General features: G+C 41.4%; 1 protein-coding gene across 2 annotated transcripts; it reads right to left on the bottom strand.

Moving 5' to 3' along the window:
• Positions 1 to 18,066: 18,066 nt before the first annotated feature.
• Positions 18,067 to 96,379, bottom strand: ITGA6 (integrin subunit alpha 6). Of its 2 annotated transcripts, XM_014785846.2 has the most exons (26): positions 95,997 to 96,379; positions 59,511 to 59,635; positions 57,977 to 58,056; positions 56,405 to 56,660; positions 54,317 to 54,448; positions 50,968 to 51,178; positions 50,069 to 50,262; positions 49,608 to 49,696; positions 48,781 to 48,899; positions 44,073 to 44,171; positions 43,759 to 43,820; positions 39,278 to 39,438; positions 38,938 to 39,081; positions 36,828 to 36,943; positions 36,500 to 36,689; positions 36,325 to 36,408; positions 36,149 to 36,228; positions 35,918 to 35,995; positions 35,728 to 35,830; positions 34,150 to 34,323; positions 32,465 to 32,563; positions 32,255 to 32,365; positions 32,057 to 32,155; positions 26,094 to 26,219; positions 22,480 to 22,609; positions 20,052 to 20,267 (listed from the first exon to the last, which is right to left on the bottom strand). In XM_014785846.2, the coding sequence occupies exons 1-25, from the start codon at positions 96,176 to 96,178 to the stop codon at positions 22,502 to 22,504; spliced, it is 3,222 nt and encodes a 1,073-aa protein (XP_014641332.1). In that variant the 5' UTR covers positions 96,179 to 96,379; the 3' UTR covers positions 20,052 to 20,267; positions 22,480 to 22,501. The 2 variants fall into 2 exon arrangements, with proteins under 2 accessions (XP_004428242.1, XP_014641332.1); XM_004428185.3 differs by lacking the exon at positions 22,480 to 22,609 and having other exon boundaries at positions 18,067 to 20,267; positions 95,997 to 96,378.
• Between the last annotated feature and the right edge of the window lie 25,385 nt (positions 96,380 to 121,764).

The following is a 121,764-nucleotide window of genomic DNA, read 5'->3' as shown; positions in this document are numbered from 1 at the left end:
TAGATTTTTCAGCTATCTGTTAACATGATGGTTGTTAAGACTATGGTAAAAATAATCTTAGAGGAAGCAGCATGAACATAAGACCATGAGCTGTAGAGAAAGTGATCAAAGGGTGGTATCTCTTTTATATGACCTTTACTGAAGGGCTATATTAGTTAACTACGGAATAGAAAGCATAATCATATTCTAAGGCTCTATAAAATCTTTATATATAGCATACTTGCACCAGATCCTCTAAATTCACTGAGAATTTATGATTCATGTTGGGCTAATTTGACTGAAAAGAGTGGAAAAAGCAATGGAAAACAAGCTAGGCTGTATCACCCTGTCTCCCTTACCCTCTGGCTTCAGGGGGCTCAGAGGACAAGAGGAGAGAAAAGTCATGATATTTATTCCCCTGCCCCTTCCTGCCAGGCCATGGTTTGTGTCCCTTTTAAGTATGGCTACAGCTCCCCCTGCCCCTCCGTGCCCAATGAGTCCTAGACGTGGTACCAGTTTACTTATGTTGTTATTTGGGGTGTTTCACCTTCCCGGCTGCTGAACTCTGCCCGCACGTCTGTAAAGTCCCTTCAAATATTCTTCTGTTTCCCTTTTGAGTGTGCTACCATTTCGTGCCCCAGAACCCTGACTGATACATTGGAGAGGTAATTTTCAAAAAAGGTAAAATCATGTCTTCCATGCAGCTATAAAATGAACATGTCATCATCAGTTTGTATACTTTAAATATCTTACAGTTTTGTCAATTATACCTCAGTAAAGCTGAAAAAAAAAATGAACACGCCAAAAATTTAATTAACACATTAATTAAATGAGGGAACCAGAAAGAAGTTACAACCGGTTCAAAGGAGAACTCAAAAAACAAGAATACAGACATGAATTTGTAAAGGGCCACAATATTGGCTTTTTTCCCTTAGGAATCGGGAACCCTCCACCTGGCAGAATTTATTTACGTGGATATAGGCAAGAATTATTTGCATTATCAGTTATCTACAATTTACAGAGTTATAAATAGTTCAAAGACAATGAATCAGAATCAGACACCCTAGAAAGTTGTGCTCTAAACAATGCATTGTATTCCCCTGAAGCATGATTTTTCCCTTCTCTCTTTAAGGAGTGCTGTCATTCAAGTAATTACTTGTGCAATGATGTGGAGGCCATCCTATTCACCAGGATTTGTTTTAGGGAAAACACTGTATTTATCTGGAGTAGGTGCTTTGATATGCTGCTGGAGTTGAGAGCGAGATCCCCAAAGAAAGCTCACAGAACGGCTCTGCAGGAAGCTGGGAGAGGCATTCCCTTTGTGGAGCGAAGGGGAAGGGGAGGTGGTGGAAGATTGCAAAGGCTGTTTCACAATGAGAGCACTCCTTGTAACCCTCAGTAAAGTTTACTAACAAAAGAAAAAGAAAAAAATTGTTGAGACTGAATCTTTTGTGCCTTTGTGCAAATTGGTGAAAAGCATGAATTTTGCATGAGAATTGGAGCCAGTGGGGACAGCGTTTGTACATAAGGAGCCTAGGTAATGGTGGTGGTGGTAGGGGGGGCGGTGGGGATGAAGGGGACTCTGAGGTCAAAAACTCCTAAGAATTTACAGACCTGGACAGGGAGAACTCTGGACTTGGACAAACTGGAATTAGCGATTTGAGCCTAGGTTTCTGAGGGGCAAGAAGTCTCCTGCTGGTGTCTGAATTATACATGCCATTAGCAAAGTTCAAGTTGTTCTCTTTTTAAAATTTCGTTGGGCTGGGGAGGTGCAAATTTCTAGTTTCACCGCCAATTTTCCTTTATTTCTTCCATTTCATTTCTTCATAGGTTCCTAGCTGCCTACTTCCGGGGTTAATTCATTCAATAAATGTTTCTTTAGACATGCTATGTGCTGGGCAGGCACTGTTTTAGGTTCTGGGGATACAGCAGTGAACAAGATATCCAGGTCCTCGCTCTCATGGGACTTCTAAGGGGAAGAGACAGCTAATAAATAAATACAGAAGATTATCTAAGAGTGTACTAAAGGCTACAAAGATAATAAAACAGAGTACTGTGATAGATTGTGTGTGGTTGTGTGTGTGTTGTATAGAGGCTACTTTACAGAGGAGGTCAGCAAAGGCCACCAGAGGTTAAGACCTTAAGAGGCCTGATGGATAAATGAAAAGCAACAGAAAAAGTTAAAATTTTGAGGTATGTGAGGAAGCCATTTTGTTCAAAACTAATTTGGCCTGACCTTGTTTTTCCAGAAAGGCGTTAGGTGGCCTGTCAATCATGCATTGTACATTTGCTTTAAACATTTACAAAGCAAAGAATGATGTCTTTAAAGACAGGGGTGGATGCCTCCCCCCATATCAGCATTTCTTTCTAGATAAGCATTTCTTCCCAGAAACTAAGTGTCAACCTGACCTACTGTGCTCATCTTGTGACTGCTGACCCCTGACCTGCTGTGCTCATCTTGTGACCACTGAGCTGCTGTGCTAGCAAAACATCTTGTGACTGTAGTAAAAAGAGATATTCCCTTCCATCTTTGCCTTAAACTGGCTAGCTCCTGCCTGAGCTCATCGCTTTCATTGGCTGCGCTAAAAGCAGCAAGCAGCAGCCAACATATGTCAACACTGAATCTTTTCTACTTGGCTGGGATATAGTCTGCCTTCCAAGATATCACAGATGATGGTGTTATTAAATGTTTTGCACAGCATAACGAGGAACGCAGCATTCCAGCCTGTAACATCTGACTTTTCTTTGCCTATATCGAAACATTTCCATGGGGCTAATGCCACGTAGCCATGCCTCAGTGCAACAACAATGGGAAGAGGGGTTTTATTCTGGGTAGTCTATCTGTCCAGCTAGCATTTATATTATTACCATAAAAGGAGACAACTCACTGTCTCTAGTGCAAATGGTAACTGGAGCTGTTGAGATCACCTGGGGAGGGTATGAAGCCAGAGACAATCCTCCAAAGCAACAATATTTAAGGGATGACCAATAGTAGAAGCCAAGGGAAGAATGCTTTCAAAAATGAGAGGGCGTTCAATACCGTTAGATACTCTCCAGCAGTTAAGTAAGATGAGAGCTGAGAAGTATGCTTTAGACTTTATAACCAAAAGGTTGTTGGTGGCTTTGGAATAAGTGGTTTCATGAGAATAGTGATGAGGAAGTAAAGCCAACTGTAAATAAACACAGTCATTGGGAAGAACCATGGAGTCGAATGGGTTTATTTATGTATTTTTCAATGGGAAAGTCTTGAATATGTCTAACTGCTGCAGGTGAAGGACCAATAGAGTAAGCTGGATGTAAAGAAAAGGGAGAGGTTAAGTGCCTAAAGTCCTGGAAGACTGGAAGGGTTCTCTTAGATGGGAGGAGGGACACGTCTCCGATCAGGATGCGTTATCAGTGTATTTAAGAAATGTGTGGAATTGATGTGGGTAGACCTGGGCTGGAATCAAGGCTCTACCACTTTCTAACTGTGTAACCTTGGCTGAGTTGCTCACTCTTTCCAATGATTATGGCCATTTCTCTTATGGAGCACCTGCTATAATACAGGCACTAACCAGTGAAATAGTTATTTTTACAAAGGAGAATGTGTAGCCCAGTGGAGAGAACATGTGTGTGAAAGTAAATTGGACCAGGGTCCAAATCTAGGCAGGCGATTGAGAAAATCCTTGTATGATAATTTACATTTTTTTGTGAAGCGAGAGGCAGAGTATGGCTGAAGCTAAGGGGAAAGGTGGGAGAAACCCATTGAGCAAACCATGTAAGAAAAAAAAATTCGGAATAACCAAATAGGTTTCTTCTTTTGATAATCCTTTCAGAGATGCAATGGGGTTGACAGGTTTTACTTTGTATTAGGCAGGACTCCTGCAGACTCAAGTACAGAAAACCCAGTTCAAACTTCTCTAAATAAATAGACTATTTTGTCTCATGTCACTGAAAGATTCTACAGGTACGGTGGATCCAAAGCATTGGAGTGTGTCCTGCTCTCCCCCTCCTCCTCTTTCTTCCTCCCCGTATTTCAGCTCTCCTTTCCTTGGTTTTGGCTTCACAAGCTTCACAAGGCCGACTCTCTCTTCATAATTTCAGAGACAGACAGAGTACTAGCAGGCTCCAGTGGTCCTAGATGGGCAAAATTTCAGTAACAAGCACCTTGCTTCTTCATCACTCTAGAAAAACACCAGGATTGACTCTGACTGGCCAGGCTGGGGCCATGTTTTCTGGAAACTGGGAATAGGTGTGGAGAGGTGGTTCTCACACGCTCACACACACATACCCTCATGGACTGAGTTAGGAGAGGGAAGGATCCCCAAAGGACACCGCAGATCCTTTCACCTGGGCAGGTAAAAACAACACACATTCTTTATCTATTTCCATGTCCTGCAGATTGGAAATATGTTTTCTTATATTGTATTTATACTTACAAATTTGTAACTGGAGATTTTTTCATTTTTGCTAGAATTCATTACTGGGATTTAATGAACACATTCAATCCATGAAATGTGACATTCTCTCAAATTTAAAGAATAATAATTCTTCACATTTTTCTGTTTTTATTTCCTTCATTTCCTGATTGTTTCTTTTTAAGGCAGGTAATGTACATATGCATTTCCACCCTCTCTTAGAGGAGATTTAGAAAAAGAGGAAACAGGATTCACTTTGGTGTGAGTTTATTGGACATATATCTTGGAGAATCAAGTTGATCTTAAAAGCAGTGAAAGTATTCTGAATCCAGCATAGCTGGAAGAAGGCAGCTACGTCCTCTCTACCTATTTTCTCTTTCAGTTTCCTACATCTTTTAGCATTTTCTTTGGGTGAGTGGCCATATCAATCAGGGTTCAGTGCATAAAATAGAAACCACTCTAGATTATTGGCATACAGGGATTTAATTCAGATTACATGTATACAAAATAGACTAAAGTGGGCTCTAGTTTGGGCCTCTGAGGATTATTTCTAGAACAATGATGCACCTGGGGAGCTCTGAGCCAGTCACTGGAAATTGAGGTGAAGACAAATACTTGTAGCTGTGATCCAAGGTCAGGAAACGGAATCAAGAGGCCACCACCAGTTAACCCTTCTCTGATACTCAGAAAGCTAAAGACACTCAACGCTGAACCTAGGTCTCCACCATCACACTTTCTAGTAGAAACATTCACCGGGAGTCCACCTTTCAGATCTCAGATGAAGGTATGTAATTCATAGAATGTAACTCACATGCAAAACCCTAGCTGCAAGGGAGTCTGGAAAAGTATTTTTAGCTTTCCAGCCTTCTGACTAGAAGAAGGGTGGAATAGAGGTCGAGCAAGCCAAACCACAGTTATCTACCACAATGGCTTAGACATTTTATTCCTTCATTTTTGTTTGTTTTCTGGCAGGAGTAGTTGGGTTGTTTGTGGTGGGAACAGGCAAAGGGAAACTGAAGAATAGTTGCTGCTTGTGAAAGGAAATGTCAGATTGTAAAAGCTTAACTCTTAGAGTCAGCCTGAACCTTATTTCAATCTGTTTGTTTTATTGGCAATTTAGAGAAGTCACTACAACCAGACCACATATCAGCTTCTGTGAATCAGCTACTGGAGCTGGCGTATTGTTCCCCTTTCAGCTGTAATGGTATTCACTCTAATGGGATTTTGCTTCTAGCAGGGCACGTATCTCAAAGGCATGGCCCACAAGAGTAGGCTAAGACTACTGTCATCTATCCTGTCAAGACAGTGAACGCTATATATTCAGACATAACAAAGACTAAAATGTGTCTTGATGGCTCTTTGTCCACACATTTGAGGATGTGAAGGGGTTGGAGTTTGTATAGAGGTGAGTAGGATGGTGTCCATTTCCTAGAGGCCTAGGTTATAATCCTGGTCATTCCACATACCATTTTCAGTTGAGGGAATTAAACCATTAGGGGTTAGTAAACTTGCCCAAGGTCACTAAGGTAGGAAGTGGCAGAGAAGCAACTTGAACAAAGACTGATGCCAAAGATCCTTGCTACCCAAAGTGTAATCCATGGCCCAGCAGCATGGCAGCAGGTGGAGCTTGTTAGAAATGTTGACTCTCAGGCTCTCTTCCAGACTGCCTGCATCAGAACCTGCATCTTCACAAGATCCCAGGTGGTTCTTAGGCATGTTCCAGTGTGAGAAGGACTGCTCTTAACCACTCTGTTGATTAAGACTTCCTAACCAGGGGTGGCTTCTTCAGGTAGGTAAGCACCCTAGAACTTCAGTTCCATCAGCAATTTGATGACACCTTGGAATCAAACAGACCCCCAGTCTTCCTAGGGAAAAGTGCCCTTTTCTCTTTTGCCTTTAACAGGTCTTTCAGTCAATGCATTGTGACAAGTGGGAGGGAGAAATGCGAGTTTTCAAACTGTTCTTCCAAAGACAAACTCTGCTCTAATATACATGATGTAACTCAAGCACAAGATGGGCCCTGTGAGCATTTCCTCGTCTGCACAGCAGTAAAGGTGATAAGCAACAAAACTGCAGTGCACCTTCCCACTAAAGGAAACCAAAGAATTGATAGTGTGTGTAAAGAACTGAGAAAGTGTTCAAACAAAGTCTGCTTTTTACACTCTTCCATTTCAGGAAAAAAAAAATCAAGAAGAATCAGTACATAGCAATTTCAAGATGCCTACACATTGACTTCGTGCACATGCTCCAAACCCAACCCACACCTGCATTATGGTCATTCTAGTAAGGGCTGAGACAGTTGAATATAGAAATAAGGTCAATCTTGTACAAAATTTAAACTGCTTATCAACATAGGTCATTTAAAAGTTAGGTTCACAGTATTTTTAGTTAGTTAAGGGTACTTAGGCTCGCAGATTGTAGCTTTAACACCCATTGTAAATCATGGGGTATGACAGACACTGAAGAGTGAGGAGAAAAAAGGTCAGTGAGAATCAAAACAAACTGTTCCCTATCTGTGAAAGGAGGAAGTAGAACTAGATTTCCATGTTTCCTTCCTATTTTAATGTTTCATGATTCTACATAACAAACAAATGTAATTATAAAAATGGCTCACATTTAATGAGCACTTCCAGATCATCTCATTTACTCCTTACAAGAACCTGTGAGATGGGTACTATTATCAATCCTATTTTACAGATGAAGAAACTGGGGCACAGACATGTCACTCACCAGGGTTGTATTCTAAGAGGTGAAGCTAATTCACACCCCGGCAGTCTGACTCAAGCCTTGCTCACTTGCCTCCCTCTTTATGGAATATGCCTCTAGTTTCTCAGCTCTTGTTTCCAGTGTAGTGGAAGCACCACAAGCAGAACTGAAGCATTTCCACACAGAGGGCAGAGCTCTTTACATAAACATTCAGGCCATCCAACAACCTCTAAAGCAGTTCTCAACCTTGGCTGCACTTTAAGAGTCACCTGGGGAGCCTTAAACAGCACTGATCCCTGCATCCCATCCTCATAGATTCTGATAGGGTCAGTCTGGCATGTAGTCTGGGCATTGGGATATTTTTCTTTTTTTAATGTCCCTTAGGAATTCAAATGTGCGGCCCAGGTTGAGAACGACTACTCCAAATTATCTGAGAATGGAGTTGGCTCTGGAGGCAAGTTTCACCCACACAGGATCAGGTACTGACCTTATATGTCAACCATTGCTCATGCAAGATTTTTAATTCTGCCAATGTAAAGGGGCTTCACCTACATTTGTCAGTACCATCTGTTGTTTTAGATGATAAAAGGTCAAAGCCAGTGTCTTATTTGTATGTGTATCCCCAGAGCCTAGTAACATCCCTCGAAATTCTACTTCCAATTGGAAAAAAATGATTAAACCGTGTCTAACTATCTCCATTTTGCAACGACAAGATCTTAAGAGAACACTCACTTAAATCTATCTGCTGGTTATTGGTGAATTGAATACTTAACCTGCTAGGCTTTGAGACAATGGAAAAAGCACCCTCTGACCCTGTCATTTCTTGAGACTTTTTTGTGGATGTTCTAAAAGGATGAATAGTGTGAGAAATTTTATCTGACCTCTGCTAACGTGGGTCTCGGCCCATTTCTATGACCCTGGCACAGGCAGCCTGACAGAGATGGCTCCAGGGTAAAGGCAAAGAGAAGACGGAGGCACTTCAGCTTTGCTGACTGCTACAAAAACTGCACTTGACTCCTTCACGCCAGGGTAATCATCAACAATTGCCTGGTTAGTTCGCCCTTTGTGGCGCCTGGTCCACCCTCCCACTGTGCTAGACCAATTTTCTCACTCTGATTTGTGTTTTACAGTTCACTTATCCTTCGTCAAAGGACTTAACCTTGAATCCCTTTATAACTTTCTTCCTCCATGGGTCTGTTGGTAACACCTCTGCAGCCATGGCCTCAGCCCATAGTACACAGCACTCCCACATTCTAACAGCTGGATCAGATGCCTTTCAGAGTCAGCAAAACCTGTTTTTTAACGTACAAGAGAGAAAGAAAACACTTGCCATTTGACCGTAATCAGATGCTGTCTTGACATGAGTACAGCCATGTTCGGCTGCTCTATTGACCTACAGCCACCAGCACAAAAAGAAATATAAAAGCTGCTTTCTGCGTGGTGGAAACTGGCCCTTCTCCCACGGAGATAGTTGCAATGTGTAAAACTTTCAAGGCCCTTTGGGCGCTGCAGCCTGGGGCAGAATGGCCATCTGTGCCAGGCTGGGACGATAACCAGCGTAAACAATGCACGTACACAACTGCTGGGCTGGGACAATAGCCAGGAGGCTCAGTGCATGTATGCCACTGATAACCATTTGTGCATGGAAACACTGAATGCTTGCTCTGTAAAAGCTCTGTAACTGCTTACTCTGGGAATTATTGATGCTATAAAAAACTGCTAGAGATTGAGGCCCGGTGAGAGTTCCATCTGTGGAAGGGACACCTTGCCCAGGACGTGTGATTCCTGCCCAGCTCTGTCGATTGAAAGGACTCTCCCAGCAGTGGGGTGTGGATGCTGTGAGTAATTGATTTGTTGTGAAGTAATTGATTTGATGTGTTCTCTTTTCGGTCAACCTGATGTTTCTCTTTCCGGTTGATTTGTGGCATTTCCCTTCAGTCGATGTGGATGTTTTCCCTTTCCAGTTGATCTGATGTTTTTCCCTCTCATTATATGATCTATTCGAATCTGCTGCTATCTCAGTCGATGTAGATGTTTTTCCCTCTTAATATTTGACCTATTTGGATGTTTGTGGACTATTGCCTTTACTATCCTCTATATAATAAAATATACCTTCAGTCCATTTGTTTGGAGTGAAAAGTTTCTTTTATGTCTCCGATCGAATCCCTGAACTTCTCATAACATAACTGGCACTATGAGCAGGATTCGATTAAAGAGATGCCTTTCCTATTCAAACGAAAGGTAACTGAAGCCAAGGTAGAAGAGATTCCAGGATGAGAGGACCCTCCCTTTTGCACTCTGGCTGGGGAGTGGGCTCGTAGGTCAGGATTGTGTGAATCTTTGGATGTTCGTCTGTGACGATTTAAACCACTGGATGTGACTAAAGCTTTGCAGACGGTGGAAAGGAAAAAGAAAGATAATGTTTCTTTTTTGGCATGGCGCCGTTGGTGTTTGTTGACTGCTTATCGCTGGGCTATAGAAGATAGGGATAAGATACAGAGAGAAAAAGTACTTGTGGAGAAAGAAGTTTCGGATTTGCAGTCTCGATTGGCTATCATTCAATGTCAATATCATGCACTGGGAGATCAGGCTCGCCATTACCAAACTATAGCAGAAACGGCTGCTGTAAGAGTGGCCAAATATAAATATAGAAAGAGAAAAGAAAAAGTAAATAAACGGAAAGTTCATATGGCCATAGCATCAGCCAGCCCTGAATGGGACCCTGACACATGGGATGGTGATATCTGGGATGATGATTCTGAAGAAACTGATTATGAGAAAGAAAAAAACGCCCAAAAGCACAGAGGCACATCTTCTTCACCGTCGGCGGATGGAAATGGATGGTAATCATTCTGTAAGGAAGGATGTGATTGAGGATTTTACCCCCCAAAAAATTTCTGATATCTTAGCCCGGGCAACACAAAAGCCTGGAGAAGCCATTATAACCTGGCTTGTTTGCCTATATGACATGGGTGCTGCAGGAATTAATCTGGATGCAGGAGGTGCTTTTAAATTTGTAACTCTGTCCAATGATCCAGTAATACGGGGAGCTTTTCGAGATTGGAGCATGAATGCTCACCCCCCAAATGATCATTGGCAGGACACTGATGGTACAACTCTATCAGATCTTGCAGTAAAAGGAGCTCACGATAAATACCCCACAGATATGTGGCTGGACACTGATAGACCATGGTATGCTTTAAAAGATTGTGTCCAAAAAATGAGAGAGGAAACCATGAGACAGGCTGTGTTTTTGGGGTGTGGTGAAGCTTTAAATAAAATGATTTTGAGTATCCAGGTGCAAAATAAGTTGATAAAACCTACACCTCTGGCATACAAACAGTTACAACTCTTCTTATAAATGAAACTAAAAACCCTATATCAGCGCTTGCAGAGAAGATTATGCAGCTGGGAGATTTAGGAGACTGGCAGACATCTAAAAACTCCCTAGGAAGGGAAAAAAAGAGAGACATTCTTTAGAAGAAATAAACTTAGTCGAGGTGACATGTTTTTGGCCCTACTCTGGGCAGGAGTAGCCAAAGATCAAATTGATGGAATTGACACTAAAAAACTGTGGAAACTATATAAAGAAAAGGGGTTGCATGTAAAACAAGTAAATGAAAGAGAGAGTGCAGAGAACGCTTCCAGCCCAGTGCCCACTGTACCTAGTGCACCACCTCCTCCCTCGGATCCTCTTCTTGTTTATTTATGTGATTGAGGGAAAGGCCAAACCTCTGTATCGATTAGCGCCGCTATAAGAAAAGATATTAGACCACATGTACAAATTAAAATACTTTGGAAAAATGGATCTACAACTAGTGTGCAGGCACTTGTAGATACAGGGGCGGAGGCCACCCTTATCTATGGAAATCCAACTAAGTTTCAGGGCACATCAATTCTGATAACCTGATTGGGAGGAAAAGAAATCCAGGCAGTCACCACTAATCTCTCTATCCAAATTGGGCAGCTGCCCCGGCACACGTATCCAGTCATGATTGTGCCAATACCAAAATATATAATTGGGACTGATAGTCTAAAAGGATTGACATTAGATTTGGCTGATGGACGATACCAATTTGCTGTCAGAGCTTTTGTCTTTTCATATTAATGCTGTAATTGTGGGATGTTTACACCACGAAGTAGAAATTCCACCTGCCACGCGAGTGGTCAATCAAAGACAATATTGCATCCCTGGAGGACAGCAAGAAATATCTGAGACCACAGAAGATTATTTGGCTGTTAAAGTCCTTCGCAGAGTAACTACAGCCTGGAATAATCCTATCTGGCCTGTTAAAAAAAGTGATGGGACATGGACAATGACTGTAGATTACAGAGAGCTAAACAAGGTGACTCTGGCTATTCAAGCTGCTGTCCCTGATTTAATTACTCTTATATAAAAAGTGCAATGTTATCCAGGCACTTGGTATGCAGTTATAGACTTGGCTAATGCCTTCTTCACCATACCTATACCTAAAAGTGTCCCAAAACAATTTGCTTTCACTTGGCTGGGACAACCATATACCTTTACTAGACTTCCTCAGGGATATGTGCACAGTCCCACCATCTGTCATCGACAGGTTGCTGAAACCTTGGCAAAGTTACCTGCTCTTGATAATGTCCAAATAGTGCATTATATAGATAATATTATGATCAAAAAAAAAAAAAAAAGTACAGCACAGTTAAAAAAAGTAATAGCCACACTTGAGGAGGATGAAAAAAAACTAATCCAGCTAAAATTCAGGGCCCAAGTTTAAATTTTTGAAAACTATAAAATGATAAAAAAAAAAAATTTTACCCAAAGCTGAACAAAAAATATTGGATTTTGCAGCACTTCGTAACAAAAAGGAAGCACAGAAATGTATTGGATTATTTGGATTTTGGAGGGCACATATTCCACATTTACGTCGGCTCCTTGCACCTTTATACAAAGTCACCAGAAAAAAATATAAATTTAAATGGGAAATGAAACCAAAAAAAGCTTTTGAAACAGCCTAACATGCTATTCAGACTGCTTTAGATCTATGGCCAATTAAACCGGGGCCCATTAAATTACAGGTAGATGTCATTGATCAATATGCCAGCTGGAGTTTATGGCAAAAACAAGGTGCCCGACGTTATCCTCTGGGATTTTGGAGTCACAAGCTTCCCTGTTCCAGTGAAAGATATAGTCCTTTTGAAAAACAGTTGTTGGCCTGCTATTGGGCTTTAATAGACTCAGAAAGCCTTACTCTGGGACATGAGGTAGTTATGCAACCCCAAATACCCATTATGCAATGGATTCATAACACGCCTGTTACTCATAAAATTGGACATGCACAAAAATTTAACATCATCAAATGAAAATGGTATATTCACAATCAGGCCAAACCTGGCCCCAAGGGGTTGTCTCTATTACATAAACAAATATCTCAATATAGCAGTGACCTGACTATGTCACCTAAGACTGATATAACAAAATCTCCTGTTAAATGGGGTGTCTCATATGATCAATTGACTAAAAAACAACAAAAACATACCTGGTTTACAGATGGTTCTGCCAAAATAATATCGGGCACATGGAAATGAAAAGCAGTTGCCTATAACCCATCCCCCCAGCAAACAATTATCACCACCGGAGATAATATGAATAGCCAATATGCTAAACTTTATGCGGTATATCAGGCACTTCAACAAAAACAGGGGCAACAATGTCATATATATACTGATTCATGGACAGTGACACAAGGTTTGGCAACATGGATGCCACAATAAAAAAACATAACTAAAAAATTAATGATAAAAATATGGAAAAAAAATTATAAAAAGACATGAGGTTATGGTGTCAAAACACAATTGTTACTGTATTTCATGTTGATGCTCACAGTTCTTTAATTTCTACAAAACAAAAGCATAACTCTCATGCTGATCAGCTGGTGCAGATTCGTACAACGCACAATCCAGGCTTAGCACGATAGGTCCACGAAAAGAGTGGACACTTGGGAAAACAAACTTCATACAGGTGGGCACAACAAAGGGAAATTCTTGTCACCTATGATGATATTGCCACTGCAGTACAACAATGTCAATTATGCCAAGAGTTAAACAAATGGGGAGTTCCACACCCCTACCAAGGTCATATCCAAAAGGGATTATTTCCCGCCCATAACCTGGCAAATAAATTTTATTAGACCCTTGCCAAATTCTTGTGGCTATACTTATGCCTGCACTGCTGTTGATACATATTCTGGTTATTTATTAGCTATGCCGGCTAAAGCAGCCACCCAACAGAGTGCCATAAAATTATTAGATACAATTAAGTTATATTATGAAACACCAAGGCAGATTCAGAGTGACAACGGTTCCCACTTTACAGGTAAGTTAATTCAAACTTATACAAAAAAAAATCATATAAAATGGATTTATCATATACCTTATTACCCCCAAGCTGCAGGCCTTATAAAACGAATAAATGGATTGCTTAAACAACAATTGAGGAAACTCGGTCATGGCTCATTAAAGGGGTGGCACAACCATCTAAGTACTGCTCTAAATGTGTTAAATAACAGGCCACTAGGCCCTAATGAGACTCCTCTGTCAAGGTTGTTACCAACAAAGATTACAGAAGTGGCAGCTGCCACCCATGAGCTTATGACCTTAACCTATTGGCCATTGACTCAGTCTGCTAAACCACCTTTTCATGCCACAGCTGAAGTGGCTGGATTGGATTTATCCACTGTTCATTCTATTCAGTTGCCCCCTAAGAAGCAGTCTATAGTCCCTACTGGGATAGGGGTACAATTTCCCAAAAACACTTTTGGTTTGTTAAAAGGATGCTCTGGACTAACAGCAAAAAATATTAATGTATAGGAGGAGTTGTTAATCCAGATTACCCAAAAAAAAAAAAAATTTTTATATTATGTAATGGTAGTGACACAATATTAACTATAGAGTCTGGGAAACGAGTGGGACAATTATTGGTACTTCCCCTCCTGACTCCAAGTGTGTCACAAGGACAACTTCCAACTAAATTAACTAAAAAAAAAAAAAAAAAGCAAGGATTTGGGTCTACAGATGGATAAAAACCTAAAACAAAGGTGTGAGTGACACACCCACCCAATGCGGCTCCCCGTGCCACAAAAGTAGTGGCCCAAGGGCCCACTACAACACTAATAGTTATGTATCCAGAAAGTAAACAATTATATCATGTTCCTAAAAATTCTGTTTCTTTGCGTAAATAGATATTCCTGCTGTGTTCGCTATGCTACGCTGCAACTCCATGTCTGCTGCAGACCTCCACACCAACTAATGTCTCCGTAGGACAACCTTTGACCCTGCACTGCTGGACCAACTGCTCTACACCAGTGGGACCTGTAACCTGGACTATAAATGGCCGAAAAATTTGTTCTCAAAAACATCAAGCAACTTCTCGGTATGAGCCTATATCTGATCAGTCACACAAAACTAATTATAATTTCTCTATTGCCCTGCCTTCTGCTACACTCCGTGATGGGGGCTGATATTCTTGTATTAAATAAAAAAAGAAAAATCCAGATTCCCTGTTTCTTAAAGAAACCGGATTTGTTAGTATCCTTCCTCATGCCACTACTCCTCTTAAAAACACTCATCTATGGCTACATTTAGCTCATACAGTTCTTAATAAAACTGCTTTTTGTCTTAGCAACAGTAATAACCCTTCTGGACTTCTGCAAGCTAATTTGTTAGGCCTAGGTATTACCTTATTTAATGTGTCACATGTTAAAGTCACTGTTCCTCCTTCTTTAATATCTATGCCTATATCAGGAGTAACTTCTACCACGTGTTATTGTATTAATTGAACATATATCCCATTATATTACAATAAGACTATCCATATTAGTATTCCTACTCCCTCACGACTACCTACTAGATATTTCTGGTTATGTGATAATACTGCATACTCACACATTCCAACTGACACATCTGTTACATGTGGTATTGGCCCAATAGCCCCCCGTATAGCTGCCTTCCCTACCAAGAATTCCCGAGTAAGACACTCACTACAGATTGTGACCCTCATATTGACCTTCTTCCCATCTCTACTGTGGCAACGCGTGCCGCCCTCCTACTACCTGATCCTGACTTGATTGTAGACAACCGTCGTCAAATTAAACACCTTTCCTACTTGTTGACACATATAATAAATAATACTGTTAAAGCTTTCCTAGCTATATCTCAAAAATTGCAAACTGTGGAGAAAGACTCTTAACAACGAGCTCCTTTAGACTATTTATTTCTTCTTCACCAAACACCTTCTACGAAAATACCGGGTATATGCTGTTTCAATGTATCAAATCAAACTAATGTTATCTTTAATACTGTACATAATTTACAAAATCAAGTTAATAACATTACATATTCTAAGGGGTTATTTGATTGGTTACCTTGGGGTTTGGGTCCTTTATTGCAAGATAATTTTGTAATTACTGCAGTCATTGGATTTGGGGTTCTTGGATATGCCTTATGTACTTGTGTACGGAGTTCATTGTCTATGCATATGGTGTCTTATGGTTAATGGAAACGGCCATGGCCAAAAATATCTTGACATGAGTACAGCCATGTTTGGCTGCTCCATTGACGTACAGCCACCAGCACACACACACAAAAATATAAAAGCTGGTTTCTGCCTGGTGGAAACTGGCCCTTCTCCCACGGAGATAGTTGCAATGTGTAAAACTTTCAAGGCCCTTTGGGCGCTGCAGCCTGGGACAGAATGGCCATCTGTGCCGGGCTGGGACGATAACTAGGGTAAACAATGCACTTACACAACTGCCAGGCTGGGATGATAGCCAGGAGGCTCAGTGCACGTATGCCACTGATAACCATTGGTACATGGAAACACTGAATGCTTGCTCTGTAAAAGCTCTGTAACTGCTTACTCTGGGAATTATTGATGCTATAAAAAACTGCTAGAGACTGAGGCCCGGTGAGGGTTCCACCTGTAGAAGGGACGCCTTGCCCAGGACGTGTGATTCCCGTTCAGCCGTGTTGATTAAAAGGACTCTCCCGGCGGTGGGGCGTGGATGTTGTAATTAATTTGTTGTAATTAATTTGATATGTTCTCTTTTCGATCAACCTGTTTCTCTTTCCGGTAGATTTGTGGCATTTCCCTTCAGTCGATGTGGATGTTTTTCCCTCTCATTATATAATCTATTCAAATCTGCTGCTATCTCAGTCGATATAGATGTTTTCCCTTTCCAGTCGAGCTGATGTTTTTCCCTCTTAATATTTGACCTATTTGGATCTGTTTGCGGACTATCGCCTTTACTATTCTCTATATAATAAAATATACCTTCAGTCCATTTGTTTGGAGTAAAAAGTTTCTTTTACGTCTCTGATCAAATCCCCAAACCTCTCATAACAGATGCCCACTGGTTTTTTTGCAATAGCCACTCTTGTGAAATCCTTCTGAAGTTCATTTTCTTCATCTCTTTGAACCTTGCCTTCTCTTCAGTGAAAAGGGTTGGACCGTGATAGTGATTGGACCCTATCCTCTGGTCCCAAGGAACTGCCTTTAATCATTTACTTTATGCTACCCAAGCTGATCAAACAACTCTTGCACATTCCTGTTTTCTCAGCCCTGAGAATGTACTTATGTGGAACCCAGCCACCTACATTTCACTCTTTTCCTCCTTTAAAACAAAATAATGTATCAACCCCAGTCTGTCTACCCACATTGTCCTTTTGTGGGTTAGTGTACTAGAGATCAGTTTCTCATTAAGATGTTTTCATTTAGGGTAGAAGGCTTGGTCTTATCCTTACCTCCCTGGTCTGGACAATTTAAAGCATTCCCTACCTACATCTACCCCACATTCTAGAATATTCTCAACCACAAGGGCATGAGATTAGCCATGACTGTGGACAACCCATTGGGAGGTTGTGGCAAGTGCCTGTACCCAACAATTAAGTGTCAACATTTGCGAATGGATCCAAGGATAGCCCTATAATAACACCTCACTCCTCCTCACTCCTAAGGCACTCCTGTATGATTTTTCTGAGGGAAAGGGGTGGAATCACAGGAGTCTATAAAGCACCTCCATGACCTCCAGCCCAGGTCAGGCCATAGCCCTAGGCAAACCACAGCTATTGACACTCTTAGTGGTTATGGTGATTACACATTATTGCAGTTATTTAATCGGGGTATATCCATGGGACTGTGACTAAAAAGGGTTCACAGCCACCAGACCATCATTAAAGTGCCAATCACACATTTCTTTGGGTGGTAACACCTGTGTGATCTTCGAAAAACTAAGAAGGCTAAGACAATATATAATACCAAGTACAGTGGAAAACTATTATCTAATATACTGGACATTTTAGACTGGAAATTTATTCAGGCCAGGGCATGCTATATTGTCTGGGCACTATATACATGCCTCATTTTCATTTATTAAATTGTGATCATCCAGATAGAGAAGTTTCATAAAATTGCTTAAATCTAAATGAAATCCTTTGGTGAAGGAAATATTTTCTGACGAGTTTTGCCAAATCAGTCCTTGGTGATCAATATAACGACACATGTCACGGCTGGATTGCTCTCACAACCAAAATGTGTTCGAAGAGGAAAGCAACTTAGCCATAAGAATTTTTATTCCTCAGGCCGTGGTATCATTGCTAAATAATACCCTACCCTTGATAAGCATAATCCCTTGAAGCAGATGAATCAATGCAAATAGATATCTCCCAAATTGTAGGTATCTTGAATAAACCATCTTTAAGATAATTTTCTTTGAGCATCAACTGAACAGTAGAGCCAAAAGGAAAAAGAAACACCCTCAATCACATTTACATTGAAGTTTTTGGGTGCTAATATCTTTGGCTGATCTGAGATTATATGGGACACTAAGAATAAATAAAAACATCCAAAACTTTAGTTTGGCTTGATGAAATAAAAAGAAAGGCAATTCAGGTTCTCATTTATAATTTTAGAGTTTGCTTCACATATACAATGCTGTGTTACTAAGCAATGAACACTTTCATAAAAAATTTTATTTCACACTTTCATACAAATATCCACAGGTATTTTCTAATCATGAAATAATTTTACAATGCTAGTTAGTATCAAAATGTATCAAATGCAAACAGACCAGTGACTTGACTTGAGATGACGTTTTTAACAACTATAAATTTAAACACCACTACATTCTTATTTCTTTGTTGTTGAACTACCCTTCCCTCCCACCCCACCTTCGGGACATTCGTTTTTATAACAAAGGTCTATAGCACTTTCAAAATATCAGCTTCTTAGCAACCTATAAAGCCAGTGCATTAGGTTCCAAGTTACCTAAGCAAGAAACTGAGATTTTAAACACCGTTATGACCTGTTTTAGACAAATTTTTGTAAACAAAATATCATTTGTAAAACTACTTTTGTGAATGAAAATTCCAAAGTACAACAAGAATAATGTCCTTAGTATCTTAAGGGCATAAGATTTCTGAAAAGAAAAAAAAACTAAAAGCAACAATGGCACATGTAGTTGTATTTTGTTCTTCTAAAAGACTGAGATACTGCTTATGCTATATTCAAACAAATTAGCACCTGTTGGTTGTTGCTCCCCATATAACTTAACATTTTGAAATACAGTAATTAAAAAAAAATTCAGCTTTTGTAGCTATTCAATCTCTATTGAAAGTATAGAATAATGTCTTCCTCCCCCACCTCCATTTTTAAAATTAAAAAACAATTTAAGGCTTGTTAGAGCATTCCCAAAGTAATTTTGGGAATATAGATAGGGGAGTAAACAAAGCAAAAACAGAACATTGACTCACTGATTAAATGATTCCAATAACATTTAAAGACCTAAAGGCCATGATGTTCTCCCTGACTCCTGGTGTCAGATATTCAGTAGTCTTACACTGGATCAGTCTGGATCCACCATAGGCACTCACCATGTCTTTCAAGTCCTAAATATACAGTATTTGCAGAAACTGCACTAAAATTCAACAAACCAACCAACCCATAATTTCCAAGAATTCTTGAAAGTTATAGCATGAAATTCAGAAATATCACACAGGGCTCTAAACTCAAAAATATCCAATGTCTGATATGAATTAAACATCTTATGGTTAAATCCTATTTCTTAAAGCAACCTTTTGGGTTTGGAGGAAGGGGGTGAGGGCTGTCATGAAGGGAGATGTTTTAATAACTTAAACTTATCTGTAAACTATAACAACTTTCTGGCACATTTATAAAGAATTATTATTTTCTTTTTGCAGTAAATAATTTAGGTCACACCAATGACCTCCCATGTTCTGATTGTTTAATTCAACCTGAAGGGTAAACTGGAGAATCTTTGGCCTGTTAGTCAATAACAAAATGGTTTGTAAAAAAAAAAATAAATACCATATACAAATAAGTATAACTAGCATTCAAGTCTGTTGCGCCTGTGTGTTTTAGTGAAAAGGGAGAATGAAACCTGTATATATTTGGTGTGAGCAAGTGTTCACACATCTAGGAAATGGAAAAAGAGGGCAGGATGGCAACATCACCTTCTATTGCACATTTAATTTAGGATAGCACTTGAAATTGAAACAGAACTACCCCGACTGCAGAGTCTTGTGACGCGGGACAGTTGATTTGCGGTTCTCCAGTCCTTTGGGAAGAATGTTTGCAGAGGCAGTGCTGAGGTTAGGACGGTCACTCAGTTAGTGCGGTGATTGTGGGTGCCTTCTTCCAGCTATACTATCAGGAGGATGTTGCAATAAGCACAACTGGCAGGCCCTTCCCCAGCATATGTTTAAGTCAGCTACACCAAAAACAAAGGCAACCCGGAAAGTTAAATTAAGGCAGTTAAAGAAAAATCCGTTCCAACCGTCTTAAATTTGGCTGTGCAAAACAGAGGCCTCAGGCTACGTAACTATGTCCACAGGTAAAACTGTAGGTTCGTACTGTGTGTAGTCTGAGATCAATATCCAGGTATTGAACGGGCTTTTAAATCCATTTGAATTTCTGAGTTGGGCAAAAAAAAAAAAAAGCAGTTTGGGTACAGTGAAGCTTTTTTGGCCCCCCTAGGAGTAGCTTTCATTTTCATTCCATCTTGTGATCCACTGTTTTTTTTCAAAGTTATCATTATATTTTTCATCTTTGATCTCTCGCTCTTCTTTCCGGATCCTTACAGCATGGTATCGGGGAACGCTATCATCGTACCTAGAGCGTTTAAAGAATCCACACTGGAGAAGGGGGAAGAGAAACAAATTAAATCATCTCAAGAAAAGCAAGTGCACTAAACGGGAATGTCTAAGCTTTCTGTTCAGCTATGCCTACCTTCGGTCAAAGAAAAAGAGGCCTGGTTTTCTTTTAAGAAGGAACTAATAGATCAGAAAGAAATGTAACAGCCAGTGGGGATAAATGGAAGAGAAGAACAGCTGTAAAACTGGAAGAAAAGTCCATTTTTCCATCTTGTCTTTACATTTTATAACAATGTAAGCTACCTCAACTAACAATTTAAGAATTTATGAAACAGTGCTTCCATTTTTTATAATCACAATACTATATGTAGAAGATTAATTTTCAGATTATTAGAACATCATTTTAATTTAAGGAACAACTTTTTTCAAAGGCCATAAATCAAAGATTATTTCATGCCCCTCTCCCACTAACAAAATGGAAATCGGGTCACAAATATTTCACAAATTACTATCTGAATATTCCAGTGTTCAAATGGGTCAATTTAAGAATCTTCTCTCCTCTGAGGCTCCAGTATACATCTCTCATTAGCTAGAAGGTAATTTACACTACCTGGATTTGCTGTTGTGCTTCCAAATTAAGCTGTTTCATTAATAAATCATGTAGTAACTGTGTCCTACAATAAAATCAATCATGTACCTCAAAGAACTTGAGGAAAGCATCACTAGATTGAATTTCAGAGCACCCCCTAATTTCTCTCTTTTTTCTGCAGAAGGGAAGACAACATTTACATAATTAAACTATTAGTGAACATATATTTTATTCATTTAAAAAAATATTCAATCTGATCCAAAGTAGATTTTATAGAGAACATATCTGGAAATTTTTAAATCAGACTGAATTTAAATGAATAAAATATATAAGTTTTGTAAAAAAGATGTGTCTTCAATTTATAAATGCAGATAGGAGGAGGATGAGGAAGATACTTAGAATGGTCGATTAATGTGTTTACTATGTGACATCAACAAGAACAGAACATTTAAGTTGGATGATGTTATGCTCTAAAAATGTCATGGGGCAAAATAAAATTATGTGCATGGTTATCACTAAATCAATAAGAAAAACAGACCAAGAAGTTTTGTTCTAGGGCCATTTCTATATGGACTCCTTTATCATTCTGTGCAAAAAAGCCAATACCTATCTATTACAAAATGTGGCTCTTGCCCCATTTAAACAAAGAAGGAAATCAAGGGTGATGTGTAAAACTGAAATGGAAATGTTGGGATTCACCATGACTGTGCCATGGAAAGGGATTATAGGATTAATTCTATCCCCTCATGCCCACAGAAATGGAAAAAGGAATCACCGCCAATTCCTGTTTCCATGGATTTACAAATAAGAGAAGCAAAACATGAACTTAAAATCAACGGAGACTCAAGTGTGAATGAAATCTCTAAAACATGAAACAAGGTCAAACTCCATTACAACATATTAAACTAAAAACCATCCAGAGCATTTTTATACATTTTTATATCAAAGGTCACTTTGGTAAAGGACCATCTTCTGAAATTGGCCATAATGTCCATCACACCAATAATCATAGTTTGTTGTAATGGTCTTTGAACTATAGTAGATATGCAGGAAAAGGAAGCTGCATGCTTAGCTAGCATAAAACAATTTCTGAGCAACAATAAAAGCATTCCAAGCCTTGCCCCATCACTTTATAGCAAGGAGATCAAAAAGATGACAGTGAGAAAGCCTCTCATCGAGAGAAACACAATGTTTCCAACATGCAACAGGTTAATTAGGCAATCAACACAAGCTTCTATCTGTGGGAAATTCCAAAATGGACAAGAAATCTGGAATGATTTCTCATGCATCTTTGAAATTCCGAGTGGGATGCTACATACTGGATTAACAACACGTGGGAGACTGGGCTACTATGGAGGTTTAAGCCTCCTTTTGTGTGTACATAGATTTCAGTTTTCTTCATTGCTCTGGGTGATGTTGAACAACAACAAAAACTCAAAATAACTCACCTGCAACAAAAGATTCTTTGTGCATTTTTTAAAAAACTGTAAGCTTTCAAGTGAAATAAATAAAATAAAATAAAATAAATCCAAGCAAGGCAAGCCAGTGTGGACATTTGGAAACATCTGTTAATGGGACACACACAGCAAGCTGTTGCTCTTAAAGTTAGCCACCACAACCATAGCAGGTCCCACAGCTAGCAATTAAAAAACATTGATCAATTACCAATTACAGAAGTAGATCAATACTATGCATCAGAAGTAAGCCTCTCTTTATCAGACGGCTGAGCATGGATCTCAGCCTTGTGATATGTGGCATCATAATGATCTTTCTTATTTCTCTTGAAGAAACCACACTACAAGGAAGCAACGTATTTAGTCAGTTTTACAGTTTTGTGTACAAGAGCTAAACAAAAGAAAATCCCAGATTTTAACCTGTTTTCTATTTATAGCTTGTTTACAAAGAGACCACTATGGATCAACCAGAAGTGAATAGCCACTGCACTATGTTACATTGTGATAGTCATCAACCCAACTCTATTACCATGGGTTTCTGGTCAAGTATTTCTATGGATGACATTAATCTGCTAATTGATTTTTCTATTTGTAACAGAAATCTTGAGGAAAAAATCATCCTAAAAGGGTAAATATTTACACATCTGATTATAGCTTTGGGTGGTTTCTTCTTACAGGAGAATATGGACTCTAAAACAGGCAAAAGATTGACCTCTACAGTTTATTGAGACAAAGATTAAAGAATAAATTCTCTAAGATTTAGCACAAATCCAAATAAAATAGATACTGTGAGTATTTTCCTTCCTTTCACAGAAAATTTTATGGAACAAATGCCATCTACGTGAGGCCTTTCGATTTGTGGGGTAAATCACGATATAAATTCCAATACACCATCATGAAAGAATGATTGCCATCATTTTCTCAAATTCTGAACCACCATGTACCCCTTAAGTGGTAGAAACCTATGCTCCTCAGGTTAGGTCACTCTAAATGAGTATAAAAGTATAATTCCATTTTCTACTGTAATTTCCTTCATTCAACAATGGAGAACTTTTTCAATTTACTTGTATCTAGTTCATAAGGCCAGGGAACTGCCCTTTGAAATATAACTTGGTTGAATAAATCTCTGCCCTCTCAGAAAATTCTCCTTCCTAGTCTGGCAACTCATGAAAGTAAAAATCTAGATCTGTTTTGTATAATATGGTAGCTACTCACTACATGTGCCTATTCAAATTTAAGTTAAATTTAAAAGTCAATACCTCAGTTGCACTAGCCATATTCCAAGTGCTCAATAGCCACATGTGACTAGTGACTGCCATATTGGATGGTGCAGCTTCAGAACATTTCCATTATTACAAAAAGTTTTGTTGGGCAGCGTTGATCTAGACTATCTTGATATTTATCTGTGACTCTCAATTTAATACACAGTGAAACATACCCAGCCAACTTTCAATAACACATGCAGGTAAATGGGATGGGAAAAGGAATGAACCAAGAGTCCTGGTCCTGCCTTCAGCTTGGCAACATTCTTAAAATCCATGGGCATGAGCATCTTTGTTTGCAAAATGACTGGACCAGCCTAGAGGACTTTCCTCTTTTACTTCCAAACAAAATCTTACGTAGAATCCCGATATCTAAAGCAGATAAAATCAGAACTGTTCTGGTTGAAGTGGGGATGTTGGCCCTACCTCCACTTGCCTAGCTTAGTCTCAGCACCTACATGGATGTACAAAAGCCAATTAAAGGTCACTGAACTAGAGTCCTTTCTGGACCTCAAATTCTACAATTTTTTAACACATAAAAACAAATAGTTTAGTTTCAGAAAGAAGAGTATCTATAAAGTAATAAAAATGATTTTCATGTGGGGTTGTAGAAGTTGTCTGATTACTTTAGAGTTTACTTGCGAGTCTGGATACTTTAGAACTTCAAAAACAAAAACAAACAAACAAAAATATCAATGAGATCATCTAGTCCAACTCACTTATTAAACAGCTAAGGCAAACCAGTGCCCCACAGAGGTGAAATGATTTGCCCAAGATTATAGAGTTTGGGTTTCTTAACTCTCAACCCACTGCCATGTCTCACCCTCATTAAAGTTTGCCAATAAGACTTGCTCTGAAAAAGATTGAACTTGTGACCTCTTCCAGAGAGCACAAAAAGGCTATCCTCAAATATCAAACCTCAAATTCAGTTTCTGATGTCAAAATAATTCTCAGAGCATCTCTGATATTGGCTGGCTGTGCTTACCAGAGAAACCTCCTGCCTGAAGTTAATATCAGAGGTAGGACTGGCTAACATCTCATGCAAGGAGTCATACTGGCATGAGCAGATACCAACCTTCAATCACACATTTGGAGGACATCGGAAAATTATCTCAGATTGGCAAAAGGAAGTTACTTGGAAAAATAAAGCAAAAAAGAGATGCCCAATATTTTAAAGTGAAAATATTCTGAACCCTTGTCCATTATACTCTTGGATCTAAGGAAAGGATAAGGATGGTTTGATCCTAGAGATTGGTGTTTGAGTTTCATAATCCTTCATCCAAAATCCTCTGTATCAGACATGTTTGGAAATCCAGAATTTTTGGTATTTTAGAAAAGTAATACAGGGGCCGGCCCCGTGGGTTGGTGGTTAAGTACGCACGCTCTGCTGCTGGCAGCCCAGGCTTGGATCTCGGGCGCGACACCACTTGTCAGGCCATGCTGAGGCGGTGTCCCACATACAGCAACTAGAAGGATGTGCAACTATGCCATACAACTATCTACTGGGGCTTTGGGGAGAAAAAGGGAAAAAAAAAAAAAGGAGGAGGATTGGCAATAGATGCTAGCTCAGGGCCGATCTTCCTCAGCAAAAAGAGGAGGATTGGCATGGATGCTAGCTCAGGGCTGATCTTCCTCACACACAAAAAAAAGTAATACACTACATATATAATAAAACTGTAATCAAAACATTGATATTTCTGTAGTGAAACTAATGAATAAAAGATAAAGACTATAAATAGCCTCTCTTTACATCATGTCAAATTTTGCTGCCAAATAAATCATTACAAACTTTCAGTTTTCAGAGTTTTTTGCAATTTGCAATTGCTGATAAGGGGCTGTGTACTTCCATTACTCATTGAGAATAATCTAAAATCTATAGGTCATAATCTTTGGCAACAAAAGTATGCATCCATCTCATATACACTTTTTGTAATGTAGACTATTTACTGGTAGGAAGCAGGAGGAAGATACCATATTTTATTTGCAGGACCAAATTCTAATGAAGAACATCATATCAAACCCAAATCTTCCTCATGTTTTATATAGGCTATGAAGACCCTTTGAGATGCAGTTATTCGTTAATTTTATGCTTTTCTGTTCCTACTCTAGCTGCAACTGTAACAAGCCCCAATGGTTGCCATGAACATTTCTTTATGGACATTGAAATTAACAGGGTTACAGATTCAGATTAATGTGACAGCCAACAATTTGGCTTAGATTCAGAATTTGATCCTAGATGAAAAAAACACTAAACTTAGTACAACTTTAAAAATTATTATTTGCCAAACATGCTAAATTACATGTGAAAAACACCAAAATGTACACATTTAAGAAACTTATAATGTACAAATAATATACCTTTAAACACAAACTATGAGGTAGATATACAGGTATTCATTGTAAAATTCTCAAATTTGCTGTATGTTAGGAAAATTTCATAATGAAATGTTAGGAAAAAGGAAGCAATAAAAAAAAAACATACATACTATCAGTGTTAATTCACCTTTTTAAAAACATGAAATAAAGTTTATATCATGAAACTCAAATGCCAGATATAACTTACCTTCCATAGTATATACACTAATAGAGCAAGCATCAAAATCCCAGCAAGAATAGCCACTAGGATGATCCACCAAGCTACTCCTGAATAGTGAGCTACAGTCTTTGAAGGAAACACAGTGACACGAACCTATGGGGCATAAAAAGCAACATCATCATAAACTGGGGTGAGTTTATAGTTTTAATTTTGCTTCCGGACACATTTTGGACAATGTAGACTACGGACAGATGAGATGCCTTTTTGATGCGAGATCCTTTCCTTTAATAATGAAATACTGCTTTGAGAAGCGTTTCCAGGAGCTCTTTTCCCAGAACCTGGACAATGCTGGATTGTGTTCTGACAAAGTGGTTATTTCCTTGCTAACTCATCTTTTTAAAATTTTTGTAATCAACAAAAGTAGAGACTACTGTATAAGGAACCATCATTTATTCATCACCAAGTTTCAACAATTACCAATACACAGCCAATCTTGTTTCATCTGTATAATCTGGTATCTTTTTGAGAAAGATCACCCTCTCTTTTAATTAGCTTTCAGCAATGGAAATAAAAGGGCTAGTTTATGCATAATTAGCCTACGTTCCTCACTCAGATTTTAAAGATGTTGTGAAACATAAACATAGGAATGAAGCTGTATTACTGATACCATTTTAACTTTTCCTTAGATATCAAACTAAGGACCCTCATAAACAATAAAATTTCCTGAAATGGCTTGGCACCATCTTCTACAACAATGTGTGTGGACAAACTAGACCCTGGATTCAGTCAGGGGCAGCTTAGAGCTTTAAGCAGCAGCTGATGACAAGCTTAAGCTCTAAACATTTGACAGTTGGCAAATACCAATTAAATAGAAATAGTGTTTATTCAGAAATCCAAAAAGTTGCTTAGGGCAATTCGCAACAACTTCGTTATGTGGGTTTAGAATTCAGTGGATTTTTGCGATGCCAGGAGATTATTTTTCAAAGCACGTAAAAGACCCGGTGATTGCTATGAATACGATCTTGTAAACTACACAGATCAGAGATCTACCAGTTTGAAGATTCTGATGTTTCTGAATCAAGTGAAGGGTGAACAAAACTCGGAGGGAGGATTCAACTTCCTAGAAGTGTTTTTAGTCAAGTATTCCATATTAGCATTGAACTCGGGATGCTACCTAAAAATGCTTCTGTGTCTACACTGTGCTTCAACACTTCTAGACTGTACTTCTGTTTTTTTCTTCAATCTCTTCATTAAAGCACTTCACTTTCTACTTATACTAGAAAACAGCTTCTCAACCTCATTTGACATAGAATATACTTAAAAGCAAGAGAATTTCTTTTCTTTAAACAGTTAATAGAATTCACATTTAGAGTTCTCAGCCTACTATACTGACCACAACAGGCAGGCATAAACACTCTACTCAGCTACTATGTTTCCTGTAATGCTCTCAAGTTAGGTTTCCCCAAGCTCCCAGCCCCCCCGGGGGGGGGGGGCGGTAAACCTGCCTGGTTTAGCCCTTCCCCCAACAGGTGTCCCAGCTTTAAGCTATAACAACTTTTTCTTTAGATTAATGGCTCTAGGGGTATCCATGAAGTAGGGAAGAAAGAATGGTCAGAGACCAGTGAAGAAATAATATAGTTGATGTGACTGGTAAATCTGACTCCTCAAAACAAAACAAAAAGATTATTTCAATAGCCTATGCTCTAGCTCACACAACTTTGCTTTCCCAGTATCTAGCAGAGAGAAGGCACAACAGCGTGTCCTTGGGGACAAGGTGAAAACTTGGAAGGGCCATCCTCATTTTGAAGAATAAGTTCTGATACCTGGAAGTGGAGACTGGAGCATGGCAAGGGGCATCAGCCTTACTACAATCACACCATGTACCAGAGCCTTTTAAATGGCTGATAACAGGCAGGGGGTGGGGTAGGGGATAGAATCATTCCCATAAATGGCTGCAATCCAACAGCATAAGCGCTGAACAAGGTAATTTTTTATTTTGTGGGGGTGGAGAGGGTGTGGGTAGGAATCCAGCTGAGAGTTCTATGCCCCAGGTGGGTCTACCATTCAAACTAGATCTTGGAGCCTTTTAGGAATTGTAACACTTCTCACTGGGCATCAAAGACTGAAGACTGAAGCTACGGCTGGGCCACACATTTAAAGGGCACATGTGCTCTGCAAACGCAGTCTGTGTGCAAGGCCACAATGCCGTCCAGGAAGGTGAGAGAGGCCAGTCAGCAAGATTTTATTGTTTCCTTAAATTGTCAACTGAAGTTTGTTTTTTTTTGTATGACAGTCATCCTCCAGCTGGGATTGGGAATAAGGGGGGTGGCCTTAGAATGGAGTAAGGGGAGACCAAATGTGAGCTGCGATTCCCAGAACTCAGGGAAGCCTTGTCTCATCTCGTCACAGCAACTGTTACTGATGGACAATGACAGGTTAAGGTGAGTAGAAATTACTCCAACTCCAAAAATAATTTTTTTTTGGTTTCGTAAACTCTAGGCATTTCCATAGGGATGACCGTGCATGTGAACCTCAACTATCATGTGCCCATAAGGTGAAAAAGGGCTTAAGCTCTGCTGATGCATTGAATTCCATCACCAGTGAGCAGGGCTTAGACCACGTTAGCTTGCCCACTGCCAAAACTGTTTCCCTAAATCACTCTGTAATGTAATACTCTCTGCTCTTATTGAACATCAGTATAAAAAAATGACCCGAGGAAGGGATTTTCATATCTTTTACAAAACTCTCTATTAAAGATACCAGCCTCTTAGTGAGTGTTCCTTATATCAGAAATCCATCTTATAAAAGGATCCATATCTCAAGTTCTTCTCTGAATTTAGAGCCAAAAAAGAAAATCTCATTCCCCTGAAGAATGACGTGCCTACTTTTACCTATCATATTTTCTTTTATCTTTGGCAGCCAGGAAGCTTAAATACTCTCTTCTCATTCCCTTAGGAATGAAGTAGGGGAATGAAGAGTCAACAATACATCCCTTCCCCCCACTCCCCCTTCCTTTGCTTAATGCAACAATTGTTTCCCGGTTCACTGTCTCCTAGGACCATGACGTTCTTAACAGTTGACACTGTATCTTATTCAACTTTGCTTCACTAGCATTTGTGTAAGGAAGGCATGCAGTGTGTCCTTAATAAGTGCTTGTTAACTGGATGGATTTGATTTAACTGATGATAAAATCTAACCATCTTAACTAGTTCAATTAGGTGACCAGCTCTCTCTGACTTTGTTATAACAATGTCTTAAAAGTGTTTTATTGAGAAGTGAACACAAAACTCGATTTGAAATTGGTTGGGTTATAAGGAAAACACAAAGATTTTTTTTCTTTTCTTTTTTTAAAAAAACTAAGATTAGAGTAAAAGCAATGGGAAGAAGTTTTGATATTAAGACCAAAAGACAAGATAGAATTACTCAACCTCCTTTGCTTCTATCTCCAAAGAAAAATAATCTTCAGACTGGAAAGAACAGATGAACCAAGATAAAGATGAAACTGAAACCCATAGCAAGTGAGGGAATAAAAAAAGAAGGCATTTGACACTTGAATTAAGCTCAAATCTTTAGGTCCAGAAAAGCTGCACCTTAAAATACTAAAGAAATGTGTAGATATAGCTGAGCTATTGTATCTCAGAAATCACAGTTAATAGAAAAGGTATCTGAAGACTAGAGCTCAGGAAATGTCTCAGTTTTCAAAAGAAATAGGTTCTAGATATAAGACCAGTATCCATTCCCAAATCTACCAATTATTAAACAAAGTAGGATCACAGCAATGACTCCAATTCCCATCAGCAGGCATGGGGTTCTCTAAGCCCTAAGAACACGAAATGCCCAAGAGGACCTCATTTTCATTTGTGACCCAGCCACTAGATGGGATACCACGGCTCCCCGTTCCATCATCTTCCAGAAAACAAGAGCACTTGATGAGGAGTTGTGAGCCCGAGGTCTGATTTCACCTCCACATGCTGGTCCTGTGACTTTGACGGAGAGACAACTTTCCTTGGACTCAGTTTTCTCAGCTGAATTTGACACTTGGGGACTTAATGGGGAGCAAGTGTCACAGAATGAAAGAACAGGAGCCCTGAAAGATAGTTATAGGTTTCAATCCAGTACCCCAAATTATGTCCCCTCTTTGCGTCTGCTTCCTTTTTTTGTAAAATGGGGACAATGTATTCTTCTGAGGTTTAAATGATAGCACTTAGGTAAAGTGTCTAGTAAATTGTAGACATTTTATTAATGCTTTATTAATGTCAGTCCCTTCCCTCTAAAGTGTTCATTCTCTTTCCAGCTCTAAAAACTCAGTGATTCTAGGGATTGTTGATTTAAAGTTATAGAAAGCTATAGCAGCCGCCTTCAGCCAGAGGGGCAGAGAAAGGATTCTCAGGGAAGGTGTGGTTTAGTTGACAACCCCTGATAACGCCCCATTGATACGATGTAGGAAGGTGGGCTGGAGTAACATGCAAAGATCATATAAGGCTAGGGTGACCATACATCCTGGTGAGCCTGGGACAGTCTGGGCTTACGCCACTTGTCCAGCATCCTGCCTGGTTTAGTGTTTGCCCCAGACAAATGTATTCTGGTTTGGATGATAAACTATAACAGCTCAGGATCACTATTTTTCAGAAACCAGAGTGATCAAGGAGACTCACTGAATTTTCAGCTGGCTAAAGGACTGAAGCCAGAACATTTCCATAAGTAGATCAGTGAATCAACTTGAGAACAGTAATTCACAATCTTTCTTTCTCCAGTCTCTCTTGCAAAACATTCCTATCCGTGACATGCAGTCATTTTACCTCAAGAGCCTGATACAAACCCCTGTGGGTCCTAGACCCCTACAAGGAGGCCCTCACTAGTGGTACACCACAAGCTTCTGCTCCTAGTCCTGTTCCATATTTTTCTTAATTACCTAGATGAAGACATAGAAGGCATGCTTCTGAGTTTTGAAAAAGACAAACCTTGCTGGGATAGAAAGTGAAGAGACAGCAAAGAACCAAGACTCAAAATTACTTTGTGAACTGAAACAACGGACCAAAAACAAACCACACAAACTGTGAGGATACATTTAAAGGCATGCATTTAGATTTTAAAAAATCGCTCAAGGATGGGATATGAGAAATACAGCTTGACAACTAATTCTGATGAAAACACTTGGAAGTTTTAACAGAACACAAACACAAAAATAGCAGCTGCTAGAAATGCAAACACAACCTTCATCAAACGTTTGAAAACCAAATTTTAGGCTGGACTGACAGAAGAGTGGGGCTGAGATGCTGGGAGGTAATGGCCCCAGGGCAAACTGAACTAGGCAGACCACACACTGGCTCTCTGCCCAGCCCAGAGTCACACTGCAGCCTAGGAAGGAGAGCGGCCTGCAACAAGTTCAGCAGTGCCTGGCACGACAGATAACTAAAGAGCTGGATGCTTAGCTCTGAAGAGAACATGGAGGTGTGACAGTTTCCTTCAATCATTTCAAAGGCTGCTACATAGCCAAAAGATAAGACTTATTTTGTACTTGTTCCGAGGGGCATAACTAGGGGCTGACTCAACAGGATTCAATTCTGGATTCATATATGAAGAGATCTTTTCTAACTGCAGCTGGCCACACATGGCACCAGCTACCCCATAATGCGGCCAGGTTACCATCATTGGGGGTACTCCAACCACGGCTGCAGCATCAGGGACAGTCTAAGACACGGGGTTTCTAGAGTTGGGAGGTGCACCCATTCTTTCCCTGAGCCAATGGCCCTCAAATCTACCCTGTGCCCTGTAGAACTAGATGACCCTAGATTCACTTTTTTTCAATGATTCTATTAAAAATACAGCTTAGGGTGGCAGCACCTTAAGACATTATCTGATTTCTTCTTCATGGGGGTAAATTTGCTGTGGGGAAATGAGTGCCAAAGTAGCATGCCCTCAGGCCGTGGCCATGGGAAGGAGGAAACAGTGACTTGGTCTGGACTGAAGGAAGACTGGGGACCTCTCACCTGAGTGCCAGCGTTTGGCAGCTTGATATTCTCCGAGGCAGCAGTTACATCAATAGAAGCCCGCACGAGAATGTCCAAGTAGTTCATTTTGGAATATTCCTGTTTGGAGACAAAGTTAGCAAATGCATTAGGGAAGTGAGATATGTCCTAGGAGGTGGCACATGACTTCCAGGGGACAGCCTCACGGTGGGGCCACACCTCTAGAAACGTGCTATTCCATAACCTCGAGCGCAAAACAACGGACGCCTTGCTGTCCAGCCCATGCAGTGGGCACTTGATGTTCACACAGTTCACGTTCACGCTGCAGTTCTGGAGAGAAAGGAATAATAGTAGTTAAAATGCAGCAGTCCGGGGAGGACCTTCCTCTCGTTCTCTGTCCAATAGTCACATCTCTTGAAAAGTACTCACAAGAGTCTGGTATTTTCTTTCAGCAAATAAAGAAAATTTTCTGTTATCGTCTATCCGTTTTTCAGCAATTTCCCGTTTCTTTCTTGAGTTGTGAGATTCCTGAAAAGGATAATATCCAAAATAGTTCCACTTAATGTAATTTTTTGTCACCACTGTACAAATCTCTTGAGTACACCCTCCCAAATAATCCCAAATAATTGACAATTAATAGTCACTCTTCTCCTATCACCAAAGGCACAGAAATAATTTACGTGTAAAATCCGCAAGTGTTATTACCAACTTCATTTCACGTTTGTTAAGGTAATTTATTCCCACTCTGACCTTAAAACTCAGGGAGAGAAAAAGACTTTCACTGTTCTTCTGTCTCCCCACCAAACTGTGAGCATCCTGAGATCAGGGATCAAATCTCATTCCTATATCCCTAGCACCCAGCTCAGTAACTAACACACAGTGAAAAGTCAGCACATCTTGAATAAGTGACACTGAAAAATGGGGAAGGAAGCAAAAACAACAAGCATATGACTTATTCAGAGTAGAGTACTGAAAACTAAACCACGTAAGAAGTTTTAAAATTGCATTTTCCTTAAAATAAAGATTAGGAATAATGGATCATCTTGTTTTTCAAAGTTGATGAATAGAGAATCATTCTATAAGCCACCCAACTATGAACACTGATCATACCCAGTCACTTATAACTTAAAAGAAACAGACATGCAATAACAAAGCAAATCTTCTCATCAAACCGGAGCATAAATGATAAAGCAGTTACATAAGTGTAGAGTAGTATAGAGGGGTTAAGAGTGGAGGCTTTGGAAGCAAGCAGAGCTGGGCTTGAATGCAGAATCTGCCTCTTAGCTGCTAATGACTCTGAGAAAGTTAATCTCTCTGAATTTCAATTTCCTCATCTATGAAACGGTGAGGATAAGAAAAATACCTCATAGGACTATGAGAATGAAATGAGAAAACACAAACAAAATGCTTATTAGCACAATGCCTGAAACACAATATGTACTCAACAGATATTTACTATTTTAAAAAATAAGAATGAGGGGGCCGGCCCAGTGGCCTAGGCTTTAAGTTTGGTGTGCTTTGCTTTGGTGGCCAGGGTTTGGATCCCGGGCACAGACCTACCTACACCACTCATCAGTAGCCATGCTGTGGTGGCAACCCACACACAAAACAGAGGAAGATTGGTCACAGATCTTAGCTCAGGGTGAATCTTCCTCAAGGAAAAAAAAAAAGAGGAAGATTTGCGACAGATGTTAGGTCAGAGCAAATCTTCCTCGGCAAAAAAAAGAAAAAAAAAAAAGAAAAGCTTTCAAGGTCACTTGCTAAAGTTCCAATCTTTTGTAATGAGTTTGGTTCTACTAGGTGTTCACATTGTCTGGCCCACCCCCAGGAGCAGGTCCCAGTCCTCCTTATATGTCACACCGGGTCATAAAACTTCAGAAATGTCATTTGCTTCAACAAGCACTGAATGACGCTGATTTATGTACCATAATGGTCGCTAATCAGCAGAAATCCTCAGCCTGACTTGGTTACTCAACTATAAAAGAGAAATTGTGACACCAAAGAAAAAGTCAACACACCAGAATGTCAGTTTCCTAAAAGTAATGATTTCCCCCTCAAAAGTTAGTTTCTCTTATTTACATCTCTGGAGACGTGAGACAAATCCAGCAACATACCTTTAGTCTCAGGAGGTTTATTTCACTTTGTGGCTCACAAGCTATATTCTGCAATTCTTTGGATTCTACTTTCACCAAATAAAGCAACCATTTGCCATTGCTAATTTCTTTTGGCCACTGGATATTCAAGGTGGCTTTGCCGAGGTTTTTAAGAGGTTTACCCAAGTTAATTACCTGTTAGAAAATAATACGCATTATCTCAGTGTAATTCTCTTAACATAAAATTAAGTAGCAGCTCCTATTGCCAAGAGAAAAAAGCCAAAATATCTGGCATAATCCTACAATAAAAGCACAGGCTCCAAAAATGGACTACAGATAGGATATTCAACATAGAGATTTGTGCTTAAAGATTCTTGTCAATAAAAACAGAAAGAAAGGAAAAAAAAAGGTCAAAGAGAAATGATTGCTCATTCAATCCAAGCACACCTGCTGCGTGCAACAGAATCTGCAGTGTAGATCTGCCACGCATTCAACACGCCCAGGGAAAACTCACATGTGTGTTTGTGAATCGCTCTGTAACCACCCTGCTTGGCAGACGACAAAGCCTGTGCTGTTGCAGTGCACCAGCAACCTGCTTCTGGGCAACCCCACCTACTGTGAAAACGAAACCGCCTCTGTCCTCTGTCACCCAGGGGAGGCTTGGGATAACTGCGAGACTCTGAGTAAAACCATTATGGCAGCCACGAATCTACAAGTCCAAGCTGGAGATGGAGCAACTTGCTGCAGCACAAGCCAAAAGAGATAAGAGCCTTCTTTGTCTGCGTGGAGGACTGCCCTGGAACCCACAGACTTCTTTTTCAGCCACACCTGCATATGCGTCATAGCCACCGCCACTACAGGTCACAACTGTGTCTATAATGCTAAGAGATGCACAGAGAAGAGTTCAGCCTCTTCATCCTGCTGGAGTCAACGGGGGGCCCATTCTTGCCATTTCAGACTTTCACCTCAACAACAGTCACTATGCTTTCGGAAATGTGATTTGAGCCACACAGACCCAAACCTACATATGCGTTATGAGCCAACTCTGTACCTGTGTGTGTATGTTCATTTTACTGGACTTAGAGTCACTGTGATGGCCTACTTTGAAATGGCTCAGAGCAATCATAAGTCTCCCTTACCGGCAGATGCCAAATCCACCTTCACCAGCACAAAATTGGGCTTGTGGAAGGTGACCGTTAACCATAAGCAATGTGGAGGAAGAAATAAATCATAACACATTCTAAAGCCAAGTATAAATTACTTTGAGATTTTTCTTTGTTTTATAGACAGACTCTCAGGGGGAAAAATCAAGTATTCCTTTGTCTCTACACCACCTATACATTTAAAACTCCCTAATAAGAAAAAGACCAAACTGAACTGGATTCTGAACAAAGTCCTGTGTTGAATGGCAGTTGTTCTCCACTCTGGAAGACCAAACTTTTACTATAAGCCAGTATGTTGTTTAAAAACTGGCAAACTCACTCTTAACTGAGCTTTTATCATGCTTATTAATATTATTAAAATTACATATTCAAGGCCATATATCATATATGTTAGCTCCTAGTATGTATAACAAAAGGACCAACTGTCAAAACTTACCCTGAACTCATACTCTATTAAACTTCCCACTTCATCTTCAGATTTCATAGCTTGCTCACCAACAACTGTACCTCCAAAATAAACCTGGGAAGGTTTAGCAACTCTGTTAAGTTAAAAAACACCAGTTTTAGTGAGGATTGTAAATGGTTCTTTCAAACACTGATTTGTTATGCTAAACACAAACACTTACCCGGAGACCGATAAAAGCAGTTCAATAACCACTTTTGCTGTAGCTGTAATTGGAGCCAAATTATCTTGATTGCTTGTTCTGAAAATGAAAAGGAAACAATAGGGTTTTATTTTAACAGTCAGTTTTCTCATTACAATTATACTTCTTTTATGAGTTAGATCAGAGCCAATTCATTGACTGGCTGTGTTTTCGTGAAATAATTCTGAATGGAAAGGTTGAAGTAACTCTTACGTTTCCAACTTCAGATTAATATCCAGATGTCTAGTGTCAAAGGTGACCTCAGTTGTACTTAAAATCAAATAAAAAGTAACCTAAAAAACAGAAATAGCCATTAACACAGGCCAAGCATATCGACACTGTAATGGTATTTAAAACAGTAAAATACAATATTTGAAGGCGTCACCTACACTGGAATTTCTTTTAAAAGGATTTCCGAGCTCACAGTCTGCTTGTGAGCCGTTCTGGTTGGCAACACAACTCAACTGTTTCTCCTATAACAGAAAACCACACTAGATCACAATACAGTCACTTGCCACAACAATGTTGGTTTTTCCCTCCCAGCTGGTCTCTAAAAATACTTACAGGGAAAGCCCTCAGTTCTCTATATGCAGAATAAGTCAAAGTGTCTGGAAATGTTGCAATGAGTTTAGCTTCATGAGCATCATCGCCATCTTTTGTGGGATTCCTTGGACTGGAAGGGCTGTTTGTCACTGTTATTTCTAAAGCAATGTCCTTCTGATCTTTTAAAACTAGTTCTGGTACACCTTTTTGACTATAAAAAAACAAAACAAACAAACAAAAACCCAAAGAAAATGACAAAGTCCTCAATACATTTTCAGTAGCCCTTTCTTAACAAAAAGCCACTGCAAAGCCAGAGTCATTTTTGCTAGTAGTAGAGAGCGATTCTTACATGGGTAAATAAGAAAATTTGTCTTGATTTCCTTCTCGGGTACAAAATTTATATTCTAGCTTAAGGTTGCTGTTACATACATTGTCGTCTCCACATCCCTCTTTTAAGAAGTGCACCTGTAGGAAAACAAAACCATGGTAATTTACGCCATTTAGGACTCTCAATAGGTGACTGGCTGTTTCCATACAGTTCATTTCCCTGTGTGACAACTACCATAGCAGAATCCAAGCTTCAAACATACTTTGCCATGCACTGAATGCCCACTCTACCCTTTAACAAAACCCGGTTTTAAGAATGCTTTGAGAAGGGCATTGAGGTAGCGTGGTGTAGGAAACAGTGTGAGCCCTGAGCCACACAGGTCTACGTTCCAATCTGGCTCTGCTGCTCCCTTAGCTGTGTGGCTTTGAGCAAGTCACTTAACCTTTCGGAGTCTGGGGTTTTTTTTTTTTTTTTTTTTTGAGGAAGACTGACCCTTCGGTAACGTCTGTTGCCAATCTTCCTCTTTTTCTTTTTTCTCCCCAAAGCCCCCAGTATATAGTTGTATATCCTAGGGGTAGGTCCTTCTAGTTCCTCTATGTGAGACGCCAACTCAGCATGGCTTGATGAGCAGTGAGTAGGTCTGAGCCCAGGATCCAAACCGGAAAACCCTGGGCTGCCGAAGCAGAACGTGTGAACTCTGGGCTGGCCCCAGAGTCTAAGTTTTGTCACGGTAATATGGGGATACCACCACGCTATTTTATAGGGCTACTGTAATAATTACAATAATAATGATGATGCTACTCAACACATGATTACATATTTTAACTCACTTAATCCTCATAACAGACCTATTAGGAAGATACTATTATGAGCCCCATTGTACAGATGTGGAAACAGTTTCAGGTCAGGAAAGCAAATAGCACGGAGTATCTAGCACAGTGCTAAAAGGTGCTCAAAATAATCACGCTGATAAATAATTAGGAAAACTATCCCCTTGCTTGTTATGTTTAACATGACTACGGAGCTGGGAATACACCCAAGAAATATTAATGTGATAATCAATAACATCAAAAGTATATTAAAAAAGTATACAAAAGTATAAGGAACTATACTTGGTGACAATGAAGACTGACGACGTGTAGATTTAGGCATCAGCTCCTAAGCCTAACGCAGTGAGTACTCACTTCTGGAAAGCTTTGTCAGTGGGCCACCAGAACCAGGAACCTCAGAGCAGACAAGCAGCACCAACTGGATTTTGACAGCAAGTGCATAATGACAAATCAAGATGTCACAGCCCCCTGGCCTAATCTTGCATCTCAACCATCCTAAACCCTAGCAAATAGACCCCACCTCATATGAGGTATACAGCAAGCCATATTCTAACATAAGTTTTTCTTCCCAAGATTACTACCTAGGCTACATTAGGCACTAAATGACTATTTCATTGCTTATACTTTTTTTTTTGTTTTTGGTGAGGAAGATTAGCCGTGAGCTAACATCTATTGCCAATCCTCCTCTTTTTGCTGAGGAAGATTGGCCCTGGGCTAACATCCGTCCCCATCTTCCCGTACTTTATATGTGGGATGCCTGCCACAGCAGGGCTTGATAAGCGGTGCATAGGTCTGAATCAGGGATCCAAACCTGCGAACCCCAGGCCGCCAAAGCAGAGCACACGAACTTAACCATTACGCCACTGGGCTGGCCCCGCATTGCTAATACTTATTTTGCCTTGCTGAATTTTGATATTCCTTAATTTTAATGTTCAGACTGACAGTTTGTTTTCTACATTTTAATGTTCTCAGTGGTAAAATAGAATGTTATTTTTCTTTCTACATACAGCTAGAAGAGAAATTTGATGTGAGAATAATAAGTTTTGCCAATTATAGTCTTAATAAGTTGCAGTGGCCAAAAATTATTAAGAAAAATACTCTCTGGCTCCAAATTGTATTCTGTATGTTTCTATATTCACTGCTAATTTGGGAAACAAATCTTCTCAAACAAACTTGGCATATATTAAAAAGCTTACTTACCACAAAGAAACGGCCTTTAAAGCAAACCACTAGTTCTACTGCTTTCAAAGACATTTGATTTAGCATAATAACATGGGGAAACAAAAGTCAGGAAGACTTACGTCTGTATGAACTGTCTTGGGTTCGTTTGAATTCAGAATTGGAAGAACTTCTGGAAGTGAATTCACTCGCCTCCGAGTGTTTGGCTCTTGGATCTCTACAGAAGCAGTTATGGGAATGGGACGCAGTTTATCTCTGATATTCTCCTGAAAAGTATGCAGCGATATGGTTAAGCATGATATAAATGTTTTTGGGGACTCCTAAACCAATGCCTTATTTTGTACTGAATTGCATAATTGAACAATGGGTTGCTAGTATAAATGTCAGAAATCTACATATGCCACCATAAAACCCAACTTCTGTCCCCTTTACAACACTGATTTGACTGTCTACAGCCCTCACCTGTAGCCAGAGGGTCTCCTCCATGCACGCCTTCTGCTTCTGCCTGTTCAGAGTGAGTTCTTGAGTATACTTGGGCTCAGAACCTTGGTTTCGAAACTGAACTCTTGAGGACAGCCCAGATTTTCTTCTTTCCTTTTCAGCCTCCAGTGTGCCCACAATGGCTAGATGAAACAAACAAAATCACATGAACTTAAAGTGCATTCATGCACAATTCAGCTATAAGTAGGCAGAGCTCCTTTTTAAAATATTTCAATTCCTTGCAGAAGAACACTTTTTCCCACTGCCATTGTTTCTCTTCATATTTCCTGGTAATGTACATTTTGACTGACTGAGGATGTTTCAAATCAAACTGTCCTTTCCTGCCCATTGCTGTTAACAAATGTTTTAAAGTTAAATTTTCACTGGGCCACCTGGGGGAGCTCAAGAATAAGTCAAAACCTGTGAGCAGCATCTAAGAATCAGTTTCTGGCTGAATTTCAAGAACTCACAGAGTACTAAAGATAACAGGAGGGGACTCAACACTCCCTAAGGGCCTAAACTGACTTTCCCTTAATAGTCCCATGCTTAAATGGCCTAGCGCCTTGATATTCAAAAAAGGTCTCTAGACCACCAGCAGCAGCATCTCCTGAGGTCTGTTAGGAAGCCCCAGCCAGACCTGCTGAACCAGACTCTGCATTTTAACAGGATTACAGGTAGTTCTTATACACATTAAAGTTTAATAAGCACTGGTAAAGGATAGTTGTCTAAAAAAGGAATAATATACATTAGAGATGGAGAAGTCCTTTGACAATAGGATGAGACTTTTCACTTAAAAAATTAAAAGGGGGCCAGCTCTGTGGCCTGGTGGTTAAGTTCGGCACGCTCCACTTCAGCAGCCCAGGTTCGCAGGTTCAGATCCCGGGCGTGGACCTACACCACTGGTCAGGCATGCTGTGGCAGCAACTCACGTACAAAATAGAGTAAGATCAGCACAGATGTTAGCTCAGGGCTAATCTTCCTCAGCAAAAAAATAAATAAAAAATAAATAAAAGGTAAAATATATTCCTTTGAGTGGCTAGAGGGCCTGTAATATAGCTCCCACAACCAAAGCTTCCACTCTCCAAAGCTCTGGAAGGCACATCCTGCTCTTGATTACCTATACTAATGGAGCCTGGAGGCAAGACAGGATTTGGATGATCAAAATCTCCTTTCTTGACTTCAGAATGCATTCTTCGCCGGTTCCCTGGATGTAGCTGCTATGTTTCTTTATGGGCCAATACTTAAATAACATACATTCATTAATCACTCACTAACCATCAGAAGGGGAAGCAAACCAAAGTGTGTACAGGGCCAGAGAAGGTAGCCTCAAGGAAAAAAATCTGCTCCAGAAAACCTAGAAAATTATCAGCAACTCATGTTCTAATATTCACGCTAGAGTTTGGAAGAGACCTTTTGAGATCATTTATTTTAATACCCTCTTCTTACAGATGAAGAAATGGAGGCCCATAGAGTTAGGTGACTGGCCCAGGGCCATACAGCGAGGGACAAAGGCAGCACCAGCTTCTAAGTCTCTGTCGCAAAGACAAAAGATGATTGCTTTATATGTCCAGTTCCCACTTCCTCCAGGCCTCTGTATGAGTCACTCTCTCCCTCTGCCAGCTGGAGCCGCTCCTTTTCCACTTCTCCCGACTGCCTGGCTAACCCTACTCCTCCTCCAGATCTCAGCGTGGACATCACTTCCTCCAGGAAGCCTTTCCTGGCTTCCCCCACCGGGGGATCCAACAGTTTTCTATTTCTCCAATGACTACACTTAGCCCACTGTGCTGTAACTGCTTGACCATCTTCCCTAGGCAAAGCCCTGAACAGGGACCACAGCACTCTGTTCATCACTGTATTCCCCAGCAACAGCACAACACCTGATAGAAATATGACGTGTAGACAAGATGAACGGAAGTGAGAGTATCTGGTATCAACATACATACAATGCACATTTGTGCGCGCACACACAATGTGACGTTACTCTTATGCTGAAACGATAGCTCTTCAGATGTGTGAGACCAAAATTTAGAAGCACTGACAGTTTCAATAGTAATTTCTGAGTCCATCTTAAGAATTCTTTAATGTCACGGCTGCCAAATGGAATGCGCCTCCATTTTAGGCCCTCTGTAGCTTTGACATCATCCATTTATCGGTGACCTGCTAACTTCACAATGAACCAGATGAAGGCTCACATGCTGAGTGCCCCTCACGGCAAAAGTAGGGGAGGGTGTGGGTGCGTTAAAACCGTTTATCTACCAAACCCACTCTAACCTTCTCTAACCCTCCAGACAGTTCACATCATCTTAAAATCCTTGCAGGTCACCTTTGCTGACCTTTTGAGGGGCCAGCCAAGTAGAATACTCATTAAGGCTCAATTATAAATATCTGTATGTATGGAACACCACATCTGAGGACCGCTGATTTAAAAAAGCCTGGTTAAACAATAAGCTCAATTCTCAGACACTGGGAACAGATTTTAGATGTACTAACTTAAGCAGCTTTATGGAAGCTCTGTTTTATTTGATTTAGAATTTCCCAATACTGTTGAAATACAGGTAATGAAAACAGGTTTTCTCTAAATATCTTCAGAGAAAAAAGTTTTACCCATAATAGCCATCAATAAACACTTGGTTAACGGAGTAGTTATGTAACATAAAATTAATACCCATAGCATCAAACACTGCATTAAAGCAAGAAGCAAGTTTTACTTTATTTTATATAAATGATTGATTTGGGGGGATAAGGAGTGCTCTGATGAGATTTCACATCTATAGTCAAACTGAGAGTGGTCTGAGAAAATGACAGACTAACAGAATGAAAACGTTTCCCCATTTCTTCTCCTTGCCTAGTCAAAGAACCACTGTTTCTCCTCGTCTCTCTAGTTCACTTCCGAACACAATGGTAGAAGGTCCATTATCCACACGGGCAAGCGTAAGGTATTGCATTTGGGTAAAAATAACACAAAAGATACTGAAAGGATGACAGATCGTAAGAAATCATAGATGTTTTCTTGTCATTAAAAGCCACACAAAGAATTGTTTTCTATACTCAATAAATGCCAGCCACATCAAAAAGCAAAGTGCAAGGCCACTGTTCCCCCCCGTGCATAAAGTCATAATACACGGACACCAAGCATGCTTTATGCCAGGTCTGCAGATCCCATGGAGAGATGATAGAGCAGGAGACTGCCCAGCAGAAGGGGCCTAAAAAGATCAGGGAGATGAAGAAACCACCCAAGGAGAGCTTAAAATCAGGAAAGATGAAGACTAAGTGGGCTTAGCACAGCGTGAATTGGGTGAAGGTAGACTTATTTGCCAAATTCTGGGATATTAAAAGGGACATCTTTTTAATAAAGAAAACAGAGTAATACTTTAGATAACGTGGAGAAACCTTAAGAGAACTCATTACCTCCAGATGGAGTAAAAACAGAAAACCATGAAAAGGACAGAACCACCTTGTCCTTCCAGAAAGCTTCCCTTGGTGGCACGCTATACCACAATCCTGAGCCGCCAGGACCGTGGCCTGACCCAGGATGGAAATCACTCTCACTCTTTGTACTTCCTCTTTGGGGAAAAGATTTCCTTTAAATTCTGCAGCCCCATCTTCACTCTGGAGCTGGGCAGGTGGCTCACACCTGAAGAGGTATGGTGCAACTAAAACATCCCAGAGAAGGCCTTGGTGATAATTGCTATTGTTAGAGCATCATTAGCCCTGTCAAAATTTGTGGCAAAATCCTGTTTGGATTATCAGGAAAGGAAGCAGAATAATACCTTATAAACAACAAACTGCTTTCACGACATTATCTTATTTGATCTCCATCACAACGCTATATAGTAATTTCTATCAGAGGCATTTTTTTAACTGATGGGAAAATACAAACTCTAATGTTAAGGGACCTGCCTGTGTTGTAGGGTCAGTCGGCAACAGAGTTGGAACCAGGAGCAGAGCCCAAGTCTCTGAACTCTCAAGGCCAGCCTTCAAATCCCCCCAAGGGCCTGCACTCGGGGACACAGCTTGGGTGTTCTGGGCCATGAGGCCTCTTTGGGAGGGGAGCGGGGAGCAAAGAGAGTATAAACTGGCAATTATTCTGTGTGGTACTCCAGCTCCCCTGTCACGCTCCTACAACCACCACCCACCACCTCACCACCACAAAACCAATTTTCCACACTGCTTTTCAAAGGCAGAAACGGAGGAAACAGTTGTGGTAGCAAATGAGTACTTTTCCAAGGCATTCTGTCCTAAACCATCTGCTCTGGAAAATTCAAATGGGGACCAAATGGAGAGTTTTTCCCTCATGTGCTTCACCCTCCTGATTAAAGAGGAAACAACAGATATACTTAATTTTTTAACAAGAATTTATGGACCCATTTTGGTCATTGCAGTTTTATTTTTCTGTTATTTATGCAGAACTTTCAACCTGGCAGACAGAAAATATACAATTTTTAAATCTACTAGGTACTTACATATTGAAGGATTGTAACCAGTGGGTTTGGCAGTATATTCATAACAGGCCTTAACCTTGAGGCTGTATAAAATCAAACACATATTTCTTAAAAGATGCATTACAGAAAAACCCCCAGCATGTTCCCCAGCTCTCAAATCCCCCCACTGCCCACTGATGAGTAAAATGTTATATATTCACTTGACAGATTCCCTTCCCTTTTAAAAGATTAAATTTCTCTTTTAATATTCCCTGTGGCTCCTCAGGACAGAGGGTCATCATCAAGCAGAGGTGTGAAACTGAGGGGGATTACGTGGACACAGCCGAAACTCTCACCATATCCCACTAGGTGCTCCGCAGGCCGTTTTCTGGCGAAGATCAATTTTGTTAGGTGTTACTGTGACAGTTTTCTGAATATTAATCACAGGCCGGGATCTGAAGACAAAGGAGTAAAAACAAGGCTTCTGCTACCTTGAATGTAAGATGAGTTCATATTCTAGGGGCATCCTTAGCTGCTCACTACATCTTACAAACCACAGGGGAAAAAAAAAAAATGTTCCCACATGTGATTATTTTCCCCCATTGATAAAGAAAATAACTGTTAACAGATATAGTATAAAACCTGATTCTACAATATTTAGAAAACATTTTTATACATTTAAATAATAAAATGTTGTATAGTTTTATTAGAGTTTTTCAATTGAAAGAGTAATATGTACAATATACAAAAGTTCCAGAGTTTTTAGGCAAATATTACATCTCCGTCCCCCCCCAAATCCCTAAGTATGTCCTTCCAGACACACATCACAGTCTGTTTCTGTTAAAAATATTATCTAAAATTAAATAAAGAAACATACATATAATTTTTTTAAATGGGAGCTTTTCACACTTATTGTGCTGCATGTGGCCTTTTCAGTAACATTTCAGAGGTCTTCTCATATCGATACATGTAAATCTAGCTCATTGGCTTTCACAGCCGCTGGTGGTGCACTGCACCAGCACAACGCCATTTCTTTAACCAGTCCCTAATCGGTAGACATTTATTGTTATTGTTTTAGGCTTTCAGCTCTGACAAACATCCTTGTATATGCATCTAGGCACATATTTGAATTTATCTGTAGGATAAACTCCTGCCGGCAGAATTTCTGAGTCAAAGAATATGTACATTTTTTAATTATGAGTAATCTTGCCAAAATACCCTCCAAAAAGATTACACCATATCTGAGTTTCTACATACATGTGAATTTTAGTAATACAGACCCTGAACTTATAGGTCTCCATCTTACAAATATATGCCCTTCCTCATCCTCCTCGGAATCTCCCACTCCCAACCTTGTCTTTGTCCTTCTGCTGCCAGAACTGACTACAACTTTTCTACCCCCACAATCTCTCGGTAAGCAAAAACTTGCATCCCTTAACCTTCCCCGTCTCTGCTCTGACTCCAACCTCGCAAACACTCAAGGAGCTGGAATCCACATCTTTAGCCCTTCTCACCATATAAAAACATGTTTTTCTCCCTTATATATTCTCCTCTACCCTCCACAGTCAAAGGGGTCACCACCAGCCTACAGCCTGACCACAGGCACAAGAAATGCAAGTATATGGTGGTTGAGGTACGAGTGGGATGCAGAGACACTGTACCTCTCATCTCCGTTGCTCCCCAGCCAGCACTCAGAATGGGTTCCATGGTGTCATCACCACACGGATTCAGTTAGACTGACTTTAGTGAGCTTGTGGTAAACCCAGCCATCCCGGAGAACAGTGTTTATATAGGAAAATGCATTCTAAATCCCAAACGGCTGGCTCAAACTTCTGAATCAATCTATCAGTAGGCTATACAGAGGGAACAGGTATATTCATGGGGAAGGTGGGAGCCAATAAAAGGGCAAATGCTCCCACATTCCCTTCTCAACTTCCCTTTATTTCAATTGTTTACCTTTCTATTGCTATTTTACATTTAGACAGCTGCTAGTTTCTAAGATACTAACTAGATACATTCTTCAAGTTTTGAGAGCATATTTAAAAGACAAAAATTCACAAATATTTTAAAACCAGTTGCAACAGATGATAGTGTGTTTAACATAGCACAGTACTAATGCTTTAGTGTGGCATAAATTTCAAAGGGAAATATTTTAACACACACTTCTGCCTAAAACTATTTTTACTTCTGTGTTTTAAACACACAATATACACACACAATTTTAAGTGCACAGGATATATGAATCATGAAAAATGTGTCTTAACACCTAAAGCAAATCTTTGGCTCAGCTGCCTTGTATTTAATTGGCATTTATTTACTAACTACCCTGAAGTACTGGTATGATTTAATGGGAAAAATGCTCGGGACAGAAGTTAGGATCGTGTCCTCACAGGATCCAGCCTTAAAAGCTCAAGCGAGCCCTGCGCCTCCATTTCCTTATTTATAAGATAAGGGAGTCGGTTCTCCTCTTGTTATCAAAGGATTCTGAAATTTACTTTCACACTATCTATGAGGAAAGAAGGAACAAGTTTACAGGGTTCATAACCTACTTCACGAGGACAGGAAAGTAAGGGTATTAAAATGTCAATTACCCACAGAGGCAAATATTTAACTGACTAAAGAGAGGTCATGTACTGGGGAAGATCTGGAAACCAAATTTTGGTACAGGAAGTCAAGTCTTCTGATACTTGAGGGCTGTACCCCAAACTAGAACTAGAAGTTCAAATTGGTTTTTGATGGAAACTTTGCTGAAATACTTGAATGTTACATATTCTTCTACCTTTTAAAAATGTTGAATATTTTAAAGTTAATACCTGTATGAACAGAGAGAAACAGGCAAATCAGGGCAGTTCTATCTATTTGATAGATAGAACAAAGTTGAATGCTTTAACCTCGGAGGGCACACAGTTCCACACCACTCCCCAATGTGACAGCTCAGAGTCAAGAGGTTCCTGGGACTGATAGTTATCACCACAAACACAAACCACTACTGATGTGTCAATGTTTTCCTGAGCTCTTTCTTTATCCAATCATTTACACCTGTTCGTTTAGTTAAGTGAATTTTTTTTGACTTCTTCCTTTGGTCTCACTAATATCTCAGATACATTATTCTCCACTTATTTTCACATCTCCTACTTTTACCATCTGTAGCTTCTCCTGTGGTTCTTAGTTTTCATGTGAAATGGCGTTCATAGATCTTGCCATTTAAACCAGTTTTCTTGCCAGAAAACTATTTTTCTGTGGTATCCTATACTATATTCTATATACATATACTATATTCTCTTTTTTATAGTCTTCTCTTTAGAAATGTCCTGGTATCAGTTTCTTATCCCCAGGGGTTTTGCTTAGGATTGTATTTCAGATATTGAGGCTACAGCTAGACCTGGCACCCTTCTGGAAGTCTACACGGCAATGATGGCACCAAGTATACACATGGCACAGTTTTTTTTTTCATTTATGGTTTCACTGTACATTATTGCACATTTCTTTAAAGATATTCTTTGTGATAAAAATGACTATAAAGCCAAATATTCTAAAAAAAAAAACCAAATGGTTCATTCTCATTAGCATCAAAGAACTGCAAACTCAATCAAAAAATGAGATCACATATCACACAGGCAAAAGTTAAATAGATTCACTGTGCTCAATGTTGGTAAGAGTGTGAGAAAATAGGCCCTCTCATAGGTTGTTGCCATGAGTATAAATTGTTACTTTTCTGTGGGTATACATATTAATACAAAAATGTACTAACTTTTATCCCAGGAATTCCATTTCTAGGAATTTTTCTTAAGAAAAAAACAGCCCCATTACATAGAAATACATACAATACACTAAAGCACACTGTTTATAACAGTTAAAGGTAAGAAACTATCTAAAAATTCCATCGGTTAAGGATTAATCAAATGCATATAATAGAATAATATTAAGTTGTTAAAAAGAATAAGATTGATATATCTTATTCTGACAAGGAGAGAGAACTGAAAGAGGCAAGATTTTTAAAAATCAGATTGGAGAACAGAGGTTACAGTATGGCCTCTTGATGATACCCTAGCAGGAGAGAGGTATTCAACTATTAAAAATTGTTCTGTGGAAGATGGGAATACTGGGGAACTTGGACTTTCTGTAATTCTGTGTTAACATTTTTGAGAATGTGCTACTTTTAAAGTAAAATAAAAATAAATAAACAATTTTTAATGGTGATTTCCAGCCGTGACAAAATCACTGGGAAACTTGGACTCAAACACAGCTGATCGGCAAGCCATTGCAGCCTTTCTGGAGGTCATTTTGGTGACCCTGAACGAAAAGTCTTAAATCACATATGCCCTTCAACTCAGCAACTCACTTGTAGAAATTTATCATAAGGAAATATCCAGGACATGAACAAAAGTAAGGATGCTTACCACAGCTTTGTGTATCACGGGAAAAAAACAAACCTGGAAAGCAACATAAATGTCCAATGACAGTATGGCAGTTGTGAATAAACTATGATCCAGCCATGTGATGCCTCATAGATGGTCATTAATTTCATTTCAGAAAAGCACTCAACAACAAGGAAAAAGCCCCACTATGCATTATAAACTCACTTACCTGGAAAAAAGTCCACTAGGCATTATAAACTGACAAAGGCAGGTCACAAAACAATATGTACATTATGATCTCAATTTTGTTAAACATACATGTATATTCACAGAAAATAAAAGACCAGAAAGATATAAACCAAAACTCTGGCGTTTAATAATGGATGGTGAAATATAGGCGATTTTTACTTCCTTCTTTATATTGTTTGCACTGTCAAATATGTTTTGGTTTTCTTCCAATAAAAGTTTTTAAAATACGTTTATGAAGTAAAAATTTTCACCAATTCTGACCTTTTCCTCAATTGGTTCAAAATTAGCAAAATAGGTTATTACATTGTTACACTACTCCTAAAAGAAAAATCTTCAAAATTCATACAAGCCTTTGCCTTTGAAGTATAGGTATTACAAATCTCAATTCAAAAGGTCAAAATTTTAGTGTAACCTGATTATTACTGAACATGCTTAACTGAAGTCAGAGATAACACACCTGAAAATAGTTACTGAATCTGAGAGGGAACCAACAGCAACATCAGGGTAGGAGTTTCTATCAAGGTCCATATTTCCAGCAATTGAGTATCCAAAAGAATGCGATTTACCCTCGAGAATCTGAAATGAACAGGGCATCAGAATGGACACTGGGCCACCAAAATGAGCTTATATATGCTTTGAAAAAGACATACAAGTTTCTTTTGAATTAAAGTTTAAGAGTTTACTTAAAAATAAATAAAATTATAAATAAATTATAAATAAGTATACATATGATCTAACACTTCATACATTTCATTTAATAAAAGTCATCCGATTTATATCATATCTCAAAGGATAAAAGAGCCAATTTTTGATGAGCTTGTTTACTATATTAAGTCAATCAGGGTATTTCAAACCAAACGTCTCTACCTGCCCTCCAAATGTCATATTTTTCTCTAAAGCAATTTTTAATTTTTGGTGTGTGAATTCTCCATGCAATTACAATCATCTCTTTCGTTTGCCCAGTTTCATTTCTATATGGTACGCTCCTAAAGAAATTATATCACATTTCCATCTATTCATGCTGTCAGGTAGAACAGTCTTTTCCTTTGGATTACTTTGACTCCTAACTTATCAAAGAACTCTTACAATTAAAACAAGCAAGTTCTTGCATTTATATCTATTTCCAAGCTATCTTCTAATAATACATTTAAAAACATAAAATTCATACTATTGTAGATTTGTACATGAAATATGATTGGTGTGAAATTTCACTTAAACGTAAATATTCTATTACAAGGCAAAAAGCTGAGACCCTTATTGTGGAAATCTAGGTTATTTGGTTACCTGTGTTGGTTTGGTATTTATTCCATTTGCAGCTCCGTGAAAGATAAAAACCTTTCCCATACCATCATAGGGAGCTCCAACAGCAATATCTGTTGACAACATGACATTTTAACATTACATTTTTTAAAACATTCCAATATAGTGTTTTATTTTGTTTTATTTTTTTGATTTTATTTATTTTTTCCCCCCAAAACCCCAGTAGATAGTTGTATGTCATAGCTGCACATCCTTCTAGTTGCTATATGCGGGACACGGCCTCAGCATGTCTGGAGAAGTGGTGCGTCAGTGCATGCCCGGGATCTGAACCCGGGCCTCCAGCAGCGGAGTGCACACACTTAACCGCTAAGCCACGCGGCCGGCCCAATATAGTGTTTTAAAATAAGATGCCATGAGCAATCATTATTTTAGACAATCAAATAATCTAGCTATAAATCATTACCATTTGACAATCTATTATCTACCTGGGTAGCCATCTTGATTAATATCTCCAATATTTTTGACTGCAATGCCAAACATAGAATCTTTGGTTCCATTAAGACGAATTGGCTTGACATTATTCCATCTGCCTTGCTGGTTAATGTAGACATACACTGCCCCTCCAACTTCTCCATCTCTATCAAAATACTGCGGGGCTCCAATCACAATATCTTGCCACCTAGAAACATAATGAGGAGAAGAACTGTGGATCACCAGCTAAAATATCAGCGAACTTAGGGAGAATACCACCAGCCCAAGTACTAAGGACAAAAGAGATATGATAGAAAGGACCTCAAATCGGGAATTTATATCTCATCAATTAAAATATTTTCTTAAAAAACCAAGGTAGCCTATAATAAACGCCCAAAGAAAAATATTGAGGGTAAGACCTTGAAGCCATTCCCCAGGTTAGATCTATAGTGCAGAGCGACTCCCAGCAAAGATTCCACTCCCCTCCACGTTCCACCCTCCACCCTGGACCCAAACTGGCACCAGCAGCCATAGACCTATGTATTGATCAGTTCCCAATCCTTACTTTCAACAGGACATTCTGGATGCTCCAACAGCCCCTTAAGAAACCATAGAACAGAACCCTGTAGGTGTCATTTTTCGAGTTAAATTTTTTTTTCCCAATTTTAATTCTCATGGACCTATGATCCCAAGACATGAGTAAAAAGTGAAAATGTAATTCTACACCCTAGGGGAGTAATGAATGCCTGCTGCCAAAATATAAGTGATGCAGATCTGATGGGATGATAAAAACCTGGCAGCAAAAATATTCTTTGAATCAACTAACCCTAAGGGATGGCTCTTTTCAAGACCCACAGAAGCCAAAGAAGCAAGGATTCCTTTGCAAATATAAAATAACCTAAGATGCTCTTACCCATCTTTGTTAAGGTCCACCACTGCCACATCATAGCCAAATGAAGAAGCCAGACCCTCCCCATCAAATATATGCTCAGGGAGAAGATGTGCAGACTTCACGCCTCTTTTTAGCAAAACCACAGCTCCACTGTGATTGGCTCTCGGAGCACCAGATACAAAAGTGATCTCATCTTTAGAAACAATACCTTTCCCTGAGTCCAAAGAAAAACCTAGAAAAACAAAATACAGTTCAAATCAACTGTTTTTCAAAAGGTATCTAACACTGGTAACTCCATCACTATCTTTTCCTTTTGCTTCCCACCCCTCCCCACTAGCTATCATATTTATCATAGGAAAGAGTTACAGAGCTAAGAGATTTGACACAAGTATAAAGTAGTAGGCTATTTTACTGCTTTCTATGGAAATATATCAAGACTTTCAAAGAAAAGCACCTATGCTATTTAGCATTTGTGTAACTTGAATCATGAAGCATTCATGTATCTTAATCAATTCGAACCTCATTTTAGTACTGGAATTGCTGTAAAAGGAGATCAAGCTAGCTATTGAATTATCATGGGAAAGTTACGTCATACACAAAGAGATACAACCTGACGTAGCATAGCATAATTGAGTGCATGTCATAGGGTTCTGCTATAATGTAATGATTAGTAACTTCCACATTCATCAATCTCCTTGGTAATTAGACAGGAACAAATACTAACATCATTAATATACCACAGACAGCATTTCATTATTTTGGATCAACTGAGTTCTCAGACACAAACATGCAAACAAAACCATGACTGATGAGATACAGTATTTGAGAACCTAGTATAAACAATAGAGGTGAGCAAGTTGTCATCTATATTACGTACTTGATCAGAGGGCAGCAAAACATTAGGACACCTAATTATAAAGCATCAGGTAGGATGACAGATTACAAATACTGAGATTTGGTGGCAAGCAAATATAAATGCCCATATTGAAACCATTCAAATTCAGCAAAACTTCCTACATAAAGGCGAGGCAGATGCGGAATCGTATAGGCTCACTCTTTTTATTGGATTCTGTTTATGAAAAGCTTCACCACTACTGTTGCAGTTCTCAAATTGTGAAGTGAGTTGAAAAATACGATGAGCTACAAGTTTAAAATAGGGCGATCTAATCAAATCCAGCTCTGAAAACCATCTGGCTGCAGAGCCTCAACCATGGCATGCTTTTTATCTGTGCTTCACTTGAAATGAAATAGAAAATAAAAAGATTTATGCTCTGTATGAATCAAAAAAATTTTTAAATGACCATGACCAAGACAATTTATTTGTCATCTCAGAGGTCACAAACCTAGGTAGCTATTCATCATCACATCCGGGGATGTGTCGGGCTGCTCCCTGGGAGGCTGTGTTTTATAAACAAACTGATCGGGATCTGTATAGGAAACGCTGGTCAAAAACAGCAGGCCTGTACACATGCATGGGACAGAAGAGATTGAAGAAAAAGCAATTATGCTTGGTAAGAGACATGACGGCCGCTGCGTGCTCGCTAGATGATGAGGCCACCACGGTAGCCAGCAAGCCACCCTCTTTGCCGGCTTCCAAAACCTCAAGCAGATCATTTTATTCCTGAAACTGATTTTTTGAAATGACAGATGCACAGACAGCATGAACAACCAAAATGTAACAGTACAAACTTGACTTTTTCCCCTAGGCATCTACTTTTGAGGAAATCCATTCTAAAAGTGGCAAATATGTTCAATAAACAAAGTTTAATATTTTCAAATGTTAGCAGCTAAGTTTATAAAATCCATGGGCATCTATCTTAAAGACCAAAGTGTCGGTTTCTTGACTAGAGCCATTCAAATTAAATACTTCTCATCATAAAATAATCCCTAAATAACTGATTTGAAGAGAGGTTGTCTGTTAAAATATATTCAGATAAAATATTGGCTTGTTGATAATATTTACCTTGAAAAGGATTTTACCTTTAAAAACTATATGTAATAATTGAGACTGCAAACCGCTCAGCCCTGTGTTCCCTTCCTGTCCTGTAAAGCCACTAAAGCCACTAACATAGCATTCACACACCCAGCTGTTTCCCACTCTGCTCCAGTCATTTCCATGAGCATTTCTTTCCTCGCCTGAGGGATTATTAATTGTGTGACCTTGGACAAGGAAATTAATCTCCCTAAGTCACAGTATTTTTTATCAGCAATGAAGGGACAATAATTCTTATTTTCTAACATTGTTGGGAAGATCAAATAAGACCTGTAAAGCAGTGAATAAGACCTGAATAAAGTACCTGACTTACAGCACATGGTAGGTGCTAAACAAGTGACAAGTATAACTTTTCTCTTCCTTCGATGCCTTCACACCAAATTTTTAACTTTGGGGGAGGAGGAGTGTCTGAAGTTTTTTTTTTAAATTAATAGTACTGTTCATGCATATCTATACATTAGAACTATTTTTTGAGAATATGTTTATAACACACTGTTTAGAATTAGTCTTATATCTATACCTATTTTTTTCCTTTTTTACCTTCCATTGTTCCAGTAGTATCTCTAGCATATGGGTACTTTTCTTTTTTAAAAAAATAGGTTACTGTTTAGGTTTAGGAGATTTTTTACATTTTTTCCAAGAAATGCACAGTAATTATTCTTTATGTCAACTCATACCAAGAATTAAAGCTGTTAAAAGCCTTTGTGTAATTACCATAATGCACATGAATAATTTAGGACACCCATTAGTAATGCAAACAAGCCTTAGGAGTTAAGGAATTGGCACTTAGACACCATCTGGGTGTCCTCAAAGCTGCTTTAGCAGTCCTGCTCAGCTTCAGCTGGAAAGCCCCTGTGCCACCCACCAGGGGCCCTGTGACATGGGGGTCCCAATCCAGAAGCAGGGCCAACCCTCGGAGAACGGCAATCACAGAGGAAAGACTTGGAGGTCTTGACCTGCCACTTAAGTGTAACTTCGTAAGCGTAGCTCTTAAGAGTATCTCTAGAAAGAGGCACTGAAAGGAGAGGGAAGCAGCTCAGCTTACTGCTAACAACCATGCATTTTATCAGGGCTGCATGAATGGCCTGTTTCAGGTTGCAGAGGCCGACATTAGCTCAGGAGACAGATTTCTATGCGGAAGGACAGACGATTTTAGGAGACAGTAGGTTTACTCCCCCTTGAGGGAGCCCAGGTCAGAAGGGAAGGATGCTAAGCATTAGTCAGGTTACCATGGGATCACCAAGGCTGAAATCAAATTCCAGTAAATGCAGCCCCAGCCCCCTGGCTCCACCTGGCCTACAAGTGGAGGGTCTGGTGAGGGGAGTGTCACACAGAGGCCTCTGAAAACGTAGGCATGCCGTCTACTCTCGTTCCTACCTAAATAACTGTTAGCAGGAACAGGAACTAGACTTTCATCATGGTCAGTCTCTCCACCAACTTCATAAGGCCCATCTTCAAAGATGTTCATGTCAAAAAAAGTGTCATTCTTTTGCTCTACGCGAACAATCCCTAAAGGAATGAAATGGTAAAAAAAACAACAAAAAATGAAGATGAAACAAAAGAAAATGGTTCCTAATAAACTTTCCTCATGTTATCACTGAGCACAGGAAGAAAAAGTCTGGAGGAAGAGAAGGCAGAGGAAAGAGATGACTTCTGAGGTTATTAAAGTTAAAAAGTCATGTTCACATAAATTTTTACTCAAAGAAATGTGTTCTAGTAATAAAAAAAAAAAGAGCCCCATGCATTTTCATGAATTATCTTTATAATGCCATGAAACTAGATGGAAAATGGAATGTTTACTTAGTTAACTAAACCTACAGAAAACAATTTCTTTTAATCATATGAACCTGATATTTTACATTTTCTGTAATCTTAAATCAATTTACCTTCTTTATTGTAGTATAAAAGTAAAATCAATATTTTGATCTTTTCTTCAAATCATGTTAACCAAGGTTTCATTTTTTTAAAATTTTCACGATTAATAATTAAAAAGATTTCATATAGTAAGCCCACAATATGACTTTTTTAAAATGGTAATATTTTAAACCAGGGTTTATAAGGCAGATAAGACATGTTTCCCATAAATTAAAATATATACAATGGTGGGTGTTTTTGTTGTTTTATTTTACTATATATAGCATCTATTCATGTTAAAATAAAACTATTTCCATATTCAATGTGTTATTTCAAACAGGTCAAAATAACCTGATAAATACTGCTACGGAAAGATTTGGTTGGGGGTGAGGAGGCCAAAGGAAATTACTCCAAAAGGTTACTATGGATGACATACAGACGAAGGTGTTCTCAGGATCACTTCTAACAGAAATTAAAACTTGGAAATTTTTGAATGAGAAAGGGAAAATTTTCCTAAGTTTTCCCTGACTAGTGAAAATGGTATAACATAGGATTTATTTTAATAAATATCTCAAAAAAAAGAGTCTTATTTCCAAATCAGATGCATTTCTTTTCATTATGGATTAGAGTTAGGTTAATTGTCCTTTATAAAACAGTGGTTTTCTACACCTGCTTAATTTCTTGAGAAGTTAAACTTTATTACACGAGCTGATTAGGTTCATCCAACCAAAAAATGTGGGCCATTCTCCTTCCTCCCTCACTTCCCTCCTAATGTCTCCTTTTATCTACATCACAGTAATAATTAAACAATACCAAACAACTTTTCTGCAAGTTATCTGAAATTATCATCTCAAAATTCCCTAATCTGTCACCTGCCCTTCCAACTTTACCGCTTTATTAGCAAAACACGGCCTTTTAAGATAACATATAATGAAAGAAATGTCTGTATTAATACACTGTTATTGTACACGACACCACTCAATCCTTCTCAGTTTTCAGATCACTATCTTAAAATTAAAATTTTCAGCTTCATGAAACAGGCAAATATAAACAGAAAAAACTACTAATGCTAATTATTATATTCTTACATGAAAAAAGTTAACTACTTATATTAATGTAAATTGTTGGTAGAGGGGAAAAAAATCTCTCAAAACATGTATTTCCACCATTATTTGTTTTAAAAAATCATGTAATTTAGAGGTTTTAATATCCTACTCTAATTCTATAATATATAAGTGCCTTATAACACATTTTGTTTTAATTTAAAATGTACTAAATCAGGGGTCGGCCCGGTGGCACAGCAGTTAAGTGCGTGTGCTCCGCTTTGGCGGCCCGGGGTTCCCAGGTTTGGATCCGGGTGCACACCAATGCACCGCTTGTCAAGCCATGCTGTGGCGGCATCCCATATCAAGCAGAGGAAGATGGGCACAGACGTTAGCCCAGGGCCAACCTTCCTCGGCAAAAAGAGGAGGATTGGCATCGGATGTTAGCTCAGGGCTGATTTTCCTCAGACACACAAAAAGTAATAAAATAAAATGTACCAAATCACAGTGCTTATAATAGAAATCATATAGTCAGTCTAATCTCTACTTCTATAAATACATGTCATACCTTTCCAGTTATAAGTGCCCGGGGCTCCAAATACAATGTAATGAAAGTCTTTAGTAAAAGTAGCTGCTACACCTTGCTGGCAAGAACCAAATTTTTCATGGCCTCTCAATCGGCCATCACAAAAACTCCAGTCTCCTCCATCCATATCATCTTCAATCCTGAGATTCTGACTTAGGACGTAACACCTTCCAAAGATGTCTCGGGATTCCTGCTTTGTGTTAACATGTTGCCTTTTTTCATATCGATGAGCACATGTCTGCAAACAGATGGAATAAAGTAGCCCATTCATGTCTACAAACCTTAACTTTATGTTTTTTTATCGCAAATTGACAAAATTGTCAATAACAAAGAGGTTAATTCTAAACGGGATGTTAAATGTGTCCTCATCCTGGGATTGAATCCAAAACCAGCATATCTTCCCCAAGATGGCACTAAGGAGACCGTTATCTAGCATACGGAAACTAAGACTTCTGTCTTATTCTTACCCAGAGAATAATGCTCTAGTCCAAATACTGAATGTCAATCTGTAATCCACAGGCAATTTACTTGTAAATTTACCTGTCACATAAACAATGGGAAATACTTTATTTCATTTTCTTAATTTAATTGGCTTTTAATGGCTATATAAATCTTCATATCAGTATGTTTGTGAAAATAAGTAATTATATTCCAAAAGAAAGAAATCATGGACATATTTTCATAGGGATCAGGCAAACACAGCTAAAATAGACATTTTCCTTTTACCCAGACTATTTCCTTATAATCAGTCCTAACTTGTACTCTAAATTCTGAGTTAAGTTTATTTTAAAAGGGCAGAGAATTACACTGCCAGGAGAGATGAAATAACCTCTATAATTTTACAGGGTATTCGTGGCTACCCTCCATGTAATATAGGCTGAAAATACTTTACAATATCCAAGTCAATTTCGCATAATGTAGCCCTTAAATATCAAAATTCAGTGTTCAGTAAAATTCTAATTTTTCTCAAAATTCTACATACATTTGTTACAGCAACCAGATTTTGAAAGAGACACAGAGAGATCATCATAATCCAGCTGGGCGGGGCACTTCCAAGGCCATCCAGCACAATCCATCTAACAAACCCTCTTTTCTTCGCTACCACTTCTATTTGAAGAAGCTCAGAATAAATAACAAGAGAGTTTAAAACTATCTGATCTTACTTTCCATGACCATACCCATATTTTTTATACTTCATCTATAAAAGTCACATAGTTCCTGGGACAGAAACCCTGTCTAGTTTTGTTTTGCTTTTTTAAGACCATGTAAAGTTCTAAGGATAGTCAATAAAGGTTCTTAAGTAAGTTCTTTGAATCTGAAAGTTATAAAGAAAAGCAGGTTGTATAGCTGTTTCAAAGTATGTCAGCAATCACAGGAAAAATAACACTTTGTTTTCTTCTTGACACCAATACCTACTTCAAAGCAGTAAGTTTTCTAGAATGTACTCTCTATGCAGGCAGGGGCTCTGCCTGTTCTGTTCACTGCCGTAAGGCCGGTGCTGGCACATCATGGGCACGCAGACATTGTGGAATGAACACGCTTCTCTACACTTACCACAACTTTGCCCCCTGGACCTTGGCTCTGGACGGTGACCCCCATCCATTGATCTTCCTTGCTCTCTGAGGAAGGGTCAGCTGTGGAAAGCAGCACAGGTGACATACGCACAGTTAGGACTTCAAAGGGACCAAAACAGGCAATGAACCAACAGATGAAATACACAAGAGGGTTTTTAAATTGCCTTGATTCCAAATCTAGCTACTTAATAAATTCAGTTACTCAATCCAGAAAAATTATTTCTCATCTTAAGAAAACGGTAAGTGGTTATTGCTAAGAATCCTGCATAAAATTCTTTCTGTAAAATACAAGCTCTACCTGGTGGCCCTTCACCCTCTCTGACACCCACGGTCCTGAGTACAGAAAGGTATTTGAAAATGCTAAGACTAAGGGGTTGCCCTCCAACATATGCCCCTTAAAGCAACAATGTAAAAATCTATTTCCAAACTAACAGAAAGTGGGCACTTCTCTATATGCTCCCAAATTTGTTACATAACAGCAGGAACTGTTCTTTTCTTTGCTGGAGATGGGAAGACATGGCCTCAGATTCACTTTATATATATCAATGCCCAAAAGGAAAGTGATGTATTTATTTTTACCCCCTCCCCCCAAGAGACAGAAACCACAAACACCACCATGTGCTCATTTCAGCATGAATTTGAACCTATTGTATAACCCTATATCCAAATTTTTGCCTTCCTCAATGGGAAGCAAGGCAGGCATAATTTTTGATCTTGAACCATTACAAAAATATGAAAACTAAACAACTTTAAGTAGACAGAATGAAAAATGTCAAAATGTTAAATAAAGAGTGATTATGTCTAGATTACCAGTGGGTTATTGGTTTTTCCTTTATAGGTTGATGTCGTTTACAAGTTTCCCACAATTAACATGCATTATTTTCTAATAAGCAAAAAACAAAAAAAAACAAGTTACTTCTAAAAGATGAAAAAGAAAAGAACATAAACGTGAACCTGCAAATCTACTTAGTTAGACCAAGTATGTCAAATTAGGTTTGGGTGGAGCTTCTCAGCACACTAATCGCTCTGCCCAACACACAGAATCCTCACAAGACAAGCCTCTATCTGAGACAGCGGGACAAAATTTATCCATGTTGGTCGGCTCTCATTTTCAAGAGATCTGATATTTAAAATAGTCTTTCTCCCAAATATTTTAACAGCAAGTGAGAACTTTTGGCTGCTGAGCACAAGACACGCACATTGAATTTTCTTCGCTGCTCTGTATTCAGTTTTTCGACAGCCTCCTGTAGAACCTCAACACATCACTAGGTGGCAACATCAATCCACCGTACCAGTTTGGAAAGCAGGGTTAGGCGAGGCAGCGATACGATGCATCCCAAGGTGATTTAGAAAGTAAATGTTTTCAGGGCAAACAAGAAACAGTCAAGGCTGATGCAACTAAAAGAGGCTCTTTCTCTCTCCAAGAATAAAGGCCTGTACCCCCTCCCTTCCCTTCCTCACGGAAAGGGCAAGTGGGGTACAGATGAGTTGGTACAAGTGAGTGCAGAACACACCGTCGTTATCAAATTCAATCCGTGTGCAAGGCCCCCGGGAGGTGATGTCGCAGCTGTACAAGCCTCCTGTTCTGTTGGCCTTCTGCAGTGGAAGGGCCACTGCCCGCGGGGCCCCCACCAGCAACCTGTTGACAAAACAGAGAATTTGGAGATTTGAGTTTAATTCGCATTTAATATTTCAATTAGTCAGAACCAAGAGATATCGGGATTATTTTTTGTCCAGGAGTCCACTAATCCTCTGCCAGCTTAGGCGGTAAGGGAGGGCAAAGGCAGAGTCCTGTGACCCTGGGACCGGCTCACGCAACACACACAAATACAACCACGCAAGTCAAGCACAAGAGAGGTTATTGAAACTCGGTGAAAAATGTGCCCATCTCCTGTAGTATCAACAGCTCTCTGCCGAGTATGATTCTGGTGTTTTAAAAGACACACTTGTCACAGAACATGACCCCTAAACTGAAGCCAAGGACAGCATGTGGAAAACACACCCACATTGGAGGAGAAAATTGGTCACGTTAAACTTGACAAGGGATAGAACGTCAATTGCTAACACTGTGCCTCCCTGAGATATTATTCAAAGGTAATTTTGACTATATGTAGATTTTCAGTTTATACACTTAAATTAATTAAACGAGGAGGCTGTTAGACTGATGTGGCTCTAATGCTGTGGTGGCCTATGTAAGCAATACATCTAAGCCTGTAAAAGCCTCAAGGTTATAAAATCAAACGCTAAGGACAACCGATCAAAGCAGCCATGTAGGCTCTAAGCTATAGCCAATCAATAATTTCCTTTCTTTGTTTCTGAGCTTTCTCTATATAAGTGTTTCTCCTGGCTCCTAACCACTTTCAGTTTGGCGCTGCCAGATTCAAATCAATTTTCGCTCAAATAAACTCATTAAATTTTAATATGCCTCAGTTTATCTTTTAACAATACTGATTTAGAACCTAACCTTTGCTTAAGATACAACTCGACTCAATTACTTTTGCAGCCTTGGCCTCTTGCCGAGTCAATTCTTACTTGTCATCTCCGACAAGCCCCTCCACTGTCATCCAGTCTCGCACAGAGGATTCAGGAGGGTCTGGGTAGTGCCGCTTATGTACGAGGCATCGTAATATTCCTTCTTCCTTCCCACCCCAGTGTTCTTGTTATCTCCTAGAAGAGGGGCCTCTAGTCCAAACCCACAATCCTTAACATCTCACTGTTTCACAGCCAGGAGAGATCTTGAGAGACCCACCACCTTCCCACTGTGTTCCTTTCACTAATGCTCTTCACCCACCCACTGTCAGTTTTACAATCTTTGGGGTCTGGCTGACTGATGGAACAACCAGGAAAAGAAACAGAGAAAGAGCACACACCTGACAGAACAGAACGAAACAGAGGAAAGAGAAAGGAAGCTGGAGCTGGGGCAAAGGGCTGGGAACACGAATGTGAACAGATAAACTCCCAAAACAGCACACAAGCCACTCCCGGCATTCAAGAAACCCACAAATGTCAGAAAAAAACCACCCCACAATCAAAACAGTTCCTACCACCTCTGTCTCTGCTGTGACCCCAATAAAGAATTTAATGTATTTTTTTAAACCAATGCAATACAGCAGGTGCAACAAAAGGAAAATGTACTCAGAAAACAGAGAGGGGAGCCAGACTCTGCCAAGGGAGAGCCTATGAAGCCAGGTCTCAGAATGAGGCTGGCTCATGTGGGAACATGTGTCCCCAGCACCATGCTTCCTTGCAGACCCCTGGATGGCAGCACAGTCAGCCTCCCCCTCGTCCTATATTTGAAGAGATGAAAGAGCACACACCAAGTTATAGAACGGAACGGAGGCTGAGCAGGATGGAAGCAGGGTCCTCAGTGTGTGGAATGTCTCAGCAGTGGGCAGAGGCAAGGTCAAGGGCCACAAGGGTCTCCATAGGGTGGTACCACGCCTATTCCACTAATGTTGTCCCTGATCCCAGGAGATCGGACAAATAGCTGAGAGGTGAACTGGCCTAGGCTGTGAGTGAACAAGTTCAATCACCTGGCAGATTCAGGGATGGAACCCTATCTCAGGTACTATGAGGGACAAGCAAGGTGCTGGAGTCAGAGCACAGAATCACAGACGTGAGCATTGAAAGCACTGGAGAGAGTATCGAGCCCTCTAACTTCACAGATGAGGAAACAGAGGTCTTTGGAAGGAGGGTAATTACTGTGTCCCTCAGATCTCACAGCTAGCTACATGGTAGCCAGGACAAAATGACTTTGGAGCAATGTTTTCTCCATTCCTTTAAATTGCTTCCTAGGAAATAAAACCGAGGACTTGAAGGCGTTTACAATCTAGCTGAAAGGGAAAACCTACACAAAGGAAACACTGAAACAAGAACTGCTCTGTTTACTGACAGATATAAGACAATTCAGGGAGGCTGAGGGAAGGTGGAATCACAGCATTATTGCAGCTGGGTGGGGTGAAGGTCGGGGAAGACATTTCCTGTAAAGGTAACCCACTTACACCGGAAGGCTATAAAGAGCAGCCCAGGAGGTCCAAGGTTATTAGTGTGTCTTCTCTGACCACTTCCTCCCCTGCTCATCCACACCCAAGGAGGCTGGCAAGCTACCTAAGACAGGTACCAGGCTTGTTCTCTCCTGTTTACTGTACTCACTCATTTGTTCACTTATTCATTCCGCAAACATTCAAGAGCCTCCTAGGATGAGCAAGGATTGCCCCCCTCCCTGCCACATTCTAGCCCCGAGGGAACCAGATCCATAAGCAGGTCTTTAAACCCCAGGCAGGTAGAGGCAATGCCAGGGTGGGACGGGGTGCTGGGCGCGGTCCAGAGGAGTGCCAAAACCTGCCTGCGAGGAAGGGTGTCACCGAGAGATGGACAGTGGAGCTGCAGGTAGCCAGGTGAGGGGCATGGCACGTGCAAAGGCTGAGAGGGAAGGAGCCAGAGGAAATGGATGAGGGGGAATCAGTGATGCAACAAGACGGAGTTGGGGATGGGCAGCCTAATCCGCGGAGCTCCTCGTTCCCAGGCGAAGGGTCAGAGATGCACGCCCGCAGAGCCCCAGGCTTCTGATGACCCTTGTGCCCTGCAGGGCACAGGTGCTTCCGCGTTGCCTGTTGTTTAAAAAGCTGCGGACATTGTTCTATTTACATACAGTCCTTCAGAGCAGGCTGCTTCCTCCAGCTCCTTTTCTCCTGGCTGCATGGTAGGGTTCTACCTCCTGGGTACCTCCATCTTCCACTTGTTCCCCTGACCCTTACAGCGTGGGCCTTTAACATGCAGTGAGAAAGAGCAGGCATTTAACTCCACTTTGCTGATGGTTATAGGGGCTGTGGCAACAAAATCTCACATGTGCTAAAAATGCCAAGCTCCAGTGGAAGTTTTCCCATTTTACTTGAGGTGGCTACTGCAGAGGAAAGCAGGCCACACAGAAGGATGGAAGCAGCAGGAAGGTTTTGGGGGTGGGGGGAGATAACATGTGAGAAAAGAACTCGACAAAGTGAAATGTACCTCTGGAGAATAATGTTAGCTGTCACATTGCCTCCCGTGGGCTCTGCCTACACGTGTTTCCAGCACTGTCCCTCCTCCCAGGTCCCTGGACAGTTGGCACAGGGAGCCCACTTTGGAATCTGTCCCACCTGGGATGGAAGGAGGCCGATGCCCTCTGCAGCCTGAGGCCCCAATCAGCCAGAGGAGGAAAAGCAGGCACCCTTGCTCTGGCTGCACCTGGTTCCCTGGGACCACATTTACAGGAAAATCAAACAATGGTTAGGGGCAGGTGGAGTGAAGTCGGATAAAATCGGAGTCATGAAAAGGTAAGGAAGCAACTTGACGGGAGAACACGGTAACCCAACCAAACTCAACAATTGGCAGGTGTCTTAATCCTCAAGGTAAAGCTGCCCTCTCTGTTTCAGGAAATAAGCAAACTCCTGATTCTGCTCAGAACCAGCCTTAATCCCAGGAGGTCACAGCCCATTAGCTGAGGCTATGCCTGGCAGGGACAAATAATTGAAAATAGAGCTGTGTCCAGTCAATGACACCGTCCCTGGTGCAACCCATCTACTTCCTAATCTAAGTCCTTTAGGACCTGGGCACTGGTCTAAACCATTCAGAACACAGGCAGCTCCTGAGATAGCAGAGTGGGTGCAGCTCCAGGAGGGACAGTCTGCATCTAGGGGAACCCTCAGGCCACGCCCACATCCACAGTTTCTGCTCAAATCTCAGCTTTCTTCCCTTTCCCCACCCCAACGCCCTCTGACGCTGGGTTCAGTGTGAGCAGCAGGCACTCTCCAGGTACTGCCAGGATGCCCACAGCAACTCCCAGGACCTGTGCAGCAGCTGCTGCTGTTCAGTTCATTTTCTTTTAAGAAGCAGTGGCAGCAGCTGCTCTGATTACTGACCCGCCCAGTGTGTATGGAGGAATTCAGAACTATAGTAACAGCCCACATTGAGAGTGACAGGGACCAAGGGATATAAGTTATGGCCTTCAAAGGGAAGTGGTAGAAATTAACAGAACAGGGTCTAAGAAGTCAATTACCATATAAGGTCAAAGAAAAACTGTATCAAGAGTAAGAATCCAGGTTTGAACTAAGATCATTTTAGATACCAAGAGGAACAGGAACAATTACTTCCCAAATTGCCTTCTAGAGGGCCAGCGGACCATCACCTCCACAGTTTTGACGCTGTACTGACATAAAAAGTGCCTGGTGATTCCAACATTTTGGAAACCCACATTTAAAATGAAAGATAAAACTCAAAACTTGCAAAACCATGTCATCTTTCAAGACGAGAAATAAAATTCCTAATAGTAAAATACAATGTAAAAGGCTAACTACACAAGTGTGACAGTGACTGAGGATATGACATTATTAGGTCTTTGGAGTCCAGATCAGGATTCTTGGCACAAAGATTCAGGACCCGCTATCATGCTATTCACCACAAGGTTATCTCAGATTTCAAGTAAGCCACACTCCTGCTTCATGTGTTCAAGTGCTCCTCCAAGTAGAGCTGATATACTTTTGTATAACTACTTCAATCAAAAGTTCTAAACACTGGAGCACTTTTAAAACTCTAAGGACAATAGCTGCTTTGCTTCATTGTTTTTGGCAATAATTCGTTTCCTCAAGGATTAAAGATTCTGCCCCTAGCTGCGCAACTTTGTCCCAGGAAACATGAAATATTGCTTCATTAGAACAAGGACACTATTATTGCTTAATTTAAAACACAGCCTTCTTAGTTTGTCCAAATTAAGCCTTAAAAACTAGAACATGGCATTACCATGGCAATTGTGTCACTCTACATTTAACCCATCTTCAAATCCAATTTTTAATTTTTGTTAAAGTAATAAATACAAATGACAAGAAACCCAAAAGAAACAAAGCACTTATGGTGGAAAGCAACCGATTCCAAACTTATCCCAAGCCCCACTCCCTGGGAAAACCTTTTAAAAAAAATTCTGGATTTACTTCTCTCTGACTCTAGATATTATGCTTATTTCGTGATTTATCAGCTTTAGGCAATGCTATTGACCCCACAACATGAAAAGGGGAGAACTTAAACTACTTGCTACCTTCCCTCCTATGTTTAATAATTATATTACTTAATTCTTCTATTTGCTACCCTTTAAGCTTTAAATAATATATTTAAACCTCTATTTTCCCTTCGTCAACTCTCAACAAAATGTCTCCATTCCCCAGCTGGTGAGACCAAGCTATCAGCACTCTGACCCTTTCTCCCCAACTTCCCTCTTGGTTTCTCCAAGTCCCACCATCCAAGTCCCACTATACTTTTACACTATTACCAGAGCTATTCCCACTTACATTTGTCTTGTAACCACAATTCAGTCATCTGTTCTTCTACATAACCAGGTAAATATTATTTAGTGCTGAACCAAACTGCATTGAAATTATCCTCTTTCTATCTGGAACTAGCAACAGAAGCCCTTGGCCTCAAAGTAAACTATTAGCATCAAGGTCAGACTTTTCTTAGATTCTATCAATTGCTTGGTGTACTTTACATTCGGACCATGACTTTTGCTTTTCTTGGCGTTCCTCATTGCCTTTTTTTTTCTTACACTGTTTGCTTTTATTCTAGCCTCAATCATTTCTAAGCTCCCAATCATACTTTGTATTAAATCAGGATTTCTTCTTTGCTCAGGCTTCCTCCTCAGAGCCCTTTGACCTCTTGCTATGACACCGATGGATTGTTCCTCTAGGCCTGCTGTATGTACAGGGTGATCCTAGGACATCCCTTCACTGCCCTCCTGGGCTGATCTGCTCTGACCTGGGATCCCATGTTCTCCTCTTATTTGAATTATTTTCTTAAATATCTTAAGGAACAGTACATGATGGATAAACTGAGCCCCTCCATATACAAAAATGTCATTATTCTCCTCTCACCTTGATTGATAGTTTGGTATAGGACTCCAGGTCAAAAAACATTTTATTCAGAACCTTGCTGTTACTTTTCTAATTTATTCTAGTATCCAGTGTTGCCAACAAAACTTCTGATGTCAGTCCAATTTTCATTTCTTTGAAGGTGACTTTTAGGCTCTCCACTTTTCCCTAGGCTCTCTGAACAGCGTGACAGTGTCTCTGTGTGTGAGCCTTTATTCAACACTGTGCACAACCTGGCCTCCTTCAATCTACAGAAGGAGAACGTTCGTTTCCAGGAAACTCATGGTGCATCGACCACTTGCTCCACTTTCTGTTCTCTTTCTGGAACCTCTGTTAACTAGTCAGGTTTTGGACCTCCTGAATTAATCTATCTTTTCTCTCATTTTCCTTCCCTCTCTGTGGTTCTGAGGTTTTAACTTAATTTTCTAGTATTTCCATTGGAAATTTTAAATTTCAGCAGTTATATTTGTAATCTCCAAAAACTCCTTTGTTCTGATTGTGCCTTTTACATAACAAGGCACCCTATTCTTATTTTGTGGATTAATGTGTTCTAAAAATTCTGAAAATTTTACCCAGAAGTTTTTTTTCCTCAGTTCTCTTTCTGTTCCTGGATTGTCTGTTTTTTCCAGTTTTTCTGTGAGTTTACTCCAGCCATTCCCTTTTATGCTGCTAGCTCTCATCACATGCCTGATAATCCTTGGTTCTCTTGTTTTGCTATTGTCTAAAAAGGTCCATTTTTGGCTCGGTCTCACCCCGAGCAAGAATTCTGAAAGGGAGTCCAGGGTGGGTGGTGGTGCTGATGGCAGGATCACTTTAGGCTGAGAGGGCAGGGAGCTGTCGTCAGACTGCAAACCACTCTTCAAATGCTAGAGGAAAGCTTACTTGTTGGGGTGCCAGCATTCACACTAGAAGCCCTAGCTTTTTTTTTTTTTTTAAAATAATGCCATAACTGCCTTGCCTACCTCTACAAGAATCCATTCTTTATTTTTGAGTTGTAATCGATTTACAACTTTGTAAATTTGCAGCTTTGTAAAACATGCACCTGCCAACATTCCCATCTCCCTCCCCCCAAAAAAGTGCTATGGGTTTTTGTTTTGTTTTTGGCCAGTGTTAAATGCCAACAGCTTATACTCTGTAGAGATGGGGAATGGTGGTGTCATCTGGGGTCTGTGGCCTGCATACAGACCTTCACTTCCAGATTCAGCCTCATGCCCAGCCCTTGCCTTACCTGATGATTCTCAGGGTGGTCACAGGGCAGACCAGCTCCCTTCCCCAGTCCCTGATGACGTACTCCAGATCATGGCTCCCTCCCTTGTCAAGGTCATATAAGCCAGAGATCCTGTCTGCTTTCTGCCTTTTAGTAATCTCTCAGCCATTACAGAGCCTTGAGGAACCTGGAGGGGAACCTATACACGTAGTCTGCCATATAGAACTATAAGTCAAAAGCTAATCATTTCTTGAAAGAATCAGATTTTCATCCTAGCCTAGTTTCCTCGCAGTTTCAAGGTGCACGTCTTTCTCCCAACTGTGACCACAACACCTCTTTATCATTACTGCCACCTCTCATATACCAGGTATGCCTACATATAAGGCTCCTTGCACGGGGGAAAAAAATCCAAAAAAGGTTTTTTGGCCAATTTGTACATTTAAGCTTTTCTGAATGTAGATGAAATAGTTAAATGACAACACTTGATCATTTATACAAAAATTTTATTTATTTATTTATTTATTTATTTTTGTGAGGAAGATCAGCCCTGAGCTAAAATCCGTGCTAATCCTCCTCTTTTTTGCTGAGGAAGACTGACTCTGATCTAACATCTATTGCCAATCCTCCTCCTTTTTTTTTTACCCCAAAGCCCCAGTAGATAGCTGTATGTCATAGCTGCACATCTTTCTAGTTGCTGTATGTGGGATGCGGCCTCAGCATGGCCTGACAAGCGGTGCGTTGGTGAGCACCCGGGATCTGAACCCGGGCCGCCAGTAGCGGAGCGCGCGCACTTAACCGCTAAGCCACGGGGCCAGCCCCCAAAATTTTAAACAACATATTAAACACTCATTTAAAAATAGTTTTATTTGTATTTCATGAAGCAATTTTATTCAAACTCCATATGCTTCTTTGACATTACTTTACGAAAGCAATGTCCAACGCATTTTCCAGAGCATTTCCAGGACATTTTAAAGTTGATAACAACATCCAAGACTTGCAATTATGGTGTCAAATCCTGAGGAATTATTACTAAATGTGAGCTAAATTTCTTTGCCTCCTTCTTTAAATCAATTTATTTTATTGAAAATATTTTAAAACCAAATTGAACCTCTATCAGCACCCACAATTATAACTGATTGAGGTCCTTTTTGGCTAATGTGTTTATAACAAACAGAACTTTGTTGTTTAAAATAAAGTAATCAACAGGGCAGATCTCATAGGAGAATGATTTTATAAGGGCTCAAACATAAGGTGGGATAATTTGGGGGTGAAAAATAGATCTTGCCTTATATTTAGGAGTATACAGAAAACAGCTCTTCAAGACCCTGAAGTCAGCAAGTTCTCTGGGCTATGGACAGGAATCTTAGGAGAGGACCCTGGGACATTCCTTCTCTCCTTCTGGAAGGTCTAGGCCCTTTCACACAAAGGCCACATTGTATTGAGTCATTTTTGGTCAACAGAATATGCACAAAGTGGTTAAGGCTTCCAGCTCTTAGCTAGGCTAATCATAGGTCCAGGTTTCCCCAAGAGAGTCCTGGTTCACACCTGTTGTCCTGGGCCCCCTTTCACTCTCAAATGTCTCGGTTTGGTAGACAAATTGTACGGTCACCGCAGCCTCAGATAGAAAGCTACCAATGGAACTTGACTGACACAACAGGTTGGATTTAATAATACTGTGTTTGAAATTCCAACTGTGTGGTTGGATTTGGCCACGGTTTCACAGGCAGTGGTGAGTTGTTTTGGCCCTGGAGGCCCTACAGTCAATCTCCACATGACCAGGCCACCTGAGGGTAGCTGGTGTGGTCACCAAAACTCCATTGGCCTTATGAACCCCACCCCCCCACCCACCAGGTTGACCGTCCAGGTGTCCACTGACAGCAGCACTGTCCCTCCTCTGGCTAGAGGGGGAAGTGCCTGCTTTCCAAGGACCAGTGGTCAACAGAGAATGTCCACACCCCTCCACCACCCCCAGCCACCATCAGTGAACCTGGTAGCCTACCCACATTGCTGAGGAGTTTTGTCCTTTCCTCCCCTCCCTTTAGTCGAGGACCCTCTTCTCCTCCCTTCTCCACCTGGTGAACAGCAGCAGGGGAGGCTTTAAAGCTTGCTTGTGCTTTTATCTAAACTCTGCACCTCTGCCTCTCAGTCAAATTCCTTCAGAGGAGAAAGGGCCTGCTTCTCTCTCCTGTGGAACTAGAAAATCAGTCAATCATCAGACTAACACCCCATGTAGGCTTTCCAACCAAAAAATATATATATTATTTAAGTTATGAATAATACTATTTTCCTTATTTTGGTGACTGGTTATTTGGAGATAGAAACGTATATCTGAGAACTCTGCACTCAGAAAAAATTATATCCAGTGGTAGTGAGCTGTGCATTAGCAAATATTATTATATTTAATGTGTCCTGTTTCATCAGTCCTGAATAATCATTTCATAACAACCTGAAAGGAAAACTAAGTATACGCTGGATAAAACTCTCATTTTCCTAAAAGTAGTTAAGATAGGGAACTGACTTCTTTTTCAGGGAAAGTCACTGCTATTCACAGCCATTTAGAATAAGTGCCCCACTGTCTGGTTGGGTGTCTGGACACGAAGTCTGTGCCCTCGCTGGCCCTCTGCATAGGTCAGGGCTATGAAGCATCTGGAATGAAGCGCCATGAAGACACGAATCTTGCTGTTTTTAACCCATGGACTTATCCCAAGCTCCTAGAGCAGGCTCTGGCACATGGCGGTGCGCAATGATATTTACTGAAGAAGAAAGCATCCAGGGTTGTTACTACCAAGTGACTAGGTGGCAGTAGCCATCTATGCAATAAGACCTTGAGTTGGACAGTTGTATTCGTTTTCTATGGCTGCTGTAACAAGTTACCAAAACTTAGTGGCTTAAAACAACACAAATTATCCTACACTTCCGTAGTTCAGAAGTCCAAAATGGGTCTCACTGGGCTAAAAATCAAGGTGTCAGCAGTTCCTTTCTGAGGGTTCTAGGGGAGAATCTGTCTCCTTGCCCTCGCCAGCTTCTAAAGCTGCCTGCATTCCCTCACTCCCGGCCCCTGCTTCCATCTGCAAGGTCAGCAGCGAAGCATCTTCAAATCTCTCTTTTGCCTCCCTCTTCCACATTATAAGGACCCCTGTGATGACACTGGGCCCACCTGGATGTTCCAGGATACTCGCCCTAATCTTCGTCAGCTGATTAGCAACCTTAACCACCTGCAACTTTAAGACCCCTTTGCCACTTAACCTAATACATTCACAGGTTTGGGGGGTTAGGACGTAGACTTCTTTGTAGGCATTATTCTGCCTACCCCAGCAGGAAATATTAACCGTCTCTTTCTTATTCACATTAAATTGTACTCAGACATCAAGAACTTGAATTTTGATGATAGCCTCAGCAAAACCACTTTAGGTATTTCTGAAGAGCACACTCTGGGTTATCAACCCTTTAACTGCACTGGGCTACTTACAAACTCCTCAACCACCATGCTCTCTCCTGGCTCAGGACCTGTGCACACGTTCCTCCTTCTCCCTGGAATCTTTCTACTCACCCTTTTGGTCTCTGCTTAAAAACCTTCCTGTACCTTCCAGGCTAGGTCATGTCCCACCTCTTGTAATTTCTCATTTACCTTTCGTCTATAGCGATGACCACAATTAGTAATTCTATGACTACGTGAGCTGACTTGTGTATTGTCCCCATGGAGGTGACCTTCTGCTGAGGGAGATGGACATCTGTCTGTTCACTGCGGCATTCCCCAGCGTTCAGCTCAGTACCTAGCACTTAGAGGACACTCAATAGGTATCTTTAATGAACGAACCACCTTCATTATAGTAATTTACACAGTTAAAAGGCAAAGTTCACTTTTAATAATTCAAACACAGATTTAAACTCTGAGAAAGCTTCAACCGTTTCTACAAGTAGCCCTCTAAAGGCAGAGGAAAATGAGGAGTCCTACGTGCTGATGCCCCGCCCCTTATCCCTCAGCCTAATACCAGCAAGTCAGACACTCCTTTGAGGGCTCTAGTTTGTTTTTTGAAAAAATGTTTGCATTCTGTTCGTCCTGTGATTTTTAAAATATATGTAAAAGTTAGGTTAAAATTAATAATGTGGCATTATTTTAAACAAAAATAAAGTTTTGCCAACAAATCTTTGAGCAAAATGAGGCTGAAATGCTGGCTGCCCGTTTAAGACCACAGCCTTTCAATCATCCATTCATTCACTTGGCAAATATTTCCTGAGCTCCTTACTAAATGGGTGCTCTGCCCTACGCTGTGACTGGGCCACCTCCCCACCTCAGTTGGACCTATTAGTGGAGTCAGTGGTTCCCACTTCCTGGATTCCTACTGATTAATGCATTCCTATTGATGCAAAGGAAACTGGTCTTTCACAACAGAATGCTTAGCAACAACTTCCACAGACAGTAGTTTGCTTCAAATGCCCACACCACGTTTGGAAACACAGGGGGGCTGAGAGGTTTCAAAAGGTAGCGTTAAGTAACATAAATGCCCTTACCTGTAGCTCATCAGCTAAAACAATAAATACCAAAATGAGCCCATTAGATGTGTTTTGAGAGAAAGCTTTAGAAAGTTCAATTTATCAAATGAAGATTGAACTTTGTTTCTGGTTTTATCCATGCAGAACTAATAGCCCTAATGTTTTGGAATGTCTTTACTTGACCCATTTTGGATTCTCCCCAGGGCTACTTACAGATGAGACAACACCGGAAAATCACCCTATTCCTATATACGGGGTCACCATCTGGAGCTGGTCCTGTGACACTGCAACCTCGTGACCCTCATCACTTCCCCCTCCATGCCCTACCTAGATTCCAACCAGACCAACCATCTGAATGCATCCTCTCCCCCAGGCTCTTCCTTCACACTTCCACGCTTTGCAAATGTTCTGCAAATGCTGTCCACCCGCCAGAGAATGTCTGCCCTGTCCCCAACTCGTCTCTATATCTCCACTCGACTAGAGCATCACCACCATCAATGAAGCCAGCCCTTTCTGCCTCCTCAGGTGCTGTCACCACATGTCCTGTAACTGAGACTTGGTATCACTTTGGGCAGACCTGCTGCTCACTCACCCCCACCAGTCCCTGCTTTCCTGGAGGAGCTCAAAGAGCGCAGCTTGATCTCATTTGAGCCCCTAATTTTAGGGAAACAAGGATGAAGGTGCAAAGGAGACCTGGCCAGGTCGCATGGTCAATTATGCAGCCTGCATTTAAGAGTTTAATAGTCAAAATAATTAATCACCTGCAAAGAGGAACTAGAAGGTCAAGGGAAGCCGGACGAGGAAACTGACTACATTCCCCCTTTTTCTGAATCAAATTCTAAAACCACATTTCATTACATCGTTTGAGAGGAATCCCCAGAATGTTAAATTCCTCCACAATCTTAGCATTGAGATTAAGCACCAAGGGCTCCTCCTCGTTGTTAGAGCTTTAAAAGATAATTCTAGGAGGGTACTGTGCAGAGAGAGCCTTTTCTAACCTTTTCTCCTCCTATTTAACTGCAAGTGTCCTGTTACCTGTATATTCTTCAAGGTTAGGAACTGTGTCCACTGTGATCATTCCTATCTCGCCCCACAAGAGCAGCTGTAAACTGTGGGCTCACTTCCCTTATTTAAAGGGAGAGAGACCAAAGAGTCTCGGTGACTTCCCATGTCTAGTTCTGTTCTGACCCCGTAATCCTGCACAATTAGGATCCGACTGCGCAGCTGGAGAAAGTGTGGCACGGTCCACGTGAGCAGTCCACACCTGTCGGATTCATCCTCCCCGCTCGCTGGCTGCTCCTCTTCCGTCACATCTTAGACTCTTTCCTCGTCTCTAGCTATACTCTCATCTTGAGGCTGGAAACACCTTCCATTTACAGATGATTCTCAAAACATTTCTTTTCAGCCCAGACTTCTCGCCCAAGCTCCACACTCAGATCCCCAACTGCCCACTAGACATCTTCACTTAGCATCTCACATTTAATGTGTTCAAAACAGAACTCAGCCTTTCCCCCAGCCATGCTCCCCACAAGTCTTCCCTATCTCGATAAATGTATACGGTAGTCCCCCCTTATCCTCAAGGGGTATGTTCCAAGACCCCCAGTGCATGCCTGAAACCTCGGATAGTACAGAACCCTATGTATACTGTTTTTTCCTATATGTGCATATTTGAGGTGTGATAGTAAAATTAGCACGGATTTCTTTTTCCTTCTTCACAATTTCATGGATAGAAGAGTCATTCTTACCGTAGATCTTAGCAACCTCATCATATGATTTTTTTTCTTTTAAGTCTAGAAATTTCACCCTTTCACTTAATGGAAGCACTTTACAGCTTCTCTTTGGCTTATCCGAATTGCCAGCATCACTACTCTGTGCTTTGGGGCCGTTATTAAAATAATGGTTACTTGAACACAAGCACTACAATACCTCCACAGTCGATCTGATAACCGAGATAGCTACTAAATGACTAACAGGCGGATAGTGTATACAGGGTAGATATGCTGGACAAAAGGATGATTCACTTCCCGGGCAGGATGGAGTGGGATTTCCTCACACTACTCAGAACAGCACGCAATTTAAAACTTATGAACTGTTTATTTCTAGATTTTTCCATTTAATATTTTCAGACCACGGTTGACGGTAGTAACTAAAACCGCAGAAAGCGAAACTGAGGATCCAGGAGGACTATTGTACTATCCACCCAGGTGCTCAGGCCAGAAACCCAGGAATCATCCTTGATTCCTCGCTCTCCCTCACATCTCACATCCAGTGCACATTCTCTTGGCTCTGCCTCCACATCTTACTCTGAATCGGACCACTTCTCAGGGCTCCTTTGCTGTAAGGATGGTCCAAGCCACCATCAGGTCAAACCTGGACAAGTGGAGTACCATTCTAACTGTTCTACCGGCTTCCACTCTTGTCCCACCCCAGTCCCTCCTCTACAGAGCAACCACTGCACTTTCTACATCTTAAGTCACATCACATCACTCCTCTGCTTACAGCTAGCCCTCCAATGGGTTTCTATGGCTACTAGAATGAAATTCAGATTCCCACCACGCTCTACAAGGCCCTGGGTGAAACGCTCTTTTATTTGCCTCTCCAGCCTCCTCGCCATCAGGTGTGCACTCCTGCCACACTGGCCTGGTTTCTGTCTTTTGAACACACCAACCCTGGTTTCCATCTCAGCGTCTTTGCAGTTACTGTCTTCAGCTCAGAAGACTCTTGCCTTGGATCTTTGTGGGTTGCATCCTTCGCATCCCTCAGGGCTCAACTCAGATGTCACCTCCTCAGAGAGGCCCTTCCTGGATCATCCTAGCTAGAGCTCTCCCTAAGTCACTCCCTACATTCACCCAATTTAATAATCTTCATAGCCCTTATCAGTACCTGAAATTATGAAATTCGGTTGTTGGCGTCAACTGCCCCTCTTTCCTCCACTAGAATGCTCCTGGCTCCATGGGTGCAGGGGCTCTGCTCTTCCTCCTGGAATACAACACCTAGAGCAGTACCTGGCATAGCCTTGGCATTCAATACATGAGTTGACTATAACCCTAGGTAAATAGTACTTATGCATCTCAATATTTTTCTTCACAAGAGAGGCAGCAAACCTGAGATGTGAGCAAACTACTCACATTTGTAGGACACTCTATAACTACAAAGTCCTTCACATATACTTTTACCAAATATGACTCAGCAATTGAGAGATGGAGAAACTGAGGCTCAGACGTTACCTGATATGGGCAGGGCTTCAAGCCCAATACCCCTCCCACAAGCAACACTCTTCCTACTACAACTTGGAGCCACCCCCGCCATCAGGCCACACTGTGGCGATCCACCACAAGTTGCCCCAACTCCTCACTTCCCAAGCACACAAAGGCCTTGAGGTCTCTGCTCACACATTTCCTGCCATCCTGCCCCCACCCCACAAAAGCTCTCCTCACCAACAATTTCCAAACTCCAGCTCCAGGCTTTACACATGAATTTGCCTTCAAGACCCTGTACTCAAGTTTCACCTTCTCCAAAATAAACTTCCCTGTACGAGGATTTTTCCCAACTTTACTTGATAAGGCTATAAACTCCTTGAGGCCAGGAATCTGGTACTATTTTTCGTTAACCTCAAGGGTGTTTGGCTAAGAAAAACCAAAACCCTATTTAACTATTACTAACAGGCTGATCCAGTTGGGCAAGTATGAGCTAATGTTCACAGTGGAACAAATCTGTTCACTTCCTAGCCTAGGTTTCCATGTTTATACAGAAAGGTGATAAAAGGCCGAGGCTCCCTTGTCTCTATGAACTACAATCTCACTTTCAAAAGACTAGATTTCTAATAACCTTCCAAGAAATCACATAGTAAGAAATATCCTACCTGCAAATTAAGGCAAACAGCTGTTATTGTTGGTAATACACTGGCAGCTATCATCTTCCATGCTCTTATTATATATTAGGCACTGTGCTATAAGTTCATTAAGAAGTAAACACTATTACAACCACCCATTTCAGAACTGTGGATGCAGGTTCAGAGAAGACAAGTAACTTGCCCAAGGTCACACAGCTGGTAAGTGATAAAATAGGAGCTATGCTCAGTATTCCCTGATGTTGCTCTAAACCACAACCCCACAATCTCCTTCCTGCTTGATTGGCTGAAAACATCACTAAAGGACTTCAATCTACCCTCCTTGTGAAAAAAAGAGGATTTTACAAGAGTGTGGTTGGTTATAATTAAGGTCTATAAAGTGCTTTGAGATCCATGCCACAGGGGCCCAAAGAATACCTGTTGCCTTTATCTGGATCACAAAACCCATAATTTTGTCCTGGCCTTCCCAAATTTCACAAGAGACTTTTTTCCCATCTCCTTGGAGAAACATGCTAGAACTAAATCCCGTTTCCAGTGACTATGAAACTCCTGTGACATTTGAGCGTGAGGATTCTAGTTCTTACCTGACTCAGTACCTTTTACTATAGGTGTGTCTGACCGAGAACAAGGGAGTTCAGGTAATAAAGGAATGCCCAAGGCAGAATGTGTTTTCATTATCCACAACACTCAACTCCTCCTCCAGCTCAGAAACCTCTATCATCTACCAGGGGAAAGAAAAAAACTGATGTGAAATCACGGCATCAATTTCAACTATTTAAATGGAATGCCAACAAGAGTGGTCAGATCAGCAAAATAGAGGAGGGGGTGGGGAAGGAATTCTGGTTCTAGCCCTGGCATCAATTCTTGGCGTGACCTTGGTTCAACACTTGCTTCTAATCTCCCAACAATAAGGATTTAAATAATCTCAAGGAAAGATTACCATTAGCACCCAACAAGGTAAAATCACCATAGACTCTGGCCTACATTTAAAATGGCCAAGAATTCCACTTCAACAAAAATTTATAAAGGATAGGTATAAATATATAACCAGCTCATTTTGAAAATAAAGCTATTAGCTGAAAAGGGATTTCCAGATGACCAAGCAACTCATACCGGTAAGACGTCACTCCGAGTTATAATAAAAATGCTGTTATCTACTGCAGTAAGAAAAGGAAAAATGAAAGTTTCCAGGCAATCCTGTTCTTTCAGTTTTACAAAGCAGCTGCCAGACCTTGTCAAATGTGACATGTGATCACTTCCTGTGCTTCTGGATTATTAGATACCTGACTTTCCAGTTGCCAAATCGCACTTGTCACTCTCCTGAATTGTCCTTTTAAGGAACCAAGTCTAAGAACCTGTATGAACTGGACTGTGAGGCCCCCGCTCCAGTCTTTGACCGTCAAACAGTGCTTGGCACCTGGCAGATGCTTAGTAAACTTCTGTTAAATGAATGAAGTTTATTTTATAAGTAATTTATCATCTCATTTAATAATTTTAAATTCGAGTACTATGTTGTTATCAAGTAGGCTTTTTTACACCAAATGTACTGTACCAAGTATCAATGTTATCAGTGCTAACTCAAAAAAAGAGACATTTCGGATCAAGCCGGGTGGCGCAGCGGTTAAGTTTGCACGTTCTAATTCGGTGGCCTGGGGTTCCCTGGTTCGGATCCTGGGTGCGGACCTATTCACCACTCATCAAGCCATGGTGAGGCCACGTCCCACGTACAGCAACTAGAAGGATGTACAACTATGACATACAACTATCTACTGGGGCTTTGGGGAGGAACAAAAAGGCAAAAAGGAGGAAGACTGGCAACAGATGTTAGCTCAGGGCCAATCTTCCCCGAAAAAAAAAAAAAGAGACATTACTTGAAAGCTATTATCAAATAGCTCATTTGTAAAGGAAAAAGTGACTTCAATTTCCATCATTTCTCAGTAAAATATTTTTAATAAAAATCAAGAAGAGAAAAGGTGTATTTAAAAAGCACACACCTGGTAAGTTGCCATATCCATTTTACTATTCCAATAGCTTAGGAAATCCAAATTTTTCAATGTTTTGGAAAGGAAATTAATATGATCACATAGTTTATTTTCTAAATGAGATAACAGAAAATACAGGCTTAGTAGCTGTGCCAGAGACTGCTGGCTGTTGCCCAGTATTGGCTCTCCCCTTTTTCCACAGTACAAGAATTTTTAGCTGGGCATAAGGCCACCCTGAATAAAGACTGCTCATCCCAGCCTCCTTTTCCTGCTGGACGTGCCATATAACTCGGTCCCACCAAACGAGACTCATGACAAAGTGTCACATTGCTGCTTCCAGGAATCTCCTTTAAAAGATGGTGCACATGTACCTTTGGCACTATTCTTGTCTCTTTGTTCATCCTGCCTAGAATGTAGATGCTGCCATCTTAGATTATGAGGTTGACGCTACATATTGTGAAGCAAAAAGGAGAACGAGTTCTGGGTCCCTGACACCTCACACCAGCTACCCAGACTATTATATAACAGGAAACAAAACACAACAATGCAAAGAGCAAAACCAAATGAAGTCTTTCAGGTTAAAAAAAGAAAAAGAAGATTTAGGAAAAAAAAGAACAAAAAAGGAAATACAATTTTTAAAGTGTATGTATATAAATATTTACAGAAGTCAAGTTATATTCCTAAACATTTACATTGTTTACTACTCCACTCCTACAATTAAAGATGGTATTTAAAAACATTTAGCAACTAGTATGGCTTGGGAACCAATTAATCGACACAGATGGTGGCATAACATTGGAGCTACGTCCCAGAGGCCCCTGTCGTATTAGGACATTTCCCTTTTAGTTGCTGCATTATGGGGGAAAGGTACTGGCGGGCTTGGGGGCGGGGGGAGGGGGGTGGCGCAGGGTTGGTACAGGACGAATGGCCAGGGCAATGTTGATGGACACTCAAGTGGGACTGGGGCAAACCTATTTACCAACCAGAAGTATTTCAATAGTTTAACAACTAGTATTCTTCACTGGTATATACTGGCTGAACATTAGTCCTACTTGGGCCCGTCATTATCGAGGTAATATGGTAAGTGCTTATAGCAGCTACCACCTCCAGATAGCGCACACCTTTTTACTTGCCCCAGAACAGATTGGCAAGCCAAAACCATAATCAAATACTGAAGAAGTTGCAAGCATACCTGGTGAGTTCAAGTCCCACTAGCTGGGTGTCATCTATATGGGTTATCCATAAAATGGCTCTATCTAAATTTTCTCATAGTGTGTTGCAAGGATCAAATGACATAATGTCAACCTTGTAAACTCGAATGCGGTGATGAAGCACTACACATGCTCTTATCAGGATTCAGTTAACACACATTCCAACGAGCCATTCTAATTTTAACAAGTACTTTTTAGCAAGTATAGGTACAGGTGGGGCACAAATGCTGAAGCCATCAGGAATCCAACAGCTTGGGCATAAGACTGTCAACTCTGGCTGTTGAAAAGATTCCAGTGAGCCCACTGGTAGAGTAGCCTGTGATAACATCAGAGGGTAGGACACAGTTTGCGATGATAGAAAGTCATGAAGAGCAGCCAGCCACTCCCCCAGAATCAGCCATCATCATTAGAACAATACCGGGCAAGCCACTGCACTAGGAATTGACCTTCTACTTAAGGCGAAGCCAGGGAGGTACAAAGTTCTTCACCGCAGCACTCCTTTTAACACCAAAGGATTAGAAGTTACTTGAATATCCACAGACCGGTTAAATAAATCATGGTTCATCCTTAAAACTGAACACTATACAGACATTGAAAATACTAAGGAAGCTCTTTATTTACATCAAACAAGCTCTAAAACATGTCAAGTGAAAAAAGGCAAGGTGCAGAATACATATGGCATGCTACTGTATGTGTAAAAAAATATATATGAATATATTTGCTTGCAAATGTATAGGTACCTGTGAAAGGATTTACAACAAATGGGTAAAAACAATGGTTGCCTCCAGGAAGAAGAGGGGGACCAGAGACCAGGGGTGGGTGGGTCATTTGCACTCCACATCTTCTTGCAGTTTTTATATTTGTACCATGTGACTGTATTACCTATTCAAAATGTAATTCTTAAAATGTCAGTCAGTGGACACTGGGTGATTGAAAGTCTTGCAGAGAAAATGACAGAGATGGTCACAGAGTTTAAAATCAGTGCCCAGAAGTCATGCAGAAAGCAAACCTCGTAATTGGGTCAGACAAGCTCACACATGCTAACTTTATGTAGGCAGCTGCAGGCCGCCAAAAGTCAAAGACTGACTTTTACAGCCCATTCTGGAGGTATGACACCAATAAAGGAGCGGATAAACCCGTACCTACTGTGCACCAGGCACTGTGCTGGCCACACGGGTGTTACAATAATTACATGGAAGTGGACGGCAGAGGTTGAAATGTACCGAGGTGAGGAAATCCAACCAGCTGAGAAGGTAGACAGCTTTCCTACAGAGTACCATGGTCAAGTGTGGTGTGGAATAAAACACAATGACATCAGAGGGAAGAACTCTCACTATCACTATAAAAGTCCACGGCACTGACAGCATTCAGGGGAACATTTCAGCTCTGGAAAAACATCAACACAAAATCCTCGCCCCTCCTATCCTCTTTTAGAAGGGAATGAATCAGTTCGGTTCAGGGGCATCTCAATATTCAGAGCTCAAACACGGTAAGTACCATTTATAAAAGGCAGCTGCAGGGTTCAAACGCCTTAGTCTTAGTAGCTGTGGACACTGCCCAACCCGCCCTGAAGCAGCCTCTTACTACAGGGAGGAGCCGAGTGAGTCACGGCCTGAGTCAGGCACCTCACCTTTCATCTAATCTAAGCATGAATGAGAAGGTGGAGAGAACCAGGACTCCTTGTTCAGAAACAACAGAGGGGGTGGGGATCCACAGGAGGAACACACAACTGCTTCTGGATTTGTGGTCAAAGGCAAACCCATGCCCGTTCCTCATGGAGAAATGTTTATCTCAGGAACTCAGGATGGCAATTCTCTATGATGAGAAAAGATTTTCAGACCAGTTCAGCGGGACTTGAATGGATCTGCTTAAGCTTCTGGTGACATTTTATAAAAACAGACATATTGGCTAGAAAGACCCCTGCTTGGGGGTGGGCAGTGGAGGACAAGGGTTCAAATGGAAGACTGGGTAGAAAGACCTCTCAGGGCATCAGGGATGTAGGTACAGCCCTGTCAGTCATTGGCTGTACGGCTTACAATAAATCCTAGACTTCTCTTTCTTGATTTGTAAAATGACGGAGATGGTCTACCTTTCTAGATCATTTCCTGAGTTCCTTCCTAACTTCTGCAGGTGGTAAATAGCTTCAATGGTAAAGAAATTCACAAAAGCATTAATGGGTAACATTACCAGACTACACCCACTATCTTTGTGCAGATGAAAACACCTATGGCTTGAGCATGCGCTTTGGATCTCTTTTAAAGCACGCTTTTTTTTTTTTTTTTTTGAGGAAATGACACGTGTCAGGCTCCATGTTCAAGCTCTGGGCAAACACAGATAAATGAGACCAACTCCCTGACTTCAGAGGGCCCACAGTTCAGAACTGTCAGTAAGCTTCTATTCTGGCAGCTCCCAAATAGCTTATTAGAAATTTCATAATGAAAACATCAGTAAGAATAAAGAGAGCCTACTAAACTGACCTTAACAGGATCTGGGCAATAGAGAAATACGTCATTAGAAAATCAAAGAGATAAGGCACAGAGGAAGAAAATAAAGCTGCTCCCAGGTAATAAATTAACATCCTCTAAAGGAAGTGCTAGCGGGGACGGGCATGGGGGATGGTACCAACTAGGAAAGTATTTGCAAGACAAGCTAAAGATGGCCTTACCACCAGGGACAGCTGCTAGTCTAATCTGCTGTTCCCTGAACAAACACACACTTCCTTCCGAACTTCGACCCGTAAATGTGCCATTGTCATATCAAACCTCAGCTTCAACCTGAACTCAGTGTGCCACTGAAATCACTCTCTGTTTCATTTTAAAGCTACTAAGAGTTGGGTAGGAAGAGTAGCAAGACATAAAAAAGAAACAAATATGGGCAGGCTTTTTATCCATTGCAAGTTTCTCTTTAATGCAGTTAAAAATTTAAGACAGATTACTTTGGCTTCTCAAAGGATGTGTGTGAGGAACCCTGGAGTTCCACAGGTCAAGCCGGTGCACGGCCGCTGAATTCAACCCCGGGGTGGTCCTTTACGAAACTGGCACATACTAAGCTAGGAGATGGAAATTTTAACTTCAACCATAAATTTGTTAAACTTTTAATTCTATTGCCACTAATCTACATTAGAATATCATATCAGATGATATGATTTAGCACAATTCCATATTTAGTTATTTTAAGTTTAGTTTATCAATATTTTACGGCCTCATACTATGGCCATCCTGATTTCTGGGCACTCCAGAGCAAGTTTAAGAAGTCCAGGGTGTCTACAACGATGCGAATATATTTAACACTACTGAACTGTACACATAAAAATGGTTAAGATGGTAAATTTTATGTTATATGTATTTTACCACAACTTTTTAAAAAAACAAGTAGTAATAGCAGGGTGTAAAGGATCATTCTAAAGAAATGGTCATCCCACTTTCTATTCTCTAGAAGTCTTTAAAATATTAGGGAAATTAGGGCCGGCCCCGTGGCTTAGTGGTTAAGTGCGTGCGCTCTGCTGCTGGCGGCCCGGGTTCGGATCCCGGGCGCGCACTGACACACTGCTTCTCCGGCCACGCTGAGGCCGTGTCCCACATACAGCAACTAGAAGAATGTACAGCTATGACATACAACTATGTACTGGGGATTTGGGGGGAAAAAATAAATAAATAAAATCTTTAAAATATTAGGGAAATTAAATCAACTCAAAGAACTCAACAAATACCTATTGGGTATCCACTTCTGTCTATTAGATTTGAACCAAAAATGGACAAGCTGTCAGCCTTGCTCTTAAGAAGCTCACACACCAGCAGGCATGATATCCATCAGGCAGACATTTATAGCGCATCTTGCATATACAGAGGATTTGGCCAGGCCAAGAGGGCAAACAGGTGTTATCTTATATGTAAACACTCATTCATCAGCAGAGGCCAACTAATGCTGACCTGGAGAATTCCGAGACTCAGCTGCAAGAAGTACTATGATCATCTGGAGTGCCCCCAATTAGTGGAGGGGAAAGGGCGAGAGTGGCTATATATTTGCTGTCACTATTCCAGGCCTTTGTGTGGGAAGACATTTAAAAACCCACGTTACCATTCTATAAAGGGCAAGACTATGTGGTACAGCTTTAATTCCAAGAATGAGCTACTTCACCAAAAGGCAGACGTGTATGGCACAGGATCAGGTGGATCAGGCATCAGGTGGCTGGGTTTCAGGATTCCCACATTGCCATCACCTAGCTGTCACTTGACTTTTCTGGGTCTCAGTCGTCCCTCCACAGAGAAAAGCTTGGGCTGGTCAGTGTTTCTTAACCATTTTCACAAATGCACTCAATGACAGAGCCCAAAATAACCACCAAAAGCTTGAAATGTCTTTAAAGCCTCGTATTTTAATTAAAAATGGACATATATTTCATTCTGCACTACAATGAGGTAACTTTAAAAAAAAAACTCACCACCATGCCACCACAGGAAGACATTCTGTAATTAATTTGCTGCATGCCCCAGGACAATGGATGCTAAGGTCTTGATGATTCATACTCTTGCATAATTTCAGAGATATTCTGTTGCCTTTCGGATTCAGATTTACCTCAAGCTACCTCTTTTAGCCTACACCACTTATCTTGAAAGAAGAGACTGCCAATGGACAGTATTTTATTTTATTTTATTATTTTTTTTGTGTGTGAGGAAGATCAGACCTGAGCTAACATCCATGCTAATCCTCCTCTTTTTGCTGAGGAAGACTGGCCCTGAGCTAACATCTATTACCAATCCTCCTTTTTTTCCCTCTTTCTCCCCAAAGTCCCAGTAGACAGTTGTACGTCATAGCTGCACATCATTCTAGTTGCTGTATGTGGGACGCGGCCTCAGCACGGCCGGAGAAGCGGTGCATCGGTGCGCGCCCGGGATCCAAACCCCGGCCGCCAGTAGCAGAGTGCGCGCACTTAACCGCTAAGCCACAGGGCCGGCCCCTGGACAGTATTTCAGAACTCAAAGTGCTATTGAGCCTTGTTTTCCACATTCCTGACAATTCAACAGGGCCATGCATCATTTTTATTCAATATATTCGGTGAAATGCTGGATACGTTGACCAGGATTACAAAGACGATCGACCAGGCCAGCAGGAGCAGGAAGCAAGCCTTGGCACCCCTGCCGTGTTCCTGGCTCACTTCCACCCTGCACGGCACACGCCCACCTGTCAACGTCCTAGTGTCTACCTGGGTGTCTACAGTGGGGGACACATGGACACTGTGCCATCAAGACAGTACCAGATTCTGGAGCTGCAGATAGTCCCATATGGGCAATGCTCACTCAACACCTAAAATAAGCCTTGTAAGAATTTAACAAAATAAAAAGCCGTGGTTCTCCGTAGCTCAAATATAGCATCAGGAAGTAGAGATTGTTAAAGGGTTTTGATGTGTTGCCATTCCAAGTTCCATATTTCCCCTTCCTCGCTTCTTCAAGGCAATATTATAGTTCCCACCTGTCTGTGAAGTGCCCCCAACTCGGGCTGTAGCCCCACCCTCGGGGCAACTTCACCTTTGACCTGACCCCCAAAGGGTAACCTCTGCTGTCCACCAGACTGTAAAGATAAGACAGCTACAAAAACTCTCCCGTGTGAGTGGATTATACTCATATTTTACTTTAGGGCGCCCACAACAGTAAAGGCTGATGCTTATTGGATGTTCCAGGCACCACACTAAGTGCTTTTTACTCACCACATAGAACCTTCACAACCCTATGAGGCAGGTACTGTTAGCACCTCCATTTTACTGATGAGGACGAGAAACTTGCCCAAGGTCAAATCAAAAGAATGTGAAGAAGCTGGAACTCAAACCTCACATTCCTCTGCCTCTAGAATGGAGTTCCTCTACCTATAAGGCAAATTTCTACAGGTATTGAGAAACTTAGGGCTAAGGATCTATTGTTATTCACTGAGAAATTAGAAGAAACCAGAAAAAACCTCACAGTCTCCCACCAGGACAACTCCCCACCCACCTGCACCCATGCCCCTGTATTCTGCGGTGTGATGCTCCAATAACTAACTAACGCTAACTCCTCCACTGGTGTACCCCTCTCACCTCCTAGCAGACATCACACCAGCAATTCTCCACTCTCCTGCATCCACTTTTCCTTTTACTGAATCATCCTCATCAACAAACCAGCTCACTATAATTTCCTCCCATATTTAAAAAACTAATCAAATTCCCTCTTGGCCTCATTTTCCCCTCCAACTCTTGCTCTCCTCTCCTCTTCAGCACAACTCAGGTTCCTATTCTTTGTCTCCAATCCCTCTTCTGTTCTCTTGCCAACCCACTCCAAGCAGGCATTGCTCCCATCCCTCCTCCAGAAGTGCTCTGATAAGGTCACCCATGACCTCCACATTGCTATTCCAGTGATCAATTCTCAGTGTCATTTGACACAACTGATCGATCACTCCCTCTCTGAAATGCCTTCATCCTGTGGCTTCCGTAATAGCACATCTCCTAGTTCTACCTTACTGGCCCGTCCTCTCAGCCTCGGGTGTGGTTCCCTCACCTCCCTAACCTCTATGTGGGAGTGCCCCACAGCTCTGCCCTCAGTCTCCATCCTCACTCCCTTGGAAATCCCATTCATCATTCAGTCCATCACTCTACATGCAACCTAGAAGCCCAGGAGTCCACGATTTGTATTTCCAATCCAAACCTTTCCACCTGAACTTCAGACTCGCAGTCAGTTGCCTACCACAATTCCAACGGATGGCTAGACATCTCAAACCTAACATGTCTAAAATCAAATTCTTGCTCTTCCCTCAAAATTTATTCCTCCTACAGTCCCCCCTAAACCATCATGTGACAACTTTAAACTTAAACCTTCCAGCCGCTTGGGCCAAAAACCTTGGAGACATTCTTTTCTTCTCTCTCACCTAATATCAAGTCCATAGGAAATCCTCTTGACTTTACTTTCAAAATACAGCTGGAATCGAACCACTTCTCTCTGTCTTCACTGCTATCACCTTGGTCCAAACCACCATCATCTCTTATCTATTATTACAGCATTCTAATGAACATCACTGCATCTATCCTTGCCCTCATACAGAGTATTCTCAATAATCTAGCAGCTAGAGAGATCCATTTAAAATCTAAGCCAGAACACGTCATATTCTTCTCAGAACCCTCCAATGGCTTCCCATCTCAGTCAAAAGTAAAATCCAGCCTCTTTCAATGATCTATAAGGCTCTACACAGTTTGCCTCCAAGGAGACGATAGGCTTCCTTGCTGTTCCTGAACATGCTAGGCATGCATCTGCCTCAAGGCCTTTTGCACTTGCTGTTCTCGCTGCCGGAAATACTCTTCCCCCGCAATCTTGACACAGCTGACAGCTTCTCCTTCTCAGTGAAGTCTCCCTGCCTGACCCATTGCCAACCACTCCCCACTACTTCCACTCCCTAGTCCCTTTCTCCACTTGATTTCCCTCTGTATCACTTATTACCATCTAACATAATACCCCTATTTATTTTGTTGGTCTTCTCCATCAGAACCTAAGCAGGGATGTTATCTATTTTGTTTGCTGCTGGATGTCCAACATTAGAACAGTCTCTAATACATAGTTCAACAGATATTTGGTGAGCATTTACAAACATCTTCCAAAAAAAGCTGGTTATGGTTTCTCTAGCAGGTCCAGAGCACATTCCCCTCCAAGTTTTTACTTGTTCCTCATGTTCAAGTAAGGATAAAATCCCTATTTCTTTTAGGTTGAAATATAAAATATGCATTTATATATATACACACATAGAAATAAATGAGCTTACAGAAGACCCATTACTTATCCTATGATAGTGAAAAACCTTCTCAGATGGCTTCTGGCTGGTGGTGCTGCTAAGTGTGGGGAATCTTTGTCTCTCAGCACTTACCTCCTGGGATCATCCTCTGAGTGAGGGTCCCCTCTCTCCATACTCCCATAACCCTTTCTTAGTTAACCTCTATAGCAGCCTTGGGCCCTTTCTAAATATAATACAAGGTATAGACTTTTCTTTCTACACTGGCTGATCTGATATGGTATCTGAAACGGCTTTACCATGTTCTGGGCACTAAAACACTTCTCCAGCTGGCCCCCACAGTCCTCCCTTGAGCTTCTCCAGCTGGCCCCCAAGGTCCTCCCTTGAGCTTCAGACTATCTAATTCAGCAGGCTTCTCCTGCAGTCTGCCCCAGGTCCTCTATCCTTGAGCCTCTAGAAGGCCCAGACCCATCTCTTTTTGCACTTGTGGCTTCATGTGAGGCCTTTTCATCATCCAGATCTTAAAGCCAGGTCTCAACTTTTCCTGAGTATTGTCCTAAGTTGACACCTGGGCCTAGTCTCACTAGCAGCCATGAGGCTTCAGTGGCAAATGCCATTTTCCTAGAATTATGTCTCCACGTATCCATCTGATCACATATGAGCCTCTTTAAGCTCTTCCTTGTTTGAAAACTCTTAGGTTTATTTGTGTCACAACAAAGCTGCATTACTTAAGTCCAATCAATAGGTTTTCAATACCTCACATTTACTCCAGGAATTTTAAATGTCTTTTCCTACCAATCTCCAATCTCCCCAGAGCCTGGTAGAATTCTAAACATTTCTATTTCACTACTTAGAAATACCTTTGTTCTCAAGGGATAGACAGAACTACACTGCCAGTAGGAGGGGAGTCAGGCCATCACCTGGCAAGATGTATCAGTGGGAAAGGAACCCAGGAAGGATTTTTTTACTCTCCTCAGCAAGGAGGAAAGAGAATAGAACCTCAAATTCTAGTGCTGCCAGATGGGCCGTCCACACCAGGGAACAACCATTCCACACCTCTGGCTGTGATTCACTCTGATGAGGATCATCTAACTAACTTTACATTAGGTTGCTTTATCAGGACCACAGAAGACTGTGACCACTTGATCAATGGAAGTATATCCTAAAGAGAAGGACTCTGATTCTACCAAGACAAGAAGTTATTTGGCTCAGGAGACTTACAGTTCAGTGACATCCTACCCTCTGGGACTGATATGTTTATTATCATTTGTATGACACACACACAATTAAAATAACCTCAGTACAAATGAATGTCCTTTTCAAAATGAAGAAACTGTAGTGACATTGATATCACTGAGCAAAGCCAGCACAGCCCTTAGGTAAATAGGCATTACCCCGTGCTTCATTCATTCTTCATATCACTAACCAATCGGCTCCTTCCAAATTATTCCCAAGTTTATTTTGATTTCTATACTCCCAGGCTTAGCAAGCATACTTCTCTAAAAGGTTTTTCTTATACTATAACTGAAATGGGTTTTCAAAAAAAGTAATCTTTGGATTGCATGACATGCACAATATATCTAGCTGGTTGGCAAATAAACACGCGAGCAGATGTCTCCGTGTCACTTGTTTCTGTCTTCTGCACTTGCGTTAGTGGTACTTTCCCATTCCCCCTAATTCAGAACAGTCTTCTTTACCATTTAATTGGTTTTAGAGACTTACAGGTTTTCTCAAGTCTTTTTGTCAATTTGGGATTAGATGAAGTGATAGCAGTATCCAACACTGGAATCCAGCACGTGTGTATGCGTGTGTATGTGCACATGTGTGTGATGTGGGGAGGGTCTGCTGCTACACTGTGGCCTGTGAAAGGTGTCCGTTCTGCAAACACACCAACAAACTGATCTGGAATTGTCTTGTCTTGTTTATCTAAACAGAAAAGCCAGACGGCAGCAAATTAGATGGTGATCATTCCGCCCTGTGATTAGGCTAACGGGCACTGACACTGGTGAAAAGTGTCAATCCACCTGCCCCAGTTCAGGGCTAATTAACAATTAGCCTCTTAACTTAGTTCCAAGAGATCACTGTTTGCAATTCTAAATGCCAGTTTAACAAACAAACAAAAATCTGCTAAAACACTACTTCCACACTTGGTCCATGCATCTTTCAACTTTAGGCAGCTTCATCATCGCCAGTCAGATCCAGCTTTCCACAAGCTCCTTCCTACCATACATTAATGCCAAACAAAGGATTAAGAAAAATAAATCCTCATCAACCCTGCCCTGGGTGGAGTGCAAGTTACCCAGCCTCCAGGGATAGATGTGGGGGGATACTTGCAAAGTCACAGATGTCTGAGAGGATCTGGAAACCAGACAGTTGGTATTCCTCATGAATAACTCCACCCTGTAACTGCACAATCCACCCTCCACGGGTATCCTATGCACCAAGTCACTGCCCACCCAGAAACTCATCATCCGTGCACTGGTCTGCCTATTCATCTCCTCTACATACTAAAACCCTGCTGGTATTTATCTACCGCTTGGCAGCTACCAAAAGGCTATAAGGCATAGTTCTTCTGAGATGTACTTTCCAAACATGGTAACTGTAGACTGGAATAGAAGAAAGGGAAGATGTACACTTAAACATTATCAAAAGCAAACTCAAGAAGAGAGAGCACACGCACTGCACAGGCCAGGAAGCGTGGGCGATGTGGATTTAGAACCAACTTGCCTGACATGCCGTGGCCACTTCACCTCTGACAGCCTTGGTTTCCACAGTTATTTAACAAACAAAGTGCTTACACTGGGCCAGGACTCATCTAAGGTACAATTATCCTCAATTTACAGTTGAGGAAAGAGAAGACTAGAGTGGTTAGGTATTGTGATTTATAATAAAAAATGTATTTGGTCTTCATCCACTGCTCCTGGTACAGAGCTCCTAAAACCTTTGGAATTTCCTAAGTGACGAGAGTAATAAAGGTACCTTTTGTTAATGAGGTGCCTTTTGGACCTCAACTAAGGATGGCGGCTGGCTGCCAGGAGAACCAACCACTGATTAGAGGGTTGGAACTTTCACACCCTCCTGCCCTCCAGGGAAGCAAGAGGGGCTGTAGGTTGAGTTCAATCACCAACGGTCCATGATTTCATCACTCATGCCTATGCAAGGGAGCCTCCATAAAACCCCAAAAAGATGGATTTTGAAGAACTTCTGGGTTGGTGAACACGTGGAGATTTGGGGAGAGTAGAGTACTCAGAGAAGGCATGGAAGCTCCAAGCCCTTCTCCCCCTACCTTGCCCTATGCATCTCTTCCATCTGGCTGTTCCCGAGTTATATCTTTTTATAATAAACTGGTAATCTAATAAGTAAAATGTTTCTCTGAGTTCTGTGAGCCACTCTAGCAAATTAATCAAATGCAAGGAGGAGGTCATGGGAACCACCAATCTATAGCTGGTCTGTCAGAAGCACAGGTGACAAGCTGGACTTGCAATTGGCATGTGAAGTGGGGGGAGAGGCAATCTTCTAGGACTGAGCCCTTAACCTGTGGGACCAGAGGCTAACTCCAAGTAGACAGTGTCAGAATTGAGTTAAATTGTACAACACCCAGCTGGTGTCCAAGAATTACTTGGTGGTGTGTGGGAAAACCTCCCACACATTGGAATTGGGTGCAGAATTCTAAGTATCCTGCACAACGTCACAGCTAGTAAATGGCAGAGCAGGATTTGATCCCAGCTAGGTGGGATCTAGAATCTAGACTCTACCCCTAAAGTCTGCTCTTATCTACTACATTATGCTGCCTTCTGGGTAAAAAAGAAAAGCTCATCTAGCTCAAACCTAGAAAATTTGAAGAACAGATTCTTGGATCACATCTATGGATCCTGGTGCAATAGATCTGGGCTGGGCCTAGAATTATATTTTTTATTAAAAAAAAAAACAAAAACCCCAAGTTACTCTGATGAAAGATGACCAGCCAGTTTTAAGAACCCCTAAGGTTCCTTGCAGATATAAAGTTAGTTGATTGCAAAGTTGTACTCAAACACAGAAGGGTACGACAAGCAATGGGGGATGGCCCTGCCCCCCAGTGCCCATTACTGCAGGGCTCAATCTTGACAACCATCCCAAGAGGCCATCAGAACTCTGGTTCTAACATGCAGTTAACCCAGATCGCCATTCTACAGCTCTCTGGAGGGAGTCAGCAGCTTCTGTACTATTCCACCAAAGAGTTACATACACCCAAGATTCCCTTGGTATCCTTGAATAACTAAAGCTTTAGGCATCAATTCACAAGTGCCCTCACATGCTTACTCCCATCTGACCCCCACACCCTTGTCAAATGCTTTCTGGATCTTATTCTATGGCCATCCTTCTCTATCTAGTCTGATTATAATAACCAACAAATCCTGAGTACCTACTGCAGTGCAGGACAGCCTGTATGTCTGGGGTTAAGTTCTAAAGTCTGCCTTTAGGGCAAAAGTCAAGTGTGATTAAAAATCACTCATGAAAATCCTTTAACTGAGACCTGGGCCCTTGAAAACTCAAAAATCAACAATTAACATCCTGGGTATCTCTTTGCATTACGGCTATAGCTTCCCTTTCCCTGGGGACAGCAGAGACCAAGGGCTACTTTAAGCAGGGAAGGGCAAAGGGTTAAATAAAGTGATTTTTCCTTCTGTCTACCCTGAGCTGGAAGAGTTGATTTTACAAGTTAAATTGAGTGTATGATATGACTCCATTGTATTTGCAAGGCATATGCTAGGTGCTATTGGGCAAAGAAATAAACATAAGACCCCTGCCCTCACATAACCTAAATCCAGTTGGGAGAGATTGGCTCATCCTCTGAAAATGGTAGATAACCGTTAAACACGAAATCATCAGAATGTCAGACACATGATACTAAGTGCTATAGACATTCAAAGGAAGAAGAAACTGCTGTAGTTCAGGCTGGGCTCAAAAGGCTTTCATGGATAAATTTAACTGGTTCTTGAGACATGATTATGTTCTTTCTTAAGACGGGCTGACTCGGGACCAATCAGTGTTCCAAGTAAAACTGACCCTGTCATCTAAGCATATGATAGTATTTTCTAATATGTCTCCACTGACCTTTTTTTTTTTTTTTTGTGAGGAAGATCAGCCCTGAGCTAACATCCATGCTAATCCTCCTCTTTTTGCTGAGGAAAACCGGCTCTGAGCTAACATCTATTGCCAATCTTCCTCCTTTTTTTTTCCCCAAAGCCCCAGTAGATAGTTGTATGTCATAGTTGCACATCCTTCTACTTGCTGTACGTGGAACGCAGCCTCAGCATGGCCGGAGAAGCGGTGCCTCGGTGCACGCCCGGGATCTGAACCCGGGCTGCCAGTAGCGGAGCGCGCGAACTTAACCGCTAAGCCACGGGGCCGGCCCTCCACTGACCTTCTTGAGAATGCCAAATAACTCACTGGCCAACTCTGTCCACAGTAATATATTGAGCCAAGGTCCTAGGGGAACCATGTGCTATAGTTCCAGTACTGTTTGATTACTAAAGCTTAACTTAAATCTTAATAGTATTGTTATGCTAAAATAGAGTATTATACAACTAAGAACACCAAGTAACTACTTACGATAGTGGAGAATCTTATTATATGAGCATTTAACCTGACTTTCCTGACAAATTATTCATATTATATGAATATGTATTCTGACCTTTTTTTCCAACCCTTAAGTCATTACTTAGATGGTCTCCCACCAGCCTGTGTTAAAATTAAACTCGTCTATTTCTGCTTTCTTGCAGAGTCCTAAGATCTCCTCTAAGTCTCCCTGCCCATTTTGGCTCTTTCTCCACTCTCAGGACACAAGGTGACAGAGCACAGTCCTTGGATGATGGCCCCGGGCCACATGGCACTCTGAATGAATGCAAGGAAGCAAGTGCTTAGGTATACATCCTGGACACAGCTCTGATCCCTGGCTGGCTCCAGTCACCCCTCACTGGGCTTTTTCAGAAGGGGAGGGAGTGACAGGCAAAGAAGGAAGGACCTAGAAGCTGATCCAAGGCCAGCTGGAATAAGAGGCAATAGGAAGAGAGTCCAGGCACAGATATTTAAATAGATAGCCCTGATCCATATGGGAAGCAGTTTAATAAATCAACATAACACAGTACATTTCCAAAGCGCAGATGCTGGCCAATTTCTCCAGGTCTGAAGGACATTTCTGACTTTTCCTTTTAGAAATGGCGTGAGCACGAGTCACAAATACCAAGTTCAAATACAGATTCCGTTAAGATTCTGCTCAAGCAGTTGTGAGACTAGACATGTCCTAACTTTCGGCTTCAGTTTTTGGTCTATAAAGGGAACCAGTCGGACTAGATGATCTCTAGTCCAGTAAACATGATTTTAAAGGCAGGAGCATCACAAGTCTGAGAAAAATCAAGAACAAACATCATAGAGTCAGAACAGAAGGGACAGTGGACCTAGAGAGCCTTTGGATGACAGTGGTGATCAGAAGGTTCCCAAAAAGAACATAATGGAGATTGAGAGAAATCCAGAATTGCTCAAGAAATCCAAAGTTCTATAAGAGAATATCACTTATAGATTTCTTCCTTCTAGGTTCTGCCCTGCAGTCATACACAGATCCATGTCTTCCCAGAAGAGCCAAGAGTGATGATTCACAGGATGGACATACCCACAGATGTCATCCCATACTTTCTACCTAGGTGGGGAGTGACTCAACCTTAACTACCTAGGAGAAATGAAAGATTCCAAAGAACTCAGGCTCTGACCTCAGTAACTCAGCCAACTAATAATCTTTTGAGTCTAAAACTTCTTTAATACACAGCTTAAAAACCTGAGCGAAGTTTTACAGCCTCTAGTTCAGTTTTATAGTCCCCAAGTTTTAGGAACACCCAAAATGTTTTAATGCTCTCACATACAATATTGTTCTGTTATAAAATCTTAACAGGAGTTTAAGATGTTATTAAATATCTAAATAGCCTTATAGAAAAACTAACCCACAAAAATCTATGGTGGTTTCTATAATGGTGCGTTCATCTGATATTTCCACATATCTTTGATGTTTTACTTCTCCTGCCTCAATAAAGTCCCTTGTTCAGTAAATTTACTTTCGTTGTAAGTCTAATTAAGAATGATTAAAGTTAAATTGCTTTGAACATGGGTTTCATAAATGTGACTAAGAGTTTAAAATATCAGTTACCCAAACTACAATAACCTTTGGCTTTACTCTTTGGCAGTCAGAATCACAGAAAGTTTAACACCTGCACAGTAGCTGGCACACAGTAGGAATTCAATTACCGCTTCGAAATTTATCAACAGTAACAGCTACCATTTAGTCAGCAAGTACCCAGGCCAGGCAGGAATTAAGCACTTTGCATGTTATCTCTTAATCCTCACAACAACCCTATTAAGCAGTAATATCTCCATTTTACAGATAAAGAAACTAAGGCTCAAAGTAAATTAACAGCTGCTAAATGGTTGAGAAGGAATCCGAGCTCAGGTCTCTCTCACTAGTCCCGCGAAATACTCACACTGAGCTTTTCCACAGATTGCAGTCTAGGAAGCTGGACCAGAAGTTGTGGGGTCTCAGTCTCACTTGCTGTTATTTATACCCACATCCTTTACAGACAAAGGTGACAACTGATGTGTGTGTGCTGGTTCTCCTGGGAGGATCAATGCTGTTCCTGAAACTGGAATACTTTACCAAAAGAAGAGGAGGAGGCAGCATTTGACATAAACCACAGCCCCCTAGAGTGCGGTTACTGCCAACCTCTAAGCTCTAGGGAAAGAGACAGTCCCCTTAAGGTGAGTCTCTCCCCATCCCAGGGTCTGATCAGCCACTGTTCTCTGTCAGCCCCCAAGAAAAGCATTTCTAGAAGGTGCCAGACTCCAATCACAGGCTTATGCTCAGCCTCAGGAGGACTTGCAGCTCTAATAGCAGAGAAGCCCACTAGCAGTAACAAGTTTTAGCAAGCATGCCCGCTTAGTGTCAACACGATTCCTGGCGAAAGTTAGATTTTGCAAATCTCCATCCCAAGGATATTTTCTTGCCCCAGTACTTCCTCTTCACAATGTTCGCTTGAACAAGTATTTCAAGGAAGCCACCAGATTCGGTAGGCGTCTGGTGCAGGAAAGAGAATGCCAAGAAGAATCTATTCCCTCTATCGGCCCACAATCATTTCTGCACTAACTAGCTCAAATTCTCCATATGCATGGATGCACATCTACACACTCAAGTATTCAGAGACACTAAACATCATCCATTAACTGAGTTAACAGAAACCACCTTTCATTTCAGATTTACAGCTTAACAATTATTTCTACTGAGAGAAAGCAGAGTACAGTATAAGCGGCTGGCCAGGCCTGCAGACCACCCGCCAATGGTCTCCCTGCCCCCAACTAATTTCTTTGCTTCACTAGCAGGTGTTATCAAAAAAATCTGACTTTAAGATTTAGGGGCCACAACAGTCACCAATTTCAAAGTTCTTAATTGCTGAAATCAAGAGGTTTCCTCTAGCTCTAAAATCCCATTCACCTCTCATAAACACAAAGTCTTCTCCTTACTGTGGCTGCACTTTGCCTTCTCCGGTCTGTTGGTCCTGGAAGGACATCGGTTCAACTAAAGGCGGGGGGGAGGGAGGACCTTTTGTGAGTTGATTTTTCGGCCGCACAGATCACGAATGCAGCCCTACAGTGATTAAGGCGACTAAGCTCCAAATACCCTCTCCAGCCTAAATAGTCTGATCATGTGGGAACTAAACACTGTCTAAGAAAGCAAAGGAGGGGCTATGAGCACCGGTCTCTACTTTCTTCTGGGAGGAGCCCCGCTATGCTATGGTGGGGGGCTGTCACTTCCAAACCTTGTTTGCAAAGCCCCAGCCCAGATCCGACATTTTACTTTATTCCCTCGGCTGGGCCTGCCCAGTGCGGGAGCCCAGAGGGTCTCGGATGCTGCCGGGCACTTTGGGTCTGGGCGGGGGTGCCGGGCACACCACTCAGGGGGTCTTGCCTTCTCAGCTGATCTAGTCCCGCGAACAGGTGCTTGGTTAGTTCCACCTTTAAAAAAAGGAGGGGAGTGTAAAAGTATCTCCTACAGGAAAGCCTGCTGTGCGGGGAAAGCCCCGCAGAACACGATGAAAAGCGGCTTTCCAACTTCTGCTGGGCGCGCGAGTCTGCGGGCGGACGGGTGGGTTCCGTGAGTTTGGGAAAGGCCTGGATCTTCCTGAACAACGCTCTCAGCAGCCCCACAGCAGCGATACAGCGACCCCACACCCCAGGTCGCCCCCGCCCCAAACACGCAAGTGAAGCTCAGCAAAGCGTGCCACCTGCCGGGTTCCCAGCAAACACGCCCAGAGGGAAGGACCGCCGGAAAGCACTTTGTTTAAAAAAAAGTAAACTCTCCCGAGACGGAGGACAGCCCCGCCTGGCACCGGAGCTGCAGTCCACAGGGGTCGGCCCTCGGGCTCCCCTCCTTCCCGGACTGAATGGGGGCCGGCGCCGCGAGACCCCGCTCCTCCCGGGGGCCGGCAGCGTCCCGGGCGGGGCAGCCGCGCGGGTAGGGCTGGCCGGCGGGAACGCGGCGCGCGCTCGCCCCTCCTCGCGCGCGGGCCGGCGCCCCGGGGGGTTGGGAAGAGTCGGGGAACTCACAGTCGCTTGTCCTCGGGCTGCAGCTGCCAGTGCATGGCCAGCGAGAAGCCGAAGAGGCTCTCGGGGTCCCCCATTTTCCGGATCACGTTCTCCTCGCGGGTGTCCAAGTTGAAGGCGGTGCCGGGCCGGGACAGGAGCCCCGCCGACAGGTAGAGCAGCCACAGCTGCCGCGCGGCCGCCATGGGCGGGCGCACCGGGAGGGGAGCGGAGCTGCGGCGGCCGCCCTGCGCTCCGAGCCGGGTAGAGGCTGCCGCGCTGCTGCTGCTGCTGCTGCCGCGGCCACCTTCGTCTCCTCTCGCCACTGCGCCCGGCCCCACCCCCGGGACGAGTCGCGCTCTCCGCCGGCCGCTCCCCCTCGCGGGCAACTCCCGACCGCTGAATGAGCCCGTTGTTCTCTGGAGACTCGCAGGCGTTTTATCAAGTGACGAGGACGCCGGCCCCGCCCCTCCCCACCCTCTGGCCCCTCCTCGCGCGCCAGCCGCCCGGCCCGCCGCCCGCACCTTCCCGGCCCGCCCGGCTGCGGTGCGGCCCGGCGCTGCCCTCCCCGCCGGCCCCGCCTCTCCCGCCGCCTCTTACCTGGCCCGGAAGCAGCGGCGTGGGAGACCAGGAGGCGATCTCCGGGCCGAGCAGCCCCATCCCGGGGGGCCTCCTGGAAAGAAGCACTTAAATTATGCTTACCATTCGGCGCAGAGCCAGAAAGGGGTTTACTACCTGTTAGTAAAGAAACGTGCTGGGGATGCGCCGGCCCTGATCGCCTTAAGCAGCGTGTTCACGCAGACCAGACCCACGTGCAGACGCAGACTTCATTCATTCATTCTACAAGTGTTTATGGAGCGCCGACCGCGTGCCAAATATTTGAGGAATGGAGCTGCATAGGTTGTGCTCGGCCCTCAAAGACCTAACTGTCAAACATGATTACAGCACAGACTTGGATAGTGCTGTACAATTTACAGCTCACAGCTATTATCTCATTTAATCCTCCTAACAATCCTATGGTGAGTATTGTCTTTGCAGATGAGAAAACTGAAGCCCAGCCTTGCCCCAGAGCACCCAGGGCTCTGTGCCCGGGTGAAAAGGAGAGCTTGTGGGAGAAGTCACGCTGGTGTCAGCTATTTAAAACTTGGTTTCCAGGTGTTCTGAGGCTGAGAAGAAGCCCCTCAACAGTAAAGGATGGGACCCATGAGCTCAGGAGCCCTTCTTTCCTGCCCCCAAATTCCCAGGAGTAGTTGGAAGGAGAACTTCCAGCCAAGAGGCAGCTCTGAGCTGTGTGTGGGTGGCCTAAAGGGCTTCTGCCTCCAGGGCATGGGGTATGACCTCCAGTGAGGTGTTGACCCCTGGGGCAACTTTATCCTGCAGGGGTTCTTCACCAGGGGAGAGAGAATTCAGTGTTACTGTGAATTTGGATGACAAAAAAATTTACATTTTCACTAACCTCTAACTGACATTTAGCATTTCCTTCCATTATGAATGTAGGCAACACACCCCAGTGGCAGTAGGATAAGTATGACTTAGTCTCTAGTAGAACCTGTAGGTTGTTTACATCACGGCACAGTTGCAAATATCTTAAATTCAAGTAGTTATTAGACCCTCAGCTAGATCTTGTTATGTAATATGTCAATTAAAAAGTATATGTATATTGCTATAGCACAATTTTTTTTAACATTGTGGTAACCATATTTAAATATAATTGGTTTCCTTTGCAATCCCATGTATTTTACTTTATGCATTTAAAAACCTTGTTCTGAAAAGGGGTCCATGGTCTTCAGCAGCCTGCCAAAGGGGCCCCATGGCATAAAAAAGGTTAAGAAGTGCTAGCCTGAAGGCTCCTGGAATGCCTTGGGGAGCCTGCCTTGGAATCTGACATTCTGCATTGAAAGTAGAAGCACAGTGCAGTCCCAGGGAAGAGCTGGAGCTGTGTATGCACGTGGGGGTCAGGAGGAGGGGGAGTTGGGGGGTGGAGGTAGTGTGCCCCTTCACCTCAAGAGTTATTTGTAGCAAAGGAGCAGCCCATGACATGTAGAAAAGCCACCTGAACATCGTCAAGTGTCCAGAGGTGGTAACAGCTGCCAGAATGAGTCCCTCAGCATATTACAGATATGTCCCACCTCTTTGCCAATCAGTAACTACAGTCAAATATAGTCAAGAGTGGAATGCAGTGGGTTCAAATTTAGTAAACAATCTTGGAGATCACACTGTTTTAACAAGTGCGTGATGACCTTAATAAGGTTGAGAAACTATTAGAGACTATAATAGGCTAAGAAACAACTGTAATATGATTTTTCATGCAAGTTAGCCTTTCTTCTTCGTGTTAAACACATACTATTCCAGAGAGACAGGTCCAAGCTCTGATAGATAGAGCACAGTGAACCTCACTGCAGGCTGGTCCTCAGCAGGAGCCATTGATGTGGCTGTAAATGTTGCTGAAATACTTCTGAACTGGTTGGTAAAATATCTGCCCCGAACTCCCAGCTCCGCCCCGTTCAACTGGGCGCCCTGTTCACTTCAGTTCAACTGCCTCCGCCCTGGCCACTTTCCTAGGACCCGCCAACTTCCCCATTGTCCGGCAACTAAAGGTTTAAGCCCTTAAACCCTGGCACCGCAAGGGCTTCTTCTGATTGGGTGTGCCCATGTCATACCAGATGTTAGCTATACTAAATATCACCCCTTGCTTTAAGAGTAATTCTGTGCACCGTTCGTTTCTTGCTTCCAAGATATGTTTAGTAGATGGTGTTTGAATAGCCAGAATGATCTATTTGATCACAGATACTGATTGTGCTCAAATTGAAATTTTAGATAATGTTAAATTTAAATATAACAACTAAATGTATAGTGCTACTAAATCGAATGATGCTTGCATGGGAGAAGGAAAGGATTAAGAAAAACAGGGTGAGAGATTTGTTCTGGAGTGTGCCGGGTGCCCATCACAGATGAAAAACTTATCAACCACACTCCTACCTCCCATCTCTCTCCTGCCTAGGATGCCAAATATACTTGAAGTTGAGTCAAACTCAAAGACTCTTTTAACAATAATCTCTTTGAAGATTGTCAGCTCTTCCTGACTAACAGTAACAATCAAGTTTTGTGAATCATTGTCATTTCCGTGGTAAGTAAAGTTAGGCTGACATAAGAGAGAAGCGTCTTATAAAAGGGAGATTTGGAGATCCTTCAGGATCTGCAGAGGAAAATGTCCATCTCTGGGGCCAAAGGAATGAAAGAAGCAAGAAACCTGAAAACTACGAAATAAAGACCTGGGGAGGGAGGTACATAATTTTAATGGAAAAAAAATCTAGGACAAGAAGACTTGTCTGGAACCAAAGGGAGAGAGAGCTTGGTGATAAAGGTGCTCACCATATAGGGCATGGGGCGGGGATGTATGCGCACGCACTCACACACATGGGTATAAAAAAACCAAGATGTGCACATGTAAGAAGGGCTCTACAAATCCAGTTATGACAAAATCATGTCATGATCCAAAAATGGCTGATTAGAAAAAAAACGAAAAGGAATACAGTCGTGTGTCGCTTAACAACAGGGATGCATTCTGAGAAATGTGTCGTTAGGCAATTTCGTTGTTGTGTGAACCTCATAGAGTACACTTACACAGACCTAGATGGTACAGCCTACTACACACCTAGGCGATATGGTACTAATCTTATGGGACCACTGCTGAATATGCAGTTCATTGTTGACCGAAACATCGTTATGTGGAGCATGACTGTACCTAAGAACACAATTACATTATCACAGAAGAAACTTTTACAAACTAAAAAAATTTAAATAAAAAGGCAGAGCAATGAATAGAGGTGTTTGCTCAGATGGAGCTTTTGAATTCTTATGTTTTACCAATACACTTTTAAAAAGAAAATTATTTGTTCTATACCCCACCTTTGGTAGGGGAGCTTCAAATAATTTTAAACTATTGGCCACCTGTGGAGAAGTCTGAGGAAGTCACGTCATGCCTGACGTATTTCCACTTCCTGGGACCTACTTGAATGATTTTGTTGTCAGGGTCACTTATACTGACTTCATGGTCACCAGCAGCAGAGAATATCTTATTTGCTGCTTTTAGGCAACACAGAAAGTAGCTGTTGAAAACATCTCTTTATTGTTGTGTGGTTGCATTATACTGGCAGCTTCACATATTCCCGGGAGCCCTTTAATGGAAGGCCCTGTAGCAGAGAGATTAGCCGAAGTCCGTTGCTTCAAATCCTGCCTCTGCTCCACGCTGGCCAGGTGACCTTAAACAAGTCAGTCTCGCTACACCTCAGTTTCCCCAGCTGTGAAATGGGGATAACGGTAGCATCTCCCCCCACGGAGCTGCCTCGCCTTATGGACTAATAGTTAATGTGATCTGAAGCACTTAGGATGTTGTGTTAACACCGGAACTTCCACCTGTGTACAGGCTTTCAAAATTTGGCTTTGACGAGCTATGCAGTGACCCACGATATACATATAGTTTGGTGAACTAGATATATAGAGTAAACTGTTTTAAATCGGGATTCTATTCAATGGCAGATTTTTTGTTTCAGAAGAAAAAAATAGAGTTTTCCCATATTGCTTTTTTGTCTCTTTTTGTGTATTCAGGGGTTTTCCTTCCACAGGGAACCTTAACGCTTTTTGTTTTCACATTTTATTTGTTCTAAGTCACAGCACATTTTATAGGAGCAAACCCACCTTTGGTTGGGATCAGGAGAATCCAAATTGCCAGTTATACCTTATTTCAACACCCAGATCTATTTTATTTTTCCAGTTTTATTGAGATATAATGGACATATAACATTGTGTAAGTTTAAGGTATACAATATAATGATTTGATATATGTATATATATTGTGAACTGATCACCACAATAAGTTTAGTTAACATCCATCACTTCACATAGTTACAAATTTTTTTTCTTGTGATGAGAACTTTTAAGATTTACTCTCTTAGCAACTTTCAAATATACAGTACAATATTAACTATAGTCACCATGCTGTATGTTACAGCCCCAGGACTTATTTATCTTATTAATTGGAAGTTTGTACCTTTTGACCCCCTTCACTCATCCCCCTCACCCTGCCCACCCCCCACCCCACCCTGCCTCTGATAACCACTAATCTGTTCTCTGTTCTCTGAATTCGGGGTTTTTTTAGATTTCGCATATAAGTGAGATCATACAGTATTTGTCTTTCTCTGTCCAACTTATTTCACTTAGCACAATCTCCTCAAGGTTCATCCATGTGGTTGCAAACAGCAGGATTTCCTTCTTTTTTATGGCTGAATAATATTCCATTATATATTTGTGTGTGTATATATATATGTATGTGTCTATATATGTATATACACACACACACACATATATATACACATATACCACATTTTCTTTATTCATCTGTCAATGAACACTAGGTTGTTCACCCAGATCTATTTTAAAGTAAATTTCATTTGAATGATTCTAATTCACTTATAATAAGCTCATTAAAATGCTGTAGAATAGGGGCCGGCCCGGTGGCGCAAGCGGTTAAGTGCGCGCGCTCCGCTGCGTTGGCCCGGGGTTCGCTGGCCCGGATCCCGGGCGCGCACCGACGCACTGCTTGGTAAGCCATGCTGTGGCGGCGTCCCATATAAAGTGGAGGAAGATGGGCACAGATGTTAGCCCAGGGCCGTCTTCCTCGGCAAAAAAAAAAAAAAAAGAGGAGGATTGGCGGATGTTAGCTCAGGGCTGATCTCCTCACAAAAAAAAAAAAAAAAAAATGCTGTAGAATATTTCCCATTGCCATTTTAGGTGGGATTCTTTTTTTCAAGTTTGTTTTAAGGGAATTTTTCTAAGCCAGGAAGCCACATTTTGCCAGCCAGCCAGAAATAAACTCAAACCTTAAATGATTCAAGTTAAATTTAAAACTGAGCTCCCAAGGCTGAGGTGAAAACCCCACTTGGAAAATTTGTTTTTTCATCGCCACCATCATCAGAAATAAACATGAAGCTATGTGTATCTCAAGTCATACACAATGCAGTCTTGAAAGGCCAAACTTGGAGGAGACATTTTTAAAATTAATTTCTTTAAAGAAAAACTTTCTATAAAAATATCTTCAATAAAAAAAAAGACAAGCTGATTCTGATTCTGAGTTAAGACTTAAACCAGGGATCTCTGGAGTATGTCAGGTCAGGTCCAGGCAAACACCCAAGGAAGGCAGCTTAGTCTCACCCACTTCCCAGCTGAGGGCCTGGAGCAAGTTCCTCTGCTTCTCTAGGACCCAGTTTTCTAATCTGTAAAATGGCCGGAATTCTTACCTCATCAGGTGGTCATAAGGATTAAATGAGATTATATATATGAGGTATGTGTAGTACAATGTCTGCTATTAGATATGTGCCGAATAAAATGGTAGCTGTGAAAATGAAGGAGAAGAAAATATACGAGAAAATAAGAGAGGGCTTCAGGTAGTGGGCATTAAGTATGGGGAGAGAATATGAGAATGAGGTCACCCACATTCACTTCATGTAAAAGGTCAGGATAAACCATTCCTTCCAGTTATAGCTTGGCAAATAATCCCTGTCATAATACAGTTTCTCAGTGCCTAAATTTTGGCTGGAAGCAGGTTGGTGCTTCACGCTGGGTGTGGACCACTTCCAACTCTTACCAGCATTTGGAGAAGCAAAAAGGGGTCCTAAACTCGGCATCTTAAGTTTGAAAGAGAAAAACAGTTCAGAGGACTAGCCAGCTAGCAGGCCTGGTGGGAGAAAGAGACGAAAGCTGAAGGACATTTCCAGTGTCCTTATCTTCCTCTTTTCACAGTCTGTTCAGCCAGGGGAGAGTTAGTGCTAAGGATTATCCAAAATCACGGCCAACTTAAAAATCATTGTTATTGTGTTTGAAGCTTTATCTTATTGAATACATCTTGCTGCTAATATTATAGCAGCTTATACTACTTAAAATAAATCAGCAGGGTAGTTAGGAGAACATGCTACTTGATAGGGAAGTCAGACCTGAACTTCAAAATTTCTTCAAAATCTTTGAATCTGGAAAGCAAGCTATTTGCACGTGAATAATTAAGTACTCAGTATATTTAACAAGTTGCTTCTACTGGCGTATTAACAAGATATTTGAAGCCAGTGTAATAAATTCTGCCCTGTGAACAAACCACTATCTAGAACAAATAACAAAGAGAGGAGAAAAAGAAATTTGGACCACCTAATAGCTGAGAATGTGCCAGTAACAGTGGCTTTGCTGTCCGAGACCACATGATCAAAAGTGAGCAGCCAAATGGTTCTGCATTATACAATGTATTTCTGGACATTGCCTGGCGAAAAAGAAGAAAAATGGCCTCACTGATCCTTATACCATATTTCATTTTCAAAAATCTTTAGAAAGTCAGTGCATCTCCACAAGGCAAAAGACATTGTCCCAATTTTATTTCTGGAGACATCGAAGCAGGGACTTTTCATAAGCAGGTCAGAGTCTCTGACCAAATTAAGACTGAGGATATCCTGACTTCTGATTTCATAACCGAGACCACACCTTCATACCCTTCTTCAGTCTTGGCCGACGAAGAGTCCACTGAGACCAAATTTCCTGCCTCCCGAACAAGGAATTGTAGCAGTTCGTGAAGTGTGATCTTGATCAAAGGTGTTCTCTGCCAGGTAAAAACCACAGTAACATTTTATCAGTTTGGTCTAGGTGTTCATACTTAAACACATGCTGCTCATTCTTCCTGCTTACAGAAGGTTAGAAAGCATAGAAAGGCTAATCAGGGGGATTCGTGCCCTTCCTCATCCAATGAACCAGGGTGAATTTTTTCAGCCTTGGATCCTACTAGGAAATAGAGTCTCCACCCCATCGCTCCTGAAGAAGTTTACTTTCCCCAACCCCCGGTTGCTGTCGGTTACAGAAACGGTTGGGTAAATGCCACATCGGTTGAAAAGGAGGTAAGAGAGTATGGGAGACAGTCAGCTCTTTGATTTTGAAGGGCTATTAGAATTTCCTAATTTACACTGTGTAAATAACCAAAATACATCTATTTCTCTGAGACTTTCTTTATGTGCTGACTACAGTCATCTAGTGATGTCTTTAGTGGTTATAAACAGTTTTAATCTGTATTTTTTAAATAATTCAAAAGCAGGAAAAATAGTTTGAATGTTATGTGTATTTTTAAAATATATTCCAAAGTTGAAACATTTTCAAATGTTAATTAAAAGGATATGTATATTCCAGCCATCAGCCATTTAGGATAAATATTCAAAGAGGAGAGTAGCATTAAGCAGACACTCTGTCCATCTGCCCAGGCACTCCCTTCCCAGACTCCATGAACACTCTGCATACACCTCTCTCCTACTTCATATTGAGTGATACTGCGATTTATCTGCTTACATAACTATCTGCTACTAAACTGTTGGTTCCTTCAAAGTGGGGGCCATGCTTTATTCGTCTTTGTATCCCTGGTACCAATAACTAGGCCTAGAACATGGAAGGTACTGAAAAATGACTGACTATGGTACCTAACGGTTTTCACTAATCATCACTTTTGTGCCAGTAGACATCTTTGAAGTTGGAGGGTTTTTTTAGAAAATGTGTCATCCTTGTATTATATGCTTAAAATGGAGCGTACCCAACAGTGAACTTTATTTAAAGGGCACATCCTCCCCACCCAGATTCCTCTAAAGATCAGTAATTCTCATGGAAATGGAAAACCCCTGCATCAAGTCAACCAGTTAACAACGCACCACTTTGGACGCAAGGTCTCCGATGCTATAATCCTGCCAACAATTCAAAGACAGCGAGGAAATAGTGAAAGTGGACTGCATGATCTGGAGTGGAAATTCTTAGCAAAGGATTTTGGGGAGGTTGGAGGGAGAGTGGAGAGGAAGAGGGTGCATTGGAGATGGGGGCATGATGGCTGCAAATCAGAAGTCCTTTGAACAAAGAAAGCAGCAGGGTCCTTGTAGGGCAAGCTTCTCTAAACTAGAAAATATATTTGTTTCACTCTTTGGTCTACTGTCCTGAAGTGCTCACAATGCTTTCACCTTCAATGTATCTCATCCTTTAGTCACCAAAGAGAAGACATGGTGACATGAAGTAGGCAAGGTTCGGGTGATAGACTTCCCTAACCTCCTGGCCTCCACACCCAATCCACCCAGCAGTATATAACTGGGTCAGTCTCCACACCCTGCCCTCGCCCCATTCCAACTGCGCATGCCAACATGGGAGGAAGCTCAGTGCCAGCTAGGCCTTCTCAGGAAAAGATTTCTGGGAGAAAGCATGCATGAGTATCACAGCAGACACGGCTGGGGCTTATGAGCTTGCATCAAGACTACAGATGGGACTTTTTACTGCAATGAAAATTAAAAGGCTAAAGGAAATAGGCTTCTGTTTGCACCTGCAAGGATGATATGATGTGGTTCAAAGCCACAGTAATAGTTTTCATAGAATTCTGGAGACATGGGCAGTGTGTGAACAAGTATGGTTATAGCAATAAGATAACAGAGTATGAGGTAAACAATAGGAAAAGGCATCCAGTGTGTGAGCCCCAGAGTTTAATACCTACAGACTATGTTGTTTTATATAAACATCAATTTTCTCTGTGATTTATTCAAGGTTGATAGTAAAATTGTCAGCCAAGAGTTATCTATTTGAAATCTGTGCAATTACACTCAATCATATATTCCATTTAATGGATCTCTCAATTGTTACTAAATATTATTAGGCACTCAGTGCATACTCATGTATGCATAAGGGTTTCTTGAGAGTTTTCTTCTTCTATTTTTTTTCCATTATTGGCTAAGGGATTTGAAAATGACTTAACTTGTAATACTGAATTCTATCTCTAAGATCATGAGAAAGCGTTTGAGGCAGATTCAAGATAGCCGCAGATTTTTGACATTCCTCTCATTGAGAAGTGGTGTCTACTTCTCTTACCCTTGAATCTGAACTGGCCTTAGTGACTTTCTTGACCAATAAAAATTAGCAGATGTGACATTCTGGGACTTTCCAAGCTAAAGCATAAGGAGCCTTACAGCTCATTCCTGGGAGTCTTGGAACACTCATTCTTGGACCCTGAGCCACCATGTAAGGAGTCCAGCTTCCATGGTGGAGCAATCATGAGATCACACGGAGAGGGAGATGTCCAGCTGAGCCCAGCCTTCCAGCTGTCCGTGCCAAAGTGCCAGCTATGGGAGTGAAGCTGTCCTGGACCCTACAAACTACCCAGCCACCAGCTGAATACCACCAAGTAATCCCTGCTGACACTATGTGGAGCAAAAGAATCACCCCACCTGAATTCCAGACCCACAGAATTGTGAGATATTAACAAAGTGGTTGTTGTTTTCAAGCCACTAAATTTTAGGGTAGTTTGTGATAAAGCAATAAATAACCAAAACAGGTGTGGTATAAATTTCCCACGTGGGACTCCTCTGATGGCGGGCTTCTTTCTATTCAGCTAGCCCCTCCTCTGCTGTCTTTCTCAGTGGGAGCAAGTCCACAGTGCTAGGCCATGGTTGGCCAAGATATTGAGTCATGGTCTTGGAGAAATGAGATCAGTTATACTTGCTTAAAGGTGACCAGAAAGAGTTTTAGGGGTGATGATTTCATGGCTCCATGACTAATTCCCAACCACTCAATAATCGGTCCAAAGCATGTGCAAACAGGGTAGGCTTTATACAGTGTCTCCCAGCTTCTAGCATGGGGATAGGGGGAGAACAAAAAAGCAGCTCTGTGTGGCATTGTGTGGTTGGTGACAGCTTCCCCTGTTCCACATGGTGCTCCCCGACCCACTTCATCTTTAAGAGTCTATAAAAGACCCAGATCCCATTAGCATTACACATATCCATTATCATAACAAATTTTAAAATGGCACTGCAGAGTTTCTGGTAAGCAGGAGGGCAAATCCCAAAGTGTCATTCCGACAGTGAGCCTATGAATCCCAGCATAAGAGAGACTTTCTAAAAACGTAAAAGATCCCCCACCAAAGTCTCTCAGCCTCCCTCTTCATTAAAGGCTTGGTTTTTGTTTTGTTTCTCTCCCGCTCTAGTTTCATTTTGTGGAAAGGTTCATTGCCTTATGCACCGTGAGCAGACAAGCTTATCGAATGAACTGTACATCTAATCAGCTGGCACAGGGGTTTCACTGGAGCCATGTAAACAATAGCTGGAGCTGTGTTCGGCTTCAGTGACTCCAACTGATTCCCAGTTTGGTTCATTTGTGCAGAACAGTTGGAGGTACAAAGCCAAGCCCATTAATTTCCAGAGAGCAGTTCTAACAGAGGAATGAGCTGTTGATCCCCAGGAGGTTTTCAATCCAAGCTCTAACTATAGGATTTTTATTTATGACATAAGGGGTGTCTTTGAGTTACTCAATTTCTTTCCATTTCCTCAATATTCTATATTTCTAAGGAGATCCTGGAAATTCTTGTTGAAATTGGAATCCTGAGGAGAAATGAGCAGAGCACATCTCCAAGTTCCTAGGGCTCCGCAGAACAATGATCAATGTGTGGGCCAGAATCCTCACCCACGAATGTTTTTTTTAATGTGGTTGTTCTCCAGGTTACCTCTGAAAATGGACTTCGTTAATTTCAGCAACTAATTCAGTTCTATTTCTCATTTGTATACTTTTACAGCAGCACATTCATTTTTTTAATGTGATTGACACTCTGAAGATATAAAGTTTAAGTAGTTACGGTGCCAAAGTCACACCAGTTTTCAACGTTCTAAATCATATATGCTTAGTTTCCAGATGGAAAAATGAATATTCACCACAGCTCCATTAGGAATGCCAATTTCCCGTCACTCCCCAGCATTGGGCAACGCAGTTAGGATACTGTATAAATTTAAGACATTCTCTGGTCCTCCGAGCCTTGTATTTACATACTAGCTGGAACTGCAAGTGGGAATAAATGGGGATGATGACATTTGCCTTATCTCAATTTTTCTGTGAGAGGGAGAAAAGCATTTATGCTTGAAAGAAGCAGACGTGAAAACACTTCTCACTAATCAAAATGTTTACCGCTAGGTTAGGAGAGGCTGCCTGTTTAGAGGCAGTGAACCTGATACAGATGCTTAGCAAGACGAACCTATTTAATATGACAGAACCTTGGAGCAGGACTCTTACAGCTTAGTTCAAGATGACCACTAGCAATACCACATTTCTTTGCTTGTCAGGCTTTTCACAGTTCATGAACTTGGATTCAAGATTGCCTCTTGTGTCTGTTTCAGTATAGACTCTCACACTAATATACTCACAACTTGAAGTCACTATACTCAGCAATAATACAGGGGAAAAAATGCAAAGAACCATGTCACTACAAGACTCAAAGAATTACATTTGTAAAATATTTCATATTAAATTAAGGACACTTTAATTGGAATAAATTAAATTAAATATCTGATATTCTGGAAGACAACAAAAATTATGTAATTTCTCTCAATTTGATCCCAGGCAGTTGAATATATTCATAATAGGAAACTTATGAAATAATGTATATGAAGATGACAGAATATTACCAATGTGAATCTGTAAAGAGCCTGGCATAACAAACCAGTCTAATTTCTTTCTATAATAAAATTATGGCCACTTAGACTGGTAGAAAGTGACAGGAAATCCACCTGCATTTTCTTGGTTAAGACCACTGTGGTTGTAAAATTCACAGAATCCCACCTGAAACTAGCTTAAGCTATACAATTGGTATTCAACAAAGGTTATGGAACTAATTGTGACAATAATAACTAACATGTACAGGATGTTTATCCTTAGTAGGTGCTGTTCCCAGCAAACATTTTATATTGATTCATTCATTTAATCTTCATAATAACCTGTATCATAAATATTCTCAGTGGTCCCTTTTTATACACGAGGAAAGTGAAGAGCGACAAGGTACACAGATCAGACGTGTCCTTGATCCCAGGCAGACTGGCTCCAGAGCCTGCATGCATGACCCCCACACCCAATTGATTCTCAGAATACATGACTCTTTAATCAATCAAGAAAAAGTATTATCTTTTGACTTTATTTTCGTATGAGTTAGAGTCATGGCTTAGAGATTGAACCCAAAAGGTAGTAGCATTCAGTGGAACCGTGTCCACCTGTGATGTTCTGAAGAAAGTCCCATGGGGTTCATTCTCAGAGTCTATCTCATTCAATATCAGTATTTATTAGATAGATAAACAGAGTTAGAATATATGCCCTCAATTTTTATATGACAATGACTTTAGTGAAATTGATAATATCCTGGAAGACGATGGACATTCAAACTAACTCTCAGAAAATGGGGAAAATAGTTCTATAAAAACTATTCAATTCACTTTTGATGTGCCAGAGATGTTTATCAATCACAGTGCCAAATCAGCCACTCCCTGCTGCATGTTCTTCAATGACACCCTCATATGCCCAGCACAGATGATTGGACATGGGGGAACACCTGACCCAGGGGTGTTGGGTCACCCTTGGGTCACAGTCAGTCCACAGGCTGGAGTGAGAAGATGAGCTGGGCCTATCAGATCCTCACTCTTGGGAATTTGCTTTGGAAAACAGAGTGACCCAGTTGGCAACAGTAACTTAAGTTGAAAAGTTATGATATAGGGAAAGGAAAGAAGAGGCCACTGTGGTCATGTGCACATGCAAGCCAAAGCTATGAGGGAGCAGAAGCTTTGAGTAAGCAGAGCAAGGTGATCAGTTTAGAGAGGAGAATGAGGCAGAAATACACAGTGAAAGAGGAAGGGAGAGAAATGATATATACATGAACGAACATGAGAAATCAGAGATGGCTGTGCTTTGAGCTGATGCAGTTTCTGGTGGCTCTCAGATTCCTTTGTGGTCCACAGGTACTCTTACAAGCCTCATGGCCTTAGATAACTCAAGAGGATATTTGTTCCTTGCAAACAGAAAAGCCTAACCCGAAAAATCAGATGAGTGAAAAGGGGTTCACTTTTGGACAAAATCCCTCTACTCCAAAATAGGTTAGGGAAATATTGATGCGCAAAAAGAATAAAAAAAGATCCAAAATTAAGAATAATTTACCTATATGAAGCCATTTTTTAAAAAAACCAATACAATATTAACTTATCTGAAAAGCAATGTATTATATAAATTGTGAGTTTTTAAAGAGCTAGGTTTTTAAAAAAAACTTTCTGCTCTATTTTAATCCCATCTTACTTAGCACACAGTGTCATTTTAGCCACCCTTTTTTTTTTTTCGAGGAAGATCGGCCCTGAGCTAACATCTGCCAATCCTCCTCCTTTTTTTGCTGAGGAAGACTGGCCCTGGGCTAACATCCATGCCCATCTTCCTCCACTTTATATGGGACGCCACCACAGCATGGCTTGCCAAGCGGTACGTCGGTGCGCCCGGAGCATAACCGGCAAACCCCGGGGTGCCACAGTGGAGCGCGCGCACTTAACCGCTTGCACCACTGGGCCGGCCCCTAGCCACTCTTTCAAAAAAGATATAGAGATATAGAGGTCCTGGCAAAGGTTCCAAGAATAATTAAAATTATTAAAGTATGACTTACAAGTGAAGCTACAAGGAATTGGGGCTAATTGTTCTAGAGAGAAGAAAGCTAAGTTACATTTTTATTGTTCAAGATCATGGAAGGTTTTTAATCACAATTGTGTCTTGTAATCATAGAAGTTGGAATGAGCTTTGGTCAAAGCTTTTCTGTTGAACCTGAGGAAGAGTCTGTTGGCAAGCTACAGAAAAAGACCAAGGACTGCCTAGTCCCGAAGATGTTCAAGAAGCAATTTAGACAACACCTGCAAATCTTGAATGGTTGAGAAGTAGAGCTCAGGAGCATCTTTGGGTCTGAGCTGCCGACAGAAATACACAACGTCCATCCATGAGGGCCCTGGGAACCATGAGTCAGATGAGAAGGAAGAAATAGAAAGAGTATAGAAGAAAAAGAGAGGAAGAAGAAGAAACAAGCAAATATGGACATGTGTCAGAGGAAGTGGTCAAGTTGCGTTGACCTTTCAGATGATGTCTGAAGGTCACTCTGAATTCTCTTATTTTGTACAGTCTGACATGTAACAGCATGGTCGTCATCAAATCACATCCTGGTTTAGAAGTGACTGAGGCTGAGCATGACAAATAGAGTGGCCAAGAGTTCAGGCACTTCATGTGCAGTCTCTCTTCCCCACTGTCCACAGACCTCCTTGGGGACAGCTTAAATACCTGAAGCAGTCAGGCCAAGACTGATTCATCAGCTCACTTCAGGAACCTACCTGAGAGTGGCCCCCCTCAGAGTGGGAATGCCTTGGCCAGAAGAACATCAATTATGGTTCCACCCTGCACTGCCCGTGCTACACACAGCTCTGCCCCTGGGTGAAGGCGCAATTTGTAGGAAAATGAGAGACATGGTACTTATTTTTAAGGTATTGTGCTGATGTAGAGAGACGTGAAAGCAGCCTTTTCTCCATGTTGGAGCATGGAGGGCTAAATCCTAATTCCAAATCCATACTTATTTCATGAGAAAACTTGAGCATACCCCTTCTCTCAGTTCTCCCATTTCCATTCCTATAAAGCAGGTTAGGCTGATTTTTCTCTGACTGATACATCATACTACACATGACATACAACACAGACATATCTGACTGAGTTGCTATGTTTAATTAAAGTTGGGATTTTTAAAAAAAGGTTGAGAGAGGAACTGTATGGTACTCACTACTCAAAATTCTTGGTTTATGGACCACTTTAGAGGTCATCAAGTTTTTGTGCTAGAAGAGACCTTAGCGATCCTATAAAATTCATTCTTCTCAATATGTGTAGAGTTGAGGAAACTGAGGCCTATAAAGGATTAGGAGCAGAATCAGGATCGGGTCATGAGTCTCCCTAATCTCACCTAGTATATTGCCCAGCAGACCAGATCATCATAGAAGTAGCACGTTCTTTTTCTCAACAACAAGCCAACAGAATAGAATTCACAGGGCTCTGCAGTAGAACACAACAATGGAAGTTATATTTGCCCAGGAATCCTAAAGTTGTAGAGCAAACACTTGGCAGATGCTGAGACGATTCCATGGCTGTGTCCTGGCATCACATTCCTCTGAGGCTGGATCCTGTCTGCTTTAGTAGGGCATGATGGTTATCAGTCCCTGCCTCCTAGGTTCCACACAAGGGCTTGCAGTGTTCTTGGTTTCATTCTTCTTCTAATCTAGGGGTTTGGATGAGAAGAGACTGAGAGAAAGCATCCCTCCTGTTCGAGGAAGAGGCTCTACCCTGGATCATATCCATCTATCTCCACGAGTTCCTCCTAAAGCCGATCAATTCAAATCAACTGATTCTAATCTGCCTTGAATCATACTTGCTCTTGGCATGAGTGTGAATCCAGTTTAATTTCACATGAGTAAATGAAATTATTCTAAATAAACATAATGTTTTTAAAAAGTTAAAATATGAGTCACATGCTCACTGTTAAAGAAACTTAGACAATAGAAGTATAGTGACATTTTCCACCCCGTCTAGCACCACTCCCCTGAGACAATCATTGTTAACAGTTTGGTTTACATCCTCCCTTTTATGCATGTAGAAACATGTTTATAAATATTTGGCTTTCAAACCTTGACTAATCTAAGAAGCTCCTTATTAAATATCATAGGTCAAACTCTCTCTTAATAATATATTAAGCCCTACTTTGGGGATCCTACAAACAAACAAAATAATATAAGGATGGAAGAGGGCAATCTGGCTGCTGTGACTAGGTTTGGCAGGTCACTCTAAACATGCAAATACGTGAAATCTGGTCATTTAAAAACAGGTCTCCAGCTCTTACTAGAGTTAATAATAGGAACTATGGAATTGAAATTATTTTCCAATGCTGTTCTGCTGAGTTGCAGAAAGGTTTCAAGCATAGGAAAGCTCTATTTAATACTAAATGGTATCTTACTTAACACTAATTAGGAATTTACTTGGCACAATTTCTCTGGTGTTCTATGGTGATTTCTTTCAGTTACAATAGTAACTATGGCTAGGGTGATGTTCCCCTGATATTTGGGGAGGTGGTTATAACTTGGCCTGATTTGAAGGAACGTTCTGTCCAGTCTCACCATGACTGAAGCGAGTCCACGCCCAAATACCTGAGGGCTGTGCCTGCACATGCTGTGGTTGAGGCAACATAACCTCAGGGGCTATTTATCTGAAGGGCTCCAAGCTGCTGAGTACTTGGCAGCTGCTCGACAAGAAGGGACACCTGTACTTGGGAAAGAATAGTCGCTCCCCATGGTAAGCATTCACCCCTTTCAGGCCTATAATTAGAAGCAGGTAACACCTTACAAGCCGACTGCTGACTCTCATGGTCTCAGACAAGCTATTAGCTTCCATTTAGGCCCCTGTAGCTGAATAGGACACATGGGGGTGAGGAACAGGGAGTGTGTATTTAGCACAAGGGCTCGATGAGGCTCTGTGCATTGTGGTCTGAGATACCAATGAGTTCAGCCAGAAGGAGAAAAAAAAAAGTAAAGCCTAAATGATTGTCAGAGCAAGCCAAAGGCTGAGCAATTTCTGTGATTCCTCCTCACTTTTCCTCTCAATTAGGCACAACTTTGACCTCTAGTCTAAATTTCACCAAAACTTTTGCTGTGCCCCTGCAGTGCTGTTTGCTGCCTTGGTTTCTTTATCTGCAGAATAGGGTTCGCAGTGCCTGTCTCCAAAGGAGGACCAGTTGGTTCATGCCCAAGATAGGGGCTGAAAATATCCATCAATGGTCACAAAATCTTATTTACAACAATCACAAAAGATTGCCCAATTTCTTCTGTTATCTTGGAATTAAAAAAAAAAACAAGACAGTTACCACTTGAAATAAGATAGGGTAGAGATTCACAAGTTTTGAAAGAATTTTTTGGGGGCTTTCCTTTGGATTATGGTTTAAGAAAAGTAATATAAGAGTGTTCTGGACCATGAGGATGACCATTTGTAACCAAATGCTGTCTTGAGTTCAGCATCTGCATTTGTGCTTCCAAGAGACCTGGTGCTCACCCTTCAGTGTTGTATACAACACTGTACACACATTGTATACCAGGCAGTGGACTAAACTGATTGGACAACCAATACGATGGATCAATGGATAAAAACCCAACTATAAAAACTAAAAATTATAGCAATGACAACAATGAAGCCTCAGATAATGGTCCATCATATTCAATCGAAAGAATCAAGTCAACTAGTGAAATGTAAAACAACTAAACACATCTTCCTATTAAGCCCAACATCAGCAACTTAATTTCTGTAAAATATCATCTGTTGCTTATTTGAATTTTACTGATTTTATAATTATGGATGTTTAATTGATAAATATATTTTGGTATTATGTTTGTTTAAGGGTCATAAACTTAAGAAGTATATGCCTAGTTTTGGGTGTGTCCATATTTAAGTAATTTTACTTAAAAAAATAGTCTGAGTCATCACTTGGGCTAATAAGAATTTTTTCCAAGAAAAGCAATCCATAAATTAACTTAATTTGAAAAACACTGAATCAAGGCATTAGCTGGGGTTGGGTTTATTAAATAGAAAATCTCATTCTAATGCTAGCTATTATAAAAGAATTTTGTCAGTAACTTTCAAGCAGAGATTTTAAAAGCTGATGGATCTTCCTAATATTATTCAAAGTTTTCTTTTTCAATGCACATTTATTCATATATTCCCTTGTTCATTCATCAAGCCTAATAGAATACCTACTATTTCCAGGCACTGTACAGGATTGAGAATGAAGAATATGATAGTATTTTTACCCTCAGGGTTCACAGCATAGTTGATAAACTGAAGAAATGCCCAGTAGAAATCCATTTGCCTGAGAGGTGAGAAGCCTTTTGGGGGAGAACAACCCCAGCTATATGTGTTCGCCTCTGAGCATGTCTGCCCAATTGGTGAAGTGACAAATATCTTATTTACTCCTGTCTTGTCTATCTATTCCTGTGAAAATACCATGCTGGTTTAATCAAAACAACTTTATGAGGGGGCCAGCCTGGTGGTGTAGTGGTTAAGTTTGCGCACTCCACTTCAGTGGCCTAGGGTTCACAGTTTCGTATCCCAGGTGTGGACCTAATGCACCTCTTATCAAGCCATGCTGTGGTGGCGTCCCATATAAAGTGGAGGAAGATGGGCATGGATGTTAGCCCAGGGCCAATCTTCCTCAGCAAAAAGAGGAGGATTGGCAACAGATGTTAGCTCAGGGCTAATCTTCTTCACCAAAAATTAAATAAATAAATAATAATTTTGTGATACATTTTTAAACCGGGGCAAGTCCTATATCATTATTCTACTTTTTCAGGATTTTCCTGGATATGCTTACATGGTTTTTTTTCTCTTTCAGATGAACATTAGAACATTTTTGTCAAGTTCTTCCTAAGATCATTGGCATGTTTATTAAGAATGTGTTAAAAATCAGAACTTAATTTGAGGGGATTGACTTCTTAATAATATTGTGTCTTTACTGTAGAAATATAGAACATGTTTCTCCATGTGCTGAAATCCTTTTTTACATGTCCCAATAAGGAAATTGGTTTTTTTCTACATAGAAGCCCAACATATTTCTATTCCTGTGTATTTTTTGTTGTGTATGTCTATGTCTTATAGTGTATGGGATCTGTATTTTTTTAATATTTTCTATTTATTTCTTGCATATAGAAACAGTATTGATCTGTATAATTATTTTGTAACCTTTCCCCCAAATGCTTATTAGTTCTGATAAATGAGTCCTTCCCAATCTTTTCACACGAATGCAGTATGAATGGTAGATGCCATTTTAACTGATGTTATTAACTCAGAATTTCTTTAAATCTCTTATTTTGCTGGTATTTGCATTTGAGTCCTTAATATGATATTTGTTGTAATATAAATAAATTTGGAGATACAATTTTATTAATAAAATTGATTCTCGAGAATGATGCACCATGCATATTTCCCAGTATATTCATTCCAATTTGACAAACATAGTTAATTTTTCAGTTGCTTCTTTTGGTTTAGACAGTCATCTAAGTTTTAAATAAGAATTATTTTATCTCTTTTTACATATGCATTTCTGGTAAAATATTCCGTTATAAAACAGCGATGTAACAAGTTCTTAGCCTTTATGCTACACTTTATTTAGTCAGACGCCTTACATTAACTTTTAATTTAGTGATAACATTGAATAATAACCCACTGTTTCATATTTCCAAACAGTGACAGATCAGAAGCAAAAATCTGGTTGCTGATCTGCTGTGCTTGTGCCATATCAAACTCTGGTTTTCGAGCAGCAGAATTTTGGCATTTTTGTTCTGCTTGCTCACTGCTTTGGCCCAAGGAAATAAGTTGGATGAGAGCCCTTCTTTTTTATTCAGAGATGCCATAGATTAATTTTAAAGACTTCCTTTCATCTGCATAACAGAATGGGTTCAGATAGCCTTTTAAGCTATTATCTGCAGTTTGGAACTTTGTGCTGGAAAGTCATAGAAGTTGTACAAAAGAGGTCTGTTAGGAACACTGAACAATGAGAGTTTGACATTTTTCTCCTTCTGCCTCCAGAACAGAACCAAAGCAACTATTTTATTGCATTTATGTGTTTCATAAAAGAATGTGGGGTTATATTTGTACGCCAGCCAGCTTTATGGAAATGGCAAAACCATGACGCCTGTTTAAGGGGACACTCTCATTAATATCTCATGCCCATTGAGTTGCTTGAAGGAAAGTGGCAGCAAATTATTTCATGTGTTCTACTAGGCACTCAAACTGTGTACTTGTTTAAATGTAAGAAAAAAAGGAGCAATGCCTAATCTAGGACCAAACAGCCTTATTTTGTAGGGGGAGGGGAGGGAGGAGCAGAATAGTATTTAGTGTGCAACACATTTAGAATTTTGGCTGAAATGAGGCTATGTATATAAATATTTTAAACAGAAATTAAACATAAAGAATTTCTTTTTATCTTTCCACATAAGTGCTTCTAGGTTACATTAGTTATTTTCTGTTTCCTCTCTTGACTGCATTGATTTTGTGTGAGCCTGCATGTGCACACATTCTTTGAATATAAATTGCTTTAATTAAAAACCACCTGAGCCAGGGAGCTCACCCTAGCTTGGAAATTCAGTTCTCAGCTTAACAGGGTGAAGATTTAGCAGAAAGGTTTTTGTGTCCCGGTTGCCTTTCCAAAGGAGCTGTGATTTTCCATGACAATCTCTTCTTTGAACCCAACATGAAAACACATTAGTGCTCTTTTTGGAACAAAGAAATATACATAGGAAATAAAGACATTGTCTTATCAAATCTTCATCATCTACTCTGACGTAAGCTGGCTAGGAAAGAGAGTGTCTCCTTCCGAGACGAAAGTGGATAGAGTCTGTTTTCTCCACACTTAATCCTGCTAAACTTGATAGGTATTATAAAAAAGTAGAAGAGAGGGGCTGGCCTAGTGGCATACCAGTTAAGTTTGCACTCTCCGCTTCAGCGGCCCAGGGTTGGCAGGTTCAGATCCCAGGCTCCGACCGACGCACTGCCTGTCAAGCCATGCTGTGGCAGCGTCCCATATAAAGTAGAGGAAGATGGGCACGGATGTTAGCCCAGGGCCAGTCTTCCTCAGCAAAAAGAGGAGGATTGGCAACAGATGTTAGCTCAGGGCTAATCTTCCTCACAAAAAAAAGTAGAAGCAAGCTTTCTTGTTTTCTCTTCCCTGGAGTATCTTCCCTCATTTGTCCAGTGCGAGTGGTGAGCCCAGGGCCATGCAGCTTGTGTGAATCACTGGCTGGGTAACCTGGGTGGGTTCAGAACTCCTTTATCTGAACTGCTTCTGACACGTTACTAATCATGTTTATTTAGCCTCTTGTGAGATGAGGAGGAGATTTTACTGTTCAAATCTGGGCTGCTCAGAACAGTTAGAAAAGAACAACAACCCCGTCTTGTGACCTCCACTGCATCAGGCCCCAAGGGTAGCCTGGTGGAGACTGGTTCAGGGTACACTTGTCTAGGGTGTTCTGTCTACACCATGTCCTCTGACACACAGGGTGTGTTTGTGGTGGTCCTCCAGCTTGCCACTGCATATAGCCAAGAGGCCAACTTCCTGTCTCTTTCAGAGCTCACCCACTGCCCCAAACAATCCCTCTCCACCCACAGACTCAAATGCAGTTTGTGGTGACAAGGTCCTTGTGCCTCCCGTTGCCTCCGGAAGCCTTTCCAGTACCTCCTTTCAGGGGTCTCTCTAGCTTCTTCTCCCTTCAGGATTCTCTACTTGGAACCCAGTTCTTGCTTGATGCCAGCACTGACCCTACACTCATTTTTGGACACAAACTCCAGCCCCATTCACCTCCATTAACCAGTCTAGGGGCTTAAAATCCCAGCTCAGTCGAAAGGTTGGATCCCCTCTGCAAGGTCCTAATGAAGACACACCCAGGACATAAATTAGACTGTGGGATGCACAGAATGCCTCGACTGTGCTCATTGTCTCTCAGACTTTGTTCTCATCCTAGTATCAAGAGTAACAGTTGCCTAGTCATGCTACTTAACAGTCTGGCACCTGAGGACGTTTAAGAAACATCCAAACCAAGTGCTGGCAAAAGTCATATGGTTTAGTTCATATTAATCTAGCCAAGCACTTCAGTAGATACCAACAAAAAGGTATATGATAATCTGCCACTTTGAAACTTTTTAATTAAAGAGGTATAAGTTTAAAATATTTTTTCTACACTTATTTAGCATCTACTATATATGCCAGAAAGTGGACTGGGTGCCACATAACAGAAATGAATAAAGACATAGATGGTTACCACAGGAACTTTACTATGTGATAGGGAAATGAGGCACGTAACAAATAGCTATGGTGCTCTAATAGATGTGAGCACTGAGACCAGCAGGGACCTGCAGCAGAGCTTCAGAGACTGAGTGGAGGGGATGGGTCATTCTCCATACATCTATCAAAAGCCTACTATGTTCCTGACACTAGGAATAGAGTTAAAAGACAATCCTTGTTTTCAAAGAGCTGATCGTCTACTAGGAGAGCAAGATAAACAGATGAATACACAACAATGTGATTCAGGCATAATAGGGATATATGTGGGATGCAGTGCAACTCAGAGAAGGGGCCCTAACCATAGGTACTCAAGATATGTAACTCACCAATCAGAACTGACTCCAGCTGTAAACAATTGGCTCCATAAATGGCTATACCGGTTGATTATGAAAGAACCCTGTCCCCCGCCCAGTCTGAGTGGCCAGGGAGCTTCCTGGAGGAAATGATGCCTGATTAGACACTTGAAGGACAAGTAGAAATTGACCCGCAAGGGCATTTCAGACAGAGATAACAACACATGCAAATGCTTGGTAGAGTGAGAGCGCAGTGCATATCCAGGAGAATCAGCGTGCCTTCACCTAACACCCCCTGTGAGCACCCAGGCCACGTTCACCCAGCGGGGCTTATCAGGAGCAGGCCCTGTGAAATGAGGCAGCTTGCTTGTTGAAACCATCTAGAAGCCATCAGAGGTGATATTTGAAGATAGTCAGGACTGGAAAATGCACGCGTGCGTGTGCACACACACACACGCATGCACACACACACGACACTGCTGTTAGTAACCAGAAGCCCAAGATACACTCTGGATGATGAAGACCAACCCCTGAGCCAAGGACGAAAAGGGAGAGACTGGTACATAAAGAAAAGCAGACCAAGGACAGAGAGTTGGAAAAAAGATAACAGGCTACCTCAGGAAAGGCCTGAAAAGATTTCCCAGGGGAAAAAAAATAAAGATCAAACCATAAAACTGCTCCAATAATAATCTAATTTGTAACTTAAGTGAAAATAAGTTAATAAGACTGAATGCAAAAATGAAAATGAAATGGAAAATGAGTAAATCCAATATAAAAAGTGTAGTGGGCATCTGTTGTTTCTGCCTGCCCAGACCCACCCCAATTCTTCTGTGACAGAGCCTCCCTTTCCTGTGAGGGTCCCAGGCCATGCGGCTCAGGTGGACCTGACACTCCTGGCCCCTCCTCCCCCACAGGTGTGGGAATCTGACCCAGGCCTGTCTGGTGGCCTACTCCCTCCGACCTCAGTGATGGGTTCACAGGTGAGCGTGTGATTTGGTCTCGACCAGGCAGTCTCTACCAGGACTTTCCTGGTGGAGTTCAAGTGAAGGAGCTCTTCCTCATTGGGAGTTGGAAGCAGGTTACCTGCGAGTCTCAAGATGCTGGAAACCATCTTCACCAGTGGTGAGAGACGGGTCTTGGTTACATCATTTTAGACCCTGGAGCAGACATCCCTCCTTGGGCTTCTCTGTTACTTGAGCCAATTCCCATTTTTGCTTGAGCTAATTTTGCTTGAGCTTGCAACCCAAAAGATTCTGATTAATTCAAGAAAATTTTCAGTCACTAAAATAATGTTTTCAAGTGATAGCCATTCTGTCCAATTACTAAGGACTTCTCTAAATGGCTAGACCCTACATACATTGAACTCTCACAAATGGAAATATCAGAAACGAGAGCTAGATAGCATTCACGGAAATCACTTGGTTTTGATTTATTAAAGAATTTTTGAGAGGCCAGCCCTGTGGCCTAGTGGTTAAGTTCAGAGAGCTCTGCTTTGGCAGCCCGGGTGCAGTTCTCCAGTGCAGACCTATACCACTCATCATCCGCCATGCTGTGGCAGTGACCCACATACAAAATAGAGGAAGATTGGCAACAGATGTTAGCTCAAGGTGAATCTTCCTCAGAAAAAAAAAAAAAAGAATTTTTGGTACAAAAAGTTCATGCCAACAAAAAGCGCTGCAATAAGGTGTCTCCCAAAAATATTTTGTACGAGTCAGAAACACTGCCTGATTTATTCCTTCAATCCACAAACACTTATTGGGCAGGTCCAGGGCCAGGCACTGTACTTGGTGCTAGGGAGAAACAGTAAGACAGTGCCTCTGTATAGAGAAATGTGCAGTCTGGGCAGACATGTGGACATGAGCAGAGTAAGAGCTATAATCCAGGAGAAGCAAAGTGCTATGGGAGCCCAGAGAAGGAAGCAAACAGCTTCCTTCCATCAGAAGTAAAAACAACCCTTCCATTTCAGTGGAGAATAAATCGCAGACATGCTCACCTACCACATTCACTTGAAACATATTAATTATGATGGGGAAGATTCCCTCAAGCTTTGAGACGTTTCCACACCCAAGTGGAAGAAAGGGAACCTATACTTCTTGAGTTCCTACCCTGTACCGGGCACGGTTACTTTATCTATGTTAACTCAGAAGAGATGGTGCCCTGTGACATTATGGAGGTGTGAGGGCCTCGCTATGTTCTGAGACCACCAAGAAAACATGTCAGCAGCTACCTAATCTGACAGTACTGGTGATTAAAATACTGTTGATTCAGTCAAAATGTAAGGGGTTGCCGTGGAAGTCAGTAATCAAGGTAATTAACATTTTAATGCAAAAAATCCAGAATAAACAAAATATCAAAATTTTAAATAAAGACAGGATCAGATCCTGCACTTGCGTGACTCATCGTCACTTGCCTCACTCTAATTCCAGCCTGGCTCCGGAGATGGTGACTCTGTGCACCTTGTAAGGTTTGTCATCTCCTGTCTGTCGTCTTGTCCTAAATAGCAAAACAACCCTTAAAATGGGCGTGGCTTGTGTGCCCATATTGGGGGACACCAGGATAATATGAAGCCAGAAATTGTACCTAAAACCTGCGCCTCCCTATACAGGGAGGGAGGAAGGGAGACGCACCCTATACCCATTCTAGGCTTGGAGAGGGGAGGAAAGCTAGTGTGGGTGATGGAACCCTGTCGTCACTACTGAAGTGGGGAGAGGGGCTGTGCAGAGGCAGAGGGGACTGTCTGCCCTGTAAGAAAGCCTTGCTCACCAGG

Source organism: Ceratotherium simum, chromosome 9 (assembly GCF_057802395.1).
Source record: "Ceratotherium simum simum isolate JZ-2026a chromosome 9, ASM5780239v1, whole genome shotgun sequence".
NCBI classification, from domain to species: domain Eukaryota; kingdom Metazoa; phylum Chordata; class Mammalia; order Perissodactyla; family Rhinocerotidae; genus Ceratotherium; species Ceratotherium simum.
The sequence above is the reverse complement of the archived record's forward strand: the minus strand, read 5'-3'. Positions and strand labels throughout refer to the sequence as shown.

What these genes read in the sequence shown, in the direction of transcription:
- ITGA6 (XM_004428185.3), bottom strand. Translation starts at nt 96,178, where the DNA reads ATGGCGGCCGCGCGGCAGCTGTGGCTGCTCTACCTGTCGGCGGGGCTC. An exon ending in GATTGAATTTGATAACGACG is followed by an intron (nt 58,057 to 59,510) that starts GTGTGTTCTGCA and finishes TGCTTTCCACAG; the next exon opens with CTGACCCTTCCTCAGAGAGC. An exon ending in GTCCAGGGGGCAAAGTTGTG is followed by an intron (nt 56,661 to 57,976) that starts GTAAGTGTAGAG and finishes ATCTGTTTGCAG; the next exon opens with ACATGTGCTCATCGATATGA.